The sequence below is a fragment of the Styela clava genome, chromosome 9 (assembly GCF_964204865.1).
Source record: "Styela clava chromosome 9, kaStyClav1.hap1.2, whole genome shotgun sequence".
Lineage (NCBI taxonomy): Eukaryota > Metazoa > Chordata > Ascidiacea > Stolidobranchia > Styelidae > Styela > Styela clava.
The window spans coordinates 4793851-4915331 of record NC_135258.1 but is presented as its reverse complement, the minus strand read 5'-3'; the positions used below and the strand labels follow the sequence as shown (position 1 = coordinate 4915331).

General features: G+C 36.9%; 7 protein-coding genes across 7 annotated transcripts; 4 read left to right on the top strand and 3 right to left on the bottom strand.

Annotated features, from left to right (window-relative positions):
- Positions 1–14166: 14166 nt before the first annotated feature.
- LOC120339813 (uncharacterized) lies at positions 14167–21058 on the bottom strand. Its single transcript, XM_039408021.2, has 5 exons — positions 20931–21058; positions 17670–17919; positions 17498–17581; positions 15215–15298; positions 14167–14410 (listed from the first exon to the last, which is right to left on the bottom strand). The coding sequence occupies exons 1-5, from the start codon at positions 20950–20952 to the stop codon at positions 14368–14370; spliced, it is 483 nt and encodes a 160-aa protein (XP_039263955.1). The 5' UTR covers positions 20953–21058; the 3' UTR covers positions 14167–14367.
- A 664-nt stretch (positions 21059–21722) lies between these two features.
- LOC120340051 (uncharacterized) lies at positions 21723–31176 on the top strand. Its single transcript, XM_078116120.1, has 10 exons — positions 21723–21767; positions 24411–24492; positions 25216–25338; positions 26004–26187; positions 27688–27741; positions 28899–28969; positions 29255–29395; positions 29787–29908; positions 30145–30290; positions 30927–31176. Exons 1-10 carry the CDS (start codon positions 21723–21725, stop codon positions 31174–31176), a joined length of 1218 nt encoding a protein of 405 aa, XP_077972246.1.
- Positions 31177–31607: 431 nt separating this feature from the next.
- Positions 31608–44634, top strand: LOC120340050 (uncharacterized). The gene is made up of 10 exons (XM_078116377.1): positions 31608–31703; positions 32008–32110; positions 34130–34294; positions 35426–35590; positions 36715–36879; positions 38015–38260; positions 39385–39549; positions 40668–40832; positions 41968–42159; positions 43778–44634. The coding sequence occupies exons 1-10, from the start codon at positions 31623–31625 to the stop codon at positions 43798–43800; spliced, it is 1470 nt and encodes a 489-aa protein (XP_077972503.1). The 5' UTR covers positions 31608–31622; the 3' UTR covers positions 43801–44634.
- Positions 44635–49470: 4836 nt separating this feature from the next.
- LOC120333207 (uncharacterized) lies at positions 49471–50310 on the top strand. Its single transcript, XM_039400579.2, has one exon. The coding sequence runs from the start codon at positions 49471–49473 to the stop codon at positions 50308–50310; it is 840 nt and encodes a 279-aa protein (XP_039256513.2).
- A 6199-nt stretch (positions 50311–56509) lies between these two features.
- Positions 56510–58571, top strand: LOC144427244 (uncharacterized). Its single transcript, XM_078116119.1, has 6 exons — positions 56510–56592; positions 56738–56796; positions 56960–56975; positions 57631–57678; positions 57832–58022; positions 58380–58571. The coding sequence occupies exons 1-6, from the start codon at positions 56526–56528 to the stop codon at positions 58569–58571; spliced, it is 573 nt and encodes a 190-aa protein (XP_077972245.1). The 5' UTR covers positions 56510–56525.
- Positions 58572–59819: 1248 nt separating this feature from the next.
- On the bottom strand, positions 59820–64015 carry LOC120333256 (uncharacterized). The gene is made up of 5 exons (XM_078116459.1): positions 63866–64015; positions 62883–63013; positions 62188–62295; positions 61480–61688; positions 59820–60798 (listed from the first exon to the last, which is right to left on the bottom strand). The coding sequence occupies exons 1-5, from the start codon at positions 63991–63993 to the stop codon at positions 60598–60600; spliced, it is 777 nt and encodes a 258-aa protein (XP_077972585.1). The 5' UTR covers positions 63994–64015; the 3' UTR covers positions 59820–60597.
- Positions 64016–76315: 12300 nt separating this feature from the next.
- On the bottom strand, positions 76316–78537 carry LOC120339802 (uncharacterized). Its single transcript, XM_039408008.2, has one exon. The coding sequence runs from the start codon at positions 78502–78504 to the stop codon at positions 77257–77259; it is 1248 nt and encodes a 415-aa protein (XP_039263942.2). The 5' UTR covers positions 78505–78537; the 3' UTR covers positions 76316–77256.
- Positions 78538–121481: the final 42944 nt, after the last annotated feature.

Sequence of the window (121481 nt, the reverse complement as noted above, 5' to 3'; positions counted from 1 at the left end):
CAAAAAATACTTCGGTATCCAATCTTTGTTAAATGCTCGACACTCTCTTTCTGTCAACTTTACGTTTCTTGGGATATTCCATAGTTAAAAAAAAAACTTTATATAAACCCAATTTTTAAAATTAATTTATATTTAGAATATAAATATAACTGATACCAGTAGTGGGGAATGTTTACAACGTTCCTGCTTTGACCTTATATTATTTGTTTAACGAGTGTGCTAACGCAAATGTTTGTTCACTAAGACAGTGTTTCCCAAACTGTGTTCCGTCTCCGAAGTGTTCCGTGGAAAAGGAATCGAAAATACGTCTAAAATGATCGTCATAGCGATCTATGGAACGTAGAGTACCGGTAGTCGCCTAGCTGACCGTTCGATATCGCGTCACCGTCGGCCTAAAGCGGACTAGCTATAGGGTAGGGTAGTGGCATTTTCGTTAACCGTCGGCCTAGCTATTTGACTGTTTAAGTTCGTTATCAAGTTTACAACAATCTTTTTTTTGTCATAGCCAAATAAGTAGGTCTGAAGAATGAAGGCAAAAGGTCAAATTTAATTCCCTCATCTCTGCCTGGTTTTACTTTGAAATGCTGAAAAAATTACAAAGCTGCAGGTCTGCCTGCAGCTCGCGAAATTGCGACGAGTACTTCTGTCTCCATTAGACGCAACATGAGAGGCAAACACTAAGTAATGGAAAGTAAACGACATATAATTGTAAAATGAATGAATTGATTAATGTACACAGCATTTAAATTGAGAAACAAACAAAAAAGTTGGTATATATAATAAATGCAATATGTAGAATATTCAATCATATTATATGTATGTTCAACACAATTCTGTTAGTTTTCGCAGCGCATTTGGCAACTCGTCACGACAAACCCATTAGGAACCGCTACATTACACAATTTTTCTTTTTCAATTTTACCCTTACATTATTTGGTGTTCCGCAAGGCGAGATAAAAAGTGTAAGTGTTCCGTTTGGGAAACGCTGCCCTAAGACAATTGGTTATTTCCCAAGCTTGCACTGACAGTGCGGTGAGAGTATAGCAATCGGCAACTTTCAGGAATGATGCGTCGGACCACATTACGGAGTGTGTTTGGATACAGTCAGCGGGCTGGTCAAAATCTCGTCGCGGGCCGGACCCGGCCCGCGGGTCGTATGTTGCCCACCCCTGGTATAAGGTAGGTAGGCTACTGCTTCGCTTTGGTTTTCCTGTTTGTATATTCGAGAATCGCTCTATTGTTATTATATGCACGACTAACGTTAGTCATTTTATTGGGTTTGGGTTTATTGGATTGCCTATCTAACACAGAATTTATCAATATTCAAGTGTTGTTAGGTCGCGTTGTGGTTTACAAAGAAAGGCGCTGCGATTTTACTTTTCACTTAAAGATTTTTTAACTTTCAATCATCGCTGCTTGATACCAGCTTTGGTTCTCATCGGCTTCCATTCCTCTATTAAAACTGTGTTCTTACTTCCTTCTCGTAATTTTTGTATCATTGATTTAAAAAATAAAAATAAACCTGCCTTGTGCTGTTTATTGCAGAACGACATTGATATCTTAGAACCATCGAACAATTCAGAAAACAAGGCGCCTTCAATTTCACTTGAATATCGCGATTCGTTTGTTTTAAGATCGACCCTCAGAGATGTCGTGGACAGATTCTGCTACATCTTAAAAAAGAATCCATGGTAATTTTTTAAGCTAATTACCTATTATATATGGGTACATACTATTTTGACACTGGAGCTCAATTTCAACTATAATCGTCGCGTTGACAAAAAGGTCGTGAAGAAGAAACGAACACAAAAATTGCCCAAACATAGCGATTTGAAATATGCAGGACTGTCGAATGAAAACATTTGGAATGAAAGCTTTTTTCGGAATAATTGAATATTCTGACTGTAGCTAAAAAAAAACAATTTAATTCCCAACTAGTTCTCAATTTATTTATATATAATCGCCCAATGTGTGACTTCAGTTGAAATGTAGAGGGTATTGAGACAGATGTAGATGGTTTCCATTGGGCCTTCTTTTTTGAATTATGTTAGTTTCAGTCAGTCTAATCCAGGAAATGCTGCTTATGGCTTCGAGAAATCTAACACGAGCAGCAAAACATTTTTTTACCAGTTGACGCTGTAAATTGATTCTCATAAACATATCGATAAAATGTAACACCGGCAACGATATTTTGGATTTCAATAGCTTTTGTCTATCATACTCTATGTGTTCCTATATTGGTACTATCTTGTTATTGCCTCAACATTAATATTCTGATCTGTTTATTGATAGTCCGCTTACCTTAGCTTAGGTTAGAAGGAGTGGAGCAATAACCTGTGATAACAGAATCAAAGAAACAGCCAATTGGATTAATGGAGGGACAATAACGACATATTTTTTTTTATGTTTTACCGGATTTATGCCAGAAAATAAGTCAAAAATAACTTTCTATAACTCGCGAATGACTCCTACAAGAACAGGTAGTATTCGCGTGAGCGAGACCTATTTTCAACGACGAATCAATCCAGTTTCTTAGTAACCTTATATTTGTTCGTTTCAAAGCAATGGTTCTCAACCTGTGGTACGCGTACCACTAGTGGTACGCGGGGGTTTTTCAAGTGGTACGCGAGAAGCTTTAAATTATTACTACAACCGACTTTTGAGGTGGCTAAAATATGGCAGATACGCTTTCTTTTTACCTTTCATCACTGAAATGTTATTGTTAATGTTACTCAACCACAGGTTGAGAACCACGGTTTTAAATATAATGATATTAACTAAAATACCCCGCCGCTGCCCAGCCCCATGTTTTGGTACAAACTAACAAGAACAGTTTATAGCGTTACCAGTCCTTCTCTTTATAGAGCGCTCTCGCCCGCCACTGCCCACTTAAAAGGAAACGAGATGGACATATTTTCGCCCGTTTTACGTGTCACGTTCAAAATGCATCTGCATTGAGAAATCGGCAACGAAGGGAGCGTTTGGAGGGGTGGTCGACACGTGTCAAGATACCCTGACAGAGCCTAGATACATCATAAGGATAATACTATTACTACCTAATGTATTACGAGGATGTTACTATTACTACCTAATGCAGGGGTCGGCAATCTTTTGTCGCTCGCGGGCCACAATTAAGTGTTGCAAGTCATTGACGGGCCGCACATATTTTTAGAAAGTTGAAAACCGAACGGATGATACTTTTTATAATAAAAATCAAACAGTGACACATCTTTCGAATAGAATATAGATTTATTTCCTCATTGCATTGCAAAAAATTCCATTTAAATATTTTCGGCGCCATTGAACCCATTGCACTTAGCATCAACTTTTCTGCGTTTTCTTACCATTTGTCTAATTATAATTAAATTATAGGCTCATTAAACGAGTAATTGTGAATTATATACTTATAAGGTTATAATATAATTTAGTCTACACGTGTCTCACAATAAATTCTGTTACGTAAGGAATATAATCGTCAAAACAGCAGATTTGTTACTGTGATTCAGTGAAGCGTCACGGGCCGGATTATATTACTCCGCGGATCCGGCCCACGGGCCGTAGGTTGCCGACCCCTGACCTAATATATGTGTTGGCTGATGGGCATAATCTTGACTTTTGAAGCCAAGCAATTTGACGATTAGGTTAGGCAGTTCCGGATAATGGCTAGCGCCGACCAAAGTGTATTTGTCTGAGTTTTGCGATAATTCAGTGGTGGCGATGATTAAAGCCTTTCAGCTCTGACGTTGACGACGCAAATTCTCTCGTGATTTTGCACGCAATTATTACGTTGTTACTGAATATAATGAATACGTTGAAACTTTGCACGAAGCTCTAAAAATAGATGTAGTGCCACATAAAATACTACCATAGCGCGTTTCTCGTGTCATTGTTCCCTGCCACAAAAGCGGTTTCGTCGGTGGTACGCGCCACGGTAAAAAACACAAAAGTGTTACGCGGTCAGTAAAGGGTTGAGAACCACTGTTTTTAAGTCCGTATTTAAATGCACGTTGCCAGTGTTGATAAAGATTAATTTTATTATTGTTTTTTGCAGCGGCTCTCTCAGCTGGATACTGACTACGTTAACAAGAGATACAGTGAAACTTTTCTACAGAAGAGAATCGTTCGAAACTATATCCAACTTGTTGAAAGAGGTAAGGTTTCGGATACTTTGAATTATGACAAAAGTAAAACTCAAAATCTTTTGTATTAAAATCAGGCAAATTTTGTTGTGGCCAAATATTTAACAAGCTGAGATTAATAATGTTCAATCCTAGTGAATTGAAAATGCAATCTCCAGATTGAAAAAATGTTCTATAGTCAAAATAGACCGGAAAACCGAATTTCCTCTAACAAAGTAGGTTATGTTTACAAATTAGAATCGTGATTTCAGTGGAAAAAAGTGATAACAACTGTTTCGATTAGGTGTTGTTGATATACATATAGCCTTTTCTAAATTAAAATCCCACAAAGGGTGAATGTGTTATAATCTTGAATTAGTCTATACATTTCCAGGTGTATTTTAAACAACCATTTTCTGAGTCTAAAAACTCGGAAGCTGCACTTGCATCCAACTCTCAAGAATACTTGCTCAGCGACCAAGCAGTGGTGTATGGTATGTGAGCCGTTACATCTTAATAATAATCTTCACCCAATATTTTTATACGTTTACCGAAGCCGAACAAGGACCTGCACAAGCGGTCACTGATAATTCATTATATTTTGGAAAGACTGGTATATCTTCTCGTTTCTGCATTGCCTACTCAATTCATTATCCATTGTATGAGAAGGTTTCCAACTCAAGATATTAACCTGATATGCAACACAGTTATGTCTAACGCTCTGACAAACAACTAGTCTAGTTTGCACCCAAATTTCCAACATATAAAAAATATACTTTACAACTGCAACTGTTTCGAAATTTGTTTTGTGTGACATGTGAATGCATTGAATACAACACACCTGCGCCCAACTCTCCAGCATATTTTTTTTGCCCTCACAGATGTATTTAATTAAATGAAGTAAAAATACTTCATAAACAATTACCGATTAAAAATCAACAAACCCTGCTAGGACTTTATCGACACCCTTATACGCAATAGCAGTGGCGGCGCGTCAATAAGGCCAACCGGGGCAATGGTTCATTTTTCGCTCGCAAAGCCTTCGCCGAACGTCGACGGGGCGACGCCGATTTTGCCCCGGTTGCTCATTGTATATCGTATTCTCTCTTTTATCTTCCACTCGCCGCGTTTGTCTCGTTTGTTTTCTGTTTCTTTTACTGAATCATCGGGGCCGATCGGGGCTAGCCCCGAAATTATGACGACACAATGCCGACGTTTCTTACAACAACGTGACATATTTTCGCATTCTTCCTCGTTCGTTGGTTGCTTGAAGAGTTGATAGTTTCCTCGCCTTCGTTTTTGTCGCTTGTTTCGCTATTTGAATCAGTTAGAGACCTTTAGTCCATTTGCTTTCGATTTTCCACATTCCCTTTGAGCTCCTCACTTCTTTCCGGCTTCGCATTTCTTAGCCTTAGACCTCATAATGAATAAGGTTGATGCACTACTTCGCACTCCGTTTTCGCAGCTGCCGCTGGAACAAAAATTAGAGGTACAACGTCAAAATTGTTCACTGGAACAATCCCATGACGGAGTAAAGCGCCGGCGTACATTCTGCGCAGAAACTTGGTATAAAAAACACGAATGGTTGTGTTACAGCGAGGACAAAAATGCACTTTTTTGTTTTTATCGCCTACTTTTTGCTACCACCCGTGACTCACTTTGGTGTAAATTTGGTTTTAGAGATCTTAAACATCTTTCCGAGCGTGCCAGGGATCATCAATCTTCTATGGAGCATCTGGACAATGCAGTAAAATACCGAACATTCGGAAATGTTAATATTGCAGCACAGTTGGATGAAGGACGCGCGGTTTCTATTCGTCGGCACAACCAAAACGTCGAGAAAAACCGCCATGTTCCCGGTCGATTGATAGATGTTTTGAAGTTCATTGGTTGTCACGAGCTGTCCCTCCGTTGGGCACGATGAACGGGCTGGCTCTTCTAATAGAGGGGTATTTTTGGATATGGTGGAATACACCGCATCCCTAGATACAGTATTGAGAGATCATCTTGATGCCGCAACTGTTTCGAACGGGACATCTAAAGATATCCAAAATGATTTGCTCGACTCAATGTATAAAATTTATTTACAACATTTGGCTCTGGAAATTGAGAATTGCCAGTTCCTTTCGATTCAGCCTGACGAGACATCTGACATCACGTGCGTTTCCCAACTGGCTTTCGGTTTGTGAAAGATGGTAAACCTACCGAGAGATTTAACAGCTTTGTACCAATCGTTGATCGCACGGCTTGCGGGATATCGGCTGTACTGAAAGAAGTGTTACAGCCTTACAACGCGAAGTCAAAATTGATAGCTCAAACTTATGACGGCGCGGCAGTCATGAGTGGGTCGAAACATGGTGTTCAAGTTTATATAAAAGAAGATTTTCCTCATGCGCATTTTTTACATTGTTATGCACACCAATTTAACCTCGTTATTAAAAATATGTGTCTTGATACCCCTCTCGTCCGTATATTTTTTGCAAATGTTTCGGGGTTTTCTTCATTTTTTTCCGTTTCGCCGAAGCGCTCTGACCCCCTTCGCCAGATATGTAGCCGCCGTCTCCCAGCTTGTGCACCAACACGTTGGAACTTCCAATCACGCGTGGTGCAGGGCGTGTCCGAAATTAGGTCTGAGCTCATTGAGTGTTTCAATGGCATTCAGAGATCTCCGGTTTGGGACGAACGCTCTGTGAGGGAGGCGGCTGGTCTAAAGCGTCTGCTAGAACAGTGGTTCCCAAACTTTTTTGACCATCGCCCCCCTACAGTACTTTATACAACCTCATCGCCCCCCGGCACTACAAAAAAATGTAAAGTCAAAAACGAATATATTAGAGACCGAATGAGAAGACAAATCATAGTTTATAGTGTTTTTTAATGATATGGATGAGCTTGGTGTTCTTCAGCGAGTTTTTTATTATATATATCTGAATTACCCAGTTTACTGATGGAAAGGTGATTTCGTTGTTTTAATAGCAATAGTAGCACGGCTCAAAACCCCTTTCTCACCTAATATAGGTCGGAAATGAAAGAATCCAGGGTTCTACCTCCTCAAAAACCGTCGTGTACTCTTGCCTTATAGCATTTCACTCCCAAAATTTACCTCATTCCACATTAAATTAATGAAATCAAAGTTCATTTTCCCAAAGTTATAATAATGATTTCCGTACATCTCATTCATTCCTACAGCCTGATGACCTGCACCAAAATACTTCGTTAAAATTCATCCCCAATTCCTCATTCTACCACGGCCTCAAGTCCAATCACCAGTCCATATAATTTTTCAGCTATTTGTTTTTGGATTCACGGACTCGGATGTGGAAGAAACTGTGACCGACTATCGACTACGGCCCAGGGGTCGACAAACTTCATGTCGCTCGGGAGACAAAATTTAGGGTTGCTAGTCTTTTGCGGGTCGCATATATTTTTTAAAAGTTAAAAACGGAACAGCGAGCGAAAACTGCGACAATTCGTGAACTCAACTCAGTCGCCTTATTAAAAAATTATTACAATGACATTTAATGTGACACTGTCTTGTTGCTGCATCACGCTTGATAGCTTTACGACGCCAAGATGGGAAGATTTTCTAAATGGGCATCACTAATCCCAATTCTTTGCTTGTTCTTTGTAATGTCTCCATTTTCGAAAAACATTGTTTGCACAAATATGTACTTCCAAACATCTAAGTGAATATTCTCGCATGATTTGTGAAATTTTAATAAAGATTTATTTCAAGAAGATACATTCTTACAAAAATTACGCACTGATGAATCAATCTCTCGAATAGAATATGAATTTTATTTCCTTATAGCATTGCAATATATTCGAATATTTACTGCATGCGCCCTGTCCTCAGCATCAACTTTTTTTTTCTTCGTGTTTCCATTTGTCTAATTATAATTAAATTGTAGGCTCGTTAAAAGAGTAGCTAGCTGTTCAATAGAATTTTTTAGGATATAATAAAATTTAGTCTAAACGTGTCTCACGATAAATTCTGTTACGTAAAAATGTAGTTTAGTCCTCGAGCGTAGATTATAAATAAAAAAATAAATTCATCGTCAAAACCGCCGTTCGGATTTTTCCCCGGGCATATACTTCCTTGTTTACATCGTGACATTGGCCAATCAGCAAGATGCAAAAATAAACGTAACAATACCCCCTTTCGCATCCGCTCAGACACACTCACTCAGACAGACTTTCAGGCGTGGTCGTGAACATTCCCTCATTTTCGCGTTTTTGAATTATATTCCTTAGTTTTTAGTTGTTTTTCGGAAATTTAAATATAAGTCAATTATTACTTTGTTTTCCTATGAGTTTCAGTTTAAATACAGTAATCAAAAATTGGTGTGGAAATAGCTGTGATAGACTATAGGCTAAAATTCTTCATCGTTACTTTTAAAAAACAGATTGTTGAATGGTATGAATTAGAATGATAGTTTGAAACAAATACCCTATTTTACAACCAACAACTCGCGAAACCACTCTTAAAATAAGCACCGAAAATTTTAAAATGGTAAAGTATAGGAAGAATTTCCGGGGATGGGTCTATTCAGTGAATCGTCCCGGTCGAGATTTTTTTACTCCGACCGTATTTTGCCGACCACTGGGATACGCAAACTACCGTACTTTACTGCGGAGACGAGTCCAGCAATCCTTTCGCGTGTGATAATAGACCACGTGATTCAAGCCTGCGAATGCACACAGAGTACAGAATTAAGTGCACAATGCGCCGAGCATAAACAGGTTTCGCGAAATCGCCCCCCTATCGCCCCCTTCGACTTTTTCGCCCCCCTCTGTATCGTTTTCGCCCACCGGGGGGCGATATCGCCCAATTTGGGAATCACTGTGCTAGAAGATGGTGAGTTTTCATTTTTTCTCGCTTTTTTCTCCACAATATTCTATCACGTGGATGTATTATACGGCGCATTGCAGTCAAGGCTAATGGATGGAGCGTCTGTGCAGTCGTGTATTTCAGACTTCTGCGATGCTGTATCTCGTATCCGGGAAACAATAAAATACGACGACATATGGAGTGCTTCTTTACGCCGCGGGCAAACAACGCAGCGTTTGATTTTGTCTGCAAAGGAATGCTGTGACATTCTGGTGAATCAAATAGGCGATCGTCTGCGCACTGAACACCTTGCCGCGTTCTCTTTGATGAACACCAAAAAATTTTCAAAATTTGCACGTCAATTTCCTATCCATTTGTTGGCTACTGTCTCCAAATTTTACCCCATGATAAACGTGGGTAAATTGGAAAATGAATTGCGATGTATATACACCAATCAAACTTTTTTGAACATCACATCAACTTGCGCGCTCTATGGGTTCCTCATAGATAACACTCTAGTAACTACGAGCCTTTGCGGCGTCTGCAAAATTTCTGGACATCATTTTGACGACGCCTATTTCTTCCGCCGACGCAGAGCGAACATTCAGCACGCTGAAGCGTATTAAAACGTATCTCAGAAACACAATGAAGCAAGATAGATTAAATTCCTTGGCTGTTTTATCCATTCACAGAGACGTTATTTCTGGGATGCATGACTTTAATCAGCGCGTTATTGAGCATTTTGCTTCCAAGAAACCGCGGCGTGTTGCATATATGTTCAAGCAGTAGAAGTCTAGCAGCATATATATCTATATAGAGTGAGCGACGCATGTCCTTATCTTTGCATTAACTTTCCTTTCTTCATAGTAACCTTTTTAACCTTATTTTAGGTTTTGTCTGCTTTCCCGAAGTTTCTGTTAATATGTCATTGTATTTATCTGGGTAAATATTGCCTTTCCTTTTGAAAGAGGTTTCAAAATAAACTATGTCTATATTTATTAATCCCTTGACTTGGACCGGTTTTAAAGACACTTTCTTATCGTTAAAAATTGTCGCTTTTGCCGATTGGTTGTTACCGATGGAATGGTTTTCATACTCATAAAATGATGCGAGAACTTACAGCGCTCATCCTGTCCCCGTAGATGGGGGTGACTTGGTCCCGCGGTAGCTTGCCCCGGTTGTCAAAATGACCACGCGCCGCCACTGCGCAATAGTGTACAGATGTTTTTGAAATTTTCCTTGTGTTACGTGTGCGTGCATTGAAAATGATGACAAGCGTGTGTAATCATATTAGCGCTCGCCAGATGTTCAAAGTCCATCCACAGATCTATTCAGTGGGAATTTTCACTCAGATAGTTATTTAGAAGCCTATTTAACAAAGGTTTTATTGAACTGTTTTATTTTAAGGATCAACACTAATCGAAATACGCCCTACAGACGATGATAGCGGAAATGTGAAACAATAAAAAACATCACAATATTGTATTTGAAATAATGAATAACTTGAAATATTTATTATTTTTAATTGTCCTTAATTATATAGCCTCAAATAGGTATATGTGATTTTTCATTATCTGTATGACTTCGATTGGATATGCAATAAATATATATATACATACGCGTTGTAGTTAGTTTCAGAATATTGGCTTCCTATTTCAGTATACAATGTAAACCCATGTACCTCGGCCTAGAACTGAATATCCTGAGAAATTTTTGCAGCTTTATATTTGTAATAAATAAGCATAACACGAGATAGCGATCGTAGACCGCCGACTTATCGATCGAGCGGCGTGTATCCTTCGATCTGATTCAATAGCGACACCGCGTGTCCCAGCATTAATTAATTAAGAACTCGCTAATTATACGACATAACTCATCCAAAATTAATAGGCTTCTGGTCCGAGATGAATGCACATGCAAAATTTGGAGCAGATTCAACCTCGCTCTCGTGAGATATCGCCCGTATCTAACAGACAGACAAACAAATACCTCAACAACTTTCAATATATCAACATTATTACCGATCGAGATCGATAAGTAATAACCTCCTAACACGAAACGGGAAAGTATATTCGAAAGCTCTCGTTATACAGTAGTCTATATTCAACAGGCAAAACAGGACATTGCCTAATCAAACATTAATTTATACTGGTGATGAAATATTTTAATATAGGTTGGAAATTTGATGAAATTCTGTAAATTGAGTAACAATGGTGGTATAGATATAGAACACCAAAATAGAATCCCTAAAAGCAAATATTTATCGAGAAAGTTACTGCTTTCGATAGGCGGAACGTCTGTCTGTTGCTAATCACGCAAAGGAAAGGTATGTTTTTATATAATTGGCGGTTAATTTAATGAAAAATACGAAAATAGTTCGGAGGGAATGGGGCCCCCAGTTATAAAAATTATTTCATGCAGTCATAAGCTGAGGTAGATCACATTTTGTCGATGAGAGAGAGTTTGCAATCCAAAATCTGACAAAATGAATCATATTCGATCCATTTTACAAGGCCAACGAGGTCTGTCCATAACATAAGCATATATATTTAGAGAATTACGCCGAAGTAGTTTTGATAAATTTTTGTTCAACTTGGGTGTGGGCTGTTGAACCACGAAATGCTTATTTAGTTAACCCTACTTTGTTTGGGGATTGCCTTTAAATGATTTAATTTCAAATGGGATTAAATTTTATTTTATTCAGGTTGACTTAAACGACATTTAAATTTTATCATTACGTGCTGATATTATCGCTTGTAATATATCTAATCTAACTGATGAAACTTTAATGCAGAACAAGTTTATGTTTTCATGCAATTACAAGAAAATTGTAATTTTACACTATTTGTCCATTCAAGTAATTCTTGCCAATTGACTTTTTTCGCTGTTGAATTTGAATCGATATTCATTAGTTTAGGTTGTTGGTCTGCGAGGTCATTTTATTTGATGGCACCGGTACGTCGAGGTAAAACGGTTAGGAATGAAACTGAACAATATCAAGTGTTGCCGTATCACAAGATCATAAACCAGTGGTCGGCAAGCTTTTGTCGCTCGCGGGCCAAAGTTAAGGTGTGCAAGTCATTGGCGGGTGGCAAATATTTTTAGAAAGTGGATGGCCGATGAATCACATTTTTTCATACAGATCAGAAGTTAAAATTTAAGCACCGCGTGAAGACTGTGTCAACTCATGAACTCAACTTGGCCTTACTCGAAGACAAAAATTTACAAAAAACATGTAACACTTTTTGTTGCGTCACGCTTCTCTAAATGGGACACTGTTGTACATTGTTTGAATGTATATGTACTTCAAAACATCATAGTGAATTTTTTTTCGCATGGTTTGAATAGAGTTTTCTATGAAACAGACACTTTTTATATTAAAAATCAGAAGTGATACACCTCGCGAATGGAATATAGATTTATTTCCTTATTGTATTGCATCACAGAAAATTCCATTTGAATATTTCCCGCGTCATTGCACCCTTTGCACTTAGCATTAACTTATCTGCGTTTTGTTGCCATTTCTCCAATTATAATTAAATTATAGGCCCTCAAACGAGTAATTGTGAATTATATACTTGATTGGTTATAATACTTATTAATGTTACTTTTATATTTATATATTATTATTATATTCATTATTATTAATATTTATAATTTAGTCTACATGTGTCTCACAATAAATTCTGTTACGTGAAGAATATAATCGTCAACACAGCTGTTTTGTTACTACAATTCAGTGAAGCGTCGCGGGCCGGTTTGTTATTACTCCACGGGTCGTAGGTTTCCGACCCATGTCATAAACAATTTAAGACTGAAAAATAGACGAAAACAGAGTTATATGCAGAGGAATGAGCCAAGTGAGGAATTTATCAATAAAGATGCGGTTCAAAAGGGCATATCGGCGTTGTTTGCTGAGAAAACATAGCGTTCGTATTTGAATCATACGAATGTTTGATCATCATAAAACTCAGCGATGTCCGTTTATTATTTATAGGTTGTGACGGAATAGAGCTTAGTACAATACAATGTGCCAAAACCAGTAGTGAGAGACGTACTTTTACGCGAAATGTGTGTTGTAATAAAAATAAAAAATTGTTCTTATACGGAAAATCCAAGAAATTTCGTTTAAATCTAGTTTCTGTTTGAACTGTTGAGACTTATTTTTTTGTTGTGTTGTCTCTGTGTATAACTTTATTGTTCAAGGAGAGGAAAACTTTACTTTGAATATTTGTGACTACTATAGTATTCTCTACTCATTTAGTAATATTACAATACGTATTTCATGCAAGGTAAAAACTACAAGAAAAACAAAAAACTTTTTCGCAAATATAAATACTTTCACTTTATTAATTAGAATGAAAAGCATCATCATCATTTACTGCTACTACAATAAAATAATACAATAAAATTATTGATACAAGTGAAACTCTATAATCTTGGCAATTTTTGCTTATGGCCCACCTGAAAATGTCTCTGTGGCCCAGTAGTAGGTTGGGAACCATTGAACTAGATTCTTCGAAATAGAAAATATTTTGTATCCAACTTCGAGCCGTTCTCTTTGACTCTATGCTGCGAATTTTTATACGTCGCCTGTTCACTCATTTTGCTTTGAACCAGGCCCTGTATAAGTAGCAACTGATATCTAAGAATAACCAAGGAGCTAATTGTTATTCTCAAAAAGGCCGGAAACTTCTCTGTGCGACATTGCCCAACCAATTTACTACGCCCTGGGTGAGGTGTGACGAATGGTATTTGAACCCGAAATATGTGCCAATGCACTGCAGTCAAACGCTTCAACTGCCAGGATAATGCCTGCCTTATTTTGTAAAATTCTAAAACTGTTCACTGTTTAAAAGTTTTATCTCTGGCCCTGTTTCGGGCTGAACAGCCACTATATCAAATTTTATTAAGGAGCTACTATTTTTGTAAGGCACCCCAGAAGTATGTGTATCAATATGGAGGTAACTAATTTTGTTCGCCTATTTTTTCATCAAGTTGTGTAAAGGAGGATTGAAATCTACGGGCAGGGTGTATACTCACTTGACTAACAAAAATAGTCCCCGAAATCGTAATAGAACTAAAATAAGGAAAATCGGAATTTAATTATGGCCTAACCCTGACTTGGTACACACACTACGTGAGTACCAAAATGGGTGCTCTGTAACCTTTTGTAATAGTCGGAATCCTTCACAGTTGGCATTGCCATCGTGTATTCTCCAGAGACTCGGATAACACATCAATATAGCACACATAGCATATCAATAGCACAGGTTTATCCTTTAGTAATGTGAAATATAATTATAAAGCAAATTCCAATTGAGAGAAGTTCAAACAGTCACTAATAATTGTTCGTCTCGAAAATTGATTGATTGTTGCATATCACGAATTAGTAACACGATGCCCCTGGAATTGGGGTTTCTAGGTATTGCTCGTAGCCGCGGCTTCAGCAGTGAGTGCCTCACTGAAAATAACAAAAATGTCATCATTTCCAATATTTAGTGGGTATGATTACCTTGCAGAAGACTGCAAGAAACACTATCAATAGGCTTTCTCTACTTAGTCCATCCATATGCAACAATTACCCGGCGTGCTATTTTTGAAATGAACTGATAATGGAAAGTATTTAAAAAATAAAAAATGTTTTTGTTGTCCATTCAAATACGGATTATATTCACTTCCCATTCAATACGATAGTTTTCACACTTTTCCAATATCAAGTTGACAGTTGAAGTCGCTAATTCGTTACTAATTATGAAACTAAAATCAACTCATAATTGTACTGTTGCAATCCTGCTAACACTATGCAAACGCACTAATTCGAATTCCCAAAAGAACCATGATGTACGAAATGATTGATCTATTTATTATCGATGGTGAATTGGACTGAACATGTAAACAACTTCACACGGGATTATAAAAAAGGCGACGAACTGTCAAGAGCGGTGTTTGCTCCTGCCTTTCGCTCGGAACAATACCAGGTTCAGGCGGCAACTGATATCTTAGAGGCTCTCCACAGATTTACTCCGATATCCAAGTTTGTTGGTAAAATATAACATTTGATAGTAAGACTACTTTTGATAGTTTTATGATTAAACGAGTCTAATTATATACAATACAACTCGATTTATTTCGGTCAGTTCAGTTGGAGGAAGCATTGATAGTAGATTTGAATGTTGGGTTGTCTACCTCAAAATGTTGAAAACCTGGCCTATGCTATGGGTATTTTATTTATCATATCACAATGAACATTTTTAAATAAGCTTACGAGTCTTCTTCATCTTGCTCCGAGGACGTGGATATGTTTCTGGCAATGCTAATTGCTTCTTTTTTCGGTATTTCCAGCCTCAGGCTAAAAATATACAATGATATGCGGGGCATTAGTTGCGACTGACATAAGTTATGGTTAATATTTTAAATATAGATAATATGAAATCAACTCTCAGTAGTAAGAATGCAGTACTGTTTGCGTCACGGGAAACGCACAGGTTGGAATTGATTGATTTATTGTCGAAAATGCATTACTGAACTTATAACCTAGACTAGATAGCGATCGGAGACCGCGGACTTATCGATCTTGAGGTTTTGAATCCTTCTCTCTGACTCAATAGCGACACCGCGTGTCCCATCACTAATTAATTAATAACTCGCTAATTATACGAAATGATTCATCCAAAATCCATAGGCTTCTGGTCCGAGATACGATTAGTGAACATGCGAAATTTGGTGCAGATTCAACCTCGCTTTCATGAGGTATCGTGTAACATACGAAAGTGAAACGAACAGACTAGATAGCGATCGGAGATCACCAACTTATCATTCTGCGATTTCGATTTCTTCGTTCTGACTCCATAGCGACACCGCGTGGCCCATCATTAAATATTTATTATCTCGCTAAATATATGACATAATTCATTCAAAATCATTAGTCATTTTGGTCCGAGATATGATGAATGCACATGCAAAATTTGGAGCAGATTCAACATCTCTTTCGTGATATATCGCGTAACATATGGAAGTGTCTAATAGACAAACAAACAGACAAATATCTATCAACATACTTATCGATCGAGATCGATAATTAACAAACAAACTAGATAGCGATCGGAGACCGCAGACCTTTCGATCTACGGTTTCGTTGTTTTTTTTTGCTCTGACTCAGTAGCGACACCGCGTGTCCGATCACTAATTAATTAATATATGATGAATGCACATGCAAAATTTGGAGCAGATTCAACCTTGCGTTCGTGAGATATCGCGTAGCATACAAAAGTGTCTAACAGACAGACAGACAGACAGACAGACAAATACTTATCAACATACTTACAGATCAAGATCGATAAGTAACAAACTAGATAGCGATCGGAGACCGCCGACGTATCGATCTTGCGGTTTCGATTCCTTCGCTCTGACTCCATAGCGACATCGCGTGTACCATCACTAATTAAATAATACTTCGCTAATTATACGACATAATTCATTCAAAACCAATGGGCTTCTGATCCGAGATATGATGAATGAACATGCGAAATTTGGAGCAGATTCAACCTCGCTTTCGTGAGATATTGCGGAACATACAAAAGTGTCTAACAGACAAACAAACAAACTAGATAGCGATCGGAGACCGCCGACTTATCGATCTTGTGGTTTCGATTCCGTCGCTCTGACTCAATAGCGACATCGCGTGTCCCATCACTAATTATTTGATAACTTGCTAATTATACGACATAATTCATCCAAAATCAATGGGTTTCTGGTCCGAGATATAATGAATGAACATGCAAAATTTGCAGCAGATTCAACCTCGCTTCCGTGAGATATCGCGTAACATACGAAAGTGTCTAACAGACAAACGAGAATATCGGTCAGAGACCGAAGACTTATCAATCGATGTTAGGGGATCCCCCAAAACAGCGCTCTTACTCCATAGTGACTCCGTGTCCCATCACTAATTTATTAATAACTCGCTAATTATACGACATAATTCGTTCGCTTTTGGTCCGAGATATGATGAATGCACATGCAAAATCTGGAGCAGATTCAATCTCGCTTTCGTGAGATATCGCGTGCAACTAACAGACATACACATAGACAGACAGACAAATACCTATCAACATACTTACCGATCGAGATCGATAATTACCAAACAGACAAATATCGGTGCTCCCGATGTATGCGAACCAAGATGGCGGACATCGGAACGTAACATGGGTAACAGGTTAGGGTTAGGCGATAATTTTTTTCAATTTTTCCTTATTTCAGTCCTATTATCAGTTCGAAGACTAGCCAAGAGCCTCCCGTAGTATTTATACCTAAAATTATGGCCTAACCCTAATCTAGTACACATATTACATTCCGATGTCCGCCATCTTGGTTCGCATACTTCGGGAGCCCCCAAATATCAATCAACATACTTACCGATCGAGATCGATAATTAATGACCCCTCACAGAATTGTAAAAAGAATTAGCTGTAACTTATATAAGATTATGCTGGCTCCGATATGGCATATTGTACTAGTTTGCAAGTCATAAAATGGTAAATGCGCTTACGCTAGTCTGGTCACGACATCCGGCGATACCTGCAGGTGATCTGCTTTTTTGAGTGCTTCATCTAATGTGAGTCCATTCTGCCGGCTAAAAATACAATGATATGCAAAGTTTAAGTTACGACTGAAATAAATTGAATACTTTATGATTGAAGTATTTAATTAGCTACACTTACCACGTATTTACATATTTACTCCATGCATCTATCTGTCCATTAATTATCGTTTTCAGTCGTGCCTCTTTGTATTCATTCCCTGCCGCATACATGTCAAGCTTATGCTTGTACTCCAACTTGAGTTTTTCTGTAGTGAAAGCGTGATCTGTCACCGTTCCTTCTTTTCGTTCACGAATTTTTTCACACTTGTTCTCTCCTGATCGTGGTCTATTTGACTCGTATTCCTCTCGTCGATCTCTTTCCTTCTCTTCTATTAATGGAAAGATTTGAAATAAGTAATCATATCCAGTGCATCACTAGTGAGGAAAGATACAATTTAATAAAGAAATTCGCAAAAATAGGTTTGCCACTTCTGAAACCAAAGGTGACTGATAGACCGCGGCGCTGAAGGTGACTCTATATATCGATCCGAACATGTTCGTTGAGCTAGACGCTAGAGCAGGCCTGGGCAAGTTGCGGCCCGCGGGCCACATCCGGCCCGCGACAACGTTTCATCCGGCCCGCGAGCAGGTTTCTAGATGTGGACACTTTCTTTTTTATTTACATATAAAATATACTTTAACTGTAAACAAAAATTTTTTTTAGGAAAATGAAAAAGCCGGCAATACCATTCGACTAATTTTTTTTTAAATGACCGATTGTTTTCGTCAGGTCGATATGTTATTTGGACCGTAAACACCTTTACATTGGTGATTATTCTACTCAAATCTTCTACTTCTACACAAATTTCCTTCAACATATATATTTCTATATATATATATGTCTTGCATACCGAACTGTGAAACCATTGAGAAAAACGAGTCATTATATAATAATGCTATATAGATAAAAGAGTGCATCTGCAAGCAACCTAAATCGACAATTCAGAGCGGCAATATAAAATACTAAAAACTGGACAGAAACAAGATTGATTGAGAAGGCTTGCGGCAGATTAAAAACGCAGTTGTAGAAATTGGAAACTGAAAAATTTCTGGTGCCCATGGCAGTAAAGTAAATTCAACCGATTTTCATGGTACTGAATTGAATTTTACTCGGTGTGGTTTTATCGCAGACGTAGGGATTTTTCTATCGGTAAAATCTGATTGTTGCAAGAACAAATCACATTTGTTGATTTCACGAAATCGCAAAACACGAATAAAAGTAATCTAGCACTTTATCTCACATTTTTATATCCGCGACATGCGGTGGTATTTAAAAGTAGTAATGATTATATTTTGTCAAAGTAATCGCGGGCTAATTTTAAAACTAAGCAAGACATTTTAATGTGCCCATATCAATGCATTTTAAATATACCCGTATCGCAAAAATAGGTATCAAAATTAAGTATATTCCGGCAGTTTATCTCGCATTTTTATATACGCAGATAGACGTTGTATTTTAGAGCAGTGCATTCCAAACTTTTAAACTCGCAACGCCTTCCAGTGCATTAAAATTTTCCGCGACCCCTGTTTACGTTAAAAATGCGATGGTGACAACAAAGTTATATGAATCACGAATGTTTGGCCATTGAAGGCATGGTCTTTATTCCGCATAGTTACTCACTCTTTAGCATTAATGATAAAATTCAGCATTGTTTTGCAAGCGTGACGTTTCTCTGATCCTATGTATTGTCTCGAAATAGCGATATTTATGTTTTAAACTAATTTTAATACCTGCGCTTTAAATAAAAATAACGAAGTACAATAGTACTTTGTTTTATTCAAATGTGTAATGAAATGCATTAAAAACGCAAAATTGGCTTTACTTAGTCCGGCCCGCCACTGCATTTTGAATATTCAATGTGGCCCTATAGCAAAAATAATTGCCCAGCCCTGCGCTAGAGCGATACGAAATTCCAATATTATGGTCAGTTTGGTATGAAGTCTGGCGCTTGTTGAGTAGGACATGAAATAAAATTGCTATTCGTCGCATATTTTATATTTCCTCCATTTCGACATGTTCCATCACATTATCCAACCCCGTGTTTCGTTAAACTGCCAATGAACCTATTAAGTAATGTTTTGCCCAAAATATACAAATATTTCACTCTGATCGCAGCGTAATTGAATTAAAATTAAATCTTTTCTAGCAGTCGGTAGCTGGCTTTTCCGCCAGTCCTGTCAGGGCGTACTATAATTTAGTCGCAGCGCAGACTGTTAAAAACTTTCATCAAAATTGTTTTGAGTTTTCGGGGTGTACGATCAATTTGAAATTATGTGAAACTCAGATTCTTTAATGTGATGCGGAACTAAAGTAGTTTTTGGGAGCAAAAATGACGCCTGATCGATAGAATTCATCACGTAAAATCCATTTGCATCTCCTTTAAAGATACTGTACTCTTGGTATTGAAGTGTGCATTATCAAAAGATTGGACGCCGCTGATAACAGCAATGGACGAACGTTCAATGTTTGTTTCACTTCGGGATATCGCTTACTTCTTCCGAATCGCGTGAATCTGCTTCGAACGGTTCGAAAGAGAGACTATTCGAATCGATAATCTAAAAGTGGCATCCTTAGAACACAAATAAAAATTATTGTCATTCAATAATGTAAGCATGGGCTTGACCAAACAAAATGCCAAACTTCGTGACCCAGAAAACGAGAAAACCAGTTCATATTCTGACTCTAGCCGTTTGCGTAATAATGGGGCTGAATTGACCTATCGGCTGAATGCCTTGGGGTCCCCACATCAATTTTGAACTATTATTTTCAAATAGTTGACTATTTGTGAAGGCTTATCCCTGAATGAAATCGGTTTACATTTTACAAAACAGTTACGTTTTTGATTGGGTTGATTCTTGTTCCAAACGTTTTAAAGGCTCAAACATTGAGTGCAGTCGAATGAATGAATTCGTCTAAAGTTGAACAACTCTAATTTTAAAAAGAAAATATTAAAATTAATTAAACAAACACTCTGCGGGTGTGAGGAATCCAACAATCCTCTCCCACATAATTATTTTCCTTGAGATTCAAACATAGGTTTCCTAATGTAACGAAAATTTATTGCTGCTCTCTACTTTTTGTAGATTTTCTGTCACTAAATTTATATTATTCTGGCAAAAATCTACGAAGGATTTTGGACGTTTGTAAATTTTTGAGAATGGATTTTTGCTGAAGTGCAGCTTTGCGTGGATGTGATTTTACGAGAAAACTTTTGTCCTGTCGCGTGATTCTTTACTCTTGGATATTAATTCATACATGAAAAAACGCAAGCTCGCAACTAAAACTTAGTTAAAATTAGTTCTTACAGACATAAATATATCTCCGATGAATCTCACCCACCTTTTGTCGGTTTACCGCCCATTTTCTTGATGCTGATCTATAGGTTGTCTATAGGCTAGAACCTCGGATTTATTTATTTTACCTCTTGTTTGTCGTTACACTGCAGACATAAGATGAGAAACTACAATTGTGTCACATGTTGTGTACTGTGTAAATTCATGCGTCAACACAAATATTTCGGTAACAGTAGGAGATATCACTTTTCCATAGAACCAGTTATTCAATATTTGACAGGGCAAAGTTCATAAAACTTCCGAATCAGTGAGACGCTGTATTTGTGTCTGCGTTGGTAACCGCCTAGTATTATTATCAGCTTTTATTCTTAAATTTGTATTAGTGCAGGGGTTACTTGAAGAGCAATAATAATTATTTAGAACACTTCGAGATTTGACAGGCTCTTCGTCAATGGCAATGGCAGATAATTCGACATAAAATCATGAGACGAAGATCGTCTGGGTTAGAAAATTAATTGCAATTTTTAAAAATAGAGAAAGATATTTGCTGTGATCCAAATCACATCGCAAATTAGAAAAGGTTGAGTGAAGTTTAATAGGAAAAGTGAGATAAACTCCAAGATAAATAGGGAGTAAGCATTGTCAATACTTCTCAAATATAGCATCACCTTGCATAAAATTTTCTGCTTATATATACAAGGCCTTTTACAAAGCGGAAGACACATAAAACGTGGTGAAAAAATATATATCATCTCTAACAGCGCACTTGTCTTACTACATATATTTTCGGATTAGTTTACTTCGATAGGCTTCAATCTATTCTCATCTTTCCTATGTGATGGCGTCACCTGCTTCATCTCAAGCCAGCGACACAAGTTCAAAGGTGAATCATATCCACTACTTTTTGGACAAGATGAATTTAGATGAATAATAGCATATCACATTGCCATTACTCGTCCGTTCTGTTGCAGATAATTATGTTAATTAAAAGTTATAATTTGAAAAATTCAACTCATTACGGGTTTAATTCAGGCATTTGCATTTGAAGAAAGAGTATACGCAAAGGACGAGTCTTAATCGTGAGTGTTTTAAAAACACTCAAAAAAAAAACTTAATTTGTATACCATAGATCAGGGGTTCCTAAACTATGGCACACCGACAGAATCCAGCCCGCCATACTTGTCTATAAAATATATAAGTAGAAATTTGCTCATATAATTGACTTTGTTTATTTATGTTTTTTTTTTTATCACAGACATTTCTATTTTTGTCGCCTTCGAAATATTCATATTTGAAAAAGCTGACTGTTTAAGCCAGCGTTTCCCAACCTTATTAGGTCGCAGACTATTTTCTCACCGGCGAAAACCTTTGCGGACTCAACGTGCGTTCATTGCAACGGTATTCTGCGTGAAGAAGTAATAAAACCAAACACAACAGAATTGTAACGAATTTCAAAATTGGAAATTCTTCGCAATTACGCGTTTGTTAAAAGAGCCAGCTGGTGTATAAATGGCCTTTTCTAGCGCACGATATTAAATCCATGACAACGACGAGAATTTAAAATGTCTTTCTATTTTAATTTAATTGTGTCCATGGTCGCTCGCGGCTGGGTCGACTAACGACAAGATGAAAGCATTACTTATTTAAAATGCCAAGGCAATCTTTGAACATAATAAAGTGAGAATATATTGCCCGATTGTATTTAGTTTTGATACATATTTTTTGCGATTCTTCGAGTTTGTTATCGCCGTTAGAAAAATCCTACTATCTGGTATAAATTTCCAGAAAGTACAACTTGATTTAGTACTTATTAAAAATATAATTAGTGTATATTAGTAAATTGAATAAAAATCTTCATCGCCTTGTTTTAATATTAATTTAATTGTGATCATTTTAATCTGCGGTTGTGTTGACGAAATAAAAGCAATACAAGAAAATATCATGACAATCAGGGGACACAAAAATGCGTGGTAAAGTGCCCGATTATATTTTGTTTTGATTCGTATTTTTATGAATTCGACAAATCTGAGCTGTTCGTACAACACTTAATGCGCTCCAGTACTGTACGTACCAATGTGAAGGTAGTAAAGCCAAGAATCGTGAGGAAAAATGCCCTAATACTACAGCAGCACCCAAAATTTTGCGATTTGCAATATCTAAAAACGCGTTTTTAATCGGTTGCGGACTATCATAAAACAAAACTTGTGGTTTTTTATTTAATATTTTGTATTACCGCTTCTCAATTAAGAAAATTCGGGTTGCCACAATTGAAACCTACCAGAAAAAATTATTTCTCGCTGTTCGAGCTCGCGAGACACACCACTTAGGTATCTCTATCCACGCATGTGCCGACTTGTGTTTTCGTCGGGAATCCGCAAGTGAGTCGTGAAATCCAATCGTTAAGCGACGCGCAAGTGACCTGTCGCGTCACCTGGTACCAAATTTTCGAATAATAAATTGCTATTCTAATAGTTGAATACTCCAATATGCCCACCCCCCCAGTAATTATTGACTCGATTAATGTTATGTGAATAAACTTACTTTTATGTTTATGTAAATTCTAACGAAAATCGTAACTTGGCTGATGGTTAAGTTTCGCAAAAACGTTTGCGGCCCGCAGTGACTTCATGGCTCGTTGCGGACTCATTCAAACGCTTCGCTGACTCATTTGAGACCGCGGACTCGGGTTGGGAAACACTGGTTTAAGCTGATATTTTGAGGAAAACACACAATTTGCCACCAGTCGTCGTAAACGCGATTACATTTTATCCAAGCTATAATCCCAAATAATAAAATTATTAGGTAAACGAGAAAATTGATTCGCCTAACGCGAAAATTACACTGTCTAAAATATCATTAATAAAAAAAATCGTGTTTGGACACAAAATAAACCTATGGATCGTCATTTTGAATTGTCTTCTTGTTGTTGTGAAAATACCGCTTTTCTCATCTACTCGCTGGATCAATTGCTTTGAAGTTGTCAGCGGTTAAAGGTTGTCTAAAGGCTATCACTTTTATTTATTCCAAAAATTTCTGTTAGCTCTATGAAATTCATATTCCTTTTTCACAAAAATATTTTTGTGGGATGACGTCATCAAAAATGAAAAAAAAAATCGTATCGTGCCCCGGTTTCGTGATCGCATCTCACTCAGTGATATCTTCCTACCGGTACTGATGCTACTACGTTTGGCTTTTGTGTTCAATTAATTGAGTGTTGCTCTCCTGTCAATCCTAGGATTCATCTATTGTCAGTCGTAAATGGTTTGGTTGCGGATTCACTACGATCTTCACTACGATTATAACAAAATTGTTCTGAAATATATAAGAAATACTTACAAGACATGTGGTATAACAATTGCTGCATATCTGCCCCTATATCCTAAGTCATTCTCAATTTAGCACCTGGCCTATTCAGATAGTCGGGAATGCCATGGAAGCGAAATGGTGGGGTTCCGACACCTAAAAACATGCTCGTTGTGCTAAATTACTATATCAGTTATATAACTTTATCGTTTGTTCATTGCAGAAGCAGGAAGATCCGTCAAGTAGAAACGCACGCAGCCTTTTTTCAGGAGTGATATCGTGGTGTAGCAAAAAATTAATAAGAGGTATGGAATGTTAATATGTTGCTTGAATTGAGCTAGTGTTTGGGTTAGGGGTGAATCTGCTAATAGTATGATTTCTTCATTATATTAAGATTGTAATTTTGATGTAATGTATTGTCGGCGAAAAAGTGAGTTTTATATTAATCCTATTAATGTAGAAAAGATTTTGCTTGTTATTAAGTTTTCAGAAATCGTATAAAAACATACAGAATCGTAATTCTGAATTACCGAAAGAGGGGGACTCAAATATTTATATATATAAACCTAATCCAAAAGTAAAGTAGGCGTTATGGCAATTTTGAATTACGGTCGATATGTACATTGGTCATCCAATATAAGTTAACAGTTTAGTAAATGGCAGACGCCACTTCCGTCGCACTATAAGTTGAATGAGGCGATTCATTGACTACGTTATGCTTTCCCACCTTCGTAACAAGAGAAAGAAAAGAGAGAAAAACGTCTGCTAATACCTGAACATGTTCCTCTTCTATATTTTCACTTTTTCTTTTTTGAGAGACGTATAGATAAGTTGAATAGTATAGACGTATAGATAGTGTTGAATCAAAAGTAAAGTAAGCGTTTTAGCAATTTCGAAATCCAGGAATGAGAGTTTTATTTTGATCTTGGAGGTCGGATTCCCAATGATATTGCTGTCACATTGGATATAAACTGTTGAGTTTTTTAGTTTTACACTTGATTAAAATTAATATCAAATTTCTACTACAGATTCTTCCAATTTGGACTATGTATCCAGTGGACAAGGAGATAGCGACAAGTTTCTTATGGATACGGAAGAGGGTGTGGGGGATAACAAAGATCCATTGGAAGGCAGTAGCGAAGTTTCCCAAGGTAAGGACGAACTTCAAGGTTCCAACGAACAAAATTATCAAAAATATTCATAAAAATTTCTGATTTTGCTGAAATAAATAAGATTTGACAGAATTCGAAGTTCTACTTTTGATGTAAAAATTTCGACTGTAACTATCCACCTCGAGATCACAAATTTTGGTTAGAAAATTTTGGCATTCAAGAATAAAATCACCATATTTTTTTCGAGTGACAAAGCACAAGACGAACTAGCAAAATTGAAAAACCCCAATTCACACAAATAAGGTTGTAACCATTGCACAATACCCGAGGCGAATCGTGTTCAGCATTTAGAATACACTCGCCATCATATCTCTAATTGCCATAAACGAGTTCTTAGGTTCGAATTACGTGGGGGGTAATTATGAGCGAAAGAATTGCTAAGCTCTTCGTCGTCATAGGGTGTTCACACAGCAGCTGTTCTGTTACGGTTCCTTTACTATCAAGCACATGCCTCTGAAATAATTGACGAACATATCGGTCAGGAATGGTAACCGGACAAGAGTGGTTCGCATGTAATTGAGACGTTTTATCGGCTTTCATCTCCCCTTGGATAAATATGTAAATCCTATGCTGTGTATAGCTGTTCGACAAAGCGAAAATCAATTTTGTTCAAGATTTATGTTTGTCTTCATAATCTTTTGCAGACGTCATAGACACTTCAAAGACTGACCAAGATGGTTTTACATATTCAGCCGAACATAATGATGACCCGAAAATAGCAAAACTCGAAAAAGAATTCGAAGAAAAGAAAATAGCTAGTGATCGAGATAGCGAGAGGAGAAATGCGGCAATGAGGAGACGATACGCAAAGCAAAATCTTAAAGCCAGGTAATCATAAAGAAAAGTTAAGATGATTTGGTATATTTTGCGGAATCGGACATTTTGATATTTGTCTGCTGGGAAAGATATAAATTAGTAAAACCGTTCATATATGGCGACCCATGATTTTTCGCAGCGCGGTAGGGCATCGAAATAGTCTTTTCAGTTCCAGATGCATAGTCTCGGTTGGTAAAAGACTCCTCAAGACACCAGTGTGAATAGACACGAAAAGTCCAGCAATGTTTTCGCAAATAATCATTCTCGAATTTGCGAAAAGGCCTATATTAGATTAGACTGAACTTTATTGGCATCGTATAGCTTAAAAATCTTGTATGTCACCCTAGTAATGTGCCTTTTATAGAAAGTCCGGATAGAGGTTTCGTTTCCATGGTAACAACGAAAAACGCGCCGATCGTTAGGAAATTTCCAGTTTTTTCACAATTGATCGCCGTTTTCTCGCCAACCAAGTTGAAAATTAAATTCCAAGAGCTCTATCTTCCGCATAGCAAAATACTCAAATAAGTCGTCTTTGGTCTCGATACTCTGTAAACTGGAGAAGCCTTAGGGATTTTAGTGAACATTATTTTATTTATTTTTAGCTACAGTATATCAGTCACGCGAGTATGTCAACGGAACGCGCAGCGTTCAAAATGAACTGGCAATTTCAGTAACTAGTTTCTATGGATGGTAACTGGTTGCTTGAGTGCGGGCCTGGTAACTAGTCATTGCATGTCGCAATTTTTAATAGGCGGTATGGATTGCTGTAGTAGAATATGACGTATTCAGTAACTTTATTCTTATTACTAAACTGGGAAAGCCTCGGGAATTTCAGTGTTTTATTATTAGCCACCCAAGCAAAATTCACGACGATACGAGCACTTTAAACTGATATGGCAGTAATGGAAAACATGTCACTGCGGCACGCTGGCGTTAGAGGTCAGCAATTTTTCTTGGATGGTGAAAGATTGACGGAATTTTTATGTGCTTAAGCCTTAAGGTTTACTGTACCCACTTCTCGCTGTCAGAGGGTGGTTCACCTAATTCACCGCTGGCTACGGTTTCTTCAACTAATTAAGTCTATAAATTGGGATTGCTATATCCGAATCAAACTGGTAAGCAGCCCTCATCGTATGAATATGATAAATAATCCTATTCTATTAAATCGTTAAGTGTCGGGGAAATGTTGAATCTTGCATGTATATATATATTATGTTCTTTCAGCGTAAGTTGTAATCATAATGCCTAGGCGAAAAAAAACTATAAGACGATTATTGGGAGCACAAACAAAGGCAAAATTGAACGAATGTTGCAGCAATAGTCAGATTGAAGAGGACCCGCATAGCGTACAGTCCACTAGCCATTCCATTGTACCGGAAACCATTCTTGTGAAGAAGTATGCAAAGGTACGACGGGGAGGTGTTTTGCAGCGGCTAGCACTGCGGGATTGCGTATCAGCGGAGATCCTAGGCGCCTACCGGGTTGTGATAGATATATTTCTGTTTGTTACAGGATCAATTTGGCAGAAGATGTCGGCTGTGAAGTACCTCCCAAAAAAACGTATGTGTAAGTAATATTTCAAATCATAATTCGAAATAGTATTAACACTACTAAATTTCTTTCTGAAAAACTTTCCATTCCTAATGTAAGTTAGTTTAAAGGTGTTGTAGAGAGCCAATCTTGAGAGCAATGAGGTCACTCATAAAAATGCTGCAAGTTACCACTAACCTGTAAAAATGCCAATGTTATCGATGCATAAATATATTATTTTTTAACGTTAATTTATATTATCATGTGCAAACGTGGCGATTTAAAAAACATTAAATTCAAGAAAGGAGCAAATTGGGATTAAGATTTAGTAACAACGAGGACCCACTGAAATCCCTTTGTCTCAGCCCATTTTATATAACAATTTTTTCACAGGTAAGCCCTTCCCTTTTTAGAAGCGTTTTCTTGAATTCTTATAAACAGAAAAATGTTAAAGAGCAATTCACCCCATTGGGCCAATATTTGTGAAAAAAAATTATAAATCCTTGTTAATATTCGCCTAGTAGAGATTTAAATTCTAATTTAATCAAATTATCTTTAATGTTTCCTTGTTTAATATTCGAACAAAATGGTGCCACAACCGATAATATACGTAAGACCACGGATAAGAAATTCGAACTTGTGTTTATATTAAGGAGGTCGCAAACTCAGACCTATCTTAAATGTCTCACAACCTAATCATTATTTCGAAACAGCCGTCAAAACGCAAACAATTGTACCCATTTTCGGCACCTATCCGTAAGCTAATACAAAATCCATTGAAGAGATAACATAGCTATATAGTTCAGCATAGTTATCTATACTATGTTCTCATGACTACTGATTCTACAGATAATAAATACATCACATAATACATTTTATGTTCGGACCATCCATGAAATGGCTAACAACCATCCACTGGCCAGTTAAAGTATCGAATGTCACCGAATTCGTCGTTGTTCGAATACTGAAAATTTTCAATTTTTTAAAAACCAAAGTCGAATCACTCTGGTGTTTAGTTTGAGTGTTTTCGTTTACGTGACTCGAGTTTGATTCTGGTCACTGATTCGATTCTCAATAACACTGGTTTCAAACATGCTTTCCCAAGACTTTTTAATAAGCAGCAAATGCAATTGGTGAATTCAATACTTGAGAGAATTGGAATTATCTATCTATCTATATATATTATATTTTAGGTGCTCAGAAACGAAGCACGTTGGACTGTGCATCATTATAAATAACATTACAAAGTATTTACGCCCAGCAGGTCAGTGACTTTGTTATTTTCTCGTAAATCTTTGCGCATTGCGCATAAAATGCCTTATTCACTGTGCATAATTTAATAAACGTAAAAACAGTTAATTTAATTATAAGGATGAATTAAAACAGTTGAAAGGCAAATAGCAAATCGTTACATCGCCAATAAGGTATTTTTTTGCAAAAGTCCATAATTCATGCACATTGATACATATAACTTCCAGGTCGTACTACATTCGCTTGCTTGACCCTTCAATTTTAGTTCATTACCTTTTTTTTCGATGAACTCGTTTAGCTTCTCTTCGCAAGTTCTTCACCAGCGCCGGTTACAAAGTGGAGTTTCACGAATGTCTGAAAATGGAGTCGATTTTTAATCCAGCAAGGTCAAGGAATTTTGACGATTATGGATGTCTTGTGTGTTTTGTTCTTTCTACCGGTGTGTACATTTATTGAACAAAAAATCTTATTTGAAAATCTTTTGAAAATGATTTGCTATGCACTTCCCGTACCACGTGTACCGCTTGCACATACGTCCCACGTGTACCACGCATTCCGTTTTTACCATTGTGCGGTTTGTGAGCTGACCAGCTATAACTCGGCTACGAAATCGAAAAAAGGTGCAATCTGATAACCATAAAATTTCTGAAGTCCATTATTTCACAAATGAACTTTGAGGTCCAAGAATTTTATTTTTGATTTCTGTTGAAATTTTGAACTTCTAACTCATTAGAGTCCAACACTTTAAATAAATCGAAAATGCAATCCCTGTTCGATCACCAGTAAATATTCTCTCTTCTTGTGTTTTTTGCCTATATTACTCATTTCAGGAAACGACAGACTTATTGAAACTGCAGACAACTCGTCTATTACAATGAATGAAGTAGTGCAATCCTTCAATCCGGATGAATTTCCGAGTCTTAACGGAAAACCAAAAGTATTTTTCTTCCAGGTGAGCAATGGTGGGAATAAAACCCTTCGCAATGGCCGCAACTTTTTCATAAGATTTATAAAAATTTCGTTGTTTTCATACAAATCAGTCCAATACAATTGGAAGTATCTCTGCGATTCGCTAAAATTAAACTGGTTTTCCAGAATGCTAATGTGTGGTCATCACGAAACACTTGGAATAATTTCAAAAATATTGCGATATGGGGCAGGAAGATATCAAAAGTTGTCTTTTTTCAGAACAGAATAGATATCTATGACGATAAGAATCTATGGAATGACGACGAGCCTACAACATTTCCAACTTACGCTGATACATTTGTCCTGCGATCGACTTTGAGAGATTTTATAAAAATATTCGCAGAAATATTAACCGGTCATCCAAGGTAAGTTGTGGGAAAGGGAATTGCTATGCGCAAAATTAATGTTCTGTAAAGTCAAGTTCAGCTATGTTAAAAGTATCAGATTTGAGAGAATCGCTTGCATCTCACTCTTTTGTTGTAAATTTGTTCTAAATCTTTTATAATGAATACCACATGGATACGATCTCAGAATCAATCTTTTAATTTACAGTCATCTTTGTTGTAACTTGCAACCATCTTTTTAACTGAGAGAAATGCTCTATTAACTTTGACTTTCCTGCTGATAAAATACGGACTCCAGTCGTTAACTCCGGTAATGAAAACTTAACTCAATCAAAATCCAATAAATTTCTCAAGCTTTTGTCTGTTTCAGCATAACAGACTAATTACGACGTTTGGAAGTCTGAAATTTGGTCTCCGATTACTTCGAAGCAGACTAAGCATTTCACTCTCGCTTCTATAAAATGTTTAAGAACAACGTCTGTCCCTACTTTTATAACAGCAAAAAGGCAAAACTTTCACTCCAACTACAACCTAAAGGCCTAGTCGCAAAAATATTCTACCCACTGCATTGAGCATTGCATCAGTCGTAGCTCATCCCACATCCAGATTAAAGCGATTATTATCGCTGGAATATTAAACGAATTCCATTTGTTACAGAAAATCGCTCTCTACCATTATGACCTTGCTACAATACGAAATACTTTACTCATTCACCAATAATGAACGATACCATGTTATATCGACTTTGGCAAAAGAGGTGAGAACTTCTGATGTCGTGAATGAGCATGGTTGCTCTTTTCGAGTTGGTACTTACCTACTACAAATATTCGTGAAAGAACCACAACTGTTTGAACCTGATTTTAATGTGCGAGTAGGGAGAGAAGACAATGACGTTTTATTGATTTGAAAATGTATTCCACTCCTCGGCGTATTGTACCCAAGTTAGTTATTCATTAACGCAACATGAATGTCTGATATTACACGTTTTTAGATCACGTAACAAGCAACATACCATAATCTAGTGTCTCAAGCTTTTGTCTGTTTCAGCATAACAGACTAATTACGACGTTTGGAAGTCTGAAATTTGGTCTCCGATTACTTCGAAGCAGACTAAGCATTTCACTCTCGCTTCTATAAAATGTTTAAGAACAACGTCTGTCCCTACTTTTATAACAGCAAAAAGGCAAAACTTTCACTCCAACTACAACCTAAAGGCCTAGTCGCAAAAATATTCTACCCACTGCATTGAGCATTGCATCAGTCGTAGCTCATCCCACATCCAGATTAAAGCGATTATTATCGCTGGAATATTAAACGAATTCCATTTGTTACAGAAAATCGCTCTCTACCATTATGACCTTGCTACAATACGAAATACTTTACTCATTCACCAATAATGAACGATACCATGTTATATCGACTTTGGCAAAAGAGGTGAGAACTTCTGATGTCGTGAATGAGCATGGTTGCTCTTTTCGAGTTGGTACTTACCTACTACAAATATTCGTGAAAGAACCACAACTGTTTGAACCTGATTTTAATGTGCGAGTAGGGAGAGAAGACAATGACGTTTTATTGATTTGAAAATGTATTCCACTCCTCGGCGTATTGTACCCAAGTTAGTTATTCATTAACGCAACATGAATGTCTGATATTACACGTTTTTAGATCACGTAACAAGCAACATACCATAATCTAGTGTCTCTGAAGAAAACTAATGCACTCTCAAACTTTTAAGGTCTACTTCACTATAGAGAAAGGTACGGCCGGGACGTCAAACCACCAAACAATGGCTCATATTCACGCACCCATGGAAAATTGTTCGAACGATTCAAAGAAAGGTATTTTAATGATTGCGATATAAAATTTGAACACCAGTTATCTCAGAACAAAGAAAATCTATAAAATGGCCTAATCATTTGACGCTCGTTCGCTCATTCAGTTGCTAGTCCGCTGGAGTTGGAGCCGTAGTTTGGGTACTCCCGAAGTATGTGTACCAGGTTAGGGTTAGGCCATAATTTTATTCCGATTTTCCTTATTTTAGTTCGATTGCGAGGACTGTCTACGTTAGCCAAGTGAATACCCCCCCGTCCATAGGTTTCAGTCCCCTTACACAACTTGATGTAAAATGGGCGAACAAAATTAGTTACCTCCATATTGGTACACATACTTCTGGATCGCTGTAGTTTGAATAGACAGTGGCTCCGGCGATTTCTTTTTTACGTTGTAGATGGGCCCCGACTTGATAACCATTGGGACTTTTAAGTGTAATCACAAGCATGAAATATCTGCCCAAATGCAGTTTTGTGGAAGCGGGACTCAAGACTTTATTTTGTAACAGTTAAAAATTTCAAAATTGAAGTTTTGTATAAATAAATTCAACTTGAAACTTTTAAAATAATACTCTGGATTGAATTTTATGAAAAAATTATGAGCTGAAAAAGAAAAAAAAGATTTTACTATTTGTATGGGTTAATAAAAAATTATAAATGTTAAACTGCAACTAGATGGTTAGGAGCTCGAGCCACTGAAATTTCTGGTAGCTCCGTCTTCATCAGAATGTCATGGTTCCAAACTCCGAGTCCCCAGCCTGGTCCTAACCGTAACTAAATACCGCCATATTATTAAATACAACTTTCATCGTCCTAACCGAACCCAAAATAACATTTCATTATTACATCGGCTTTTATACGCTCTAATCTAAGCCTCCCTCAAAATTAAAAAACAGAAACGACAAATTTGAGGAGTCGTATTCGGATAACGTTTCAATTCCAGTAATCTTGTGAAACGCGTGGTCGTCCATACACTGCTGCAATGTAACCCAATAAATCCTTCATCAAATTTAATAAACTACACCACCTCACGAAGGCGTGGTGAAGTTGACACTATCTAAAACACAAAAACGATTATCTTTTTCAGGTAGTTTCTGAAGTCTGTAAATCTAAGTCGAATAAACGTTTCGACACAATTCGGAAAAACAACGTTACGATATAGTAAAATCAATGATCTTTATCAAATTATGCTCGGGCCTTGCATGAAATTCATAACGTGAAAAGGTACATCCGGCGGTGAAAATTGTTTTTAACAACTTTAAACATATTTAGTGTTGTTAGCGATAACTATTATCACCAAAAACATAAAAGCGCAGCAACGATTTACACTCATCATGAAACTGCACTTGCTGCGTTTCTTTGTTGTTTTCAAGTATTTGGCATTTTTTGCACCCTTTTTTTGGCATATTAGCTTGTAAAAATGTGAGTTTCCCATGACAGGGTACTGTAGAACATGAAGCATAACGTACCGGTATTTTATTGAACCTCAGAACTTGTTTACTATCTTTCAAAAACTGGCTATAGGACTAGTATAAGATTATTTCGACTCAATATTCAGCATATTAGACGATAAAATAATTGAATATGGTGTACTGTGTCGTATACGGGTGCTCTGCAACGTCTGAGAAACAGCGTGACCGGTCTTTCCATGAGTTCCCAATGGATCCAAAGCCTTCACAACTTCAAACCCATATAAAGTTCTAAATTTGTATTCAATCATCATCACTAATAATTCATTAGAAAGAAGAGATGGAGCACTTTCAATATATCAATAGCTCTAACCTTTAATACCAAAATTAATAAATGTAACTATTGAACATAAACTCAGTCGTGCTACGAATTTGAACACACATCTCGTTTTCAAGTACAAATTTTGCTTATCCTAACCTAACCCTAAACACTATACTTTATTGATAAATACAAATTTTCTCTGTTCTTATCCACCCTAACTAAAAACAGCGTACCGTAATATTTATTAGAAAATTTCGTCATCCTACTATCCTAATCCCCAACACTCATTCACTCTAGATATCAAGCCATCGGGTGATACAGCGGCACATGTTTACCCGCCTGTGCAAGGAGGAGCGAGCGAGGAGTCTATGCAAGAAGGAGCGGGCGAGGAGTCTGTGCAAGGAGGAGCGGACGAGGAGCCTGTGCAAGGAGGAACGGGCAATACAGCAACCTCGTTAGAAGGTATTTTAATGCTTTCGCAATACGATTATTCTAATTAATTTTGGAGTGACTATTGAGCTACCTAATAACATCCCAAACCTCATCCAAATTGGCCTGTTCAAATTGGGAAGTGGGCAAACTAGTGGTTCCTAAACATAACTTGAAAATGGTTTTCCGAAACCATAGGTTTAGTGTTAAATGGCTAACCCTAACCCATGGGATTTAGCACCCGCATATAGATTAAACCAGCGGAAATACACATGAGTTAAAATGTACGTGGGTTCAAATGTATGGTCACCAAAACGTATACATGAATTGATACGACGAAATCGAAGAGAGGTATTCCAATGTTCACTATCTTGGGCTAGTTCTAACTTTGCCAGAATATACGGCAGTAAACCAAACCTTTTCTCTGGTTGGTCAACGACGTAAACCCGCAGCAACGATTTACACTCATCATGAAACTGCACTTGCTGCGTTTCTTTGTCGTTTTCAAGTATTTGACAATTTTTGCATCCTTTTTTTGGCCTATTTGCTTGTAAAAATGTGAGTTTCCCATGGCAGGGTACTGTGGAACATGAAGCATAACGTACCGGTATTTTGTTAGATCTCAGAACTTGTTTACTATCTTTCAAAGACTGGCTACAGGACTAGTATAAGATTATTTCGACTCAATATTCAGCATATTAGACGATAAAATATTTGAATATGGTGTACTGTGTCGTATACGGGTGCTCTGCAACGTCTGAGAAACAGCGTGACCGATCTTTCCATGAGTTCCCAATGGATCCAAAGCCTTGACAACTTCAAACCTATATAAAGTTCTAAATTTGTATTCAATCATCATCACTAATATTTCATTAGAAAGAAGAGATGGAGCACTTTCAATATATTAATAGCTCTAACTTTTAATACCTAAATTAATAAATGTAACTATTGAACATAAACTCAGTCGTGCTACGAATTTGAACACACATCTCATTTTCAAGTACAACTTTTGCTTATCCTAACCTAACCCTAAACACTATACTTTATTGATAAATACAAATTTTATCTGTTCTTATCCACCCTAACTCAAAACAGCGTACCGTAATATTTATTAGAAAATTTCGTCATGCTACTATCCTAATCCCCAACACTCATTCACTCTAGATATCAAGCTATCGGGTGATACAGCGGCACATGTTTACCCGCCTGTGCAAGAAGAAGCGGACGAGGAGTCTGTGCAAGGAGGAGCGGGCGAGGAGCCTGTGCAAGGAGGAGCGGGCGAGGAGCCTGTGCAAGGAGAAGCGGGCGATACAGCAATTTCGTTAGAAAGTATTTTATTGCTTTCGCAATACGATTATTCTAATTAATTTTGGAGTGACTATTGAGCTACCTAATAATATCCCAAACCTCATCCAAATTGGCCTGTTCAAATTGGGAAGTGGGCAAACTAGTGGTTCCAAAACATATCTTGAAAATGGTTTTCCAAAACCATAAGTTTAGTGTTAAATGGCTATCCCTAACCCATGGGTTTTAGCACCCGCATATAGATTAAACCAGCGGATATACACATGGGTTAAAATGTACGTGGGTTCAAATGTACGGTCACCGAAACGTATACATGGATTGATACGACGAAATCGAAGAGAGGTATTCCAAAGTTCACTATCTTGGGTTACTTCTAACTTTGCCAGAAACTAAACCAAACCTTTTCTCTGGTTGGTCAACGACGTAAACCCGCAGCAACGATTTACACTCATCATGAAACTGCACTTGCTGCGTTTCTTTGTTGTTTTCAACTATTTGGCATTTTTTTGCATCCTTTTTTTGGCATATTTGCTTGTAAAAATGTGAGTTTTCCATGGCAGGGTACTGTAGAACATGAAGCATAACGTACCGGTATTTTATTGAACCTCTGAACTTGTTTACTATCTTTCAAAAACTGGCTATAGGACTAGTATAAGATTATTTCGACTTAATATTCAGCATTTTAGACGATAAAATAATTGAATATGGTGTACTGTGTCGTATACGGGTGCTCTGCAACGTCTGAGAAACAGCGTGTCCGATCTTTCTACGAGTTCCCAAAAGATCCAAAGCCTTGAAAACTTCAAACCCATATAAAGTTCTAAATTTGTATTCAATCATCATCACTAATAATTCATTAGAAAGAAGAGATGGAGCACTTTCAATATATTAATAGCTCTAACCTTTAATACCAAAATTAATAAATGTAACTATTGAACATAAACTCAGTCGTGCTACGAATTTGAACACACATCTCATTTTCAAGTACAAATTTTGCTTATCCTAACCTAACCCTAAACACTATACTTTATTGATAAATACAAATTTTACCTGTTCTTATCCACCCTAACTCAAAACAGCGTACCGTAATATTTATTAGAAAATTTCGTCATGCTACTATCCTAATCCCCAACACTCATTCACTCTAGATATCAAGCTATCGGGTGATACAGCGGCACATGTTTACCCGCCTGTGCAAGAAGAAGCGGACGAGGAGTCTGTGCAAGGAGGAGCGGGCGAGGAGCCTGTGAAAGGAGGAGCGGGCGAGGAGCCTGTGCAAGGAGAAGCGGGCGATACAGCAATTTCGTTAGAAAGTATTTTATTGCTTTCGCAATACGATTATTCTAATTAATTTTGGAGTGACTATTGAGCTACCTAATAATATCCCAAACCTCATCCAAATTGGCCTGTTCAAATTGGGAAGTGGGCAAACTAGTGGTTCCAAAACATATCTTGAAAATGGTTTTCCAAAACCATAAGTTTAGTGTTAAATGGCTATCCCTAACCCATGGGTTTTAGCACCCGCATATAGATTAAACCAGCGGATATACACATGGGTTAAAATGTACGTGGGTTCAAATGTACCGTCACCGGTAAGTATACATGGATTGATACGACAAAATCGAAGGGAGGGATTCCAATGTTCACTATCTTGGGTTACTTCTAACTTTGCCAGAATATACGGCAGTAAACCAAACCTTTTCTCTGGTTGGTCAACGACGTAAACCCCCAGCAACGATTTACACTCATCATGAAACTGCACTTGCTGCGTTTCTTTGTTGTTTTCAAGTACTTGGCATTTTTTTGCATCCTTTTTTTGGCATATTAGCTTGTAAAAATGTGAGTTTCCCATGGTAGGGTACTGTAGAACATGAAGCATAACGTACCGGTGTTTTATTGAACCTCAGAACTTGTTTACTATCTTTCAAAGACTGGCTAAAATACTAGTATAAGATTATTTCGACTCAATATTCAGCATATTAGACGATAAAAAAATTGAATATGGTGTACTGTGTCGTATACGGGTGCTCTGCAACGTCTGAGAAACAGCGTGACCAATCTTCCCATGAGTTTCCAAAGGATTCAAGGCCTTGACAACTTCAAACCCATATAAAGTTCTAAATTTGTATTCAATCATCATCATCACTAATAATTCATTAGAAAGAAGAGGTGAAGCACTTTTAATATAATAATAGCTTTAACCTTTAATAACAAAATTAATATATGTAACTATTGAACATAAACACAATTGTGCTACAAATTTAAACACACATCTCATTTTCAAGTACAAATTTTGCTTATCCTAACCTAACCCTAAACACTATACTTTATTGTTAAATACAAATTTTATCTGTTCTAATCCACCCTAACTCAAAACAGCGTACCGTAATATTAATTAGAAAATTTCGTCATCCCACTATCCTATTCCCCAACACTCATTCACTTTAGATATCAAGCCATCGGGTGATACAGCGGCACATGTTTACCCGCCTGTGCAAGGAGGAGCGGGCGAGGAGTCTATGCAAAAAGGAGCGGGCGAGGAGTCTGTGCAAGGAGGAGCGGGCGAGGAGTCTGTGCAAGGAGGAGCGGGCGAGGAGTCTGTGCAAGGAGGAGCGGGCGAGGAGCCTGTGCAAGGAGGAGCGGGCGAGGAGCCTGTGCAAGGAAGAGCGGGCAATACAGCAACTTCGTTAGAAGGTATTTTAATGCTTTCGCAATACGATTATTCTACTTAATTTTGGAGTGACTATTGAGCTACCTAATAACATCCCAAACCTCATCCAAATTGGCCTGTTCAAATTGGGAAGTGGGCAAACTAGTGGTTCCTAAACATAACTTGAAAATGGTTTTCCGAAACCATAGGTTTAGTGTTAAATGGCTATTCCTAACCCATGGGATTTAGCACCCACATATATATTAAACCAGCGGATATACACATGGGATCAAATGAACGTGGGTTCAAATGTACGGTCACCGAAACGTATACATGGATTGATACGACGAAATCGAAGAGAGGTATTCCAAAGTTCACTATCTTGGGTTACTTCTAACTTTGCCAGAAACTAAACCAAACCTTTGCTCTGGTTGGTCAACGACGTAAACCCGCAGCAACGATTTACACTCATCATGAAACTGCACTTGCTGCGTTTCTTTGTTGTTTTCAACTATTTGGCATTTTTTTGCATCCTTTTTTTGGCATATTTGCTTGTAAAAATGTGAGTTTTCCATGGCAGGGTACTGTAGAACATGAAGCATAACGTACCGGTATTTTATTGAACCTCTGAACTTGTTTACTATCTTTCAAAAACTGGCTATAGGACTAGTATAAGATTATTTCGACTTAATATTCAGCATTTTAGACGATAAAATAATTGAATATGGTGTACTGTGTCGTATACGGGTGCTCTGCAACGTCTGAGAAACAGCGTGTCCGATCTTTCTACGAGTTCCCAAAGGATCCAAAGCCTTGAAAACTTCAAACCCATATAAAGTTCTAAATTTGTATTCAATCATCATCACTAATAATTCATTAGAAAGAAGAGATGGAGCACTTTCAATATATTAATAGCTCTAACCTTTAATACCAAAATTAATAAATGTAACTATTGAACATAAACTCAGTCGTGCTACGAATTTGAACACACATCTCATTTTCAAGTACAAATTTTGCTTATCCTAACCTAACCCTAAACACTATACTTTATTGATAAATACAAATTTTATCTGTTCTTATCCACCCTAACTCAAAACAGCGTACCGTAATATTTATTAGAAAATTTCGTCATCCTACTATCCTAATCCCCAACACTCATTCACTCTAGATATCAAGCCATCGGGTGATACAGCGGCACATGTTTACCCGCCTGTGCAAGGAGGAGCGGGCGAGGAGTCTATGCAAGAAGGAGCGGGCGAGGAGTCTGTGCAAGGAGGAGCGGACGAGGAGCCTGTGCAAGGAGGAACGGGCAATACAGCAACTTCGTTAGAAGGTATTTTAATGCTTTCGCAATACGATTATTCTAATTAATTTTGGAGTGACTATTGAGCTACCTAATAATATCCCAAACCTCATCCAAATTGGCCTGTTCAAATTGGGAAGTGGGCAAACTAGTGGTTCCTAAACATAACTTGAAAATTGTTTTCCGAAACCATAGGTTTAGTGTTAAATGGCTAACCCTAACCCATGGGATTTAGCACCCGCATATAGATTAAACCAGCGGAAATACACATGGGTTCAAATGTATGGTCACCAAAACGTATACATGAATTGATACGACGAAATCGAAGAGAGGTATTCCAATGTTCACTATCTTGGGTTAGTTCTAACTTTGCCAGAATATACGGCAGTAAACCAAACCTTTTCTCTGGTTGGTCAACGACGTAAACCCGCAGCAACGATTTACACTCATCATGAAACTGCACTTGCTGCGTTTCTTTGTCGTTTTCAAGTATTTGACATTTTTTGCATCCTTTTTTTGGCCTATTTGCTTGTAAAAATGTGAGTTTCCCATGGCAGGGTACTGTAGAACATGAAGCATAACGTACCGGTATTTTGTTAAATCTCAGAACTTGTTTACTATCTTTCAAAGTCTGGCTACAGGACTAGTATAAGATTATTTCGACTCAATATTCAGCATATTAGACGATAAAATAATTGAATATGGTGTACTGTGTCGTATACGGGTGCTCTGCAACGTCTGAGAAACAGCGTGACCGATCTTTCCATGAGTTCCCAAAGGATTCAAGGCCTTGACAACTTCAAACCCATATAAAGTTCTAAATTTGTATTCAATCATCATCATCACTAATAATTCATTAGATAGAAGAGATGGAGCACTTTCAATATATTAATAGCTCTAACCTCTAATACCAAAATTAATAAATGTAACTATTGAACATAAACTCAGTCGTGCTACGAATTTGAACACACATCCCATTTTCAAGTACAAATTTCGCTTATCCTAACCTAACCCTAAACACTATACTTTATTGATAAATACAAATTTTATCTGTTCTTATCCACCCTAACTCAAAACAGCGTACCGTAATATTTATTAGAAAATTTCGTCATGCTACTATCCTAATCCCCAACACTCATTCACTCTAGATATCAAGCTATCGGGTGATACAGCGGCACGTGTTTACCCGCCTGTGCAAGAAGAAGCGGACGAGGAGTCTGTGCAAGGAGGAGCGGGCGAGGAGCCTGTGCAAGGAGGAGCGGGCGAGGAGCCTGTGCAAGGAGAAGCGGGCGATACAGCAATTTCGTTAGAAGGTATTTTATTGCTTTCGCAATACGATTATTCTAATTAATTTTGGAGTGACTATTGAGCTACCTTATAATATCCCAAACCTCATCCAAATTGGCCTGTTCAAATTGGGAAGTGGGCAAACTAGTGGTTCCAAAACATATCTTGAAAATGGTTTTCCGAAACCATAGGTTTAGTGTTAAATGGCTAACCCTAACCCATGGGTTTTAGCACCCGCATATAGATTAAACCAGCGGATATACACATGGGTGAAAATGTACGTGGGTTCAAATGTACCGTCACCGGTACGTATACATGGATTGATACGACAAAATCGAAGGGAGGGATTCCAATGTTCACTATCTTGGGTTATTTCTAACTTTGCCAGAATATACGGCAGTAAACCAAACCTTTTCTCTGGTTGGTCAACGACGTAAACCCCCAGCAACGATTTACACTCATCATGAAACTGCACTTGCTGCGTTTCTTCGTTGTTTTCAAGTACTTGGCATTTTTTTGCATCCTTTTTTTGGCATATTAGCTTGTAAAAATGTGAGTTTCCCATGGTAGGGTACTGTAGAACATGAAGCATAACGTACCGGTGTTTTATTGAACCTCAGAACTTGTTTACTATCTTTCAAAGACTGGCTAAAATACTAGTATAAGATTATTTCGACTCAATATTCAGCATATTAGACGATAAAAAAATTGAATATGGTGTACTGTGTCGTATACGGGTGCTCTGCAACGTCTGAGAAACAGCGTGACCGATCTTTCCATGAGTTCCCAAAGGATTCAAGGCCTTGACAACTTCAAACCCATATAAATTTCTAAATTTGTATTCAATCATCATCATCACTAATAATTCATTAGAAAGAAGAGGTGAAGCACTTTCAATATAATAATAGCTTTAACCTTTAATAACAAAATTAATATATGTAACTATTGAACATAAACTCAATTGTGCTACAAATTTAAACACACATCTCATTTTCAAGTACAAATTTTGCTTATCCTAACCTAACCCTAAACACTATACTTTATTGATAAATACAAATTTTATCTGTTCTTATCCACCCTAACTCAAAACAGCGTACCGTAATATTTATTAGAAAATTTCGTCATGCTACTATCCTATTCCCCAACACTCATTCACTCTAGATATCAAGCCATCGGGTGATACAGCGGCACATGTTTACCCGCCTGTGCAAGGAGGAGCGGGCGAGGAGTCTGTGCAAGGAGGAGCGGGCGAGGAGTCTGTGCAAGGAGGAGCGGGCGGGGAGTCTGTGCAAGGAGTAGGGGGCGAGGAGCCTGTGCAAGGAGGAGCGGGCGATACAGCAACTTCGTTAGAAGGTATTTTAATGCTTTCGCAATACGATTATTCTAATTAATTTTGGAGTGACTATTGAGCTACCTAATAATATATCAAACCTCATCCAAATTGGCCTGTTCAAATTGGGAAGTGGGCAAACTAGTGGTTCCAAAACATATCTTGAAAATGGTTTTCCGAAACCATAGGTTTAGTGTTAAATGGCTAACCCTAACCCATGGGATTTAGCACCCACATATATATTAAACCAGCGGATATACACATGGGATCAAATGGACGTGGGTTCAAATGTACGGTCACCGAAACGTATACATGGATTGATACGACGAAATCGAAGAGAGGTATTCCAATGTTCACTATCTTGGGTTACTTCTAACTTTGCCAGAAACTAAACCAAACCTTTTCTCTGGTTGGTCAACGACGTAAACCCGCAGCAACGATTTACACTCATCATGAAACTGCACTTGCTGCGTTTCTTTGTTGTTTTCAACTATTTGGCATTTTTTTGCATTCTTTTTTTGGCATATTTGCTTGTAAAAATGTGAGTTTTCCATGGCAGGGTACTGTAGAACATGAAGCATAACGTACCGGTATTTTATTGAACCTCTGAACTTGTTTACTATCTTTCAAAAACTGGCTATAGGACTAGTATAAGATTATTTCGACTTAATATTCAGCATTTTAGACGATAAAATAATTGAATATGGTGTACTGTGTCGTATACGGGTGCTCTGCAACGTCTGAGAAACAGCGTGTCCGATCTTTTCACGAGTTCCCAAAGGATCCAAAGCCTTGACAACTTCAAACCCATATAAAGTTCTAAATTTGTATTCAATCATCATCACTAATAATTCATTAGAAAGAAGAGGTGAAGCACTTTCAATATATTGAAAAAATACAGATAGGATTCGAATAATTGTTGTTTGAAAATCCAAATTTATAAAAAAAAAATTATTTACAGTAAAAAATGTAAATGTTTATCCAATTTTAGAATATCGAAGCAGTCATTTTTGAAAAAATAATTACATTTCTTCATAGTCATATTGGTATAAATATTCAATATACAAAATATAATGTAGCTATGTTCAATGAAAGTGCCATAGTTTGGCCCCCTGAAATTTCAACCATGTGTTTTCTAACAGTGTTCCAAAGTGCTTTGCCGTTTACACCATCAATGCATGATTATTCATTCACTGTTACACACCAGCCAAGGATAAATACAAGATAAATCACAAAAATCGAATAATATCAAAAATAAAGAATCCAATCTCTCCATCTCTCATTTCTTTCAATAAAATGTTTATGTTTATTATTTGATGTCCACCGACTTCCTTTACTGATAAAACGGACTATGAGTCACTCTTCAATAACAAAATCCCCCTTCCAAACAATTACTGTTCAAAAACTACAATAAAATAGCTCAGTGTGACTTCAATCAATCACCTCGAAGGATTTGTTTTTGTACAATGACGTAATACGACTCTTACTCGTGCCCTTTTCTCCAAACAAGACTAAATAAAACAGCCACTGATATCTATCAAGATTTTAAAGAATCTCTCTACCGACTACTTACTTCGCTAGTGAATTTATCCAGGGTACCTACGCGCGCATGGCTTTGTTCATAATGTTTTTATTTTCCAGGTGGATTATCTGTAACGGAATAGTGATGAGAAAATTTTGCAAGCTGTGATATAGTACATTAAATATTGTTTGAGTGTTTTTCAATGAAAAAATTGATGATATACTAATTATTTAATCAACTTTGTAAAATAAAATGCTACATATTAACTGCCTGAATAATCGTTGCGATTAATTTTTTTGTTGCCGCCTACTCTATTTTTAAATTGGATAATTTTGAAAGTTTGATAAAATTGAAAGTACCGGCAACAACTTACCCTCTTTATATAAATCTGTCTTTGCTATAAAAGTGCAATTACTTAACGTTTGACTCTAAAATTATCAAAGTCAATTCTACTAGTGAACTGCACATAAATAAATTTATTACGCATATTTATGTAATCATATGTTTGTAATAATATACTTTGCGTAGTTTGCATGTAAACCACCTAATTGTTGGCTGTATAGCGTTATGATTATCGTGTTTTACTCACTTTATAATGGCAGTATTGGCAACTTTGGTAGCAGTGCTTGTATTGATTTGTTTGTAATAGTTTTTACAATCTGCAGTTAAAGTTTGTCAAATACACAATTGTGACATATTTATGACTCATATGCGCAATATAAATTTACAATTAGCAATGATAACGACTAAAGAAAAGCATATTTAAAAGTATATTTGTTTATTTAGATACTTTATTTTGCATACTTTATTTCACTTTGTATATATATTGTGCGTTACGTGTTTTGAAATAATAGACATAATCAATTGTAAAAGAGTAATGACCCTTTTTCGAAGCATTGTCCCAGAGATGAGATTAAGAGTCTCTTTTGATTTATTGTCACTTTGTCCGATTGATCTTTCATTTATGTATTAATAAACAAACGAGTGCATTGTGAAAATGTTTTTGGAGAAAACTTCCGAAAAAGATAGAAAGAATGCCTATAAAAGAAAGCTGAAAAAGGTTATATCAACCAAAGCAACGATAAGCGGCATGTAATATTATTGGGCGCTCCCGTAGTGTGTGCACCAAGATGGCGCACAACCTGAACCCAACCTGGTACACATACTATGTTGAAGTTGTGCGCCATCTTGGGGCACATACTACAGGAACACCTATTTTTGTATCTTGCTTGCCGCCCTACATCTCATGTGGATGTGCCATCCGTAAAGTATCTAGCTTCTGGTTCGTTATGCACCTCATATGGACGCAGCGTCCGTAAGGTATCTTTCTTTAGCACACAGTAGCATCACGGTTTTGCATAGTCACACATATATGTACAATTAATAGCGTATAACCTTCAACAATACAGATGAAACACATTTCAAAGCGGTTTTGTACTTCATAAATTTATCCAATAATTGAGCCATTATCTTTGACTATATTTTCATACACGAATAATGTTTATACGCCCTCAAGCGGATTCTTATCAAAAGTTTGAAAAAAATATCGTTTTGTGGTTTCTCGAAAACCTTAAAAAGTTAATTAAAGAAAAATTGAGGAAAATTTTTTTCATATAAGACATGAATAATTACCCGTTACTACTTCAGTTACAAACACAAGCATCCGAACCTCGTGCTTTTGGCGATATGCGTAGATTCTTGCGGTTACTGCTAATAGTTCTTGACAGAATATGGGTGAGTATACTAGCTAGGCAATATACCTCTGTTAGAATGGAACTACAGAGACTGGCGAGCGCTATGTTAATAAGCACAAATTACAAAAATATTACGAGTGAATTTTGTGGTTTATTTTTGTCAGTCAGGTGAAACTCATACTTCCATCGGACTACCGGATACTAATTTATTAACTCTACGAGTGAAGAAAGTCTTTATTGATAGATAATACATATTAAGCCTATTCTCTCTATATTGTAAACAAATTTAGTTGAATGTTTCAAAATATGATCATCATTTAGAGTGGGTGTAAACTAAGCTAAAGCATCCCAACCTGCTGTTTCTGGCAATATGCTTGGATTCGCGCGATTACTGCTAATATTTCTTGACAGAATAGCCCCATCTGAGCTATGCACTGTCCCCTGGATGGAATCACATTTATTATATAAGATATTTTTATTTTTTTATTCATATATTAACAATTATAAGAGATGAATAAGTAGGATATGGATATATAATAATTAGAAAATAAAGAACTAAATCAATTAGTCAATTTGTATATAATTGGTATATATATTATTGATATCAGGTATGCAGTCTGTTGAAGACGAGTTTCTGAATTACACATTATTTATTCCGGGGGATCATTAGACTCCGTGGCGTCTCTAAACCTTAAACACAATGTTTCAATCTTAATATAAAGCATACACTTTATTTCATAGTGTTAACACGACACAATTTAAAGTGCTTTCCTCATTTCGATTATTTATCAAGTTTCTACTCGAATTTTCAAATTGCAGGTAAATGCGCCACATGCCCCGGAACAGATATTTTGTGGATTACTTTCGATCAAGTATTATATTAAAACGTATTCCAACATCCGTCTTGCCGATAATTGAACTTCAAATTCAAATTTTCGTACTCACATTCAGATGTTACGTAAATTACTTTTGGGCAGATAGAAATGAAATATTAGAGAGTTACGTATTTTAGCATTCGTTTCGCAGACAAAAACTCAGATTTTTGATCACTCAAGCTCAATACTCTCCGAGCAATGATATGATATGGAAAAACGTAAATTATTCGAAATTTATTTTTTTCAACAGTTCATTGAACATATTTTTGAAACTTTCCGCTGCTTCCTCCTTAGAGAACCCTCCTTATTCACTGTAATTGAAACGTGTGACTTTTTTAACACAAAAAAAATGAAAGATTTTAATCCCAGAAAGCCTGTTTTCGTTTCTATTGAATTAGATGTGGAAGTTCAAACTAAAATAGTGTTTATTGATGAAATAGTTATCTTCTACCGCAAAATTGAACATCATAAAATATTTCAAACTATTTGTGTACTTGCAAAGTGGCTACGTGTTTCTCATAAATATTGCCAATTTCTCGGACTACATTTCGTTTGTGGCGGTATTTATTCTCCAATCTCTCGTTCTTCAGCCTGTTTATTTCAATTTTTGATTACGTTTTGATTCGTACTACAGTTTACGTTCTTCATCTTCTAATTTATGTTTCCGTTCATGTTTTTCATTGTCAATCCTTTCCTTCCGCTCTTATTCCGCTTTTTTTGCCTATAGTTACAACCTATCAGCCTGAAAGCCATATCAGTAAAATTGCCAAAACACTTCTGGTCATAATTAGGATTGATGCACCCTTACATCATAATCAATGCACCTGGAATCACGGTTTAGCTATTTCCCTACCCTGATCTGGTTATTTTGGGACATTCCCTATCCGTGAAATGATGGAGCTTACCTGTAAACCTATCTGTCGCAGATTAAATTAAGTTCTTAGTTTTGGCGACATAATAAAATTCTTGGAAAATTATTTTTTTCAAAACCCAATAGCTATTTACTTTTAAGCAGCTCACATAGAGCCTTGTTCTGAGAACATTGACACTCTGATTCGAGCAAGGCATTGTAGAAGCAGCCAAGTCAGAGTAACGGGCTACAACTATTTGTAACGGGTAAAGTTCTCCGTATTATTAACAACTGTAAATAGTATGAATGAGGCTGCTTACTTCACAAACATCCACATCAGCAATCAGCTCTCATATGTATTCACTTTCAATTTCATTACTTTACTACTTGTGATAAACAAATGAGCTTGAGGAAAGTAGCGTAAACGCGAAATGTTGCCGGAGCATGCCAATTGCCAATAATATCTCTACTTAGTGGAAGACGATTTTACTATGATTCTTATAATCCGGCAACTGCCTATCTATTGACGTCCAATGTTTTATGCAAGGTTTTTAGCTTGCAGTTGAAAATATAAAACATTTTCGTAATCGAATGCTACGCCGACAATATTTAGAGTTAATGCTGCTGCGGAAAGACGTCCATAATTTATCAATACTATCAATTCGATGTTTGTTAACTTTTGCCTGTTACATCAATGGTTGACAAAAAATGGTTGAAGCTTCTTTTTAACCGTGCACTATTTGTTCATTCAAGTAAGTTTCGCCAGTTGACTTTTTCTTGCTGTTGCATTTGAACTGATATTCATATAGTTTATGTTGCCGGTCTGCGAGGTCATTTTATTTGATGACACTGGTAACGTTGAGGTAAAACGGTTAGGAATGAAACTGAACAATATCAAGTGTGATATATTGTCGTATCACAAGATCATAAACCAGGGGTCGGCAAGCTTTTGTCGCTCGCGGACCAAAGTTAAGGTGTGCAAGTCATTGGCGGGTGGCAAATATTTTTAGAAAGTGGATGGCCGATGAATCACATTTTTTCACACAGATCATAAGTTAAAATTTAAGCACCGCGTGAAGACTGTGTCAACTCATGAACTCAACTTGGCCTTACTCGTAGAAAAAAATTTACAAAAAACATGTAACACTTTTTGTTGCATCACGCTTATCTAAATGGGACACTGTTGTACATTGTTCGAATGTACATGTACTTCAAAACATCATAGTGAATATTTTTTCGCATGGTTTGGATAGAGTTTTTTATGGAGAAGATACTTTTTATATTAAAAATCAGAAGTGATACACCTCGCGAATGGAATATAGATTTATTTCCTTATTGTATTGCATCTCAGAAAATTCCATTTGAATATTTCCCGCGTCACCCTTTGCACTTAGCATTAACTTATCTGCGTTTTGTTGCCATTTTTCCAATTATAATTAAATTATAGGCCCTCAAACGAGTAATTGTGAATTATATACTTGATTGGTTATAATACTTGATATTACTTTTATATTTATATAATATTATTATATTCATTATTATTAATATTTATAATTTAGTCTACATGTGTCTCACAATAAATTCTGTTACGTGAAGAATATAATCGTCAACACAACTGTTTTGTTACTACAATTCAGTGAAGCGTCGCGGGCCGGTTTGTTATTACTCCACGGGTCGTAGGTTTCCGACCCATGTCATAAACAATTTAAGACTGTAAAATACACGAAAACAGAATTATATCCAGAGGAATGAGCCAAGTGAGGAATTTATCAATAAAGATGCGGTTCAAAAGGGCATATCGGCGTTGTTTGCTGAGAAAACATAGAGTTCGTATTTGAATCATACGAATGTTTGATCATCATAAAACTCAGCTATGTCCGTTTATTATTTATAGGTTGTGACGTAATAGAGCTTAGTACAATACAATGTGCCAAAACCAGTAGTGAGAGACGTACTTTTACGCGAAATGTGTGTTATAATTTTGTGAAAAATAAAAAATTGTTCTTATACGGAAAATTCAAGAAATGATGTTTAAATCTAGTTTCTGTTTGAACTGTTGAGACTTAATTTTTTGTTGTGTTGTCTCTGTGTATAACTTTATTGTTCTAGGAGAGGAAAACTTTACTTTGAATATTTGTGACTACTATAGTATTCTCTACTCATTTAGTAATATTACAATACATATTTCTGCAACAACTAAATGATTTATATTTTTACTATATTTAACTGTACAAAAGCGAGGATGAGACTTGCGCATAACACTAAGCAAGGATCGATTGAAGACTGAATAAATATAGCAGTTTATAGTGGGGGGTTCCGGAATAGAGAAAAAGAGGAATTTAACGAAAAAGGTTTGGAACTGCTGTTTCAGAAACTACTAAATATACAATATTATGAATGAATTCAGTAGCAGAGATGCTGCCATAAAATATTCCAAGCAATCATCGTTGGATTCCGCGATAACTACAAAAATTTTAAACGAGTTAGGAAAATGCTACGGCGAAATATCTGATGAGGGTGTGAAGTTTCAATTTATGGTCGACGCTGGATGCGGCAGTGGAAGATCGACAAGAGCCTTTTCGCCTAATTTCAATTCAATCATAGGATTCGACATCAGTTCCGAGCAAGTAAAACTAGCTCAAGAGATGGAATTGGAAGAAAACGTGTCTTACGCCGTTGGTAACTCTGATGCTTTTCCCTGTGGAGACGGAAGCGTCGATTTGGTTACAAGTTGTTTTTCGTTGCATTTCATGGATGTAACAAATTTTGTAGGTGAATGCGAACGGGTGCTAAAGCCCAAAGGCATGGTTGCTGCGTATGGGTTTGAAATATCAAATATTGAAATGGAAGACGGCGCTAAAGATGCAAAATCAGGATATGGAGTTTTCAAAGAATTGTACTTCAAGCCTCTTACTGATTACGTCAAAAAATTAAATCACCCACAACAACACGTTAGTGATCGCTATCAAGCTATATATGATGGAATCGACACAAAATTGCAGAAATGGCGAGATGACGAAGTGAAATTTAAGATTCGCACTAGCTTTAAAAAGTTCAAGGAAGATGAAATGACCGTGCCAATATTTCAGAAATTTTCTGACAGTTTTTCGGTGAATGCCTACGATAGATTATTTCAAAAGTTGAATGAGTGCTGGAAAATTCCCCATACGGCAGATAAAGATGTTGATGTGATAATAACTTATTCATTGTTTTTCATTTTTATGAAAAAATAAATGTAGTCAGATTCTATATTTGCGGTTTCACACATTCTATGTAAAACTAATATTTATCTGAAAAATATTTTGACACAGGGATCTCGTAATAAAAGTATGACACTAATACACTGGTGTAATATATGAATTATAGTGATGCAGTATGTAAATTATAGGGAGTTCCAATACGTTTGTTATTAGATGATATGGAACGCATATAATCAGGGATTCCATACCGTCTTTATTTCTAAGGTTTGTCCTTATTTTTGGCTTATTGTTTGTCCCTATTTTTGGCTTATTTTTAGGCTTGCGTGTCATTATTTTGTCTTTTTTGGACTTTATAAAGGAAGCTTTGTGTTGTTTGTCTTATCGCCAAAGCTTTATTGTGGCATCATAAAAGCAACACAATCTTATTTGGAACACAAAGAGCAAGGCACAGATAGGCATGAAGCATTGATAGTGTGGCGATCCTTAGGTTTTGTCGTGGTGGTGGATATTTTAGCCTAAATTCAAAAATGAGCAAACGTAAGAACGTTTTTTGTAAGTACGGGAACAAATTCAAACTTAAACGATGCTTGAAGAGTGAGTGCTTCGCACACTGTGATGTATGTATTTGTGACATTAACCTGGAGCCCAGCATAGGAAAGCCAGCTATTTCTGCTCACAATGCAGAAATTTTTCCAGTCGTCCTTATTTCGGGTTCCAGATCGATGGAATTCCTACATATAATGCACACTTTGATTATATAATTGTTACTTAAAAACCTGCCTCCTACTCCTCAGCTTAAGCTGTAGATTTTAAATCGATGTCGTAAATTGCAGTGTTAACTACATCACAGGGATTGGCAGCAATTCCACGCTGGAGTGCAGTTAACGTTTTTTACGTGAAAAATCTACAGCGATCCAGTGATATTTATAAAGTCAACACAACTTTTGTCCAAAAGTTTAGCAACATCAAACCTTCAGGTGCAATAGGCCGACTTTAGAATTTTTTATCGCGTGGTTTCGAAACTTCGTCATAATACTAAATTTTGTGAGACTTCCAACCATCTATATACCATTTATTATAGTAAAATATAAATGTTCAGATATTTATTTCTAAGAATTGTTAATCTATCCTACATTTAAAAATATTCAATTACCTTAAAATATTCTTCTCATCAAAACCTCCCGTGTAGCTGTCTGCAACTTTGTTTATAAGACCGTCATAGTGACGTCACAGTGCGTCACCCTTTTAAATAGCCAGCGATCCAAACTCAGAGTCAGACGTCGTTTTGGGCCATCTAATCCAGTGCTCTTCAACCGGGTATACGGTATGCCTTAGTGCAGCGTTTCCCAAACTGTGTTCCGCTAGCATCTTCCGTGTGTTCCATGGGAAAGGGATCAAAATTACGACTTAATTGAAATGCTGAAGAGATTACTCATGTTCGCCAAACTCGATTTAACAAATAATAAACCGCAGCTCGCAAAATTGCAGCAAGTACTTCTACCTCCATTGTTAGGTAACATTATGGGCAAAGACTACGTAATAGAAAGTAAACGACATAGAGAGGTAAAATGAATTTATTGATTAATATGCACAGCATTTAAAATAAAAAGCAATAAAACATTTATAATAAATGCAATATGTAAAATATTCAATCATATTTTAGTTATGTTGAACACAATTCTGGTAGTTTTCGCGGCGCATTCTGAAACTCGCCACAGCGCACTGGTAGCGCACCTTTTGGGACCGCTGCATTACACCGTTTTTCTTTATCAATTTTACCCTTTAATTTTTTGGAGTTCCGCGAGGCAGATAAAAAGCGTAGGTGTTACGTGGCCAAATAAGTTTGGGAAAGCTGCCTTAGTGTATAGCTACCGGACAGCCTAAGTCAGGGATTCTAAACTCTAATATAATATTCTTTTAAAGCCAAAATCACCTGTCAGCAACAATCCAGTTTTTTTTAAATGTGGAATACAGTCATGCAGTACCTCCGAACATTCTGAAAAAACGAAATTAGCGACCAACAAACACAAAACTCTTTAACTAAAAATTACTCAAAAAATAACGTGCAATACGGAGAACGTCGTCTTTACTTGATAAGCTGTAAAAAATGTGGCATGCAGAACACTGGCGAAACAGGGAGGCATCTGAAATATCGTATTTCAGAACACATTAGAAGTATAAAAACAAAAAACAGAGACCTGGTCGTCGGTGCTCACTTTAACCAACCTGGACATTAACTGAAAGACTTTAATATAATTGGAATTGAAAAACTGTTTCAAGACCATATTTACCGAAAAACTAAAGAATCATATTTCATTCACCTACTTGGAACGCATGAACCATTGGGAATGAACATTAAAGAAGTTTAGGGCATTTAGGAACATTTCATACACCATATATTTTCGTAATTTCACAATTTTATTTTAATGTATTTTGTTAGTGCAGTTAATTAAAATACAATCACCAATTTTTTAAATTTAAATATTTGAACTTAGTCTATCCAATTAAAGAGTCCAGCTGCACACTAACACAAATGTATTTCTGTAACGTTTCGTCCGACCGGAGTCAGACTTCCTCATACAAGCGGTTTACAACTATGGCAAGAAATAAATTTGGTAACTGAATTTGAAATATCAAATTAAGTATGACGTAACACCCTTTTTTTAAGTTTATATTATTACTCGACCCTTGATTGGCGTTTTATTTTACTATCATTTTCAAGTGTCCCAAGTTTAATTTTAATTATAATTCAAAACCTTGGATTTATGTGCTTGCGAAATTCATTTATTATTATGAAATATTATTATATTTTAACGCTATTTAAGATCAAAATTCAGCAATAACTTTAAAACTTTTTTATTTTGAAATTGGTCCTCACCAAACTAAGCATTGATTTATGTTTAAATGTTGGTTTACTTCCTCGTGGTTCTTTCTCTAAGTGCCTATAATCTTAATTTTAATTACATTTAGTTACCCATCATTTTCGTAAGTGCAATAATATAATTGTTTTTTTTATTACATCTGAAATGAGTTCCACTGATATTTGTGGTTCTAATTTCCCCATCATTATTCTACGGCTAAATGCAAATTAATTGTTTATGCATTGTTACGTCATACTTGATTTGATATTTCCAAATTCATTTACCAAATTTATTTCTTGCCATTGTTGTAAACTGCTTATCTGAGGAAGTCTGACTCCGGTCGGACGAAACGTTACAGAAATGCATTTGTGTTAGTGCGTAGCTGGACTCTTTAATTGTATAGAATAGTCATGTTTATTCCAGCTACAGTATCCTTGCAGTATACTCATACGGATCCACTAGCATAAAGGCATAGAGAAAAGATAGGAAGTTAGCCTCGCGCAACCCAACTCAAATTTTTGAACTTAGTGTTGTTAATTAATTTTTTAATCCCCACCTGCATGGGTTCGTTAACTCACATTCTTATTATATTGTTTTGTTGCCATGACACCCATTGCATAAATGTGCTTGCAATTGCTGTTCTTGCTTTAGTTGAAATATGTATGTCTGAGGAAGTTTGACCTTGGTCAGACGAAACGTTACAGAAATATATTTGTGTTAGTGTGCAGCAAGACTATTTATTGAATTACTCTAATATAATAAATTATAAAATATTCAAGCGGGGACAACAATGCAAACAACGCACATGGGATGTAAAAGGTAATTTACGCAAAGAACCGACTTGAGTACATTGTTACATCACAAATTATGTAGATAATGCAGGCACGTGTCTGGGTTGTTGATTTCAACCGCCATGCACTTCGTTTAATTTACGTTGAACATTATTCCCGTTGCCGCTAAGGCCGTCGGTCAAATTTATAACTTGCGGCCGTCGGTCAAATTTAGCCTATTAAATCACATGATGATATTGCAGTACAATATGTGCTTAAAATTTAATGTTTATTTAAGCCTTAAATAAACATTGGTATTTGTAAGGTATACAAAGTTCTTGAATAATTGGAAAAGGTATACCACGATAAAGAAGGTTGAAGAACACATGCTTCGGTACACACCTTGTTTTTATGCTACTGGTAAACAAAGGATTTGCCCTATTTTTACGTTACGTCGCAGTCTGGAGATCAAGTCATTGTTGCGTATAAATGATCTATGCCTTTGAAATCTAGCCCTGATAGTGGTGCATGACTCCATCAAAGATAGTTTGGTGATGGGTTGAGAATCTCAACTTGCGATATCATCTATTTTTGTGCTACATCAAATATTGTACGAGTAAATTAAATAAAAAATAATAATATCAAAAAAGGGAAAAAAACAGACAACTAATATTTTCCGAAATTACTTTACAGAATTTCATGCTTTGAGGTGGATAGCCTATAATATTGGACATTATACATCAGAAGTAATGAAGAGTGGCAATGCTATTAGCATTGTTTAATTATTACTAAAAATATAAAACAGATATAACTAATAAGTAATAACCCGACGTTTTTTTGGTTTACTACCAATCCTTCCTTCAAGCAAAACACCTGAGATATAATAATTGTGCGCTTGTATAACTTCGACAGCGAAGTAAGTCTGGGGAGAGAAAAAAGGGAGTAAGCGTAGTAATAAATACGTCGTATCAAGATAATATTGTTCTTGCTAGGCTCTTGATATATACTCTGGGATATGGCCTTTTGTTATTCAAAATTGGGGGCTCCCGAAGTATGCGAACCAAGATGGCGGACATCGGAATGTAATATGTGTACTAGGTTAGGGTTAGGCCATAATTTTAGGTATAAATACTACGGGAGGCTCTTGGCTAGTCTTCTAACCGTTAATAGGACTAAAATAAGGAAAATTGGAAAAAAATTATCGCCTAACCCTAACCTGTTACCCATGTTACGTTCCAATGTCCGCCATCTTGGTTCGCATACTTCGGGAGCACCCAAAATTGTCTGAAACTTCAGTTACTTTTCTCAATGTGCGATTTCAATTCAATGTATCAATTACTGTATGTCGTAAGATAATTAATATCGTATTTTACGGACCATAAGGCGCACTTCAAATTCAGCTCTTTTTTTTTTTATCTCAAAATAAAACGTACGCCTTATAGGCCGGTGCAACTAAGGTGTGTATTAGGTAGTGTCGCATGCTTTATTGTTCATACTCAAAACCAGTACTGGTACTATTATTTCATAAAAACACGCCGTCTTTAACTTTTTATAAACCGTTATATATACCCATCGTGTCTTATGTATATGGATAAAAACCCAATTGGAGCAATCTATTGACAGCGTGCATCATAGTCCGGTTCGCGTGTTAAAATACGGTAATATGTTACTCGTTTACAATTGGTTTGGTGTTGCAAGCTTTGCAATGCTTCTATTCGCCCACTCACACAAGCATTGTTATAACCTTTTCCTGCGCATCGCGATGAAAAATAATTTCCGGAAATGGTCATATTTTGATTATCCATATATAAAATAATGTGATATATGGTGACTCAGGAAGTAGTTAACGTGGGACCTACTGCTTATAAATCTCTACAATAATTTGCGAGTGTGCTATAAAGCGATGGTTTAAATATATTTGCGAAGCAATTTATATTTCAGCTTCATCTAATCTTTGCGCACATTTGGAGCATGTACTCGACATATTATGACAGTGGCGTGTCTAGGATATTATATGGGGGAGGGATTAAGTGCTTTGAAAGAATATAGAACTCTGAACCGCGGTTGATTGATGATATTTGTGAGATATAAAAATCAGTTTTAGCGATTTAGATTGAAACAAACAAAAAAATATGCGCCATTTTTCAAACTAAGCGTTTGCGCTTCGTGTAGTCACACAGTTGTGATATCATTCATTCTCTTGGGGGGAGAATTGCGGTTTTGAGAGATGTAAGGTCAAGAAAAAGTGCGATCTACTCCGTGACTTCAAGTTCTTTTTGAAAGACTTGAACAAAAATTGTTGATTCGAAATCGGGGAACCGAATAAAAATAGATTTCATATTCGCGTGACTTAGTGCTTTGAAAAATAGTGCTTGTTGCTGTATTGTTTTTAACACGATGGTCTGAGATAATTAATTGAGTAGCCAGGCGATTTAAGTGAAATTCGTAGCAACACTGATGGTTCAGGCAAACATTTTTTTCCAAAAAGACATCAAGCCCGCAAATGCAGCCTACTTAACTGAAAACTTGAAATATTGTATACAGTTTGCGTAGTTAGTATATCTTGGTTTTCATAAAAACTAATCTGTACATACGTAGGCGGTTAGAATAAGATAAAATGACCTTCATAAAAGCTTTTCGTATTCTCTGCGTTACTATTGGATTGGTTGCGGAAAAAATACCAGGTAAGCATGAGCCAAATAACAAATACATTCAAACGCCATAGCTAATATAGAAGAAGAACACTCTTCTTATTGTCAAAGTTTTTCATATTAATTATATGTAAATTTTGAACGGGTGGAAATTTATATCACGTTTAATTTATCCTAGATGGTGTTTGTGTTACCAAGATTGTCAATGGGAAAGTTATAAGTATTGGAGATTGCAAGGTAAGTTTACCATTTATAAGAACATAGGATTCAAATAGATGATGAATAACCCGCACTGTTGCGAACAAAATAAAGTATAACGGAAAATGCATACTTTATTTTATGTACATATGTTCTTGTCATATATACAATCAATAATGGAGCTTTTTTCTATTTTGTGCAGAAAAACGATGGATCCGGTGAGTAAAATATCAAAAAAGATGGTAGTTTGCCTGCGCAGCATTTTTTAATAGATAGTTAGATAAGACTTCTAGGACCATGACTTTCAACGCTTTCACTGCTCGGAAGTAATATCTATAATCAGGAAATAATTGTTGTTGTATAGCCAGATGGATCAAGTAACATCGTCTTAAATCAGTGTACGGCATACGTTATGTACTACTGGGCCACACTAATTTCCGCCTATTAGCAATCGCCCCATTAAACTTTAAATTGTGGCGAACTGGCGACTGGTTTTGCATAATGCATGGCAATATTTTATATCTAAGGCCTTTGGGAATGTTCGACCTTCGTCGCCAAATTTTATACAATTTGTCGGACATTTTAATGCGAAATTCTAAAAAAAAAAATTAACTGACAATTATAACTAACCGCAATCACGTTCGGCAAGTAAACGACATACATCTGAAATGTGCATTCTCTCACGCCAATGACTATATAACAAACGCCATACAACAGTCATTGTTGCGACATAAATCCGTGTGCGGATGAAAATAGGACTTGGGATTTTTGTTTCAAAAGTGTTGTCGTTCGAAGGCCATAAAACATTTGGCCAACGGGTTGCAGTTTGCCGACCACAGTCTATATTCACAATTATATTTTGTCTATTTACAGATATTGTCAAACAAATTCAAAAGAGTCTTCAGGAGAAACAAATTGAAAGTAATCAACATATCATATAATTATTTGGTGAAAGCTTTATTTAAATTTTATTTTTTGAATATTATTTATCGTAGGGTCACAAATATCTGACAACTCTTAGAAATATAGTGTGACAGAATATTGAGCTTTTTTACCTATCACAACATTTTCCAGAGAACTGTGACATGACGTACAATTCAAAACGTTTCAAAGTTGTACTATCGGTAAAACGCAACGTCAATTTTATTGATGCTCAATCATTCTGCAAAGGACATAACTACAAAAACGTGGCAAACATATCAAAACGTTCACTAATACGTGACCAGTACACTCGGCTTTTCGGATGGACAGGGATGAGACATCAGGTGAGTTTAGTATCTATTTTGGTCCGTGAATAATTCCTGTAAAAACGAAAAAGCAATATTTGAATATATGTACACGAAATGTATAGAACGAATTAGTATCAAATCATCCAAAGTGCTGCTAGTCTGACCACCAGATCGATAAAATTGCGCCAAGCTGTGGGCGATTTTTTTATGCTGATAACTTTGTAATAAAACTTTAAATTAAAAAAACAATCCCGTTGGAGACCACAGAAATTTTTGAGAAAAACAGGAATAATAGCCTTTTAATCTTTGTCCACTTAAAATTTCAAAACTGTAGATAGCGCCGTTATAGCGCATTGACTGTATATTATTTAAACCGTATTTTGTGTTTTTCAGAACGGCCATCTCATAGCTACATCCGGCGGTAATATACTGTTGCCGACAGAACTTTGGTATCCCGACAAGCCGTATTTGTATTCGGAGTTCACAAACGTTTTTGTCTTAGTCTATGAAGACTCACTTAAAAGCCAAGGTTTATGGAATAACCGACCATCCTACACTGCCCATGGTGCCATCTGTGAGAAATAAAAGCAGAAACGAGAATAATTATCTAATAAACTGAAATTTCCCAATCGAATAATTTATTTTTCGGACGGATATTTCTGTTATTGTATATATCAATCCTTCCAATTATCATTTTCAGATGTATTGACTTCCTGCTCAACACGACAACAAATTTAGATTTTGATATAAGCAATCTCAACATGATTTATAAAAATATATAAACAGAGTGTCCGTAAAGTCCCTTTACAATTTCAATTTTGTTATTAAGTCAGTTCTCGATATATATTAACCGGGTTTGTTGTTTTACAATCAGTAATTGTTTTAAGTAAGTATTTTTATTATCAATAATAATATTAATATATATTAATAACAAGAGAGCTATGCTCAAATATATGGACACGTCACAAGGTGTCGCTATTTTTTATTCTGACACATAAAAACGAATCTCTCGAAGTCCACAGAAATTTTATAAATAAGTAAAAGTAATACCCTTCTGGCAAAAAAATCAATCTTTAACCATTGAAAATTTCAAAGCAATTGGTCCAGTATTCGAAGGGAAAGGCGATTTCATCATGATGAAGGAGAAGAATAACAAGAACAACAACATAATGTTGAAACGATCGTTATGTACACTGACGTATCCAATAATTAATACTATAATAATGATTAATATTGATATATATAATATTTTTAATACATTTGTGAGGACCAAAACAATATATAGTATCGATAAATTTCCCTAGAAATTTTAAGACTTCATGGACACCCTATATAACTCGCACGATTTGAGGTTTATACTCACTCTTAACTGTATCTACCTATTGGCAACGCGCAAGCAATTTATACCTGACTGCTGTCTATGACCGGATATCACTAAGTCGGCTGTGATATTCAGGTGCGACACCCACAATAATCACAGGGGATAATGATGAACTGTGATTTTTCAAGTTTAGCTTATTCGCATGCTACCTAGTCTAAAACGTTTTTTTTTTCATTCTTTTTATAATTCTGCAGACCAGTCTGCTAGACCAGACATGTCGTACTAAAACTAAATGTCAGGTAATTCTGGGTGTGGAGCAACAGTAATGTCTAATTCACGGAGCATTCAAAAACGCGACTGTCATAAAACAAATTTTGTCACGGCTGCCAACTTGGGGTTGAGAATATGTACGGAATAATAAAAATTTGACGACTAAATAGTTGGCGTGTACAATCTTTTAATTTAAGATTTTTTTCTCTTTGTATATATATAATGTTAACGTACTTCAATTGATTATATTTTAAATTTTCTATACTGTAAATTTACATTTTTAATCAAAGAATTAATTTTATTATTGATTGAAATTTTCAAATTCATGACATGCATGCAACTATAAAACATTTATATTAGATTAGCTAAAATGAAAGCCATGCTCAAATATATGGAAACGAAACCCAGTACTCAGGCACCTGCACTCGTGGTATTAGAATTAGAATCTTTTATCGAATACTGGAATAGATAGAATACATAACACCGCTTGCTATAATGGTTGACATTACTAATTCCGGTACACTGTGATTTTTAGCTAAAATATGCCACTTTAAAATATTTCTCCGAAATTGGCAATTAGGCAGTTCAAAAGTTTGTCCATTAGTGAATGAAAAATTCGATTTTTTTCATAAGCTAACAACAAGAAGAAGAATAAAAACAACAACACAATAAAAAAAACGATCATGCAGTCAGTCAATCACATGCCTAAAGTACTCATTGGACAAAGCTAATTTAAAAAATGCATTTCATTGTAAAGAGAGACGCGATAAACCAGTGATGGTTACCGAGTAGCGTAACCTATAAGGGAGTGAGTGAGTCTAACATTGAATCATACTGAGATCCATGAGTTCACTCCTATAACATTTCCGTGCTACAAATAAAAATAAGTCAATATACTGAAAAACCCACACCGCACTGTTATAAGATTAAGCAAGAATCTTGTTTGTCTTTTTGCAAAAGTAAGTAAGAGTCATGTAAGTTCTTTATTCGATATTTTGCCACAACTGTTAAGTTGAAGGTTTAAATTTCACACAGAACGTATCTGCTCTGTTCTTTTTGGTTGAAAAGGTATTGACCTGTGCTTTCCAAATCCGCTGCAATCATGACATACATGTTTGTATAGGTTGAATAATATCGCTGCCCATTGAGTGGATGCGCATCGTACCATTTCAAATCGCTGTTCGATATCATAGTTCCGTTGCGGAAACGTAGAACCTGATTCTGAAAAAAATAATTTGAAAGGAATTAATATTTTCTTAGTAGTAGTACATAGTATAGTATGAAAGTTCGTCGATTAAAGCTTCTGTGCTGCTATATTGGCATCGTAAACATAAGGGGGACTGGATTCAAAACCCTGATCCATTTAGAACAGGGGTGCGCAGCTTTTGAAACAGGAGCGCCGCATGAAAATAACTGGGTGGAACCTCGAGCCGCACTTTTCTTTAACATGGGCTATCTAGTAGTTGCAGGCACACAAATATTGCTTATTGCAAGGCATTGTAGGGTCAGTTAAATTGGATTCGGGTATAAGCTTCGCAACGCAAAAGGATTGGAATTACGCACACGTACCAAATTGAATGTAATGAAATTTCTTTTCGCGACACAAATCATTCAAAATAGACACTTCTCTGCGGACCGCATAAATTTTCCCTGAAAGTCACATTTGGGCCGCAGGTTGCACACCCTTGATCTAGCATCACGCCAACGGTCACCAACGTACACAGAAATGAATTTTCTAGCTGGAAAGAAACAGCAGACGCTCCTTATGTATAAATGGAAGCTGAAGCGAATCATAATAATCTATCAATGCCTCATCATTGCCTATTCTAATTGTTTACAATCACAGATATAATTTTCAAACAAAATGATAGGTGAAATAACGACACTTCGCATATGACTTACAATGGGATCGTATGTCATGCCAAGCCAAAATCCTCTCCTCCCATTCATTTTGTTTTTACGTATGTATCTCATGACTGTGTCCATATGATCTTGGCTGTATATATTTGCCAATTTTCCATTTATTTGTTGGCATTTGGCGACTGCTGATGCTTTTTGAACCTTCTCAGTTGCTATCGGTACGAATATCCTTCCATTATAGCGCACAATATCTGTAATTGGAATAAGATTAAATTGTTGAATCATATAAAAATTGGGCGCTCCAGAAGTATGTGTTTTTGTTCGCCTATTTTACATCAAGTTGTGTAAAGGGACTGAAACCTATGGGCAGAGGGGATATTCACTTGGCTAACACAGACAGTCCCCGAACTCGTAATAGAACTAAAATGAGCAAAATCGGAATAATATTATGGCCTAACCCTAACCTGGTACACATACGGAAATTGTACCAGAAATGTATCTACGGGTGTCATCGGACATTTACACTTCTGGTCAATGATGGCGGTTCATTGTGCTTGTCGTGTGTATTACTCTGGAATAGACGCTCATTATTGCATTGTTAAAAGTAAACTACACCAAAATGTGCTCAAATATTGGCCTTGTTTTAGTTTGAATATGTCTCTTTGTGATTCTATAATGTCTGTTTGGATAGAGACATAAAATGCTACAAATCAACATTAAATGTTAAAACACAGATCCGGTTGAACAAACCTTGTTCAGTAAGTCCATGTGGGAGCGCCAATTGATCTTCTAATTTTGCTATTCGTTCAAGCAATTCATTTATTGTTTCGTTCAACTCTGCTCCTTGTTGTACCAAAGCTGAACACCAATGATAGCGTGTTATAAAATAAATCATAAGACTCATGTATAGCCAAACTGAAATTAGATATGCAAGGGAAATTAGTAATTTGGACAACATTTTTAACAGTATGGAAATAAGTAAAGTTGCTATGTCGCTAAACTAGTTAAGAACCTTTTCTAATTTGAAAAGGCAATTATGAAATTCTTCTCCTTGAACTATTTAATTACCTTTTCGCACCAGTTGTGCCTCTTCAAAACAACTTAAATTGCCCTTAGACGAGATTAGTTTGAAAAAAAAAAAACTTTTAAATAACTTTTTGACAATCAGACTGATAATATAAATTGAAATACATACAACGTTATTATTCATTAAATAACAAGAACACTTCCTGTAACTCTTATACACATTAGTGTCTCACAAATTATGTGTTTTGTTAACTATTCAAGGTTTTACCGGTTTGGTTCAATCACCTACTCAACTGAACAACACCAAGAAGACTGTTGATATTATTTTTGTTTGAAGATAAAAATACCTTTTTATCACGCAGTATAGTTTTGCGATTAATTTGTGGCAATTTATGAATAAAATATCATTGCAGTTTTACCTTCATTGACTTTTTGATTAATCAGGGTTTCCAGTTTATCATAATCAACTTCCCCTTGTGATCCTTTAGGTCCAGATGGGCCTGAATCTCCCTTGGGGCCTTTTTTGCCCGGAATGGTCTGTACTTCACCTCTGAAAATTGGAGCAAATCAATCAAATCGTGTTATATTAGCCATTAAGGATTCTTATTATGAAATATTTGTATCTATTTATTCCTTTGCCCGGGATGCGCAGGATAACTGCGAAATGATCTGATTATCATCGGAAACCTTGCAATGACTATAGGAAAAACATTTACGAATACAAACTTACACTTTACAAAACAAACACTTTTAGGCAAGAACTGCATTTTCTTTTTATGTGTTTTCACAACTTTGTTCAATACTGACCTCGACTAAGAGTGGAATGAACGGGATTTTTCAATTTTGGCATTGTTGATTAGAAGCCCCCAAAACTAGAGTCGCGGGTCAAGCCGCGTCCGAAATCGAATTAATCACTGAGCCAAGTTTAATAAATAGAGTGATTTAATATATATCATGTACAGGCCACAAACATTGTCAATTCTCTCTTTTTAACGAGTATTCCCATGGGAGTCGAAAGTCAATAAGAATAGTCAACCAGTTTGCCGCTACGTATAACGACGAGGAGGGGTTCAGCAATTCTTTATATGACTTGAGTTTTATTGTTCTCAATATCATGTTACCATATCTGATTTCATATTATTTCGAATATATTAAATTTTTTTTTATTCGCAATATTATATCGGAACGATAGTGTCCATAAAGTCTTGAAAGTTTTTGCAAATACAGAGGGAATTTATCGATACCATATATTGTTTGGCCCTCACAGATGTATTGATTAAATGAAGTAAATATAATTAAACAATTACTGATTAAAAAACAACAAACCTGGTTAAGATATATTAAGAACTGACTTTATGAATATGTATGTATGACTTTATGTATATTTAAATTCCTAACATACCTATTTTCATTATATTGATTTTCCGCATCCACATTTTCGAGCTCGAAACAAATCCTCTGTCGTCCAGTCCCACCCGCGACGATGCAAAGTGAGAGAAATAACCCCAATGTTACTATTTGTGATGTCATAGTTATTAAACTAAAACGAGAGAAACCTGTGATAATAGAAATATCTACGTCATAATCGTTGAATTACTTTATAGTGTCCAATCGTAACTGCAAACTTAGTCTGAAGATATATAAACAGTGTGTTGTGAGGTTAGAGTTCACTTTACTTCCACCAATTTTTTTTATAAAACACTTTGCGCCTCTGCACGGGACTCTAAACTAAAGGATCCACTGATATATGTAGATAGATATTATTATTTAAATCGACCGCAATCTTTCCAGTTCGACAAAGCCTACAAAATTTATTAGTCTGGATGAGACGGCGGCATTGCATTCGGAAGCAAGATAATAAAACAACATAGATAGGTCCAACGCTTTAGCTTTCATTCAATATATATAAAAACTACAGTGACTCGAATTTATCTGCTATCGATTTTTTCCTTTTACCCTAAAACACCATCGAAGCTTCTTTTGAAATAAAAAAAAAATGAACTGATTTGTAATCATCTTAATTTCTAATATGCCTGAATCCACCCTCCAGATTTCTTCATTTTCAAATATCGCAACATTGCGAATACTGTACCATGTTTACATATACATCGCCGGATGAGAACAGAAGGGGCTTAAGTCACATTTTTGTGAAATTTACTCTTTTAAATGTTTTGGGGTGTTGAGCCATGCTCTAGTCTACAAGATGGTGGTTTTGAAATCTTGAATTTCTCAATAATAAAAATTTTAGCTGGACTTAGAACCATAATATTTTGTAGAAACTAAAAACAGAATGGAACTACGTTTCAATATGATGGGCATAGACATCAGAAATAAAATGTCTGAAACTTACATCTCTAAGAATTTGTTCAGTGCAACTTAGGCCTAGGTCAGAAAATTTCAGAAGTTGTTGAAAACAGAATGGGCAGAAAGTCCTTTTTAGGGAGTAAAAAAACAAAAAGGAAGTGTCAAAATAAATTGATAACAAAGATATTCTCATCCACATTGAAATAACCAGAGATCAGGTCTTTACTAATTGTGAATATCTAGAAATTTAAAAATAACGAAGTTCAAAATTGTTTTTTGTGCTTTTCTTCAAACTCAAAATTGTGACTTAGGCCTGTTCTGTTCTCATCCGGCGATCCATATGTATATATTTTCCCTCCACATAACCGTATCATTTTGACTTGGGATGTAGATCTTAAAAAATAGAATTTCCGCACACATCAATGTTTAAAATAATTTCACTGACCAACTACGTTTTATTAACTCGATTCTTCGTTCACACGAATATATATTAGTAGTTTGGTTTACCAAAATCCCCTGAGATCGTTTGTCGGTCATGAACTCATCTTAGTAGGCTCGTATTGAATTCGTTCCTTAGAAATTACCCCGAGTTTAACAGCTGTTATACAAACAACTACAAGACCAGGCATGCGTTTTACAGCAATCAAGTGTGATCAAGCTACCCCCAGCCATATTTGCATCAAGCGCCACTCGCGGCAAAGTTCAATGGCATCACATGGATGGTACTGAACTCTAAAAAGTCTGAAGTATCTTGTCTTTCGTTACGTTAGTTGTTTGAAGCTTGTTGAGGTTTTGTGTTTTGACTGCTCGGAACGCTTTGAAATGATGTATGAAACGTCTAAATACGTAATATTGCAATACGAAAATGTTCTCTTTTGTGTGAAGGCAATGTGGACAAAAACACGTAGCCTTCTCGTAGATTTTAGACACGTGCGCAAACCAACAAAGCGCTTTTGAAACTGATCGAAAACTAAAGTTTGATTACTCGGCAAAGACACCGCCTGGCAATCAATATCATACTTGTCAAACACTTAATTAAGAAGCAATCGCCAAATAGAGCAACTTTGCTTTGTATATTCGATAACTATGCATTTACACTGGTACGAGAATATCGAGCGGAGACCGAAGACTTATCGATCGATTCATGCGCTCTTACTCCATAGTGACATCGTGTGTCCCTTTGCTAATTAATTATTAACTCGCTAATTATACGACATAATTCATCCAAAATCAATATGCTTTTGGTCCGAGATATGATGAATGCGCACTTATGCACATGTAAAATTTGGAAGAGATTCAACTTCGCTTTCGTGAGATATCGACTAACATACTAAAGTGTCTAACAGACAAACACACAAACAGACAAATACATAGACATCAAGATCGATAAGTAACAACTTCTCGTAGACATGCAAAAAATCCGGTTCACGTACCACCTGGTGGGGCTACTGGTTTAGCCTGCTCTTTAGTCTAGTTACTCGTGAATGAGAAGATAAGGACTAAGGTTAACTAATCATTTGGATGTAACATGATCAAAACTGCTATAAAAGGAAAATATCATTGGCGCTCGTAACACTGTCACTCAATTGCATTTACTAATACCGGTACCTGCCGACCAGCTGGAAAGATCAAGTACCACATAAATGTTTTACCGATTAATTTTGGCGCTGTTTGGACAATAAATGATCGAGTTATTGATTCTATGGTACCTGCCGACCAGGACACATTTCACTTTCCAACGTTCGAATTCTAGTCACTCTTGTTGCGAGCCCGGAAAATCTTCACACGACCCACAGTTTGGGAACCACTGAATAGGGAACCACAGCTTCTTTAGTTAACATGCATAATAGGTTTTGTCCTAGTCAACCAGTTGTTTTCCAAACTTTTTTTTGGCAGCGGCCCCTTCGGTCAACTTTTTTGACTACTGAACGCTTTACCCCACCCCGCTCTCAAGCTGCCCAAATCGCCATCTGCGCCCCTCCAGTTATTGAAAACGTCCACAAGGGGGCGTTTTCGCCAACATTGGGAACCGCTAGGTTAAAGGTTCTACCGTTAGGTGTGCCGACATGTGACGACGATGAATTCCTTTACACATAGCATTTGAAGGTGATGTAGGTTAACAAAGGATCGGTGGCAGAAAACGTGAATGCACCAGCGCGGTGGGTTCTCAACCTACGAAGACTGTTGCACGTGATTATTTGCATAACATACAGTCAGGTAGGATTGGGTTGGGGGGTGCGAGAGGTCACAAGATGGATTCGGAAATTTAAATGTAAATTCGTTAAAACTACCGGCTTTTTCGTGTTATAATAAATTTTTCTGTCTCGTAATAACTACAATAATTCAATATGTCTCTCTATTTTAATTCATTTGTGTTCAAGGTAACTAGCGGTTGTGGCGACTCACGACAAAATAAACTCATTACCTATCTAAAATACCACGCCAATCCGCGGACATAATAAAGTGTGATCAACTGCCCGATTATATTTAGTTTTCATATATATTGCACTCATGCGAATTTGTTGTAGTCATTAGAAAGATCTGGTATAATAGCCAAAAGGGAAATTGAAATTAAGTACAATTAAAATACATTTAAAGTATATTAGTAGATGAAAAATACATATTCATCGACACGAAATCTCCGCGGTACGGCTCCTGAGTCAGTCCTCGAGATTACACCAGTCGGTAAAAGAGCCGACTTTTTCAACGGATATGTAATGGTTTTTCTGTTGAATAAAATATTCAATCCATGATCGATATACTTATTTGAAATGGTTGCTTTATTCATTTAATTGTGATAAATTAAATCTGCGATTGCGTCGATAAAATAAAAGCACCACTACTCCAAAATAACACGGTAATCCGCAACCATAAAAATGTCGATTACATTTTGTTTTGATTTGTATTCTTGCCAATTTCACCAATATGAGCTGTCCCTGCAACTCTTACTCCGCTCTATCGCAATGCCGCCACTCGATTAATTTCGAGATATCACCGTTATAGATATAGAATTTATGAGATTTTCAATGTCTAAGAAAGTGTTTTTAATCTGTCGCGGTCCACCCCAAAACAAAACTCATGGCGTTTTCCGTTTTATTTTTAGTATTTTATAATGCCACTTTTACAGTAAAGAAATTTTTAGTTACGGATTCACTTCTTTATTCTATCTTTAGCATCTCGTCGCTGATGATTATATAATAAAAACTAACTCGTTTTCCTCATAGGTGTCATTGTTCCATTCGAGAACAAAAAAGTAATTATAATCGTCTTCGCGACACAAGAATATGTCGGATTTAGGGAGAATAAACACCGAAATCAAGATTTTTAGGGCTTAAATAACACGCCACGCTGACGTAAACAATGGAGATTTAAACAAAATGCAATCGCAAACGCCTTATCGACTTTATTTTCCACCGGTCAAGGGCCGGGGAAACGTCCACATGCATAATAACTATTACAAAATGAACTGCTTTTGAATTTACATAAATTCATTCGCACTTCTCCATTTTGTTTGAAATGTTAGTCAAGCCAAGAAGTCTGTAATCCTTGCTTATTTTTAACACACAGTAAATAGTTTTTGCATTGCTCAATAGTGATGAGGTAAACAATTGATTGAAATTTTACGTGTCTTATGTAAACGTTTAAGCAGAAAATACATTAAAGCATAGGTTTAGTGCTTGTTTAGTTTTACTTAATAATTAGTTTGACTTTGCCAGGTATTGCAAACTGAGCGGAAAAACGAGAATGTATGATGACCAGCCACTATTTGGCTTTATACATACGACAGTGAATGGCGAAGTTGTACTCCGAAGCGTTCTATGCCTAAAAAATCTGAGCAATGACGCTATGAGACTAACACTCTTATAGCGCCATCTTAATATATAACAACCTGTCCATCACAAAAGCATTTTTTCAAAGTAAAAAAAATATCGCGCGAAGTTTGTAAAATTTTTCAAAGGGGGGCGCGGCTCAAAAAGTTTAAAAACCACTGTGTTATACAAACAACAACAGAACCAGATATGTATTTTACAGCATTCAAGTGTGATCACGCCATCTAATTTACAAAATGTGAAATAGGAGCAAAGGTATGTAATAGCGAAATTATTTTGAAACTGCTGTGATACAAACAACACCATTTTGCAGCATTCAAGTGTGATCGCGTCATGTAATTACTTGGAACATTTACAAATGTCAAATAGGAGTGAAAGCAATGTATCAGCTGCATTGGAAACTCGAACAATTCTACCGCAGTGACGTAGTTATTTTAAAATGAGCCACAAACACGGATGAAAAACAGATGCTACGACTCCTATTCGCTTCAAGCGACAGAAGTTCAATAGCATCATATGGTATAGACCAGGGGTGGACACGGTTTTTGAACCAAGGACCCATCTAGACTGGCGGGCCATGTAAGTGTGACGTAAAAGTTACATTTTATGAACAATGTTTACACTGTTACAAAAGCAAAACTGGAAAACAATGAGCCTCGTGCCAAAGCTAAATCTAATCCCAATCTGTACAAATTCCTTGAGCTATTTTTTCGATAAAACATCAAAATTTGGTTTTAGTTTGGCTGTGGCAGCATCAGGAGGTTTGCCAGATTGAACTACCCAGCAGGCCGGGTTTGGCCCGCGGGCCGTAGTTTGCCTATGTCTGGTATAGACCCAGTTTGGTAAACTGAACTCTTCAAAAGTTTCAAGTATCTTGTCTTTCATTTCAGATAATATTACGCGTGATTAAATATAACGCCAATTATCTCGTTCTCGACCAGGACAGAGTAAATCTCGTCAGACAGGACTTCTCAAAATGTCGCGGGCTACGTTCACATGGAGAAATTCATTGCGTCACTTGCGCCTTGCTGAATGAAACGCTTGGATTGCACAACACACTCGCGGATTTCTATTATGAACACACGGGAATTTGCGCACACCTTTCGCTAACAGACAAAGGAGTCAAAATTGAGTGTAATATTTGTGTTATTTATATACCTATATATATATATATACATCAGTACTTTGGTTGACTAAATCCCCTGAGAACGTCTGCGCGTCATGAACTTGTCTACCAACGCTTATATGAAATTTGATTTCTTCGAAATTATTTTGAGACTAAGTGCTGTAATACAAACAACAACATTTTGCATCAACCAAGTGTGATCACGCCATGTAATTACTTAGACCAGTTACGTATGTCAAATAGGAGTGAAAGCAATGTAATAGCTGCGTTTGAAACTCTACCGGTGCCACCGCAATAACGTAGTTATTTTAAAACAATTCATAAACACTGATGCAAAGCAGCTGCTACGATTCCTATTCGCACCAGGGGCAAAAGTTCAAAGGCATCACGTGGTAGAAACCTAGTTTGGTAAACTGAACTCTATAGGGTATCTTGTTATTCTTTTCAGACAATATTACGCGCAACAAATTTAACGTTAATTCTCTCGTTTTCATAGCTCATTAATCGGGCTAGAGTTCTCGAACCCAGACAGGGTAAATCCCGTGAGACATGACTGCTCGAGCATTTCAGTGTCGTTGGCCACTTTCGCATGAAGAAATTCATTACCAGTCGTAAACATATTAGCAATTACAAAATACATAAAAAAACACAAGTTAATTATTCTCAAAAAATCGATCAAGTCAATGATTACTGGTTTCTGAGTGGGCGGGACAAAATACTGTAACACGTAACCTGGACACGACGTCACGACATGACCGATCAACCATTTCAGTGTCGCTGGCTGCTTTGGCACGGAAAAATTCACTGCGGACCGCAAACAATTAACCAAACCTTAATACAAGCCAACTCTTGATTCACAAAATATATATAAAAAAGTTAAGTTACTTAAAATCGATCCAGTCAATGATTGCTGGTTTCTGAGCAGGGCGAGGCAAAATATTCAAACATTAAAATAGCAGTTTACTACTCGAATATCCGGCATTACGTGGCCGTGAAGCGGCCAAGTTACTTGCGCGTCGCTGAATCAAACTTTTGCATTGCACAACGCACTTGCGGATTGCTAATGAACACGCGAGAGTCTGCACACACATTTGTCTAACAGATAAAGATGTAAAAATTGAATGTAATATTTGCGTTATGGTCTTTTTATTCTTTTAGCGGATATGATATTGTTTTAATTCCTAAATGAGAATATAATGTGCGCCAATGTCGCGACAATTTCAACAACTTTTTAGTAGGCCGTTTTCTAAATTTCGAAGCATCAATACAACAATCTAATAAAATAACTTTTCTAAGATTTTTGATCAGATACATTAACTTGAATATGTAGAGGTAAAATCAAGTAATTTTGTCAGAATTTTTAACGGATCCGCAGTGGCAAAATTTCATTAGTTATATTTGATGCAAATATAACATGGACACGATGAATAAATAGAACATATCTAGGAGCCAGTAGTGAAGATATCGTACAGTGTACATTTTCACGGTGGCGATAAGAAACCAAAGCCGACACGAAAAATAATAATAGGAATGAAATTGTAGATGAACTGAACAATCACACCAGGTATACTTTGGCCCATATGAAATACTAAAAATTTAAAGTCTACTCAAACTCATTTCAGCGCGGGCCGCGGTGAGGGGCAAACTCATTTGAACACGGGTCGCGTCTAGGGACTTGCGGGCGGCACGCGGGTTGGGCAGCTTTGCCCTATGATATGAAAGGCGTTAAGATAACTTCATCATATGGCGAACACATCTTTTATTCAGCTACCACTTCGTGATTGGTTTGGTACTAGTCAGCTAGTTATTGGGTATTAGCACCACCACGTGACGACAAAGAGTTCAACAATTTCGTGCAACTTCACCAACGGTCCTATGGCAAGTGTGAATGCATCAGCGCGGCGGGTAGACTGTTGCACGTGATTTTTTGCATAAAATAGTCTAAGCTTCCGATGGAGTTTCTGTGGTCACTTGGTTCTAAGTCTAATGTATTGTGAAGTGTTCATGTAATTTAATATCCATTCACAACGACATTAATTTTTTTACGAATCAGCGGAAAGCATGTTGTGATGTTATGACATACGTGACTGTTATAGGGTCATCACAAATGACGTAGTCAAGAGAAGGAGCCTCTCATCGTCGAAATCCGGCCCTGTCAGTAGGATGTGAAAGATAGTTATAGTGACATTGTTATAGTGCAAATGACAGCCTCGATTCAATTACCAGTTCATGCGAGATATGGAAAATATTCACCCAATTGTTGGGTTTGCCGCTACGTGGAACACCCCGTGACGACGATGAGTTTTGCACTTCTCTTACGCATAATTATTTCAGATAGTATTCTGTGCGTATGCAGGTTAATCATTTGCCAAATGGAAAGCATGACTGCGCCAGCACGGCGGTCCATATTGAGTCATAAACATAATTTGTTGATATCCGGACTCAAGTAAGTAACTATGGTTATCACAACGAGATGTTTGGTTGTGTGCTATCACGAAGATGGCGTCGGCTCTTCCCTGACTCTGGCAGTGAGTCAATTTTAACCGCAGAGATCATGCCTTCCACATAGTTACACACACCCTCCTTTGGCTGGGCAATTTTCACAGTTTTTCCGGAAAAAAAAATCGCTTTGTATCCGTTTTAACAAGTGATCTCTATCCCGCCCGTATACATCGATGGGTTTAACTCAGCTTTAAACTTTCAGGTGAGTGGCTCCTATTCCACCCATGTTTTGGACGCTTCAATGTATTTTCCTGAATGTTGTGGAAATATTATCAGCGAAAGCCAATACTAATATGCACAAGTGATCCATACTAGAAAAAAAAATAAAGCTTCTCAATAAAACTGCATATAGAAACTACCAAGACTTTAGAGTACGATCCATCAAAAATTTCTCTAAATAAGTCATTTATTATATTGAACATCATTGCCTTGAAAATATTTAGAGGAAAAAAAACATTTGTTTGTATATGAAAAGTTTAGGTTAAATGAAAGACTTGATGACCCCCGACTTGCCTCCTTCTCCGAGCAATATCGAGTAGTTTTAAATTTTCACAATATGCATGCAAAGCTTATGGACGCTCCAAACTGCAACCAATAAGATCTCTAGTTGGGAGCCACTATACAAGGTAATCGTGTCTATAAAACAAATGTTCATTTCTCTGGCCTTTATTGCAGCAATATTTGTAAACACATATCTTAGTATTCGTTTCAATTTTATTTCCATTTCAAACTGAATGAATATGAAAAATATATTTACGGATACTTCAAGTTAAATAATATGTAATTAATTTTCAGATTAACGCAGTCCAGAATTGGTTTCGTAATATTTTGCTGTTAAACATTGCAAAAGTAGGAAAGGTATGTTTACTTCAGTCAGTTCACGAGAGGTGTAGCATATCTGAATCAACGGTACAATCATGTCTGTCACTGACACACTATTCTTATTCTGATCCTGCTTTCGACTCTTCTCTGGTTTCATTGACTTCATGCTGCAATTTCCGTTGTCTAATACGTGATCAGTTTCTTTCTACTCAACTCTGTCTCTATTTGAGATACGTTCGCATTTCGAATTTGACATATGCTTGTACGACAAATCTTTTTCCACATATTTCACATGAATAAGGCTTTTTGTTAGAGTGTATTGCCTGCAAATGAGCTTTTAAACTATATTGTTGACTGAATGCCTTCCACATAATTTACAAATAAACGATCTTTCACCTGTATGCGTACGCATATGCATATTCAGTTCCCATTGTTGCACCTTGATGACCCCACATATTCCACATTTGAACTGATATTCATTAGTATGCAAATTTAAATTCTCCTTGCGTGCAAATACCTTATTGCAAAAGCTGCAATCAAATCTTTTCTCTTTCGTATGAGTCAGCATATGACTAAAAAGGTGAGACTTGCAGCGTAATGCTCGATTACATATTTGCAGTGGCGGCGCGTGGTCATTTTGACAACCGGGGCAAGCTACTGCGGGACCAAGTCATCCCCATCTACGGGGACAGGATGAGCGCTATAAGTTCTCCCATCATTTTATGAGTATAAAAACCATTCCATCGGTAACAACCAATCGGCAAAAGCGACAATTTTTAACGATAAGAAAGTGTCTTTAAAACCGGTCCAAGTCAAGGGATTAATAAATATAGACATAGTTTAATTTGAAACCTCTTTCAAAAGGAAAGGCAATATTTACCCAGATAAATACAATGACATATTAACAGAAACTTCGGGAAAGCAGACAAAACCTAAAATAAGGTTTAAAACGTTACTATGAAAAAAGGAAAGATAAGGACATGCGTCGCTCACTCATAAATATATATGCTGCTAGACTTCTACTGCTTGAACATATATGCAACACGCCGCGGTTTCTTGGAAGCAAAATGCTCAATAACGCGCTGATTAAAGTCATGCATCCCAGAAATAACGTCTCTGTGAATGGATAAAACAGCCAAGGAATTTAATCTATCTTGCTTCATTGTGTTTCTGAGATACGTTTTTATACGCTTCAGCGTGCTGAATGTTCGCTCTGCGTCGGCGGAAGAAATAGGCGTCGTCAAAATGATGTCCAGAAATTTTGCAGACGCCGCCAAGGTAGTTACTAGAGTGTTATCTATGAGGAACCCATAGAGCGCGCAAGTTGATGTGATGTTCAAAAAAGTTTGATTGGTGTATATACATCGCAATTCATTTTCCAATTTACCCACGTTTATCATGGGGTAAAATTTGGAGACAGTATCCAACAAATGGATGGGAAATTGACGTGCAAATTTTGAAAAATTTTTGGGGTTCATCAAAGAGAACGCGGCAAGGTGTTCAGTGCGCAGACGATCGCCTATTTGATTCACCAGAATGTCACAGCATTCCTTTGCAGACCAAATCAAACGCTGCGTTGTTTGCCCGCGGCGTAAAGAAGCACTCCATGTGTCGTCGTATTTTATTGTTTCCCGGATACGAGATACAGCATCGCAGAAGTCTGAAATACACGACTGCACAGACGCTCCATCCATTAGCCTTGACTGCAATGCGCCGTATAATATATCCACGTGATAGAATATTGTGGAGAAAAAAGCGAGAAAAAATGAAAACTCGCCATCTTCTAGCAGACGCTTTAGACCTGCCGCCTCCCTCACAGAGCGTTCGTCCCAAACCGGAGAGCTCTGAATGCCATTGAAACACTCAATGAGCTCAGACCTAATTTCGGACACGCCCTGCACCACGCGTGATTGGAAGTTCCAACGTGTTGGTGCACAAGCTGGGAGACGGCGGCTACATATCTGGCGAAGGAGGTCAAAGCGCTTCGGCGAAACGGAAAAAAATGAAGAAAACCCCGAAACATTTGCAAAAAATATACGGACGAGAGGGGTATCAAGACACATATTTTTAATAACGAGGTTAAATTGGTGTGCATAACAATGTAAAAAATGCGCATGAGGAAAATCTTCTTTTATATAAACTTGAACACCATGTTTCGACCCACTCATGACTGCCGCGCCGTCATAAGTTTGAGCTATCAATTTTGACTTTGCGTTGTAAGGCTGTAACACTTCTTTCAGTACAGCCGATATCCCGCAAGCCGTGCGATCAACGATTGGTACAAAGCTGTGAAATCTCTCGGTAGGTTTACCATCTTTCACAAACCGAAAAATCACAGCCAGTTGGGAAACGCACGTGATGTCAGTTGTCTCGTCGGACTGAATCGAAAGGAACTGGCAATTCTCAATTTCCCGAGCCAAATGTTGTAAATAAATTTTATACATTGAATCGAGCAAATCATTTTGGATATCCTTAGATGTCCCTTTCGAAACAGTTGCGGCATCAAGATGATCTCTCAATACTGTATCTAGGGATGCGGTGTATTCCACCATATCCAAAAATACCCCTCTATTAGAAGAGCCAGCCCGTTCATCGTGCCCACGGAGGGACAGCTCGTGACAACCAATGAACTTCAAAACATCTATCAATCGACCGAGAACATGGCGGTTTTTCTCGAATTTTTTGATTGATAAGGCCCAAGACGTTGTACCTATAATTTTTGTTCCAGCAGCAGCTGCGAAAACGGAGTGCGAAGTAGTGCATCAACCTTATTCATTATGAGGTCTAAGGCTAAGAAATGCGAAGCCGGAAAGTGAGGAGCTCAAAAGGAATGTGGAAAATCGAAAGCAAATGGACTAAAGGTCTCTAATCTAACTGATTCAAATAGCGAAACAAGCGACAAAAACGAAGGCGAGGAAACTATCAACTCTTCAAACAACCAACGAACGAGAAGGAATGCGTGAATATGTCAACACGTTGTTGTAAGAAACGTCGGCATTGTGTCGTCATAATTTCATGATTTAGTAAAAGAAACAGAAAACAAACGCGGCGAGTTGATGATAAAAAGATGAATACGATATACAATGAGCAACCGGGGCAAAATCGGCGTCGCCGCGTCGACGTTCGGCGAAGGCTTTGCCAGCGAAAAATGAACCATGTCGGGAGAATATGGCTAGTGTAGACAGTCTGTGCAACCGATATTGAGGTATATTTCGAATATTTTTTATTATACCGAAAAAACAACCGGGGCATTGCCCCGGTTGGCCCTATTGACGCGCCGCCACTGCATATTTGACACACAAATGTCTTCAGGTGTAGATTGATATGTTGTCCTAAAGATTTAGTGTCACAAAAGCCTTTTCCACATTCTTCACATTTATATGATCTTTCCCCTGTGAATAGTTTTTGTCAGCATGCTTTAAAGTGTTTTTTGGCAAGCTTCGCATGTCTGTTGAGTTTGTGGCTTATGAGAGTGTAAAACAACTCATGTTGCCTTAGGCAATATTAGATTATAAAATGGTTTTAATTGGTACTCGGACATCGGCATATTTAATTTTGAACGCCATAATTAGTTTCCGCCAGTGGTTCCAAATTTGCCAATCTCATTTTTGCATAATTACCTTGTATTTGCTTGCGTTTACCTTATGTAAAATATTAAAATCTTTTATGTTAGGGACGGAATGAAATTTTATCACAAACGGTGCCCTCAAATCTTTTCTCTTTTGTATGTGTGAGTATATGGTCAGAAAGTTGAGACTTGCAGCCAAATGGACTCTGGATGAGGAAGCTGTTGAACAACGCAACGCCACCGTGGTGGCTTTTATTGCAGTAATATACATGAACACATAATTGAACATCCGTTTCAATTTGAGTTACATTTCTGAGTCAACTTTAATATAAACACTGTAAGATAGATAGTTCATTTTTTGTTTTCGTCATCCGAGTTGCGCTTGAGACCGAATATCTACTCTTAACTAAGAGAAAAATATCAAATCTTATCCACTGACGAACATTTTGATTTAAATACATCAGTTGTGTATCAAAAAGTATTTATCCTAAGAGAGGTTCCTGTCACAAAGCAGGCAATACCTTCGTCCATTGGAAGTGTGACATAAATAAATCAACGGTGCGAGCATGTTCATAACACCTTGTGCCTATTATCAAGTTATTCGTGATCAGAAACTGTATGAACTTCTTCTTTGATTTCAATTAGTTAAGATGCTGCATTATCTTCTCGTTTTGATCGAACTCGTAGGGAATAATGGTGCTTTCTGAATAAACGTGATCAGTTGCAACTTTGTCTGTATTTAAGAGACTTTTGCATTTCGAATGGGTACGCTTCATGTGGGCGTTGACATATGCTTGTACGACAAATCTCTTTCCACATATCTCACATTCATAAGGCTTTGCGTTGGAATGTGCTGTTTGCAAATGAGTATTCAGACTACCTTGTCGAGTAAATTTATTTCCACATACCTCGCATGCAAAAGGCTTTTTGTTTAAGTGAGCAGTCTGCAAATGGGTATTCAGACTACTTTGTCGAGTAAATTTATTTCCACATACCTCGCAAGCAAAAGGCTTTTTGTTGAAGTGCGCAGTCTGCAAATGGGTATTCAGATTACCTGATGTCATAAACGATTTCCCACATAATTTACAAATATACGGTTTTTCACCTGTATGTGTACGCATATGTAAATTCAGTTCGCATTGTTGCACCTTGATGACGCCACATATTTCACATTTGAATTGATATTCATCAGTATGTCGTCTCATATGCAACCTAAAATTACTTTTGCGTGCAAAATATTTATTACAACGGGTGCACTCAAATTGTTTCTCTTTTGTATGAGTGAGAATATGGTCAGAAAGGTGTGACTTACAGTCGAAGGACCACCCACAAATTTCACACACAAATAGCTTCATATGTCGAATTATATGTTTTCTCAGTTTACTATTGTGACAAAAGCCCTTTCCACATTTTTCACATTTATATGGGTTTTCTCCTGTATGTTGTCTCATGTGGATAGTCATATTTTGCGCATGGACGAGAACTTTCTTGCAAAGTTCGCATTTCTGTTGCTTGCTGTTGCTGTCAGGAAAGTGCAATTTTAGATGGCGTTTCAAGTAACTTATATGAGTAAATGCCTTGTCACAAATTTCACACTTATGTAGTCGTTCTCCAGTGTGTGTCGCTTGATGGTTTCTAAGTTGACTAATCCAACGAAAACGCTTACCACAAATATCGCATTCTTGCAACTTACTCTGCTCATCAGGAAAGTGCAATCGCAAATGACGTCTCAAGTTACCATTCAGTGTAAATCCCTTGCCACATATTTCACACTTATGTGGTCGTTCTTCAGTGTGTGTGTTTTGATGGTTTCTGAGTTGACTAATCCAACGAAAACTTTTACCACAAACACCGCATTCGTGCAACTCACTTTGTTTATTCTTTTTCATTTTAGTTACTGATATCTAAAAGTATTCATCAGAACATTGAATAACAAGAAGTTGGCTACAATATAAATACATATACCAAATAAAGTCTCTTTATATGCGATATCTACATAAGATAATTTATTCTTAAATAGAAGTGGGGTAAAAAATAAGCCATATAAGATACAGATAAATAGGAGTATGCGGACCTGTTATACAAATTTTCCCCAAATCCCATTCGAAAACATCTGACCCTTTGATAATTCAATAAAAAAAGGAAACATCGACCGACGAGTCTCACGGATACAGTTTTCCGTAAAAGGCACTCTATAATAAGAAACTGATCCCGTAAATAGTTAAATTTCCAAGCATTATAGATTAAGCTGCATGATGACAACTGTACGGTCAAGCCGTATCACAAACACTCAGTCCGTATCGGAATCAATGTAATGAAACTTTGCTTGGTATTGAAAACGCACTTCACTGTTTAACAAATAATAGCAAGCCCAGGGCTTTTTGTGATACTTGAGTTCCGCACTAGAGAAATATCTAGCAAAATTGCCGACTAACAACGACAGGGTTGCCGAAGTTCATTTTAAGCGCCGCGCGTATCGTCAGCATTCATGCGTAAAGAATATGCTACGATTGATGATTAAAACATGTTCACTAAAATTCTGAAGCTTACCCAGTTTATGGATAATCGAGATATAAGACGACTCGTCTGAAGGTGTATTCATTTCTGCGGATGGTAAGTAATCCTCTCGGAATTTTAATTTTCAACGTTCTTTAATATATTCTTGGAATTCAAAGATATTCGAAAACTCAGCTAAACTATCCTATCTGCTTCTTACCGACTACATATAGTTTATATTGGACAACCCTGCTATTAAAACAACTCGTCCTCCACGCCGCCAGTCTTTCCTTGGAGGTACTTAACTAATTCTAACCTATACCGGCACTGAAAAACGCTTCGACAACGATCTCGACTGAACAATTCACGCGGCACGCGTTGATCCTCGATATTACTGCACGCTTCAGTGACTTTGTAAGTCCTCAACGGTTTGTTTGATCGATTAGACCAGTGTTCTTCAACTTTTTTGAACATGTTATATCTTTTACAATTTTCCAAGAACTTTGTATACCTTACAAATATCAATGTTTATTTTAGGCACAGATTGTAAACAACTAAAACTGGCGATACTGCAATACCATGCGATCTGATGGGATAATGTCCGCATGTTGTAAACCGTGTAAATTGTCTTACGGCACTAGCGTCAATTTAACGTAAATTAAGAGACGCGCATGGCAGCCGAAATCATCAATCAAACCACGAGCTTCCATTGTCTATTTCTACATAATTTGTGAAGTAACAATGTGCTCTAGTCCAGGGGTGTCAAACTTGTGCCCCAGAGAACTTTCAATGCGGCGCTCAAACGCTTAACAATAATTGTATTATTTTGTAAGTTTTTTTATCTAAATGTAATACATTTTTCAAACCTTAAAAAAAGTGAAATTGATTATTCACACAAAAAACGACAATTTACTGAAAGTAGTATTGGAAAAATATTTTCAATTTGACCCAATCATGGATAGACCTTAATCTAGCAAAAAAATACTAAAAAAAGAGGAGTTGCAATATTTCTGCATTTCTCAAAATTCTAAAGCACATTGATTATTATGTAACATTTTCATTGTAAGCAGTCAATATGACAAATTTAATGATCAATTTTGAACAGAAATTTTTTTATGTGTTTGTATATTGTTATAATTAAAAAACTACCTAGTTACTAAAAATCAATATCAATCATAACTCAAGCGGTCCTATGCCACGTAATGGTAGGAAATGTGGCGGGAAATGACTGGCCCAAAAAGTCAGTCATATGTTTATTCACTGATCTATACATGAAATGATAAACGTAATATTTTAGCAATATTGAAATTAATCAAACATTCTCAACGATCCAGATTAACCGATGATCATGTGACTTCGTTAATTAGAGTTGGTACTTTAAATTGATTTCAGCCTGATAATATTAATAAGCTGGTGGCACAAAAGTGATGCCAATAGTCAAGACATTCGTAATAAAAAACATTGAGTTTCTTTTGTAGCATTTTGTAAATTTTAGTTCTATATATTTAGATTAAGTCATTTTAATGCATGTATTATTCTTTCCTTATCAAAACAATGTTAAAAAATGTATTGAATAGTTATCATAAAAATTTATGATTTTTTGTAATAAATACAGTAAATTGCAAGAAATAGTGAAATGCAAAAATTAATTTGTAAATGGCATTTGAAATTTAAGAAAATAACATAACTCATTCGGCTGTTTAATTGCTTCACAATATATGTCACAAACTACACTTATCTAAAATATGCTTAAGTATACATTATCAAAATATAATGTAAACTGTTTGCGGCCCTTTTCACAATTCCCAAAATGCGATGCGGCCCTCGAAACCTCACGAGTTTGACACCGCTGCTTTAGTCGGTTCTTTGCGTACATGCCATGCTATTTTTTATGTGCGCCGCGCTTGCTTTGTTGTCTCCAGTTGAATATTTTATATTTACGTTGAGGCATAATTAATTGTTTTTTTAACATTTGGATTGATTAATACGAATTACTAATAAATGCAATAGTAACAGAACAGACTTTGAAGTATTAAGCCTCAATATCAAAAAGATTAAGAGAAAAGTTGAGTTAGCCAAGTTTGCCGGAAAACTGGAAAACAGAGATCACACACACATGGAGATCAATATTATCGTTACGGACATTGATCTGAGAAAGTTCTTCACTGGAAAGAAAAAGGTTTAGATAAATTTAAGTCGAAAATTAAAAAGTTGCTCAAAATTTCAAATCGTCGGCACAAAACTTACGGAAGCATACGAAAATAAATATGATATTGTACACATACCACGAGATTAATTTCGCAAGGTGGGATTCGATTGGCCAAGAATCCGAAGACTTTGTGTCGAACATACAAGCCACTCTGGATGCTGAAACTTTTGAGCGATCCCTCTTTTGTTTTGAAAAGGGAATAACCTCTGACGGACTGACAAATTTTGTATATATTATTTTATTTCACACTTTCAAATACGTACTGCATTTTACTATATTAATTTTTACCTATTTCATTTCGTTTTGCACTTTCAAATATATATTGTACTTTTCTATATTAAATAACAAAATTTTCAAGTAATCATTCTGCTGTCATTTGGTTGAAGAGACCCGAGATAACCCAAAAACGCGTAATCCGGATGTTTCGATGTTGAGGTTCGTTTCATTGGGCGTCAAGTTCTCAAATGCTGTTCACATATCTAGACAGCGTGTGGTAAACGATGGTTAAACAAGTAAAACAGATGCCACATTTTAATGTGAAGTCGTCAATAGAACACCGTGGTATGTATGGGCCAAGCATCTGAAATACGATTTATCGTCAGCAAGTCCATGCATCTGCAACAACGAACGAACGATGTCATTGACTTATTCCTACAATAACCATTTGTCCTTCCCAATGTGGAGTACTTTCATTTTAATATCTTGCCTTCAAATGTCATGCATGCTAAGCTCATTTAAAAAAAAAACAAGAATAAACTCGCAGTACCCATCTGTTTATACTTTTAAGCAATGTTCCTTCTAAGGTGTGCGCGCGCACACAGCTTTCAGAGGCTGCGCACACGCATAGATTTACTGCGCACAGACGTATTTCGATGTAATGTAACAATGTGCTCGGTTGGCAGGTTGAGAAAGTTTGTTGTTGGCCACTTTTTACACGGTTAGTACGCCAAAATTTCTTCATTGGTTTTTGCACAAACATTAGTCATTTCCCAAAAAGTGCGCACACACAAAAATTTCCGCGCACACATAATACAAAAAATTAGAGGGAACATTGCTTTTAAGCATTTATAATGACTTGGATTGCTGTCATAACTTTGATCGAATTATATTGATTTAATTACCTTTTCGTTAAAAAGGCGTCATTGTAACAAATAAGCCAAATTGCCTCCAGCGATATTAGACTGAAAGAAATCCGTGCTTGCACGCCTGCATAAATAAATGAATCGGACTCTAATCTAATTCGTGTAACTTTTATCTGCCCGCGAAACTACCGAGTACTATTTAATCTGTGTCAAGCAATTACCTACCACAGTTTCAGAATTTGTTACGTAACAATAAATGTAGACGCCGACAGCTTGAATATCGCGAAATGCAGTTTATTTATCTTCTGAACCGAGTTTTTCTGGGAAGAGGAATTCTGTGATCGTTAATATATACTGCATGCTTTTTATAGTTTACCTTGCTCTGCCTGATTTTGAAATGCTAAAAATCATTTACGTTCGCTAAACTCAGTTCGGAAGATAAATAAACTGCATCTCGCGCAATTACAGCAAGTAGTGTCTTCCCGCGGCGCAATCTTCGTGAACCGCTGCCGTATGTGTATATCGTATTTTGCGCTAACACATTTCTGTATTCGTCTTGTTTCAGGACATACAACAGGCGCTACAGCGACGTGTTTGCCACCCCTGCACTACTGAACGCGAAGGCTGGAAGTTTATCTCTTATTATGCTAGACTCTTTGTGAACGAGACGGCTTTAACATAAGTGTTTGTTATCATGTCACATTTTAATAATACAGACTACATCGTATCCTGCTATAACTCTCGTGTATTTTTTGGGCTCGTTGAATTTTGTACAATATCAGGCCTTGAGGCACGGCTGGTCCGAATATTCAAAACCTATGGTAAACAAAACCTATGGTAAACGATCGACTGGCTCACAAACTATGGTTGCCGCTATTCATTATTTTTTCATCTCGAGAATTTGGTTAAGGTAAACTTTCTTCTGTGCCTGAACTAGCTATTATTAATCGAGGATTTTTCAAATTTTTTGAAATTTGTTTTGATTTCCCAGAAAAATCATACACAGAACAAAACAATGAACATACAAAAGATTCGGGGAATCTGGCGAAAAAAGGTAATTTCACCCCAACAGACCACTTTCTACCGTTTTTGTACGGCTTTTGTTGCAGCAATAATTTTAAACAAAATTTAATACTTGTTTCAATTTTAGTTGCGTTTTTAAGCCACTATTTATAGAAAATAAATTTTTGAATAAAAATAGGAAACTAACGTGCTCTCTGAATGCATGTGATCAGTTAGGCCATGTTCAACTTGTCCGTATTTGAGAGGCTTCTTGATTACAGATGAGTCCGTTCAGTGTGTTTTGTGACATAAGCTTTTCCGGCAAATCTCTTTCCGCATACCTCACAAGTCACATGCATAACGTTTTTTGTTTGAATGTGTTTGCATATGAATATTTCGATGAACGTGCTGGCTAAATGCCTTTCCACATAATTCACAGATAAATGGTTTTTCACCTGTATGTGTAGGCATATGTAAATTCAGTTCGCATTGTTGCATCTTGATGACGCCACATATTTCGCATTTGAAGTGATATTCATTTGTATTTCTCCTCAGATGCATATTTAAATTACCTTCCAGTGCATATAATTTATCACAAATGGTGGTATGAGTGAGTATATGATTCGAAAGGTTAGACTTGCAGCCAAATGGTCGTCCACAGATTCCGCACCCAAATCTTTCAAATGTTCATTCAAATGCTTTCTCAAATCACTACCGTCACAAATGCCCTTTCCACATTCTTCACATTTGTATGGTCTTTCCCCTGTATGTTGTCTCATGTGAAAAGATTTACTTTGCACATCGCGGATTACTTTTCTGCAAATTTCGCATTTCTGATGATTTTCTGGCTATCCTATATATATATAAATATACCAAATAATGCCTCCTCATGTGCAATATCTATCTAAGATAATTTATTCACAAATAGAAGTGGGGTAAGAAATAAGTCATATAAGATACGGTACAGATAAATAGGAGTATGCGGAACTGTTATACAAATTTTCCCGAAATCAAATTTGAAAGCAGCTGACTCTTTGATCATTTAATAAGAAAAGGAACCATCGATTCCAGAGTCTTACGGATACAGTTTGAGTTTACTGTAAAAGGCCTCTACAATTCGAAATTTAAATTCCAAGCATTATGGATTAAGCTGCATTGTGGCAACTACCCACCAGGAATCACAATCTTTCAGTCCGTATCGGAATCAATGTAATAGAACTTTGCTTGGTATTAAAAACGCACTTTACTGTAACAAATAATAACTATCCTAGGGCCTCTAGTGATACTTGAAGTCCGCACTAAAGATATCTCTAGCTATCGAGGCAAAATTGCCGACTTACAACGATACGACAGGGTTGCCAAAGTTCATTGAGCGCTGCCCGTCTCGTCAGCATTCATGCGTAAAGAATATGCTGATTAAAACATGTTCACTAAAATTCTGAAGCTTACTCAGTTTATGGATAATCGAGATATAAGACGACTCGTTCGAAAGTGTATTTTCTTTCGCGGATGGTAACGTTCTCGGAATTTTTTTTTTCGACGTAATTTATCAAATGCGTGGAATTTAACGATATTTGAAATCAGAAAATCTCAGCCAGATTACCGTAAAAGCGCCTAACTTCGGACAAAATTACTATATTTTCGTCAATAACTCGGCCATTTATTGTCCAAACGGTGCCAAAATTGCTCGGTAAAACATTCGTGCGGTAATTCACATTCCCTGCAAATTTCGGTTCAATTGGACTATTTTTACTATTGAAATAATCGATATTTCTTGCCATCTGACCGTTATCCTTCACTGCCCTAACTTCGGACAGTCATTTTCTTCACTGCGTAACCGCGACGCACAGAGAGAAAGAGGCTTCCGATGCGGATGACGTAATCACGTCGTTGGCGTCAAAATTCATTTCCGCGACGCAGTGTGACGTCGTGTCGGAAGTGAGCGAAAAATAATCTACGTGAGGTTGACGTAATTTTTGACGCTGCGTGAAATCTTAATATTCTTACGGAATTTATGATTCAGAATTTCAGGTTTTATTTAAATCTCGTACGACATCTTGCGATCACTCAAATAAATTATATACATTGTTGTCGCCCTCTACCGAATGATGGTATTTTGACGATGATAGCTTCAGTAGGAGCGACGCTCTGCGCCGTTGAATGCCGGACAGTCAATTTTCGGCAAAATTTCCGTTTTTTTTACCAAAAAAATAATTATGCAACATTAAAAAAGATGAGAATAGATGTAGATATAACAGCGCAACCTATAATAATTAAAATTAGCAATATACGACGCGTTTTAGCCAAGATATGGCCGTTCAAAAATTCTGTCCGAAGTTAGGAACTGTTAGGCGCTTTTACGGTACCGGTTTCCGGGTATATAAGTATAAGTATAAGTTTATTTCGACTCCATAATCAGCATAACAATACATTTGACAGATAAAAACAAATAAATAAAATCTGATTATGAAATCAGGGGAGCAAACAAAACCTTAGATAAGGTTTATAACGTACAAAATATAAGATGAAAGGTTTTGCCAAGAGGAAGTGGTACGTGTTTACTCACCTAAAATTATCAAGTTATTTCACACACGCTCACATGCACCCACCAGCCACACACACACACAACCACTGAGAAGTTATTTAAGTAAGAATGAAACGCGATAAATTTAGGGTATACTATACAGTAAACAAAAAAATAAATAAATAAATACTAGAAAAGAAAATTATCTGCCACACCATATTGATATTTTTGTAATGGTTGCCATTGCCAAATTGATCGATCTTCTAATCGTTAATTAGGTATATAAAAGGAAGATTCTATTGAAAACATATTGCCAAGCTGATTATAGTTGGAGTCAAATGCCAAGTTGCCCAACCAAAGTTGCCAGAATTGGGTGCATGAAGAGGTGGGCGAGACCATTTCATTCCCCAAATTAGAGCCTATTATTGCCAAATTATAGTCCAGATTGTAATAAGTAATTAAGTTACCGGTAACAGTAAAATTACTATAATTAAGTAAAGTAGGATGTGGAAATAAATTGGTTACAAAGGGTCTAAGTGAGGTTTTTCATTCTTGGGTATTGATTTCAGACAAGGATATGGGAATGAGGTTGTTATTTCACAGGATATCGGGAGTTTTTTTTTGTTTTTTTCCGTATGTGTTTTACTTCATTTAATCACTTTGAAGTAACCTGAAAAACAAAAAATAAAACTGCGAGTAGATGTTTCAATGATTGGGTGAAGGGGAACGCTCTGAACTATTTATTACAGGCAAAAAATAATTGTTTAATTAAATGGGATGTATTGTCATTATATAGCGATGGATAGATGATCTATGATGACATTCTGCTTGGGACAGAGAAAAATTTATCACACCATGCAAAAAACACACAAAATTTTACTATCTATACCTTGGCCAACAAGTCAACTCAAACACCATGCCTTAACATAAAACGCATGCATACATAAATGATATAAAAACCACATCCAATTACAATGACCCACAGCAAATTAAAATCTGAAGGGGAGAATCCAACATAGCTCTACTGCTCGCCTAGTTGCAATAATTAGTAACCTTGCAGGAACAATATTGTACTATCTACAACCCTTATACCACCACTCAAACATAAGACCAAGCGTGTATGATAGGGACATCACAGCTAGAAAAAGATAAAAACACGAGCGTGAAGTGATAGAATGTGTGCAGTTATTTAAAGAAAATATCATCCGAGTACGTTAGCTACCTATATATTTAAAAAAATATATATATACTCATGCATGTCACAATACCATTTCTCTGGTGCTGGACTAGTTCTGGCCAAGTCGTGGCAAGATATTATTATAGTCGTGGCACAATATTATTATAGCTGTTCAACATTTTCATTAAAACAATAATGTGCAAGTGTGGAGTGTCCCAAGTTTTTGTCATCGAATACCACCAGTAGTAATTTTTAATATTTGGAAACTAAATGAGACTTGACTTGTTTTTGAAAAGATTTTTTGGACTTTAACGTCTTCAAATTTAAGGGAAGAGAATTCCAAAGTTTGGGTCCAGTAAAAGACAAGGAATGCTGACTCACGGATTTACTCATGAAAGGTACGAATAAATCAGAACTACTTCTTCGGTTGGAGGTATTTTTGACAAGTATGTCATTAAAGCAATTGGGCAGCGCATTATTATGGAAGTCGTGAGCTAGAGATAGTATTTCAAATTTCATCATATCTTCAACCTTAAGTATATTTAGTGATTTGAAGTAAGAGTCTACACTTTCACGTTTTCTTTTACCAAAAACTATTCTTAAAAAATTATTACAAATATTCTGCAGTTTTGAGACAAGTGTTTTATTACCATGAAGCCAGACTGAACAACAATATCGAATATGGCTAAGTAGTAATGATTGAAACATTGCTAGTAGAGCTGATTGATCAACACACTGGGATACTTTGGCAGAAACTGCTAGGTTTCTTTTTGTTTTACCAATAACATGCATTATTTGTGATTTCCATGACAGATTTTCATCAAAGATAACTCCTAGAAATTTTATTTCTTTCACTCTTTCAATTTCATTGCCATTGAGCAGTAGTTTTTTTGAACAACTCACACTTTTATGCTTGCTTGGATGGAATAATACAAATTTAGTTTTGTTAGCATTCAGAGATAATTTATTAACTAACATCCAGCTATGAATGTTGGTTAGTTCTTGGTTTGCAACTGTGAATAGATCTCATGTGTCTCATGTACTTTCTTACCTGAATAACTTCTAGTGGGCGTGGCGTCACAATTTTCGAAAATATTATTCCTGACCCCCACCTGATTACGTCGTCAAAAAATTACGTCACTGCGACGTCACAATAACGAAATACAGCTTGCCAAAGTATAGCGACGGTCACCCGCAATGGCGCCTGCGAGTATGTTAACAAATTCAATACGTCAGCGACCTCTCTTTCGTATCGGGATCGTTGCGCAGAGTACAAAATAAACAAGGATCACAAGCGACTAAATTGCCGCTAAGGAACGTCACGATATCCCATGCTGACCATTTTTTTTTTTCAGCAATAAGCTCATGTATCGTGCTATAATCTAATAGGGCGTTATACGATACCACTCACAAGAAGGAAGGACATAATAATTTACGCAATGGTTGAAGTTGGGTACCACTAGGGTTGCCAACTTTGTGTTACCAGGGGTGGCCAAACGTGGCGCATTGCATGATTAGAGGTGTCGCATTGCATCCTTAACCCTTTTCGTGCCAAAATTGTTAATTGCACCTGGCTTCTCCACGCCAAGCCGTTTTTTTGCGATTTACATGGTGACTTTTGACTGTACCTAAAATCTATTCTCCTTACTCCACGTCGCCCACTTACGGCTTGTTGGAATTAGAAACAACAGGCGATTATCGACGTTAGCTTTTGGACGGACTTTATGACATTCATTCTAGACTTTTAGCAAAAATTAGTAAAATTTACTATTTTTTCCCTACCGAAGTAAAAAGTTCAGAACTCCTGGAAAAATAGAAAATCGTCATTTATCAGCTTGAAACATGGATTTTCCATTGCCCAGACTTCCCAAATATCTCCCAATAACCATTGAACAACCAGTTGAATTGCCCAAGCTTAAAAAATTTATTATAAATCAACCCACAACATGCTGAAAATGACCCCTAAATACCACCTTTTTTATCCAAACTTCAAATGACCGTTGTCAACAAAAGCGAAGCGTAAAATCGCTTGCTGTGACGCAAGTACTAATCTAGAAGAAGCTGATTAGCAAAGTCCAATTAGAATCGAGGGTAGAGTAGAGTAGATATTGATACTAAAGGCCTGTTGTCACAATATTACGCCTAACTTTACTTCTTGATCGTACCTTTTTCTCTTCGTTGTTAAAAACAGCTTTATTGCGTAATGCTCATAAGACAGAATGCGTTTTTCTCCTACTTTCAGGAAGGCTGTAGTTTTTACTTGAAGCATGGCGTCACAATGGTTCCCTGTTTCGTAATCAATCGTAATCTGTTTATCGTAAATGGCTCGAATTTTTACGTGGATACGAGAATTTTCGTTGAGTTAACTATATATATGCGGCTGTCATTGAAATTTATTCATTCAGTGTTTAATTCAGTGATTAGGTAATTCTCTGAGTGGTTTTCTGTAAACTAAATTGGTAAAGTTTCTTCTTGTGTGTGTAAAGGCGTGTATTAAGGTTGATTTTTGTTTGTAAACATTTGCAGTTGTGTACTTTTCAAGATTTAAGCATTAAGGTTACAAGCATTGATGTTACTAGCCATCTCAATGATCTAAATTTGAGACTGCAAGGCAAAAGCAAATTATTTCCAAGCTTAGTAAATGACATTATCGCATTCAAAATGAAGTTGAAACTTTTCGTTTCCCAGTTGGAGAAAGAGGATTTGTCCCAATTTCCTCACATAAAAGAACACCGTGAATGTGCTGCTGGTAATGGCAATTTGGCAATATACACAAAAAAAATCAAGTTATTGCAAGAGTCATTTGAAAGTCGTTTTCATGATATTTCAAAAGAAGAAGACTCTATACTTGCTTTTATAAACCCATTTTCACTTGGTGAACTAACCATAATGAAGATGCCAAGCAATATACAATTGGAACTAATTGACTTGAAAACTCATCCATCATTGAAAATTAAATTTGATGAGCTTTCTTCAGTCCCAAGTGCATCTGACATGATCAAGTTCTGGCAATCGTTACCCCGTGAAAATTTTCCAGAACTGAAAAAATTTGCCCAGGGTTTTATATGTCGTTTCGGAACGACATATAGATGTGAACAAACATTTTTTGTCATGAAACTAATTAAAAGCAAAGCGAGGTCAAGACTTACAGATTTAAATTTGAAGAATGCACTGCTCCTCTCAGTGACAAACTTAACTCCAAGAATAAAAAAAACTGGCGAAAGTAAAACAGCAGCAAAAGTCTCATAAAGGCGGTACTTAAATAAAATTGATCAGTTTTATTTATTATACTTCCTTGCTTAATTTCTATTCATGTGAAGTTGTAAATTGTAAAAACTACATATACGTGTGTATATATGTGTGTGTATTATAAATTTATATAATTTCAACAAGAAGCGGACATTAGGCGTGAAATTTACGGCGCATCTGAAACATTATGTTTAAAACGTGGCGCATGGTATGTGAAAGGTTGGCCACCCCTTTGTTAAACCATTCCGGGACACCTTAATGTCTAGACTCTAGGATTTGTAAATTGATGCAACAGAAGCTTGTGAAACACGAAGCACGTCGTGCAGCATTATTTCAAAAACTGTAAATACTTTTATCGTAATCAAAGAAACTCGTGAAATGTTGACTCTTTAACACGTGAATGCAAAAAAAAACTAAAACAGAGAAAATGTACAATTTGTGCTAAGTAAATTTAATTATTTAACAAAAAACACAAGAAAGCAGTCTTTCTGCTATTTAAATTTTTAATTGTGATTTTGCCGCTTCAATAAGGAGATATTTGTTAGTTTTCACAAAGTTTATGTTAAAATTGGTAATCCTTAGGCAAATATAATAATTAGTGAACTCTCGCTAAGACAGAGCTGTCAGCAAGGCGTCCTAAAAAAGACGGCTACGCAAGCCTAAAAACTGACTGATTAATGAAATCCTGCTCATAAAAGAGCCTCACACTAACATTATTACCTAAAAACAAGAAAGGCAAAATATTGTTACACGCCGCAACTTTATTGACTGAATTTTTCAACAAGTCTCACTGGATCAAGTTTTTGATCCTCTCAAATTAAGGTGACTGCTGTATATAATGTTATCATCCATTTTGCAATTGTTTAGCTTATTTTAACGTAATGTCATCAGGAGGTCACGGTTAGCGAAACATGTCATAACGACAAATTTCAACTCACTCCTATTTGAATGAATCATACATATTGCGTGAATTACACTCGTTTCCAGTTTTGAATGAAGCCGACACGCTTACAATGGCCTTCTATTTTAGAACGCCTCGGTTGTCGTTAAATTCCTGGACAGCTGTAGCCCAGCCCGGGACGCTAGACGTCAATTCCGGGACGGTTGGTAACCCTAAGTACCACACACACAGAAACCGACATATTAATTTGCTTTAACGCTATGGGTGTAGTTTCATACCTCATTAACTTCTAGCCGGCTTAGCGGAACAATTTTTGTGTATATCATTCGTTATTCGAAAATTATCTCAATGCGACTTCACAACAACGAAATAGAGCTTGCCCAATAATAGCGACGATTACTAGTAGAGGTACATTTTTATTTATTCTAAGTATTAATAAAGTATGGATCACAACTGAAAATTAGGGAGGTGCTCACCTCCTATAAGCAGGGGTGTAAAAAAAGCACTGCTCTACGTCGCCCACTCACGGCTCATTGAAAAGCAGGAACGTTTAATCGAAGAGTTTCTGATCGTCTCCTGGTCAGTACTCAATACTTTTCTTAGCGTAACAATTTTTGCATATAATATTCCTGACCCTAACCTGACTTTGCCATCAAAAAATTACGTCAATGCGACGTCACAATAATGAACTCGTAATGATTACGCATGTGTGTAGTTTCGTACCTAAATAACTTCTAGTGGGCTTAGCATAACATTTTTGCATATATCATTCCTGACCCTTATCTGACTTCGTCAATAAAAAATTACGTCACTGCAACGTCACAATCACGAAATAGGGCCTGCACAATAGTAGCGACGTTATTCGTAATGGCACCTATGGATGTAGCTTTTTACGCAATAACTCATACTCATCTTAGCGTAACAATTTTTGCATATAATATTCCTGACCCTCACCTCACTTCGCCATCAAAAAAATACGTCAATGCGACGTCACAATAATGAACTCGTAATGATTACGCATGTGTGTAGTTTCGTACCTAAATAACTTCTAGTGGGCTTAGCATAACATTTTTGCATATATCATTCCTGACCCTTATCTGACTTCGTCATTCAAAAATTACGTCAATGCGACTTCACAACAACGAAATAGAGCTTGCCCAATAATAGCGACGATTACTAGTAGTGGTACATTTTTATTTATTCTAAGTATTAATAAAGTATGGATCACAACTGAAAATTAGGGAGGTGCTCACCTCCTATAAGCAGGGGTGTAAAAAAATCACTGCTCTACGTCGCCCACTCACGGCTCATTGAAAAGCAGGAACGTTTAATCGGCGAGTTTCTGATCATCTCCTGGTCAGTCATTCTACATTATCAGTAATGTTTGTCGAAATTTACTATATTTTGACCATAAAACACACAAGGTTCAGATGGAATGTTATAATAGAAAATCGTCTTACATGAACCTAAAACATAGTTTTCAGGAGGGCTAAAAAACGTTATAGCTTTAAGATGTCACAATGACTACATTCTTTGAGTGTCGCTTCGCGCACTTGTGGTTTCTTTCTTCTTGTGTGTTGTCCAAGATGAATCTAGTTGAAATTAATCTTCATCAATTATATGCGAACGGGATTTTCAAGAGCGTGGATCGTACGATTGAATTTTGCAGGGTCCATGGCCTTCTGGCTCAGACCATTTAATGCCACGAATGTGGTATCCTTATAGATGAAAAGAGGATGGCCTCTAGAAATGGCGGCGTTGTTTGGTGCTGTCCCGAACAGGTAAGCTAAACTTCTTGTTATCGGATCTTTCTCTGACATCTTCTATCACAGGGCTACTCAACTATTTCACCAACTATTACAAAAAAAAATTAGGAATTACCGCGGCATGCTCCTTTCAACAATATATATATTTACCCATGCGAACAAAATTTCAAATGCATCTTTTGACAAAATACAAGAGTAAAACTCACTATCGCGCTTCGGGGCCGGTATGACAAGGCTTCAGAAGTGTCGCTGAGTGCTGACTTTTCTGAAAAGATGTGAAATATTCGCCCCCATAGCACCCTTAAACAAATATATATTTAAAAGTCTTCCAGCGACTCCAATTATCTTTAAGACTGAAAATTTGGAATATATCAGTTATTAGGAGAAACCACACGGTCCACAAGACTTTCAGCAAAACGATTCATTAGTCGATTATGTGTACAGTCTGAGAAATTACATTTTCGACACAAGTTTTTGCCAATTATTTCAATATTGATTCTAGAAAGTGAGAGTATACTATTTTGTAAAATTGAGGTGTTTGATATATTTTTAAATTTTGAAAATGCAACTAATAACTGACTAATAGCATGCAAAGCGACAGCATTAGTCTAATGCGTACCACCGTGCCTAAAAATCTGTGAAAGATGTATCAAAGCGGCCGCAAAACCTTCAGTTTTTACGCCACCATTGACATCTTTCTGATTCTAATGCTACGGGAGTAAACGAGTGGTTCGATGCTCTGACAAGTTTAGCGAAAAATGCATTACATTACGATTGTGAAATAAAACGAAAAGATGCATTCCAAGTCAAGAAGCAGCAACGGTCCAAATTTAATACTCGAAAGGTCCGGATTCGGACCGCGGTCCGTCAGTTGAGTAGCCATGTCTATCATACACGTGTTTATTTTATCAGAGTTGTAGCAAGTTTATTTCAATTCGGAAGAAGTCGTTTTTCAAAGGAAGTCACCTAGAACTGTGGCAACATTCTCTATTCACCTGACTTCGTCATCTAAAAATTACGTCAATGCGACGTCACAATAAAGAAATAAAGCTTACCCAATAATAGCGACGATTACTAGTAGTGGTACATTTTTATTTATTCTAAGTATTAATAAAGTATGGATCACAACTGAAAATTAGGGAGGTGCTCACCTCCTATAAGCAGGAGTGTAAAAAAATCACTGCTCTACGTCGCCCACTCACGGCTCATTGAAAAGCAGGAACGTTTAATCGGCGAGTTTCTGATCGTCTCCTGGTCAGTCATTCTACATTATCAGTAATGTTTGCCAAAATCTACAATTTTTTGAACATGAAACAATCAAGGTTCAGATGGAATGTTATAATAGAAAATCGTCTTACATGAACCTAAAACATAGTTTTCAGAAAGGCTAAAAAACGTTATAGCTTTGTGATGTCACAATGACTACATTCTTCGAGTGCCGCTTCGCGCGTACTTGTGGTTTCTTTCTTCTTGTGTGTTGTCCAAAATGAATCTAGTTGGAACTAATCTCCATCAATTTTATGCAAACGGGATTTTCGAGAGCGTGGATCGTACGATTGAATTTTGCAGGGTCCATGGCCTTCTGGCTCAGACCATGAAATGCCACGAATGTGGTATCCTTATGGAAGAAAAGAGGATGGCCTCTAGAAATGACGGCGTTGTTTGGCGCTGTCCCGAATAGGTAAGCTAAACTTCTTGCTATCTGATCTTTCTCTGACATCTTCTACCACAGTCCACTAGGCTAGTCAACTATTTCACCAACTATTACAAAAAAAATTAGGAATTACCGCGGCACGCTCCTTTCAACAATATATATATTTACCCATGCGAACAGAATTTCAAATGCATTTTTTGACAAAATACAAGAGCAAAACTCACTATCGCGCTCCGGGGCCGGTATGACAAGGCTTCAGAAGTGTCGCTGAGTGCCGACTTTTCTGAAAAGATGTGAAATATTCACCCCCATAGCACCCTTAAATAAATATATATTTAAAAGTCCTCCAGCGACTTCAATTATCTTTAAGACTGAAAATTTGGAATATATTAGTTATTAGGAGAAACCACACGGTCCACAAGACTTTCAGCAAAACGATTCATTAGTCGATTATGTGTACAATAGCAAAGGTATTTGTCAATGCTTAGTCTGAGAAATTACATTTTTCAACACAAAGCGACAACATTAGTCTAATGCGTACCACCATGCCTAGAAAGCGGTGAAAAATGTATCCAAGCGGCCACAAAACCTTTAGTTTTTACGCCACCGTTGACATCTTTCTGATCAGCTAATGCTACGGGAGTAAACCAGTGCTCCGCAACCTTTTTTGACTTGCGGCGCACTTATATAACTTGCCAAATTCGACGGCACACCACAACAAACGAAAAAACAAAGTGTAACTTTGTTTTATGTTCATATTTCAATCAGAGATTTGTGGTTGTTTTAATGAGCACAATCGCTATATATTAAGATCAATACGTGAAAGAGCAACTCGAAGTTCGCCGTCAACATCTTTTATCGTTTTTGATCAGTGATAAAGAGGAAAAACTTTGTTCGCACATATAAGTTGTGCAAAACTGGAGCAATATTTCAATAGCTGCATTGGAAACGTGCGCCTGTATTCTTCTTTTATTTAAATTCAAAAACACATCAAGCGGAATTTTGCTGAATTTCAGTCTTAGCGTTCTGTCATTTCTCACTTCAAGAAATTTTCTCAAATACGCAGGAGTAATTCTTTCGTTGACATTTCAGCACTAGTTGAGAAAAGATTCCGGATCCAGTCGTATCGTTAATTGCGAAAAAGTACCAGTGCTTATCTTTGCTGTATTAAAGTTAAGTGCTTTTTCGCCAAATTCGACACGAAACCGTATTTCGTATTTAAGTGGCGCATAAGTTTACTCGGAACCATTGCTTCATTTGAAAGTTGCTCCCCACAAATAACGCAGACTGGTTTTGGAGCATCTTTGTTACCACAGCAAAAAAATTGTTGTTTAATGTAATCTTCCCTGTATTTTCTTTTGACAAGTTTTTTTCCCAACGTTGCTTGTGCTAGGTACAAGCTCAGTATCAGATGTTTTTTTTTTAAATTATCCTTTTTGCTAAACTTTAACACTCCTTGACTTTTTTAATCAAAGACCACTGGGCAAGCACTGATTCTGCAAACTCACACTTAGTTTTATTTATATTCGAATACTACACGACTACACATGCTATGTTTTAGCCTCGACAATAGGCATTACAATATATCTGCTTGCTTACCATATAAGCCTACTCCTTGTTACGTCACAAATGCACAGTGACAGAAATTTGACTTGGTGTCGCTCAAGCTAACGTAGGAGCATGTTAACTTTACGTTAGTAGAGTAGAGTAGTAGACTAAGGTAAAATTAACAAAGGACAAAAAAATTTGTAAAAAAGAGAGAAAAGTTACAATTCCTGTGCGGCCCACCTGGTACCATCTCGCGGCACACCGGTGCGCCGCGGTACACCGGTTGCGGAGCACTTGAGTAAACGAGTAAGTCGATGCTCTGACACGTTTAGCGAAAAATGCATTACATTACGATTTTGAAATGAAACAAAATGATGCATTCCAAGTCAAGAAGCAGCAACGGTCCAAATTTAATACTCGAAAGTTCCGGATTCGGACCGCGGTCCGTCAGTTGAGTAGCCATGTCTATCATCTGGGGTTGCCATACCGTCCGGAAAATTCCGTACATGTCCGAAATTTAGGATTAAATTTTGCGTCCGCGAAGAATTTGAAAAAATGCTCGAATGTCCGGAATCCGGAATTTTACTGCATCTGCAATCGTACCCTGCGCATATTTACGAGGTTGTATAGAAATATTGTGTAACAGAGCGTTTTCCTTATCAATTATGTTTACCACTTAGATCTATACTAAGTCATAATTTTTGTCACAAGAACATCCACCAATAGTGGAAAATATGCAGAAAAGTAAATTTGCAAATTTGCAGTGACTTGACTTACAAGCGTGTCTTCAATTTGTTTTAAGCATGTAATTGCTGTTCTTCCTTTTCGGCTCAACCTATTTCTCATTATTATTTTTCACTCTGAAGTTGAGATTTTTTTTAGTGACGGTCCGTAGCTATATTTAGAGAGTGCTTACCCGCCTGGTGGGAGATTCGGCTTGTGACTGAAGACAATACTTTTCACTTTGGTAGCTGGCGCTTTAGCATGAGTATCGTACAACGTTTGCAGCCTTAGCATTTCGGTAGCGCATATATAATATATACGGTCTCGTGAAAATAATCATGCATTGTCCGGAATTTTGCTTTTCCAAATATGGTAACCCTATACACGTGTTCATTTTATCAGAGTTGTCGCAAGCTTATTTCAATTCGGAAGAAATCGTTTTTTGAATGAAGTCACCTAGAACTGTGGCAACTTGTCACATTTCTCTATTACTGGTCAAAGAACACGAACCAAGAAGATATAATGCACGAATACAGGATATCTAATAGATCTTGCGTCGATTGGTGGAGTATATGCATTTCTTGAATGTTGAATTTTAAACAAGGAATGAAACGCTCCTAACCTACCGCAGATATGCTCATCTGATCTGATCAGACACCCAGTGGTCGTCGGTGGCCCTGGCCATAGACGAAACTATGATGGTTGCAAGAAGAAAAAGGGGTGGAAATGCTCAAGCCAGGCCAATTCGCGAACAATGGGTATTTGGAGGAATAGATTTGGAGACCAGGTTTCAATGCCTTTTAATTCAATATATTAATGCAATAAGTCTCGACAATTTAAAAAAAAAAAAATTTTTGTTCTAGTCTAGAGAATGCCTCCTTCGCTTGGTACCACGTCGGGATCGCGCGACACTTGGAGGGAATTATAACCCAATTTATTACCCCTGGCTCAAAAATATGGTCGGATAAGTGGGCTGCAACAATTTACATAGTATTTAATATTATATTTATTTTATCAGCTCGAATTAATGCGGCGTCATCGTCTTCTGACAGAAAAAATTCCACTCAGATGTATTTATCATATATCTTCGTGTTTTTCCAGATAAATCATTTTAAAATTTTAATTATTTTTATTTTAGATCTCCCTCAGAATTACACTCACCATACTGTGAATCATTCGCACAGATTTGTGTACGCCACAGTCATCCATACGAACGACATTGAAAGTTTGTGGTGTGACTGTAAACGCAAATTTAAAAGAATGAACGGCGTGAGCCGGAATTTCATTCCATCATATAGTGACGAGTGGTTATGGCGGCGTAAGCGGGAGAAATCCCACTATTTCGCCGACATTATTCGTACTATAACCACGAATCCAAGATACACTTTGTGATTTAAGACACCATTCTCATTTATTGAGTTTGGTTGATTATTTTACAGATGCAGTGCGATGGACTGCTATATAAAAACCCTCACGAGGGGACAATTATCTTTGATGTCAATTGAGTGGCCATGTCTATCATACACGTGTTTATTTTATCAGAGTTTTAGCAAGTTTATTTCAATTTGGAAGAAGTCGTTTTTTAAAGGAAGTCACCTAGAACTGTGTCAACTTTCACTATTACTGGTCAATAGATCTTGCGTTGATTGGTGCAATTTTATGCGTTTTTCTGCAATGTCTGAATTGAATGTTGAATTTTAAACAAGGAATGAAACGCTTCTAACCTACCGCAGATATGCTCATCTGATCTGATACCCAGTGGTCGTCGGTGGCCCTGGCCATAGACGAAACTATGATGGTTGCAAGAAGAAAAGGGGGTGGAAATGCTCAAGCCAGGCCAATTCGCAAACGATAGGTATTTGGAGACCAGGTTTCAATGCCTTTTAATTCAATATATTAATGCAATAAGTCTCGACAATTTTATAAAAAAAATATTTTTGTTCTAGTCTAGAGAATGCCTCCTTCGCTTGGTACCACGTCGGGATCGCGCGACACTTGGAGGGAATTATAACCCAATTTATTACTCCTGGCTCAAAGATATGGTCGGATAAGTGGGCTGCCTACAACAAATTTACTTAGTATTTTATATTAAATTTATTTTATCAGCTCGAATTAATGCGGCGTCATCATCTTCTGACAGAAAAAATTCCACTCAGATTTATTTATCATATATCTTCGTGTTTTTCCAGATAGATCATTTTTAAAATTCTAATTATTTTTATTTTAGATCTCCCTCAGAATTACACTCATCATACTGTGAATCATTCACACAGATTTGTGTACGCCACTCAAATTTAAAAGAATGAACGGCGTGAGCCGGAATTTCATTCCATCATATAGTGACGAGTGGTTATGGCGGCGTACGCGGGAGAAATTCCACTATTTCGCCGACATTATTCGTACCATAACCCCAATCCAAGATACACTTTGTGATTTAGGATACCATTCTCATATATTGAGTTTGGTTGATTATTCTGCAGACAGATGCAGTGCGATGGACTGCTATATAAAAACCCTCATGAGGGGACAATTATCTTCAATTATGGCGGCGCTCTATTCTAGTACATATTAATATTTAAGAACATATTGCCAAAATTTGAGATACTAAAACTTATGTCACGTATTTTCCTTTGTATAAGACGGTAAATTTCCGATATAACTATCATAATCTAGTACAGGGGTGTCAAACACGCGGGCCGCATGCGGCCCCAGAACACTTGCTATGCGGCCCTTTAACGCTTAACAATTAGGCCGCGAAACGAAGCCGTTTATCTTTGAGTTTCGTAGAGAACTACCCAAAAATAATTTTAAAATGCTCCTTAGAAATTTAGTAACAAATAACACTTTGTTCTCATTTCTAAAAGTTGCACGTTTTACGAAAAAGACGCTTCTTACTACAATAAATATGTGTTACCATCTGTCCTATATTCTCTGCTTCTACGGCAACTGTGGACAATGAATGCAGATTTCTGCATTATCAAATGTAGGCGGTCGGATGAATCTCAGATGTACTGATCGATTTTGCGTTGAGTTGGGTAGCCTTTCCATCGTCTTTTTTAGTTATTATTAGTTAAGTTATTCTAAGAAGGTGTTAAAAATCACAAGCGAGCTATTAAACACTTGTGGATCCTTGCCACAGATAGCAATTTTAGTTGAGCACTTGCTTATGAAACGTAAAATAGGTACGGTGCAGTAGGCAAGAAAGACTAGACCTAGAAAAATATGTCACAAAAAACTATATTTTCATGCTTGTATGGAAGGGTAGTTTGATTATTCAGTAGGCTTATGCTATTGGAAGCGATTGAGAGGTGGCGGCGATGTTTCACCCATTCCGCCTAGCGCAGGCTACCTTCGCTGCTGCCATCATACCCGCAAGAAAAAAAGAATCGGAGAAATTTTGAAGAAAAGCGTAACGGTATATAAGAATCATAACAAACAGATTAAATAGGCTAATCATATTGAAATACTTGGTATTCTTCCGAATTTGATGAGAGTGGGGATTTCGAGTTATTCTAAGAAGGTGTTAAAAAATATGAGTAAGCTATTAAACACTTGTAGATCCTTACCATAGATAGCAATTTCAGTTAAGCACTAGCTCATGAAACGTTGTAAAACGATGCAGTAACTTCAAGAAAGGCTGACCTAGAAATATATGTCACAAAGTACTATATTTTCATGCTTGTACGGATGGTTGTTTTGATTTTTTACAGGAAAACAAAAATATTCAGAAAGTAGTTTTTAAGAATTACAAAATTTTTTGTTCTCAGATTGACCCGATTATGGTGGATACACCTCAAGCTAGCAAAAGAAAACTTGAGAAACACATTCCGGTGATTAAGAAGAAACGCAAAGTGCATGAAGACGGTCGCATTTTTCAAGAAAAATGCTAAAGCACACTGTTTAATTTGCCGCTTTTCCATCGGTACAATGAAAGAATACAATATAAGTAGACATTATCAGAATAAGCACAGCGGTCAATATGACAAATTTAAAGATCAACTTCGAACCATGAAATTGTTGCAGTTAAAAAAACAGGTAAATCAGCAGCAAACCTGCTTCAAAACAATCTGTAAAAGTAACGTTGCCACTATTACAGCCAGCTATGAACTTAGCCAGATGGATGCAGTCTCTGGAAAGCCTTATACTGATGGAGCTTTCATAAAAAATTGCATTGTAAAAACAGTTGAAACTTTATGCCCAGATAAAGCACATCTCTTCAGAGACTTATCGTTGACAAGAAATACGGTTGCTACTAGAATTGATGAGATGTCTGCAAATTTAAAAGAATAAATAAAAAGTTTTTCTGCTGCCTTTGAATATTTTTCAATTAATGAAACGTGTGATATAGTAGGCACCGCACAACTTGCGATTTTTATCCGAGCTTGTAATACCAAGTTACAAATATGGGACAAATTGTTAGAACTGAATTCTCTGCATGATACGACCTCAATCAATGACATATTTGAAATAATGATACAAACTTTGGAAGAGTATGAACTAGATTTGTCCAAGTATGCATGCCTATGCACAAACGGTGCAGCTAATATGGCAGGTAAACACAATGGGGTAGGGGCAAACTAAAAGATAAGATTAAAACTATTTATCCGGACTCAAATTTCACTGCATTATCCACCAGCAAAACTTGTGCTCAAAGGTTTTAGAATTGGACCATGTTATTAACTTTGTCGTAAAAACTGTGAATTACATCAGAAGTTGAGCACTACATCATCGGCAGTTTAATTAGCTGCTGCAGGATACGGATAATGAATTCACAGATGTCCCTTTTTACACAGCAGTGAGATGGTTGTCCTGCCACAAAGTCTTGAAAAGATTTTATTTATTACAAACAGAAATCATCTTGTTCCATAACATGAAAGGTCAAACAACAACTCAGTTAAAGGATAAAAAGTGGATTCAAGATTTGGCATTTGCTGTTGATGTCACTGAACATCTAACCAAATTGAATTTGAAGTTACAGGGCAAAGAAAAAACAATCACTTATTTGTATGATAACATTAAATGTTTTATTTCAAAATTAAATTTGTGGAAAACCCAGATACAGAACACAAATTTGACACATTTTCCATTTTTAAAAGATGCAAAAAGCAAACTTCAAGAAAATGGCAGCGAATTGGACATTAAAAAATTTGTAAACAATATTGATTTACTTTTAAATGAGTTCAAGCGTAGATTCTCAGATTTTTCTTCGTTTGAAAACAAATTTGCATTATTCTCAGCACCATTTACGTTTGATGCTGGTTTGTTTAGCAGATGAAAATCTCCAAATGGAACTTTTAGAAATGCAATCTGACTCTATTGTAAAGGCACAGTATGATGCTATTGGAGTTTTTGAATTCTACTCTTATCTCTCAGAGCAATACAGCGGAATCAAGAAATTTGCATGCCATATCTTAGCAATGTTCGGAAACACATACAGATGTGAGCAGTTGTTTTCATTTCTGAAGTTGATCAAACATTCTCACCGATCCAAATTAACCGATGATCACCTGACCTCGTTAATTAGAGTTGGTACTGTAAAATCATTTCAGCCTGATATTAGTAAGCTGGTGGTCCAAAAGAGATGCCAAACGTCAGGACAAATGTAATAAAAACGTTAAGTTTATTCAGTATTTTTGTGAATTTCAGGTTTTTATATATTTAGATTAAGTCATTTTTAGTGTTTGTAATATTCTTTTGTTCTTTTCTTTTCAAAAATTTGTTCAAAAGTGTTTTTGGATAGTTGTACATTTGCGTTTTTTGTAATAAATACAGTACATTACAATATTAGTTAAACGCATGAAATTAATATGTAAATGGCATTTGAAATTTAAGAAAATGATAAAACTTTATTCAGGTCTTTAATTACACCTCAATATATGCCACAAACTACACCTATCTAAAAATATGCTTTAAATATACAATATACATCATCAAAACTGACCAAAACATGTTTGCGGCCCTCGGAACATTCCCAAAATGCAATGCGGCCCTCGAAACCCCACGAGTTTGACACCCATGATCTAGTATATCTTTAAATTTTGCAAGCCGAAAATTCGAAGAATACTTCAAGGCGTAATGACAGAAACTTAATCACCCATAAACAACTCACGATTTCAAGCACATTTGATAATTAGGCATTCAGTCACAATCATGAGTTTATTTACTGACTGCATCTCTCATCTATCTTTAGTTACGTTTTGATAAAACTTTTAATTAGATTGAATCACGCTCTTCTGAAACAATGAGCTCAATAAGTAAATTATATGAGTAATTGTCAATAATATTCTTAATGTTTGTGAAATGATCTATTCAATTTATTTCAGGTTTCCCCTGCACAGAATCAGAAGCCTCTTCTGACACACACAAAAAAACTTTTATTACACTGTGGGCAACGGCGCGTCCTTCGATAGAACGTGGATGTCCTATAAAATTATAGCGATTCTCAAAAATGAAATATGCACCAAACAAAGCTAAATTTCAGAACAAATAAAATGCCTGTGCTATAGACATAGACCATAAGTGACGAACCCGCCAAGGAGTTTCGCGTGACCCGCGAAGCATTCAGGCGATTCAGTGTATGTTTGACTTAAGTATAAACCTTCGGGGATTGTACATAGAAATCAGGAGCGCCAGTGATATTTATATTATTGGAAACGCTGTTCCGCTCTATGCTTGAAGCAATGGAAAATCTTGAAAAATTGCCTACTTTTCAAACTCGGTTAATCGGTGATAGAATTGTTTCGTTTTTAATTTCTGTAACCGAAAGCATGCGAAGCAGTGGCGTAGCATCCGCCCCCGCGGTCGCGCCCACAGCGCAAAGGAGCCCAAGCGATTAGAATTTAGAAATTTAAGCCGCAAAACCAAAAGCTGCATTGCAAAACCAGTAATGCACATCTTATAACGTTGATGTTAGTTCTGCTCAAATCGTTTTGTTACGTAACAATGCCAGGGAGTCGTCGATTTTCGGGGGGGGGGGGGCACGAAAGTCCTGCTACGCCTGATGCGAAGTACAGATCTTTTGTACAAAGCCCTCGCCACTAATGTGAAATTTGAGAAAAAACACCACGTTCTAAAATAGCAAATCAGTAATTATCCAGTTTCGGTTCGAGTTAGGGCCCGTTCACACCAACGCAATGCGTTGCGTTAGTTTTCTACGCAGGCGCAAACGCAGTGCGTTGAACTTGTTCAAACTGCGATGCGTCAACACATTTTGAGTCAAAAGATCATATTTTCCGGGTGTAGTACTCACGCTAGTTCAGAAACTCCATAGGCACTGTGTAACTACAGTGGGTTGGTAAGACACACTGTTATTTTGATAGGAAATTTGAGACTTTTTGGATAATGTATAATGTTGTTGTATAATACACTAGTACTAGTTATTATTTTTCAAAACGCTACTAATTTAACGTTACAATGATTAATACAAATTGAGAAAAAATGGATTTAGAGCAGCTTATAATTGAGGTTCGTGCACGGGAGTGTCTTTATGCTGTAAAAGCAGCATCTTACAGAGATGCAGTTGTAAAAGGAAAGGCGTGGGAAGAGGTAGCAGAGGCACTGGGAAGAAGCGGTAAGAATATGAGTAGCCATGCAGAAATCGAGTCAAAGAGTCGATCGGTTGTCGTGATTTGAGCGATATGGAAAATTATAACTTAGCTAGTTTCGTCGACTTTTGTGAACTATTCACAGGAGATTCTAAAATTGAGTTATTCCTTTATTTTACAATGAGTCAATGCTAAGTATTGTAAGCAGTTAATATACAGTACCGTTATTTAAAAGGAAAATTATGTAAATGAACGATGCAAAACTATCAGCAGACTAAACTTACGTGTTTTGCTGTGACAGAGTGCAAGACCAGATGGTCAACGAAGGATAGATTCAGAAAAGAGAAGCGAAAGGAAATAGAGGCTACGAGGAGTAGGGCAGCAGCGCGAGGATACAGGGCGTGAAAGTTTATGGAGATGCTGAAGTTCTTGGATGAACATGTTGACTTTAGAATGTATACATTATTTGTTTATGTGACAGATGCAACAATATTGCTAATCTCTAGCCTACGGAAAGAAACTCCCTTTGTTTCAAAGAACGTCTTTAACTGTTGACAAAGACGTCACCCTCGGGGTGCTTGAATATGCAGATAACATGCAAATAAATGGCGAAGCCGAAGACCTAGTTGGACACCAGTTGGATGACATCAGCATCTGGTAAAGGTCCATTTACAAAACAACCGGACCTTGATAAAACTATAATGAGTGTTGTCAACAAAGGTATTTAATTCTAAGGCCCTTAAACCTTTTTGTGTCACACAACAGATTTTCAATGTAATAATCATGCCTTTATTTACATACAGAAAGTGTTGATGCTGAAAAGTTTGCAATAAGCTTGGTAGATACTATATGCAGGCTACCAGTACAACGGTTTCAACTGGCGAAAAGAGTCCACAAGCTATTGTATAATATTGAATTTGTGGAAATATAAAAATATTTGAAAACATTTGTTTGAACTATTTGTGCTTCTAGCGTATAGGACTTGTGATACCTCTCTATTTCATTAATCGTCCATACACTTGTTCAAAGATCAGCTATGGTGCCTTTGCCAGGGCACAGCACCTTCCTTCTAATAGTAGTTGCGAACCGAGCGAGCGTTCTGTGTTGCAAGGCCACCACTTCCGGGTATGTCATGCAGCAGTTGAGTGACCACTCTCACATCTTCGTCAACTGCTGCAGCTCCATAAACATCTCTTCTCAAAAAATTGTGAAGGCAGCATGTTGCTTTTATACCAGAGTCAATATTGCTGGGCTTTAAAGGTATTGGTCGGTGATAAACTCTCCACTGATTGGCTAATATTCCAAATCTGCTCTCCACTATTCGTCTTGCGCATGATAAGCGATAATTAAAACTTTTCTTCTCTTGCGAAAGACCATTGCCAGGAAATGGTTGCATCAAATATTCTTTTTGAGTGCATTCCATTCTGCAGGCGATGCACAAAACAGGAGTTTGCGAATATTCGCCATCACTTGCTCTTCCGTAAGCGCCAATGTCCACTGCAAGAAATTTATAACCAAAAAATATAAATTTCATTGAGTTTTTGATGGCACTGTTTGGATTAAATGCCTATGTAGAATCCACACAATCATAATAGAAGATAATGTGTTTTCAATTTATTTATTCATATATAGCAACCACGAGTGGTAAGTAACAAAATTCATTTTATAAATACTAACTAGAGTGATACAAAACCAGGTTTAATATTTACCAAGCATCAACAATAGCCAGGAGCACAATGTTATATGTTTTCTTGTAATTATAGTACAGGGAGCCTGCATTGTTATCATAACAGATAAACCTAGAACCATGCAAGTAGCAATTTCATTTTTGTTACAAACCACTGCAAATACGGTATGGTACAGGCATACCGGTGCCGGCACTAGTGCCAGGGCTGCAGAGTGCTGCCGTACCAGTGTACCGTACCGGTACTGCATCGGTACCGGTAACAACTTCTAGTTTCTCTTCTCTGCAAAATAGGATGCACTCACCATCTTCTTTTTTTATCCTCCCGTTTTCTCAACCACAACAGTAAACCCAATCGTTGATTTTTTCTTAAAGTCATAGCCAAACCACAGAACAAAGCACCTGAATCCAACTCAAATCTCGACTAACGCAGCGCGTCAACGCAAAAGATTGTGTCCTCGAGAATTCGTTGCGTTGACGCAGTGCGTCAAAATGATGCGTTAACGCAGCAACGCACGATTAAGTTAAACAAACAAGGTTTGAGGGTGCGTCAACGCAGTGGTGTGAACAGATGTGAATGGGCCCTTACAATCGATTCGATAATTTGAATTTCTGCCGCAATTTGAATTTCTGCCGCAATCTGCATTTCTAGCCCTCACCCTAAAACCGTAATTGGATTAGGTTGAAATACGTTCAATGGCTCTGTCAGAATTACCTAAGAAGGGGGGTGTACATTGGGGAATTTTCCATGAAATTGTCGCCGCCATTGATCAGGCAAAAAATAGCCCATATTTTCGGCGGATATTGTTTTTTTCTGTTATTTTATCGGGTAATGATCTTGGCGCTCCAGAAGTATGTGCACAAAGTTGGTACGAACCTGGTGCACATACTTCTAGAGCACCATGATTGTTTGCAGCTGCGCAAAGTATTCAATTGCGACTAATCGGAGGTTATTTATAATGTATTGCTTTAGTTGTGTGTTAGTCATATATAGAGAGCTCAGTAAAGAAAAAAGTTTCAGAAAATTTCACTAAGCAAAACATGCATTGAATTTTCTATATTTATTTTATGCTGCAATATATTATAAAATAACTTCAGCTGTATGAAAGCAGTTGTTCGTTTTTGCTGATGAAAATTGTTAGGCATCATTGTACGACTAAAACGTAGTGCGCCCGCTTACTTAGCGGTGACTGATAAATAGCCCGCGATGGTAAAAGCCTCATTCATGAAGGGTGGCACAGTACATGGTTTATCGCTGAACATAACAAAAGTCTTCTGGCAATAGTGATAGAGAGGTTACTGGCGTTAACAAACTCGCAGGTGACATTACGGGTTACCGTTGTTATTATTGGGCAAGCTCTCTTTTGTAATTGTGACGTTGCAGTGACATAATTTTTGGATGACGAAGTCAGATGAGGGTCAAGTAGGCTTAGCATAACAATTTTCTCATATATCATTCCTGAGTCCGTCATAAAAAAATTACGTCAATGCGGCGTCACAATCACGAAATAGAGCTGATCACCTGTAATGTCGCCTGTAATTTACGACATCACTCTATACAAGGCTTTAGACAAGCAGATACGGACATTTCAATGTAAGTTCACGTTATGGGTGTAGTTTCGTACCTCATCTACCACTTTTATTTTTCTCTTAAGTATATCAACGAACCCAATGAGGCCCGCGACTTCACGACCACACACACCTAAAGATTTGTTATTTTATATCCAGCAACAAGACATGAATTGTGCTGTAATTTATTACTAGAGCGTTTTACGATATCACTCCATGCAAGGCTTTAGACGAGCAGAAACGATCAATTACGTTACGTGCACGCTATGGTGTCGTTTCGTACCTCAATAACTTTTATTTTGTCAGCGTACTCGTATATCATTCTTGACCTTCACCTGACTTCATTTAAAAATTACGTCACTTCGACGTCATAAGAACGAAATAGAGATTGCCCAACAATAGCGACGATATTAAACTCGTAATAATGGCGCATGCGAGTACGCTATGAGTGTAGTTTCGTACCTCAATAACTTTAGTAGCCTTGGCGTAACAATTTTTTTACATAACTTTTCGGACTCTTACCTGATTTCGGTGTCGAAAAATTACGTCAATGCGACGTCACAGTAACGAAATAGAGCTGATCACCCGTAATGGCAATGGCGCCTGCGTTAACGAACTCAATGAAGCCAGCGACCTCCCTACCACACACACATAATGACTTGTTATTTGATGTCTAGCCATAAGCCATGTATTGGGCTACAACAGGGATAGCGAACCACTGACCCACGGGTCACAAAGTGACCCACCGCGTTTTATTCGTGACCCGCCAAGGCACGAATAAAATAAAAATGCTAACATATTAGAAATAAAAATAATAAAACGGGCCATAAATTAATCTAACAATAACCAGACTATTATAAGGTACCGTCGGGGCCGCGATCGCTTATATTCAAATTGTTAATTTTGGACCGGTATGGATATTTTCAAAACCCCTAATCTTAGACGCAAGTCTGCACCGCCGTGTACCGTTATTCAGCTATTGGCTCTGATATCGTTTATGACATAACAATGCAATTGATCTGTTTATTTCTCGCAACGTCGAGATAATACGAGAACTATAGATGCCACTTTGCATTTTATTAGTTTATCGCCTACAATGCCGTTGAGAAAAAAAATTTCAGACTTGAAACAAAAAACCTAGAAATCTGAAATAACAACGGGGCAGTGTAGAAGTGCCTTAATGTGGTTGAAAACTGATCAAAAAATATAACACTATCAGAGTGGAATTCCCTCCAAACGCTTTGGAACAGTGAAATAGTTTGCCGCATCGTCATAAACATTTTTGCTAATTCATATACGTGTTTTCGTACTCTTATTTCAGCCATAGAAAGTCACTGATAGAAGTACTGCATAAGTAAAGCCCAAAACTGCACCAACAGAAACTCATAAGATTTGTTTCAGAAGTTTTTTTTATAGACACAAACATTGATTAAATATATGTGACCCACTCTCTTCTTTTACGCGATAAAAATATTATTTTCGACCCATTCATCGAAAAAGGTTCGCCATCCCTGGGCTACAATATATTAATATGGCGTTATACGATATCACTCTAAGCAAGACTTTGGATAAGATGAAACACACATATCAATTTACGGACCCTCAATGACTATAGTTAGGTGCCACATATACAAAGGCAAATATTTTACGGATCTCGACATTCTATCGCTATAATCTGATTCGGGAGACTTTTGTCACAGGATACTCAGATTCTTAAAAAAGGGCAAAAAAAAATTTGAGACAGACGTGTGAATAAGTATGCACTATTTTAATGTGTATTTGTGATTTTCTTTTTACTTCCCTTCCTATATGCGACTATGGCATATGCATTTTACTTGTTCTGAATAAAATTTGGCTTTGTTTGGTGCCTATTTCAATTTTGAAAATCGCTATAATTTTATAAAACACCCACGTTCTATCGAAGGACAAGCGTTTAGACATCTTGGTTCCTATACGTAACCGTTGCCATCATTGTAGTTAAAGTTTTCTTTTTTCGGAAGTTTGTCAGAAGATGCTTCTGTGCTGAGGAAACCTGAAGAAGTAGAATAGATCATTCCATATACATTGGGAATGAAATTGACGATTACTGATATAATTTACTTATTGAGCTCATTGTTTCAGAAGGGGCATGATCCAATATGATTATAAGTTATATTTAAAATTTAACTGCAGATAGATGAGAGATGCATTCTGGAAATAAACTCATGATTGTGACCGAATGCTTAATTATCGATTGTGCTTAAATTCGAATCCATCCAAACTTTCAACAGTTACGAAATTGGAGGGCCTATAAATGTGATCTTCTTTTCATTATTTTTCACATTTCCTCTGAATTACTTGGAGATCAAATATATACCACTTCCGCCACTATGTCAATTTTCTGTTAGCCAAGTGATCAAAGATCGGTATGAAAGAAGAAAATATTTTTTATATTTCGCTGTTGACTACGTTTCTATTTTTACTTTTTTTTTTCTTTTCCGAGTTTCTAGCGTGTAACAAATTGAGCTATTGAAAAGGTGAATGCGATTGTAGTATCGAAATATCCACAACATGAGTAATAATTTTACAGAATTGGTAAGGAAACAAATCAACCTTTTTCATGTAATCGTGGCCTCTCAATGAGTTAGAATATTTGTCTGGCCGAGGTGTTTGACAATTCAAATGGCTTAAATACAGCGACGTGTAACAATTTTTGCTGTGAAAAATTTGAATGCGAATGGCAATATCGAATAAAGATGAAATATCCGTAACATACCAATAAGTAATATTTTTACAGAAAGAAAGAAAAGTAAAAAAATTGGTTTATTTGACTTGTTATCGGGGCATTCTTCAGTATATAGTCCCTCGTCAGAATGACCATAAGTTATCCTTCATCAATCAGGTTGCAATATGATTGACAATTCAGATGACACCTCCTAAAAAAGTAAAAGAATGAACACTGCTCAAATATATGGATATGGAATTCGCACATTGTGGTTGTATCACAAAGCACCGAATTTGCGGAAAACATCGGCGGACGAGCGAGATGGAATAGAAAGTTTTTCTGTTGTACTGTCGTGCAAATCTAATAAACACTCGCTGTTATTGTGTAATTCCAAGCTGTATATATACAGCACATATATCAGTACAGAGGTTATTTCTGGTACTCGATTTTATGAAATTCATGTGCGAAAACGATTGTCGCACGCATATAATTTACCGAAGAACGTTTATGATGTCTATAATGTTTAACGTTTTTGTGACTTAAAAAGCTTGTACGGGAATTCGTGCATTTCCGAAAAAGAACCCTGTAACATAACGTTATAAATGGCCAGATTAATTGTAAACGATGTGACAGACAGTATCTGCATAAGAGACACGTCGCCTGAATTGGGGGTTTCGAAAATTACCAAATCTGCTCAAAAATTGTCTTGGCTGCGCCACTACATTATAATAGCTCCTTCCTAGATTAAATTGTAGCATGTTTTATTATTAATTTTTATCTTTGAAGTTTTTTTTTTCCTTAACGCGTCACTTGTTGTGCCACTTAAAAAACGCGATCACTATGCAACCCACGGGTCAGTGTCTCTGTTATAGATACTCTGCTTTGGCTTGGCAATTTCGACAGCCCTGTCCAAAACAATCTCTTTATTCACGTACTACCTGATGATCTCCATCCTGATAGTACGCATAAATCAGTCTAAATATATACTAAAACACTAGATTAGTTTTGCCAACCTCTACAACTTGGGTCGGCAACCTACGGCCCGCAAAGTAATATAATCCGGCCCGCAACACTTCACTGAATTAACAGTAACATAACAGCTGTTTTGACGATTATATTCTTTACGTAACAGATTTTATTGCGAGACACGTGTAGACTAAATTATATTATTACCTAACAAGTATATATTTTACAGTTACTTATTTAATGAGCCTATACTTTAATTATAATTACCCAAATGGCAACAAAACGCAGAAAAGTTGATGATAAATGCAAAGGGTTCAATGGCGCAGAATATAATCAAATGGAATTTTTTGAGATGCAATGCAATAATTCAATAAATTCATCGGCCATCCGTTCGGTTTTTAACTTTCTAAAAATTTGTGCGGCCCGCGAGCGACAACAGGTTGCCGACCCCTGCTCTACAACGTCAATAACCGCATACGATTTGCTCGGGGAAATGAATCTATTCAATACTGATACGCGCAAATGGTTCATACTAAAACAATGAGCCCACTTAAATCTCTCGGTTATATGAGCAAAATTTTCAATTAAATTGCAGACATTCTTGTAAAGTAAACCTCAGTTTGTCTCCTTTCTGTGCGAGATAGACCACACAATCATATTATTTATGCAAAGCTCAACAACTCCAAATTATTTGTGAACCGTAGGAGGAGGAAGCTGCTGCACAAGATCAGCGTGATAAATGTTGAAGTAATATATTTGAATACATAATTTACCATTCATTTAAATTCCAATCACACTTGTAAAAAACATTTACGAACATTAAAAGATAAGTTAATAATTTTCAGAATTGCACGGTCCGTGTTGGGTTTATTAATATCTGTTGAATAATAGCTGTTGAATATTCCAAATTGGGTTAATGGTGAAGGCCGATATCAATATCCTCTCTGTTGTAGATACCTAACTTTCTTCTATAGGAAGTGTGGCATATCTGAGTCGACGGCGCGAGCATGTACCAACACTTTGCGCATATAACTAAGTTATTTATGATCATATCCTGAATACATGTTATTTGTTGGTTGAGATACTTTTGCATTTCAAATGAGTTTGATTCATGTGGGCGTTGACATATCTTTGTGCGGCGAATCTCTTCCCACATATCTCACAATCATAAGGCTTATTGCTGGAGTGCACCGTTTGCAAATGAAAATTCAGACTACCTCGTTGACTGAATGCTTTCCCACATGATTTACAGATAAATGGTTTTTCACCTGTATGGGTGCGCATATGAACATTCAGCTCAGATTGTTTCACCTTGATGGCGCGACATATCTTACAATTTAATTGATATTCATTTGTATGTCTTCTCATATGCTCCTTCAAATTCCCTTTGCTTGCAAATAATTTATCGCAAATAGTACACAAGAATCGTTTTTCGTTTGTATGAGTGAGAATATGACAGGAAAGGTGAGATTTGCTGCCGAAGGACTGTTCACAGATTTCACACACAAATTTATTTGAATGTTGATTCATATGCGTTCCCAAACTACCATTGTCGCAAAAGCCTTTTCCACATTCTTCACTTTTGTACGGTCTTTCCCCTGTATGTTGTCCCATGTGAATAGTCTTAGTCCGCACATTGGCGAGTACCTTTCCACAAACTTCACAATCCTGTAGATTTTGTGGTTTGTCCGGAAAGTGCAAATGCAAATGGTTTCTCAAATGAATGTTCTGAGTAAATCCTTGGCCACAAATTTTACACTTATTTGGTCGTTCTTGAGTGTGTGTCGTTTGATGGTCCCTGAGATGACCAATCTGTCCAAAACTTTTACCACAAATACCGCATTCGTGCAACTTATTTTGTTCAACTTTTTTCATTTAATTACCAGTATATAAACTCGTATATCACCAGAAGGGCATTGAATGAAAAAAAAACGGTTAATAGAAATAGCCAACTGGATAAAAAGTCTTCTTATGTACAATATCTATCTAGAGACGAGGTAATAAAGAAATGTAATAAGAAAAACCGAAGTTAGATATAAGCTAACAATGATAGAAAAAAGAAATATCGAAAATGAAATATCGTTACTTAAGATATTACTTTAAAGCAGTGGTTCTCAATCCGTGAGGCGCGCTCCACATGGGGGGCTTAGGCAATGTTTAGAGGGGCATGAAGCTAAATAAAATAAAAGTATAGTTTGATTTGATCTCGTCCGCCTCGTTTTGGATATTCACCGTACATTCATCGTTTTTATTTTGGATATTTACGTTATCTCCACGTATTTTCAGCGTTTTTTTTTTTAATAAAATACACTTTCGCCCTACTATTTGTTATTCGTTGATTTTCGTTAGCTAGTCACTTTTGAAGGAAAAATTCTGAAAGAGGGGGCGCGGCTTAATAAGTTCGAAAACCGCGGCTCTAGTCTAGAGAAAGATACTTTGTATATGCTCCAAAAATCAGTGTTTTTTACCATATCCTCTTTCAAAATATTTTCACTTAGTTAGCTGAGTACTATTACACAATAATAAACATATTTCATCAATAATTCACTAGAACGAAAGAGCAATAAGCCAGAGTTGAACTTATTCATCTTGCCTTTTGACAGACAAAAAAAAAAACAGGATTTGGATTAGAAATTTTTGTTGGACAATTTACTATTCGATTCAAAATACACAGCCCTAGCTATTTCTAACGTTCTTATTTCGTTGGTTAAGTTTAGCTCAAATCATACTGAGGTCGACCAACTCTTCACTATCACTCTTTATATTCCTCTTCTCGGCTTCTGATCCCAAAACGTAACAAATTCTGGTGCTACTAAACGAGTGTTCTATTGCCATATGTGGTCTTCCCAGAAGTAGTCTCAAAGTAGTAAATATCGATATGAAGCGATTCAAAATCTTGCAAAAGCAGTTTACTCTAAATGTTACAGAAATCTCATACTGTAGAAGTACACAAATTCATCTATATAAATGGAATACAATTTCTGTAGAGCTAAAGCTATTAATTTCGAGAGGGCACATGAAAATATACCATACCAAATCGGATATCTCAGCGTGGGAAAGGAAGCAATTAGTTGTTTTTACATGCAATTTGCAGCCCCTAATAGCATTCACAGGCGTATTTCCCTGATCGACACGACTATAAATTACGCTCGATCGAGTCTGTAGAAGTATGCTACACTATTGACAAAAAAAATCGAAAAATGTGAATATTACTACTCACTAACTATCTTTATCTTATTTTTTCGTTCAAACCTAACAATTAAATTTGCGAGAAAAGTTCAGCTTTCCTATTTCAAATTTATCTGTAATAAAATTTGCAATTTACACTAAAACATCATCGAAGCTTGCTTTGTGATCAAATGTGACCTTTATTCATACTAGCCAGATTTATTTCTATCATTCCTGAGTCTAGAGATCAGATTTCTTCATAACTTATCGATCTTAAGATTGGTAAGTATGTTGATAGGTATTTGTCTGTCTGTTAGATGCACGCGATATCTCACGAAAGCAAGGTTCAATGTGCCCCAAATTTTGCATGTACATTCACCATAGCTCGTACCAATGACATTAAACAACTCGTACCAAAAGCCTATTGATTTTGGATAAATTATGTCGTATAATTAACGAGTTATTAACTAATTAGTGATGAAGATATCTGGATTTTTGCAATACGAGAGAACGATTGTTACAAAGCGAGAGATTTTTGATACGCGCTGAATGTGTGTGTGTGCGATGCGCAAGTTTTCCGGGGGGGGGTCTTACATTTTGCTATTCATCTTGCTTTTAAACCCAACCTAAATGTGGCAAAAGATAAAAAGCCTACATGGCGTTAGACTTTTTGAGAACGCGAGGACTCTAAGCTTATCTTATCATGTTCTCTTTCAATAATACAGATAGCATTCCACCCTACAATATTCAATGTAGAGGTCTATTTTGTACGATATTAAAGAAAGCATGACTGATTAAAATAATCACAACCTCAGGTAAACGGATCACTGGATTGCAGTGGCGGCGCGTGGTCATTTTGACAACCGGGGCAAGCTACTGCGGGACCAAGTCACCCCCATCTACGGGGACATGATGAGCACTGTAAGTTCTCCCATCATTTTATGAGTATAAAAACCATTCTATCGGTAACAACCAATCGGCAAAAGCGACAGTTTTTAACGATAAGAAAGTGTCTTTAAAACCGGTCCAAGTCAAGGGATTAATAAATATAGACATAGTTTATTTTGAAACCTCTTTCAAAAGGAAAGGCAATATTTACCCAGATAAATACAATGAAATATTAACAGAAAAGGAAAGCAGACAAAACCTAAAATAAGGTTTAAAACGTTACTATGAAGAAAGGAAAGTTAATGCAAAGATAAGGACATGCGTCGCTCACTCATAGATATATATGCTGCTAGACTTCTACTGCTTGAACATATATGCAACACGCCGCGGTTTCTTGGAAGCAAAATGCTCAATAACACGCTGATTAAAGTCATGCATCCCAGAAATAACGTCTCTGTGTATGGATAAAACAGCCAAGGAATTTAATCTATCATGCTCCATTGTGTTTCTGAGATACGTTTTAATACGCTTCAGCGTGCTGAATGTTCGCTCTGCGTCGGCGGAAGAAATAGGCGTCGTCAAAATGATGTCCAGAAATTTTGCAGACGCCGCAAAGGTAGTTACTAGAGTGTTATCTATGAGGAACCCATAGAGCGCGCAAGTTGATGTGATGTTCAAAAAAGTTTGATTGGTGTATATACATCGCAATTCATTTTCCAATTTACCCACGTTTATCCTGGGGTAAAATTTGGAGACAGTAGCCAACAAATGGATGGGAAATTGACGTGCAAATTTTGAAAATTTTTTGGGATTCATCAAAGAGAACGCGGCAAGGTGTTCAGTGCGCAGACGATCGCCTATTTGATTCACCAGAATGTCACAGCATTCCTTTGCAGACAAAATCAAACGCTGCGTTGTTTGCCCGCGGCGTAGAGAAGCACTCCATGTGTCGTCGTATTTTATTGTTTCCCGGATACGAGATACAGCATCGCAGAAGTCTGAAATACACGACTGCACAGACGCTCCATCCATTAGCCTTGACTGCAATGCGCCGTATAATACATCCACGTGATAGAATATTGTGGAGAAAAAAGCGAGAAAAAATGAAAACTCACCATCTTCTAGCAGACGCTTTAGACCTGCCGCCTCCCTCACAGAGCGTTCGTCCCAAACCGGAGAGCTCTGAATGCCATTGAAACACTCAATGAGCTCAGACCTAATTTCGGACACGCCCTGCACCACGCGTGATTGGAAGTTCCAACGTGTTGGTGCACAAGCTGGGAGACGGCGGCTACATATCTGGCGAAGGAGGTCAGAGCGCTTCGGCGAAACAGAAAAAAATGAAGAAAACCCCGAAACATTTGCATAAAATATACGGACGAGAGGGGTATCAAGACACATATTTTTAATAACGAGGTTAAATTGGTGTGCATAACAATGTAAAAAATGCGCATGAGGAAAATTTTCTTTTATATAAACTTGAACACCATGTTTCGACCCGTTCATGACTGCCGCGCCTTCATAAGTTTGAGCTATCAATTTTGACTTCGCGTTGTAAGGCTGTAACACTTCTTTCAGTACAGCCGATATCCCGCAAGCCGTGCGATCAACGATTGGTACAAAGCTGTGAAATCTCGGTAGGTTTACCATCTTTCACAAACCGAAAAATCACAGCCAGTTAGGAAACGCACGTGATGTCAGTTGTCTCGTCAGACTGAATCGAAAGGAACTGGCAATTCTCAATTTCCAGAGCCAAATGTTGTAAATAAATTTTATACATTGAGTCGAGCAAATCATTTTGGATATCCTTAGATGTCCCTTTCGAAACAGTTGCGGCATCAAGATGATCTCTCAATACTGTATCTAGGGATGCGGTGTATTCCACCATATCCAAAAATACCCCTCTATTAGAAGAGCCATCCCGTTCATCGTGCCCACGGAGGGACAGCTCGTGACAACCAATGAACTTCAAAACATCTATCAATCGACCGAGAACATGGCGGTTTTTCTCGACGTTTTGGTTGTGCCGACGAATAGAAACCGCGCGTCCTTCATCCAACTGTGCTGCAATATTAACATTTCCGAATGTTCGGTATTTTACTGCATTGTCCAGATGCTCCATAGAAGATTGATGATCTCTGGCACGCTCGGAAAGATGTTTAAGATCTCTAAAACCAAATTTACACCAACGTGAGTCACGGGCGGTAGCAAAAAGTAGGCAATAAAAACAAAAAAGTGCATTTTTGTCCTCGCTGTAACACAACCATTCGTGTTTTTTATACCAAGTTTCTGCGCAGAATGTACGCCGACGCCTTCCTCCGTCATGGGATTGTTCCAGTGAACAATTTTTTGGTTGATAAGGCCCAAGACGTTGTACCTCTAATTTTTGTTCCAGCGGCAGCTGCGAAAACGGAGTGCGAAGTAGTGCATCAACCTTATTCATTATGAGGTCTAAGACTAAGAAATGCGGAGCCGGAAAGAAGTGAGGAGCTCAAAAGGAATGTGGAAAATCGCAAGCAAATGGACTAAAGGTCTCTAACTGATTCAAATAGCAAAACAAGCGACAAAAACGAAGGCGAGGAAACTATCAAATTTTTTTTTTTTTTTTTTTTAGTTATTTTTTTTTTACGGATCAGAACGACAAAGTCTGGAATCCAGCCCAATTGCCTTCATACCCAGACTATGCCGACGGAAGTTATATGGATCCCTTCTCTTTGCCATAGAGATCACCATTTTATATACCACACGAAGAGGTAGTCTTCCATTCATCACATCCGCTATAAGTGGGATGGTATTATCAAGTTGAGTTTTATGCCATCAACTGGGCAGTTTGTTTAACGCTCGATGTTTAAAGGCCGAATTAAATGTCCAGGTTACAGAATTTTGATTTGTGGGGTCCGAATTAACTTACAACTATTTTTTCTTTTTGCCAACAAGTCTAAATTCCAAAGTGGTCGAAAATGACGAGTCTGATGACGTTTCTTCACGGCTTCTTTTATTAGCATAATCCGAGTTGTCGAGATTTGATTCATTTAAGTCCACGGTATTTGATTGTGATTTGTTATATTCCAGAACTGCTGGTGCAGAGGATGTTTCATCAGGTGTGGTGCTGAAGACGGAAGAGGTTGATATTTCCGGAGCCTGGATGTTTCGCACCATCACTCTCACATACGGGTTACTTTTTGATGGAGGATGAAAAGGAGTGTTGCCTATCGTCGACGTTTGTTTCAATCTCGACGATTGCCTTGTTTGTTTGGGCAGTGGTAGGTTCGGCGGTGTTGATAGAGGGCTCAAAACGCTCCCCGCATCTTCGCACTCTGACCAGTTACTTATTTCTTTTAGATCATCGGAGTTTGAGGAGGATGAAAACTCATGTACCTTCGAGACGAAGTCAGATTCTGGCATCGAATTGCCTTGCTTGTTGCAGGTTGTAAGACGTTTTGGTTGACTGTGCTTTGTAATTCCTGTATATCCATATTAGGTTGTGCGCCATTTTGTAACTCCATATTAGGTAGTGCGTCATTTTGTAATTCCACAGTAGGTTGTACGTCATTTGGTAGTTCCGTTGAGTTGTTTGAAGTTGCAGCAGGTTGTGAAGCATTTCGAATGATATTGGTTTGTGATTCCGAATAATGTGGGTTGGTTGTCTGCATTCGTCTTCGCTTTGGTATGGTCCATGTATATCCAGAAGTTGTTGGAAAATCATTCCGTTTGGATGGGCAATCCTTTAGAATATGCCCCATTTCTTTGCAATAGCGACAAACGGGTTCGCTCTCACATTCGATGAAATTGTGACCGGGCTTCAAGCACCTTCCGCAGGTTGGCACATACAACTCTCGGGGTAAATACGTCTTACAACTCTTTCCATCAATCATCAGGTAACCGGTCTTTTTTAAAATTTTCTATAAAAAAAGAAGTATATCCATTATAGATAGTCGTACCTTTGTACCAGTTTCTGGTGGCATTCCGCACTTTTCCGCACTGCAGTCTTTCGATTGTAGCCACAGCCTTTTTGTAGGACGTTTCTCCCGGTATCCATCGAACGGATATTCGAATTGGTGCTTCGGTTGGCAGTGATACCGTAATGGTACCGCCAGAAACTCTTATTTGACCTTTTGTGTCGCGCAAGAATTGATCGCGGCAGCTAGAGTTGGGGTCTTCGGTGGCGGCAAAAGTGCATATCCACTGACCTTTTCTTCCCTCGAAGAGTCCCGTGATGTGGTCGACGTAGTTGCAGGTGGTTGAGTCGGTCTTCAGGATGTCGAACAATCGAGGGAAGTCCAGGTCTTCGGTGGTAGTCAGGAACAGAGTGCGAGGTCGTGTAGTCGGTGCAGATGTTTCTTCTCTTGTAGGTGTAGACGTTGTTGAGGCGGCTTCGGCGTAATTCATCTTCTTCTTCGTTTCTTTTCTTCTTGCTTCGTTGCTGTCGAGGGCCTAACCCGGTGAGGGGTTGCCTTAAATCAACTCTTCAAGCAACCAACGAACGAGAAGGATAGCGTGAACGTCGGCATTGTGTCGTCATAATTTCGGGGCTAGCCCCGATGATTTAGTAAAAGAAACAGAAAACAAACGCGGCGAGTGGAAGATAAAAGAGAGAATACGATATACAATGAGCAACCGGGGCAAAATCAGCGTCGCCCCGTCGACGTTCGGCGAAGGCTTTGCAAGCGAAAAATGAACCATGTCGGGAGAATATGGCTAGTGTAGACAGTCTGTGCAACCGATATTGAGGTATTTTTCGAATATTTTTTATTATACCGAAAAAACAACCGGGGCGTTGCCCCGGTTGGCCCTATTGACGCGCCGCCACTGCTGGGTTGTTACTGTGAAAACTGTTGTATCCCCGACTTTCCCAAAACATCAATGATAAATAAAGCACAACCGGTGTAAAACGATGTAATTTTTTATTCAGAAAAACTTCATCAGGGCATAATATGGAAGGCACATTATCATTTATATAGAGGGGAAAGAAAGAAAAAATGATAACGCTATTTCTCTCGTCAAAGTGTAACAAATTCAGATACTTAAAATTGGACTGTCGCTGCAATACCAAAATTCTCAACGAAATATGACGAAAAATCTACCATAAAATGGGAGGTTTGACTAACACTGTGCAATACTTTTATAGACACGAGAAAGAAACAAATCAGCCGTTTCACATGTAATCATGTTCTCTAATATACTTCGTTAGTTTTTTTTTCCCTAACTGAGCATCTGGAAAATTATCTTTAAAAAATCTTTCGGAATATGCTAGAAATTACATGATCTTTGAAATGATAACCAAAAATTTTTCAACGTATAATAACACTATCGAAAGTACTTCACAAAACATGTTTCTTGTAATCCAATATTGAGAATTTAGTTTCTTAGTAATAATCCGCCGTCTATTTAACAACGACCTATGTTGGTGACAATGATTCCAAGCGTAACAGGGTGTGATCATTAATTACAATTTGGGAGACAATTTGATGGAACTCATATGAGAAAATAAGGAGGGAACAGTTGTATTGTACTGTTATGTCATAAACACAGCGACAGCACTGCTTTCCCTAGCCCCACGCCAGTAGCCTATATGTGTATGTGACGGTGGTATTTCACTTCTTGTTATATTGAAATGAGACCGGCCTTATTAAAGATTTTTTATCTTCAAAATATTAGTATAATTTTTTACATAATTTGTGATTTGGGAAAAATACATAAAGGAGAACTTCACCAATACACCTATCAGTATGTCGCCATCTCTGTACTTTATAGGCTCATTATCGTGGTAGAGCACGCTAAACAGGGAAATACTTGGCAAATATTTATGCTAACAGCATAGAGTAATCGGACAAAAAACATTCTAATTACATCTGAATTACTATAAATGGGAAATGCTTAAGGATGATAAAATTAACCACGAATAAATGAAATTGAATTAAAAAAATATCGTTCAACCAACTACGACAAAACATTTCGATAAATATTAGAGACACGGTGACGAGCGATAATTGGTCGACGCTGTAACTTGAT

Excerpts from the sequence above, each read along its gene's own strand:
- LOC120339813 (XM_039408021.2), bottom strand. The coding sequence starts at position 20,952 with ATGGGCGGTAAACCGACAAAAG. Across the intron at positions 17,920-20,930 it reads GGGCGGTAAACCGACAAAAG|AAGAGAAGGAAAGAGATCGA; the intron begins GTGGGTGAGATT and ends TTCCATTAATAG. Across the intron at positions 17,582-17,669 it reads AGTAAATATGTAAATACGTG|CCGGCAGAATGGACTCACAT; the intron begins GTAAGTGTAGCT and ends TTGTATTTTTAG.
- LOC120340051 (XM_078116120.1), top strand. The coding sequence starts at position 21,723 with ATGGCGTCACCTGCTTCATCTCAAGCCAGCGACACAAGTTCAAAG. Across the intron at positions 24,493-25,215 it reads TAGCAAAAAATTAATAAGAG|ATTCTTCCAATTTGGACTAT; the intron begins GTATGGAATGTT and ends TTTCTACTACAG. Across the intron at positions 30,291-30,926 it reads ATATTAACCGGTCATCCAAG|AAAATCGCTCTCTACCATTA; the intron begins GTAAGTTGTGGG and ends CATTTGTTACAG.
- LOC120340050 (XM_078116377.1), top strand. The coding sequence starts at position 31,623 with ATGACCTTGCTACAATACGAAATACTTTACTCATTCACCAATAATGAA. Across the intron at positions 38,261-39,384 it reads TACAGCAACTTCGTTAGAAG|ATATCAAGCCATCGGGTGAT; the intron begins GTATTTTAATGC and ends CATTCACTCTAG. Across the intron at positions 39,550-40,667 it reads TACAGCAACTTCGTTAGAAG|ATATCAAGCTATCGGGTGAT; the intron begins GTATTTTAATGC and ends CATTCACTCTAG.
- LOC120333207 (XM_039400579.2), top strand. The coding sequence starts at position 49,471 with ATGAATGAATTCAGTAGCAGAGATGCTGCCATAAAATATTCCAAGCAA.
- LOC144427244 (XM_078116119.1), top strand. The coding sequence starts at position 56,526 with ATGACCTTCATAAAAGCTTTTCGTATTCTCTGCGTTACTATTGGATTG. Across the intron at positions 56,593-56,737 it reads GGTTGCGGAAAAAATACCAG|ATGGTGTTTGTGTTACCAAG; the intron begins GTAAGCATGAGC and ends AATTTATCCTAG. Across the intron at positions 58,023-58,379 it reads GGACAGGGATGAGACATCAG|AACGGCCATCTCATAGCTAC; the intron begins GTGAGTTTAGTA and ends TGTGTTTTTCAG.
- LOC120333256 (XM_078116459.1), bottom strand. The coding sequence starts at position 63,993 with ATGACATCACAAATAGTAACATTGGGGTTATTTCTCTCACTTTGCATC. Across the intron at positions 61,689-62,187 it reads ACATGGACTTACTGAACAAG|ATATTGTGCGCTATAATGGA; the intron begins GTTTGTTCAACC and ends TTCCAATTACAG. Across the intron at positions 60,799-61,479 it reads GCATGACATACGATCCCATT|AATCAGGTTCTACGTTTCCG; the intron begins GTAAGTCATATG and ends TATTTTTTTCAG.
- LOC120339802 (XM_039408008.2), bottom strand. The coding sequence starts at position 78,504 with ATGAAAAAGAATAAACAAAGTGAGTTGCACGAATGCGGTGTTTGTGGT.